The following is a 139,942-nucleotide window of genomic DNA, read 5'->3' as shown; positions in this document are numbered from 1 at the left end:
TTGAGCTCTGAAGAGCCTGCTGTCCTACTCCCAGCCTTACTTGTTCCTCAGAAAAGACTCTCAAGGCAGTGGCAGACGGGAGAGGTACTGCCTCATCACATTAGATCTGGTTCTGTGGAAAGTACATCCTCTGTGGGATACCAGACAACTAAGATGCAGTTCCTGTAGCTCAGGTACCTCAAGCAAAGCCTATCTTGCTGATTGTCCTGGTGCATCTTCATTATAGTTAGGCCCTAACGCCAGCCTAGACTGGAAATCAACGACTGAGAGTGATTTTTTTTCCTAAAAGTGATCTTTTGCATCTTTGTTCTTGGATTTTTACTTATCTCCTACACATAGAGTATAGTGACTAAGAGATTAGAGATGGAGTGTGAAATTGGAGGAAACAGGTATGGTGGGCCATACCTGTAATTCAGCCTGATGCAGGAGGGTCGCCATGAGTTGAGTGCCAGCCTGAACCACACAGGAATTGGATACGGGGGACTGAGCAAGAGCATTTTCCCCAGGCTGTTCGTGTTTTGAAGACAGAGGACTCTTTGGGCAGCTTTCACATTGAATGTTTTCCTCTTTCCAACAGTGAGCTAAAAAGACGCCTGAAAGCTGAGAAGAAGGTGGCAGAGAAGGAGGCCAAGCAGAAAGAGCTCAGTGAGAAGCAGCTAAGCCAAACTGCTGCCGCCACCAACCACACCACTGACAATGGTGTGGGTGCCGAAGAAGAGAGCCTGGACCCAAACGTGAGTTCCCTGGGCCACTTAGTGGCTGGACACGGGAAGGCTGAAGAGGCTGAGGTAGATTTCCTTGGGACCAGTGACTAAGAAGATAAAAGGGACGAGAACTGGGTCCTGGGTCTTGGCCGTGGTGGGTGCTGCCTGTCTAAAGGCACAAGCCCCGAGCTTTTTCTGTTTATCATCTCCCAGTAAGTGATTAGGAGAGTCCAGTACTACCTAATGACTAATTATTCTTCTTTGAAACTAGCTGGGCCTGCAGCAGCCCCTGAAAATGTATCATTCTAGAGTTGAGGATGTAGTTTAGGGGTGGAGTACTTGCTTAGTGTGCCCTGGGTTTGGTCCCCAGCACCCCTAAAAAGGAAGAGAGGGAGGGAGGAGGTCCATCCCTAAAGATGGACTTGGGTTTACATGAGGTTACAGAATACTTGTCATCCATGGGCTAGATCCTCTTTTCCATGCCCCAGTGTCACCCTTCCCTCCTCGTTTTATACATAAAATTGTATTAGAATACAGCCGTGACCATTTATTTGTATAGCTAAGACTACTTTCCCATTACTACAGAAGAAGTTGAAAAAAGATGCATCAGAAAGTTTATTGGCCCATGCAAAAGGACGTTCCATATTTATATTTTCTAGGATTTATCTTGAGGAAAAAAAATCTAATGTGTGGCCAAAGGTAAGAGTAGTTAGAAAATAAGAACTCACCATAGAGGTGTGGTCACAAAGTGGTAACCAAGGCTGCTTGTGCCAACTAAACTATTATTTTACATAGAACCCCATTTTTTCTTTTTATCAAATCTTGCATTTTGAATTTCTGGCCTTCATTTTCAGCGGTGGATCTAGCAACCTTGCATATTTTAAATAACTTACAAATCCATATTTAATCCTTGAAGGGTGTGAAAAGTTTGGTTAAAGAAAAACCTTGATGTACAGTATTGGGACCACTCTGAGACAGGATACAGTACTCCTAATGAATAAGCCACTTATGTGACCTGTTCTCAAGATAGCTCTGTGTGTGTGTAACTGTCTGTGTCTCTCTCATTCTTTGTCACCCTCTATTTGCTTTAACAGCAATACTATAAGATCCGCAGTCAAGCAGTCCACCAGCTAAAGGTCAGTGGAGAGGATCCATACCCACACAAGTTCCACGTAGACATCTCACTCACTCACTTCATCCAAGAATATAGTCACCTGCAGCCCGGGGACCACCTAACTGACATCACCTTAAAGGTGGCAGGTAGGACAATTCCCTGGCCCTACACTCCCACACTGGGTCACTGTGGGCAGGTCTTATCAGTAACATGAAGGAGGGTCTGGGTTGGTGTTGTTCTCAAGTAGGATGCATTTGGAGCTCCTGAATTTGGTGTCCCAGGAAAAAGTAGAGCAGCCCTGAGTATGTATGGGTCACATTCCTGATGAGGGGATGCTACTGGATCTAGCAATCTTGCATATTTTAAGCAACGGAGAAAGTGGCATTTTCTGAGAGGAACTCCTGGCCTACTGGTGCTACTACTTCATAGTCATTGTATTTTATTTTGTATATATTTTTTGAGATAAAAGTTGCTATATAGTTCAGGCTGGCCTCAAACTCTCAGCATTCCTCATGCCTCAGCTTCCCAAGTGCTGAGATTACAAGCATGTGCCACCATGCCAGGCCTTATAGTCCTTATGTAAGAACTTCTTTTTATCCATGGGAACCATGGGGCCAGACTCCTAACAGTATTTAGCCTGAAAATGCATTGCACTGAGATTGTATTTCTAGAACATTGTTATTTTAGAGTTAGATTATCTTGTATGTGAAGTTAAATAACTTAAGGTAAAAAGTTAATCTTCTCTTTTTCTTACTCTCTTTCTCTATGTTGTAAAACAATTAGTTGTAGAAATTTAGGACATTCAAAGAGGCAAGGAGAAAAAAGTTCTACAATCCAAGAATGCCTACCAACACTAAATGCCTCCAAAATTTCTTTAAAGCTGAGTAATTTTACTAAATTATACCTTCTACTTAAGTCATTCTGGCTCAGTATTCTCAGGGACGTACCTTATAGAGATCCTTGCTTGGACCTTGTTTCAGTCAGTTTACAAATATAAAGGAAATTTATATTTGTAATTCCACCAAAAAGTTATTGGAGTTCTAATGAGTTAATTCCACTCTTCCACTTCAGTGCAACCCATAAGAATGAAGACACCAAGGCATATTCATAGTTGTGGGGAGTCATAGGAGTCCTGAGTCTACCTAGGACAACGGTTAACCTAGGAAGACCCAGGAAGACGGTTAACTGGAACAAAGTCCTCAACCCAGGCCCAACCCAAACTTCATACATTTGTGAATAAGGGTGTGGCTGGAGAATGAGTACTATGAGAATAGTAGGAAATCCCTGAGTGCTGTGAGCTGGGCTAGGTAGGGGACCCAGATCACCTCTGCAGTATGCAGAGAGGAGGATATGCAAAAAGTGTAATCTGCCTAACACTGGTGGAGGTAGAATCATATCTAAGGTTTGGGGGCAGTGCTTCAGCTCTGATGTATAATCTTTTATGCTCTGGAAAGTCATAGCCTCTCCTCTCAAGGCTTGGTCCCAGTGGCAGTGTGGAGCAGTGTGTGGCTCACACATGTTTTGGGGAGCTACAGGAGTGGGGTAACACTCTCCTCTGGCCTTGCTTCACAGACTTCACATCAGCACTTCAGCTAAACCAATTTGCTAAAGCCATGAAGGGTACGCATGGATACATGGAAATAGAGCCAAGTGTAGTTAGCCACAATGGGCATAGGTGTTTTTCTTTCAAGGAGAAGTATCCAGGTGGTCCTCCAGCACCTTTAAATCTTGTTTTTTAAAAAACTTTTTTTGTTTAGGAAATGTTTCTTCGTGTGTGTATTAACAGAGATTGAACCCAGGGAAACCTTTATCACTGAGCTATACCTCTAGCCCTTTTTATTTGGAGACAGTCTCACCAAATTGCCCAGGTGGACTTCAAGCTTAGGACCCTCTTGCTTCAGCCTTCCAGGTTGCTGGTATTACAGGAATGCACCAGTGCACCCCGCTAGTTTTTTGTACTATGGTTTTTCCTTACTTTGGATTGTTCATACTTTTATTCATATGTTGGATCAGCTTCAATTCTTTTCATTAATTATCACTTTCTCTTAAAGCCTTATTTTATCTTTTTTTGTACTTTAATTTTTAAATTTTATCTTTTTTACTTTCTATGTCTCTTAAGGTACTAATCACTCATTTCGTCCTAGTTAAGTCTTTGTTTCTGAAGTGATTTTTTCAATGCTTTATTGTGCCTGGAGGACAGTATACTCTATTTTCTGTCCATCTTCCTTCCTCACAAACAGGATCTCAGCCTAGACTGGTTTTCAACCTGCAGTTCACTTGGCTTAGCCTCAAGGGCTGAAATTACAGACATGCACCACCGCACCTGGCTTTCTCACTAATAAGAACTCCAAATGCTTTATATTGCTTAAATTTTATGGAAAATTAGTTTTGTTTTGTTTTTGGTATTTTTTTGAGACGGGGTCTCGCTATGCAGTTCAGGCTGGCCTTCAGCTCACTTTGTAGCCCAGGCTGGTCTCGAACTCTCAACGATCTTCCCACCTCAGTCTCCCAAGTACTGGGATTACAGGCATGAGCCAACACACCTGCCTCTGAAAACTAGTGTTTTGACTGTTAAAAGGGGTCTTGATTTAAGTAATTTTTCAACTTCATTATGCTCCTTCTTTGTTTTCTTTTATTTGTTTTGTGTGTGTGTGTGTGTGTGCGCATGCAGGAGATACTCAGAAATGTAACAGCTGATTTTCTGGCTCTCTCTAGCTCTTTTTTTCCTTGCTTTTATTGGTCTTATGCCACTGAGCTAAATCCCCAGCCCCTGTTTTGGTCTTCTTGCCTTCATTTGTGTGTCTGTGTCCTTGCAGAGAACAAGGTTAAGTTTGTTAAGTTTGGCAGCTAAGTTTAGAGAATTGCTCTTGACTGTACAGGTCCATCCCCTTAAGCTATCGCAGTGCAGCTTTCATGTCTGTGGAAGTAGACACAGCCTCTCTCAGCTTCTGCTGCTCTCCTCTGTATTCTGGAGGGAAATGCACATTTTCTGTTAATATCTTTTTCTGTTTGTAGGTTCTTCAGTTCTCATATGCATCAGATGCCCCATTTCTGCTTACTGTTGTTTTCCCACATGGAGGTCTTATGGATCTTAATGGTTTGCTTATATTTAAAGGGTTTGTTTGTTTGAGACAGGGCCTTGCTATATATCATTCAGGCTGGTCTTGAACTCTCTATTTTAGCCCCAGCTGGCCTTGGACTTTGGATATCCTCCAGCCTTGGCTTCCTGAGTGCTAGAATAGTGATAATCATTGGCATAAAAAAAAAAAAAACAGGAGTTAGACCTCAGGCCACCATCAGATTGTTCTGGTCTGTGATAGAGATAGCTTTTTAGGAACTGATATCACCAAAAGGCTTCTGGTTTTATCAGTCTGTATTTTTCTCTTCTTTTTCTAGGTAGAATCCATGCCAAAAGAGCTTCTGGGGGAAAACTCATCTTCTATGACCTCCGAGGAGAGGGAGTCAAATTACAAGTCATGGCCAATTCCAGGTGGGTAGGAATATCCTGTGATGGGTTTTTTTTTTTTTTTTTTTTAATTTATTTATTTATTTATTTATTTATTTATGTCTTTTTTCATCTTTATCGGTACCAGGGATCGAACTCACGACTGCCTGCTTGCAAGGCAGGCGCTTATGCAGCTGAGCTAAATCCCCAGCCCCTTGTGACGGTTTCTTATCGAGTGACTTAGAGCAGCACAGCCGGGGACAGAGGCTGGTGTAGTCTTAATTTACTATTTTATTTGAACTTAGAGTAGTAAAATGGGGGACATGATTGGGGAAGGCTGAGAAGATGTTCACCTGGAAAAGTAATGACTGCCCTCATACTGTATGCCAGTGAAAATATGAGAATCCTTTTTAACAGCTGTCTCTGGGTCGTAGAATCTCCTTAGCCTCATATTAACTAAACGATAGCTGTTTAAATGAAGGTTCCAGAGTAAACCAGCATTGAATATTATTTTGTATATTATGTACTGAATTACATTTCCTTTCACTCAGGAATTATAAATCCGAGGAAGAATTTATTCGTATTAACAACAAACTGCGCCGGGGAGACATAATCGGAGTTCAGGGGAATCCTGGGAAAACCAAAAAGGGTGAACTGAGCATCATTCCCTTCGAGATCACACTCTTGTCTCCCTGTCTGCATATGTTACCTCATCTGCACTTTGGCCTCAAAGACAAGGTGAGCTCTCATTCTTAGACCTGTGGCACAAAGATCCATTCCTTTTGTTTTATTGTACCCTTGCATCAAACCAGTGGTTTCTAACTGCAGTTGTTGGTTTAGGAGACACGGTACCGACAGAGATACCTGGACCTGATGCTGAACGACTTTGTGAGGCAAAAATTTATCATCCGCTCTAAGATCATCACATACATAAGAAGTTTCTTGGATGAGCTGGGATTCCTAGAGGTGATAGAGGGTGGAGAGTTTCTTACCTGGCATGGTGACCCACCTTGCTGTGCTTGCCTCTTAGTGGCCTTTTCTTTCCCCTTCCCCTTCCAAGGAATCCCTGCATGCCTAGCAAGACCCCTGTATTGCCAGTGTCTGTGTAGTGCCGTCATTGTGTAGGCAGGATGTGACTTATGATGAGCAAGGTGCAGGCCATCCACATGCTGATGTAGTCACTGTATTATCATGTCAGTACTCTCAGCGCATGAGAAAGCCAAGTGCCTGTACTATAAACAGATTCTAATAGCCAAGCATGGTGGCACATGTCTAGTCCCAGCACTCTGGAGTTTGAGGCAAAGAGAGTGTTGTGAGTTGAAGGTCAACCTGAACTACATAGGAGGGTTTTGTGTTCCCCCAAAATTTAAATATTAAATAGAAACAAAACTGAAAGAACCCGTTTGCTTCTTTGAACTCACTTTACACTACAAATTTGAATACTAAGGTATATCCTTCTTACCATTTATTCTCCATAGATAGCCAGAGAAAGAGATGGACCACACCTGTGTAAAGGTTTTTAAGGTTTTTTAAGATTTTGCTTTAAATATAATGAAGTTATGCTGTATTATGGTGGACCTGCCTTTTTTCCCACTTCAGTATTCTGAAACCTTTTGTGCATGCATGTAAACATGCCCATGTTCCTTGTTAGCAGCTGTATAATTTATTTGTTTCCCTTATTGATAGTTTAGATTATTTCTGATTTCTTTCTATAATGTTTCAGTGAACACCTTTGTACACAGTACAGATGTTTCTGCAGGATGAATTCTAAATGTTTCTCCCTGTGTCTTTTAGATTGAAACTCCCATGATGAACATCATCCCAGGGGGAGCTGTGGCCAGGCCATTCATCACGTACCACAATGAGTTAGATATGAACCTGTACATGAGAATCGCTCCAGAACTCTACCATAAGGTAGTAACAAGACACCTGTTTCCTTAGAAAAGCAGAAAGCTGGGAAGTCTTTGATACATAGGTGTAGTCAGAAATGAGAGGAACTTTAAGGACAAAACAGCCAGGAGAGAGTTCTCATTTCTCAGATTTGTCAGTGTAATACTTCTAGAATTTCTCTGTAAGATCAATAGATCTTGCAGAGCAGAGGACAAAGGGAAAAGTGATTATCTTTTCCAGGTGAAAAGATACTCCTAATCTACTTTGGCTCCCCTAAAGTTTTTTTTGTTTTGTTTTTTTATGTATTTTTTTTTTTTCTTTTTCCCTTTTATCGGTACCAGGGATCGAACTCACGACTGCCTGCTTGCAAAGCAGGTGCTTATGCTGCTGAGCTAAATCCCCAGCCCCTCCCCTAAAGTTTTTAAGTTTATAATCTTCCAGAGGTAAAGTCTGATTTTAGTCTCATATAGAAGAGTTTAGTGTGTCTCTGGAAATTGCAAAATAACTTTCTTCAAATCACCAGCTTAAATATCAAAACTTATTATTCAAGATTCTCAGTTTTAGGCAGTAGAACCTATTGTAACTAATTAAAGCAAAAAAAAGATTTATTTAGCTATATAAGAGGGCTCATGATCTCCTGAAAAATCTAAGAGTCATACTTAGCACACAACTAGGAATGTGTTGAGTCATCTCGACTGGTCTCTTGAAGAACAGAGTGTCGTCTTACAAGGCATCCAGTAGGATTTCTGCTATCTCTGAAAGCTGCAAACCTCCGATCCCTTTCACCACAATGCATTCTGTGCAGTACCACATCGTCCTTCAGTAGCTCCCATGTTGACATCTCACCAGTGAGTCTGGTTGGTGGAGCTTGGTCACTCAAATGTGGGCTAACCCTACAAGAGATTTCTTATTTATTTATTTATTTATTTAGTCTTTTTCGTTTTTATTGGTACCAGGGATCGAACTCACGACTGCCTACTTACAAGGCAGGCGCTTATGCCATTGAGCTAAATCCCCAGTCCCAAGAGATTTCTTTCGAGATGCTCAGGCTAACAAGGCAGGTGATGCACAAGAAATAGGAAGTATATTTAGACTATTTGGGGAGCCAAAAAAAGAATAAAAATGGTTACAGTAAGAAATCACTAGTAAAAAAAATAAAAATAAAAATGGTCTGCTTCAGAAGTCTAAAGAAAACAGTAAGAGGCATTTTGAATAGAGAACATACTTGAGCTGTAAAAACCAGTTCATAGGTGGAAAGTTTCTAGAGCTGTTAAGAGAATTAGCTGCCCTGACCCTTGCCCTGCATTGTGTTGTTGTTAGATGCTGGTGGTTGGAGGCATTGACCGGGTGTATGAAATTGGCCGTCAGTTCCGGAATGAAGGAATTGACTTGACTCACAATCCTGAGTTCACCACCTGTGAGTTCTACATGGCCTATGCAGACTATCACGATCTTATGGAAATCACAGAGAAGTTGATTTCAGGTAAGCCCTGCTCTTTTTGTCTCACACATCAGTCTGAGGGGCTGGAGTGCTGCTTTCGGAGGAGTTTCCCAGACTTCATCCTCTTGAAATGACTGGTTTCTCTCCCAGGAATGGTGAAGAGCATTACAGGCAGCTACAAAGTCACCTACCACCCAGATGGTCCAGAGGGCCAAGCCTATGAGATTGACTTCACCCCGCCCTTCCGGAGAATCAGCATGGTGGAAGAGCTGGAGAAAGCCCTAGGGGTGAAGCTGCCTGAAACCAACCTCTTCGAAACAGAAGGTAAAATGATACACTTCTCTGTCAAATGGCCCCTGTCCTGTCAGCTCTGAATTGATGGGGTCAGAGCTAGAATTTCCCACACTAGTCTTTATGTGTCAATGTTAGTTTGCCATGGTGGGAACTGAACCAAGGACTTTCGTGATGAGCTATACCATTAGCTCTTTTGACGTTATAATTTGAAGCAGGGTCTTGCTACAATTGCCCTGGCTGGCCTTCAACTTGGGGACCCTCCTGTCTCTGCCTCTCAGAATGCTGGGATGGCCTCTGTGCCTTCTGCGTCTTGCTTTTTAAATGTCAATATATGTTTTTACTGGGTTAAAAAGATGTCATTGGTCTTGACCTCTTACACATTTGTGTTACAGAAACTTGCAAAATTCTTGATGATATCTGTGTAGCAAAAGCTGTTGAATGCCCTCCACCTCGGACCACAGCCAGGCTCCTTGATAAGGTAAGAGGCCATGTCCTTATCCAGTGCTGATCAGTACCCACTGGCCTTCCAAGAAATGGATCCTGCCTCCGCTTCACTCAAAGAGAAGAAGGAGGGAACTAAGAAATTTTGAGCTGTCATACCAAGCATGTTGCTAAAGAGGTGGTTTGTGTGTATCTGCCCTCTAGCCTTTGGAAAAGGTGTGAGGTAAAGCCAGCTGGGTGGGAAATGAGGTCTCCCCCTAGGCCGAGACTATCAAATACTACTGACAAGTGATGTCTAGTTCTGCTTTACTTTCTCATTAAGCTTGTTGGGGAATTCCTGGAAGTGACATGCATCAATCCTACGTTCATCTGTGATCACCCACAGATCATGAGCCCGTTAGCTAAATGGTAAGATGAAGTGTGGCATTTCAGTTACTGCTGCATGAGCAACCGAAAAGTTGTTGATGTAAAACAATAGTGTGTTTTCACGATGATCTAGATTGATCAGGTGGTCTTTCTGCCCCAAAATGTATTGACTGCAATTACGCAAGTGACTTTTCAACTGGGAATAGTGTCGGCATACTTTGGTCAGTCTCCATGTGGCATCTCTGGCAACATAGCTAGGGATTCATTTCAGCCTAGCAGTTGGATTCCAAAGCATTCTAAAGCACAGGCCCAACATGCAAAGAAGACTCTGTTGCCACCCCACTGACTAGTCCAAGTCCTATAGAGGGAAGAAGGGTATCACAGCCAAGTGTGATAGTGCTCAGTGCATACCTGTAATCCCAGCACTTGGGAGGCTGAGGCAGGAAAAGCCAGCCTGAACTAAGTAGCAAGACCCTGTCTCCAAAAGGGGGGAGGGGGGCAGGCATTGCAATGGTGGGGAATGGTGTGGTGCAGCAGACCTACCATATTGCTTGTTTGGAGGCCAGTCTTAGGAGCAATCTCACCTCATTATTGCTCCAGGTGAGTGGTGCTGAGAATGCACACTGGCTTCAGGTTGCAGTCATTGCTTTGAGTCCACTAGAATTCAGAAACTTGTACAAGTGATAAATTATTAAGGCTTTGTATATTTAGCTTCCTCTCTGCTCTCCTGTCCTCAGGCACCGCTCTAAGGAGGGTCTGACGGAGCGCTTTGAGCTGTTCGTCATGAAGAAGGAGATATGCAATGCTTACACTGAGCTGAATGATCCCATGCGGCAGCGGCAGCTGTTCGAAGAACAGGCCAAGGTAAGAAGAGTGAGCAAAAGCACACAGAGCCCACTCACCAGGAAATACCGGCCTACCCAGGTCTCTAACCCTGTGCGTTCCTGGTAACTTACAGAAATGAAGGCTGAAGCCATAGGCTTGTTGGAGGAAGACACATTTCAAAATAGGACTTTGGTTTTCACTGCACAATATGTGAGGAGTATGGTTAAGATTATTTGTGGGGACCATATCTTAAAAATGATTTGCCCAACAACAATATTATTTTTCTTAAATTTTATATTTGTTGAGATGGCAGGACGATGAGAGGCAGATAAAAATAAAGAGCAGTTCAGCAGGCTGCCTGTATGACCACTGTCACTGATGGTTGGTCTCCAGAAATGGAAAGAGACTCCTGGAATCATCATGCTATCTCTGAGAGTCTCACTTGAGTCCCAGAGCCCAAGTGGCAGAGATGTTTTCAGATAAATCAAAGCGCAATCTGAAGTAGATTTTGTCAGTCTCACCCATAAGTCGTCTGTGGAAGAAACTGCTAAGTTGGTTACCTCAGAGTCACTGCCATCTGAGGTAACCAATTCCCAGGAAGTCCCAGGTTTCAAGGAGCATCTGTGAGATAACAGTAATCCCTTTCAGTGTGTTCGCTTAGACCCTGAAATGTCTTGGAAGAACCATAATCTGTTGGTTCTCTTTAATCTAGGCCAAGGCTGCTGGCGACGACGAGGCCATGTTCATAGATGAAAACTTCTGCACTGCCCTGGAGTATGGGCTGCCTCCCACGGCTGGCTGGGGCATGGGCATTGACCGCGTCACCATGTTCCTCACAGACTCCAATAACATCAAGGTACATGGTACCCCGGCACAGCTCCCATGTTGGAGGTGGATTGTAGAGGGCCTAGAGAATAAAGCAAGGACTTTGAACAAGAGGAGGACCAGGCAGAGGAGCTGATGCTGGACTTGGGACTTCTGACCACACTTGGTTTTTATCTTTCTGAGACAGGAAGAATGCTACTTGCATTTGTTGAGGATTCTGGAACGTGTCAAGCCCTGTGGCTACATTAGTTCTAATTTCAGTCAGCCTGTGAGGTGTAGAAATTGTTGTTACCCTGTTATAGATGAAGATATGTAGTTTAAATAGAGCCCGTGTTTAATCATTCTTTCTGCATGGTGCCACTAGGCAGTGTTGTAACTGGCTCTTTTTTATCCTCCATTACTACAAGAGAGCAAGTTGAAATAAAAGAATATACCTATCCTTTTGTCTGGGGTATACAGACAGATCTCTGGATTGCGGTAGGGACAACAGCAGGCAAAAGGAATAGGTGTATCACTGTAAAAACTGTTCAGAGTGGCTCTTAGCTTCAAAATGCTTTTTTATGTCCTGTAGGAAGTACTTCTGTTTCCTGCCATGAAGCCAGAAGACAAGAAGGAGACTGTAGCAAACACTGACCCAGTGGAAAACACATCGATTGGCACTTCTGTCTAGAAAATAATTCCAATTCATGTAACTCAGGCATCTGCATTTGCGCAAAAAGTTCAAGTCTGTGAAGGAATTCTTGTGTGTAGTCATCCATTTGACCACAATTCGGTTCAACCACCAGAAGGGAAAAGAATTTCTTTTTAACTCCTTGTTAAAAATAAACCATTTGTGTCTTTACCTTCGGGATGTCAGCTTTTTTCCCCAGACTGCTGGCCTAATGAATGTTTAGGATTTTGCCATCTTAATCCTTCGACAAATTGATATTAATGTCTGCTCAGCGCTGGGCATTGTTCTTGGGAGTCAGACACAGCAGTGAACCAAAGCAGAGTCACTGCCTTTATGAAACTTACACTCACTCTCTGGGGTGTGGAGAGAAATAAACAACTAAATACATACTCTTTGTGGCAGTGGTTCACACTATGAAGAAAGGACTGTAAGGACAAAGGAGCTGCTGTAGTGGTGGGTGGGACAGGGCCATTTTAAATACAGCTATTGAGAAGACCTCTGCTATGTGGTGTTTTAGTAGGGATCTGGAGACCACACCAGGGAAGAGGCTATGACTAAAAGACCACGTTTTAGAGGAGCAGCAGAGGGTCTGCTGAAGAGCAGGTGAAGGCCAGTGAGGGCCCAGATCACACGAGCTCTTGGTAGTCACATACAATTTGCTGTATGTCACATGGGAAGCTGTTGGAGAGTTGGAGCAGTGGGGTGCTTTTAAAAGATGATTCTCACCAGTATGTGAGTGTAAGCTTGAGCAGGGGGACAAGAAGGGCTGTTGCAGTGGGCAGGGTGGGAGGTGGTGACTTGAATGTGAGCAGTGGCAGGGGAATTGGTTATGAGTGGTTGTGTTTGCCTAAACTGAGGGCAACAGGATTTGGGGAAGGCATATTTCTGGAAAGAAGTCAAAGATAGAGTTCAAGGATTCCCCCAACTAAAAAAAAGGTACTATTCACTGAGAAGAGGAAAAGAAGGGGTTCGTGCTTGAGTGGAAAAGCTGATTTTGAGTGTATGTACAGTAAGTATTGTCACACCTGTTAGGCATCCAGTAGACACCAGGACATTGAATGTGGGCCTGAAGTTTTCTCATTTTAACTCAATAGGACTGAGAATGGAACAAGAATGGCTGCCAGTCTGTGGTTACAATGGAGCCCCTTTTCCCTGGCTCAGGGAAGCAGCTGAGGAGATAACTGAGTCAACAAAGCACTTTTCATTTGCACTTCAGCAAAACTTCCATGTTCCAATTTGGGAGTTGCTAGTCTACTTTCACAGAGCAGGTTAATGCTTCTTAGCTGGCAAAGTGAGCAAAGGATGCAGGATTACCTAACTGAGGACTACTCTAAGGGGTGTGGAGACCAGTAGATGACCAAGTGATCTTTCAGAAAAAACACTACCAGTATGGCACATCCTCAGCAAAATGGAATTAGCTAAGATGGAGACAGTCCAAGGCAAAGGGTAGCAGTGAAGTCCAGCCAGAAAAGGGACTATAAGCAGGCAGTCGTGAGTTCAATCCCTGGTACCGATTAAAAAAAAAAAAAAAAAAAAAAGGGGGGACTGAACTTCAGACAGCATTGCCAGTGAGAACCACTGGATACAGCTGCAAGGAAGATGACATCCTGAACGACAGAAGAATTTATTAAGTGCAAGGAGGGTAGCAGAAGCCAGCTGCCTGACCTTAAGGAGGCTGGGAAATACCCAGCAGGAGACAATTTGTACTTGTGACTTTTTTTTTTTTTTTTCTTATCTTTTTGAGACAGGGTTTCACTACGCAGTTCAGGCTGGTCTCAAACTCACAATGATCCTCCTACCTACCTCAGCCTCCTGAGTGCTGGGATTACAGGTGTGAGCGATTTGTACATGGGATTTGTAAGGAAAACTGACAGGATAAATAGTAGAAGGGTCATAAAGGCCTTGTCACTTCATGAAATAGTTGAGCTCGGCATGGTGGGCCATGCCTATAATCCCAGCATTCAGGATGCTGAGGCAGGAGAATGGTTGCAAATTCAAGACCAGCCTGAGATATACAAAGAAAATTCAAGGCCTGCCTGAACTGCATAGTGAAACCTTGTCTCAAAACGACAAAAAAAAAAAAAATCAAATCACCAAACTGTTTTGTTTTTTGTTTTTGTTTTTGAGACAGGGTCTTACTGTGTAGGTATGACCGGACTTGTACTCACTATGTAGTTAAGGCTGGCCCTCAAACTCCTAATGATCCTCCTACCTCAGCCTCCTGAGGACTGAGATTACAGGCATGTACCACCACACCGGCCAATCACCAATTTCTGTATTGGGTTGGTCTTCAAGCTTCTAGATAAAGAAAAATAAAGATTTAATAAGTCACCTCCCAAAATTGTGTAAAATACCTCTGGTAAATGCTTTGAAAAGGATTATGGGATATTGAGAAGGTACCTAACAACAGACAAAAGGTACTTAATGACAGACCTAATAAGAGAAGGTTTCCCCGAGGACATTATATCTGTGATGTGAAGAAGGGTTTTTCCATGGCGCTGCAGAGTACAATCGTGGCCCAGTGACAGGAAGGAGCATGGAAGAGCCAATGTACTAGAACCTCTAAGAAGTATGGTATCTGGTAAAGCAGGAAGAGATGTTCATGCAGGGTTGTGAGCCTTACTGTTGTGGTTTTTATTAGGAGTGCTGGGAAATATAAAAGTATTCAGGCTGAGAAAGTGGATGCCATCACATTTGGGGTTTGAAAAGATCAGTCTGGCTTCTCTTGGGGAAATGAATTGGAGTTAGACAAGCAAAAGGGGAAAGTTCCATGGTTAGTGCGTCAAATCCAAAAGGAAGATGTGAGCAGCTTGCACTGGAGTGTGGAAGTAAAGTCACATAGGTTCCAAAGACAGGAAGTGAGATCAACAGGACTCAGTAAAGAATGGTACTGTGTGTGTTAAGGAAAGGTAAATGACAAAGCTGACTGACACTAGCAATCCCTGGTGTCAGGGATATTGCAAGATGATCCTCACCTCATTGCCATGGGTGTTTAATGACTGAAGGGGGAGACAGCTGCTGACTTAAAATGTTGTCGAGAGGAATAAACACCAGCGTCCTCAGCCTTGCAGGCAGTCAGTGGCCCTTTTCCTTTGAACTAGAAAGAAGGGGTCAAACAAGGTGCAATCTGCTCCCTTTTAACTTTTGAGGGGCAACAAAAAAATGAGCTCCCTCACCTTTAGCAACTGAGGTATATAACTGCTGGATGGCAAAGGCTCCTAGATTACCCATATGGCAATATTAGGCATACTAAAGGTTTAAGAACTGCAATGTCCACTATAGCAGCCACTGGCCACACGTGTCTAGCTATTGACAACTGAAATGTGACTAGTCCGACTTGAGATGTAAATGTAAAGTATCCATCAGATTTATTTACACTTTGCATGAAAAACTAATGTGAAATTAAAATTAATTTCACTTATTTCTTTTGACGTTTTATTAAATGTAGCTACTAGAAAAAATTAAATATCAATATATACTTTGAATTATATTTCTACTAGATAGTGCCATTTTAGACAAAAATTCAGACTAGAGTTCCACGATAGACTCAACGTACTTGAAATCGTAGCACATCGGGCATCAGGCTACCAACAGCTGTTTCCTGCGTCCCTAAACACGCCGCCCAATCAGACGCTGGGAACTGTAAACTTTGGCTTTATATCGCTGGTCTGTCCCGCTCCAAGAACGACAAGGACCAGCGTGCACTGCGCAGCAGTGTGTTCGGACCGGAAGAGGACGTCTCCGTGACGTCACGTCCGTCCTGCAGCCGAAGTTGACCTGCGTCTTCTGTGGGCGAGTGGTTTGGAGACGGCGTGGGTGCGTCTTCCAGTTTAGGGTGTGGGTCCTGGGTCGCAGATTTGAGGGGGCCCCAGGAGTCTCGAGTCTGGCTTTAGTGGGCCATTATTTGTGGGAAGAAGTGAGAACTGGCTTATACCAGACACAAGTCACTTGGAAAGTGCGGCTCCTCGCCTGAAGGTGTCAGCCGCGTGAAGAGCTCTTAAGGCGGCGATCGCTGCTTGTGGCCTGTGGCGGTGATGCTGCCTGACCCAGTGAGTCAGCCGCTCACCGAGTCCCGCTCATTCCAGGGTATAAAGAAAAGGCTTCCCCACCTTCGAACGCTCCCAAAGCCTTTCCTCCTTGGCAGCTGTATTTTATTTTTATTTAAAGAAGTGGTTACATACTACGCTGGGGGTGCAGAAATGCCGCTTTGTACCGGGCTTATGGCACAGCGGCACAGCGCCTGCCTGGCAAGCGCCAGGTCCTAGGTTTGATTTTTTGAGGGGGGGAGGGGGTTACCGGAGATCGAACTCTAGACCTCGTGCTTGTCAGGCAGGCGCTAGGGTGCTGAGCTAAATCCCCGGCCCTTAAGTTTGATTCTTGATAGGAAGAATTAAAAAACCTATTCAACTGAGCTGTTTCATATGAAGGAGTTCAGTATTTAGGAAAGGGTGTAGGCTTGGATTATAATAACCCAGAATATTAAAACATCTGTTTCAACAACTGTATGTACTCATTCAGAGTCAACTCCTTGAATGACATGATATGTTTTGGACTGCTTTGTCTTAAAAAATCATTTCTGATAAGTTCAGCCTTCTGCGGCTATTAGTTTGTAATGTAGACCTCCACTTTAATGTCAGGTTGAAGATGGGGTGTCTGCCTTCATAAAATAAACCCCTTTTTGATAGAACTGTGAAGGTAACTAGGACTTTTCCAAAGGAAAATGTTACATGTTACATGTTAACTCTTAGACAAACAAGACTGCTGGTGTTCTGATTTAAAGTTTCTGTCAATTCATGCCAGATTTTTGTCTTAAGTCTCTGTGGTCTAATTAACTATTATCATTTACTACAATAACAAGCCTGTGCATTGTAATCTAAAATGACTGATTGTAGAAATACCTTTCCAAAAAAAAAAAATAGCTTTCAGAAGCTTTATGCATAAGGCCTCATCAAAACCTTGTTTCTGTTTTACAAATGATAGAAAAGTATTTTTTATATGATTGAGTCCAAATGAGGTGAGGATATATCCATAGAGTATTGGTAGAGCCAAAGGTTTCCCACAAGGTGTACCTGGCCTCCTTCAAGTTTGATCTCAGTAATGGGGGGGGGAGGGAGATTTTTTTTTTGAGAGAGAGAGTCTTGCTATGCAGTTCAGCCTGGTTCCGTATTCATGGCTTTGTTTCCATTACAGCCCTTCTTTGTCCCACCATTATCACTGCCAAGTAGCTCAAGACAAATTGGGATAATCATCAATTTTTTTGGTAATACCAATCACATTTGACGTTAATGGCTCAACATTATAGCAGTTACTTGTAGGCCTGGGCTGTGCTTAACCCAGGACTCTTATGCTGAGCTACATCCTCAGCTTTTTGGTTTGGCTTGGTTTGGTTTTGGTTTGTTTGTGACAGGCTGTAAGTTGTCCAGGTTGTCCCTGAACCTTCTGCCTCACAATCTCACAGTGCTATGATTACAGATGTATGCCATCACCAATCTCTAGCAATTTTTATTTTATTTTTTTTACTGGGGATCAAACTCACGACCTTGCTGTTGCCAGACAGGTGCTTACACCACTGAGCTAAATCCCTGGCCCAACTGGCAATTACTTTTATACATACCTGTAACCCAAATAAGGTAGAGTCCATTGTCCCTACTTTGACAAATGAGAACATGAGACACAAAAGTTAGCCTATCCCATATTTTATAGTTTAATTTGTTACAAAGCCAGAATTGGCATTCACAAAGGGCAGCTCCAAAGCTCCATTCCCTTCAGCACAACTGTGAAGATGAAACTTGATTGGTGAGAAATCTCAGCAATTTACTACAGAGAGTTATAGATTAATTACTGTAGAGGAGAGATCCTTAAAAGGATAGAAAAGAACATCTGTCCATAAAGAAATCACATAAGATGATCTGCTGTATGCTTTTGTTGAGTACTAGATTCAGATTCATCAGGTGTGTGTCAGACACCTGATGCTGAAAACAAAAAACAGGACATCCATCAAAAGCAATCTTCGGTGGGATTTGGAACTGGGGTTGGTGGGATTTGGAACTGCTTAATCTTTCACACGTGTGAAAAGGAGAATCAGGTATAGTGGTGCATGCCTATAAGTAATCCCAGCACTCAGAATACTGAGGAAGATTCCAATTCAAGGCCCTGCTGGACCATTTAGTAACTTAGCAAGATCCTGTCTCAAAAAGTTAAAAAAAACGTTGGGGATAAAGGCCCTGGGTTCATTCCTCAACATCACACACACACACAATGAAAAGAGGGAAGGGAGATAGAAAAAAATGAATGAGAGTTCCACATGAAGGGCCCTCAATCTGCACACAGAGTGGGACCAGGTAGAAAGATTGTTGCAGAACTGCTGTTGAGCCTTGTGCTGGTTCTCCCTCCTGTACTTCTGATGGTTGTATCTTTCCATCTGGGCCTCTGTTTCAGCTCTGACCATGTGGACTGCGGATGAGATTGCTCAGCTGTGCTATGAACACTATCGCATCAAGCTGCCCAAGCAGGGGAAACCTGAGCCAAACCGAGAATGGACTTTATTGGCAGCCGTAGTGAAGATCCAGTCATCTGCCCAGGACTGTGACACTTCTGATAAGGCAGTACAAGGTGAGATCTTTTCTCTCAACATCCTAATTACACAGTGCTGTTAAAAATTACACAGAGCTATTAAGGGACAGTCGTGGGCAGGGTACACGCCTACGATGTTAAATGTGTTTTCCATGTCTCCACCAGGTGGCGCAGTACTTCCGGTGGTGGGAGCCCACCCTGCTGGGACTGCGGTCCTGGTTGAGTCAGGCTGTGGGAATCCTGTGGAGAAAACTCCAGACTTAAAAACCTGAGCACTAGGGAACATTTGGCTTCTGAGAGCTCCCTTAATGATTTGTTTTTTCCTCCTAGTGACAAAGGAAGTCGTCTCAATGGGAACAGGAACAAAATGCATAGGCCAGTCGAAAATGCGGAAGAGCGGTAAGCGTGGGCGGGAGTCTAAGCAAAGAGTTGTGTGGGAGCTTTGGGAACCAATGTCCTTGTCAGGGGAGAGGGCCACAAAAGTCGATGTGACTGACTTTTTGTTTCCTACTGACTGTTGCTCCACTTGGAAGCCAGTGCTTGTGCATTTGAAGAATGGAAATCCACCACTGAAGCAAAAGCCACGGGGAATGTGCTAAGTGAACTAAAAGCCAGTTCGTTTTTACGCTTAGACCACGAGTTCTCTGCGTTTAGCTGTTCCTTGTTGTGTCTGAAAGGCTTTAGGTCTTCGGAGAAGGTAGAGGATTCAGAAAGTTATCTTGAACTAAGTAGAGCTTTTGGCACCCACAAATATGTGGAAGCCCTTGACCTTCCTCTTCCAGTGAGCAGTTTCCTCTGAGTTTGCTTCCTGTGTTCTCCTAGTCCTGCCTCTTGTATGGGGTGGACAATTGTATTCCAAGAGCACCAGACTGAATTAGATGGCCGTGTCTCACCATGAACACAATGCCAAGCTACAAAAGGTCTCCAAATAAAGACTTATATAAATCAGTGGTGAGGACATTTGACAGTATGTGGAAATGTTTTTGGTTGTCACATCTAGGGGAAGGGTGCTCCTGACATTTCATAGGTATTGCTAGGAGTGATGCTGAACATCCTGCATTGCACAGCTGGCCCTCTACAACAAAGAATTTTTTGGTGCAAAATGTTTACCGTGCTAGGTTGAGAAACCCTGCTATTAATGCATCGCTATAAATACTTTCGGTATTTTCTGTCAAAGCTCTCCAGTAGCTACATGGCCATCCTGAGTGCTGGGGTACTGCTGTATGCTGTTTCTGAAAATCAGAGCCCCTCCACATTCCATATTTCTTAACTTGGTGTCATTTCTGTGCCACAGGAGATGTCCTCAATGACAGCCATGCTGAAGTCATAGCCAGAAGAAGTTTCCAAAGGTAAAATCACAACTCCAGAATGTCTGATTAAGCAGGTGTGGTATAGAGTTCCAGTGTTTGCATTTGTAATAAGCTCTGAGTAGAGCTTATTATTGTATCCCTGTGCACTACTGGGGTCTAGACTAGTGGTGCTTATTAAAATCTAGATTTCTGGGCCTCCCCCGGAGATTCACAGATCCAGTGGGGAGCCTAAGAAACTGCCTAATTCCCAAGTGGTGCTGATGTTTCACCACACTTTGAGCATCACTGGACCAATTATTCTAATTCCACATCACTACCAGTCTCCTTGATCAACAGTAACTCTCTCAGCAATCACCCGACCAAAGTCTTTCTGTGTACTAGAGACATTGGTTGTTTATTCTAATAATGTCTTACGACTCATAGGTACCTTTGTCATCAGCTCCAATTGGCAGCCACTCTAAAAGAGGATAGTATCTTTGTCCTGGGAACTCAAAAAGGACAGTGGAAACTCAGACCAGGCATCTCTTTTGTGTTTTTCTCCAGCCACACACCCTGTAAGTATATTCAAACCTTTCAGTTAATGTTATTTTGCCTACTTCTTTATGTTTGTTTCATTGGTTGGTTGGTTGGCTTTTTGAGAGAGTGTCTGTGTAGTTTAGATAGCCTTGATCTCACGGTGTAGCCTAATCTGGCCTTGAATTCATAGCAATGCTCTTGCCTCAGCCATCCAAGCGCTGGGATTACAGGTGTGTACCACCATGTCCAGCCTTTATGTTTCTTTTATCCATAGAGAATTTTTTAGAAGTATTTTTGTTGAAGTATAGCTATAGCTGATGACAGTGCCATTTTACATCCCTGATTACCTCTCCACTGTAGGAAGGCAAGGCAGAAGTAGAGGCGAACGGAGCCTCTCATACCGTTAGTTTTCAGAGTCAGATCGGGCTTAAAGATTTAATTCCCACAAAGTATGAAGTCAACAATGGGGTTTAGAAAGTCCAAAGTCCTACTGGAGTCACGTTTCCTAAAACCAATTGATTCATTCATTGAAAAATATTTTCTACTAGTTAGACACAGAATAGCATACTGAAAACATAGCAGTGAATAAGACTTAGCGTATTACTTACCCTAAAAGAGTCTTAGGGAATGTAGAGAAGCGTGGTGAATTAGAGTACATTTTGTTGAGTTATCAGGGGATATTCAAGAGCTGTGGTGCTGTGGTTTCTTTTTGTTTATTTGTTTTTTGTTTTGAGTTTTTTTTTGTTTTTTTTTTTAAGAGCTGTAGTTTTATAAGGTAAGACTAGACCTAACTCAGAGGGAATCATTTGTGTTCTGGGTTTTTTTTGTTTTTTTTTTTCAAAAGCTGAAAGTAATTCCTATTTTTTGTAGGCAACAACTCGGGGATGGTGGTAAAATTTTTTCACTCTAAAAATGTTAACATAAGGATGTGATCATTTTGTGTATGAGGTTCTGCATTTCTACCAACTTCCAGGAAATGCCTGTGGTACTGGTCAGTGGACCTTTCTTTGAGTAGCTAGGGCTTGGGTGATCCCAGAGTCACAGCTTGATATCCTAATCAAGCTACATAAACACATGGCCTCTGGATCTACCAGTCTGTGAGAGTCTACAGGAAAACAAAAATCAAGACTATGTAGTGAGCTTTTCAACCAGTTCTAACAGGAATGATGGCAGGCATCTGTAATCCTAGCACCTGAGAAGTGGAAGCAGGAAGATCCCTGTGAGTCTGAGGCCAGTCTGGGCTACATAGTGATACCCTGTCTCAAAAAAAAAAAAAAAAAAGAAAACACAAAAACAAATTTCTTTCAATTTAAAGATAACAAGAGCTAGCTGAGTGTGGTGATACAAAGTTGTAATTCCAGTACTCTGTAAAGCTGAGGCAGGAGAATCATAAATTCACTCCCAGCCTGAGCAATTTAGGGAAACCCTGTTTTAATATAGTAGCTCAGTATGAAAGCCCTGGATTCAATTCCCAGTACTGAAAACAATAATTACTTCCTTTTGTTTGGGAGGGGGTTGTTATTTTTTTACAGTGGTAGTAATTAGAATTTTTAAAGGTCTTACTTGTTTTGGTTTGGTTTGGTTTGGTTCTGTTTTTGAGACAGGGCAGTGCAGGCTGGCCTTAGACTCATTGTGTGGCCTTGCCTGGCTCACTGGGATTATTGGTGTGCACCACCACACCTGGTTTAAAAATCTCGCTTGATGGGATTAAGAAGTTGGCAGCCCTGTATTGATGTTAAAGCTGGAAATCTTGTTGGTCTGTGAAACAAAAATCCAGAATTACTGATCTAACTTTCTTAAGCTCTTGAGTAATCTTTTAAAATGTGATGTCCCTAATGGTTTCTCTGCAGGAAAAAAGCAAACTATCTGGATGTGAGTTGCAGGCTCTCTTGGCATTTACCTTTTGTTACTAATTAATCATCTGGTGCCTTGTTTAGCTACTCAGACCCTTTCTCTTGAGTTTTATTACATGAGTCAGCCTCCTGAGCTAAGGCAATCTGTCAGGATCAAATCTCCGAGCCTACAGAGTGGGTGGTAGATCCTAGAGAATTCTTCAAAGTCGCTGTCACCTTGTGAGGTCTCTAAAAGCCAGTCAGCCTCCCTGGCAACACTCCCACTCCTACATCTTTAGCCTTTCCCATCCGTAGGTTAGAAAGAGTACGGATGTATTATTTACACACTTTGAAAAAGCAGCACACATTAGGTTATTGTTGTAAAAGTACTCCCTTCTCAGGGAGAGCTGCACTTTTCCTTGACCTCTGGTTTTCTTGGGTTCCCTGTGAACACACAGTAGATAAGAAATCTCTAAACCAGCTTGGGAGACACTGGAAGTTTTGAGAAACTGGTTCGGGCCAGGATGTGCAACTCACTGTAGAATCTTTTTACTGTGGGACTCTGCACCATGAAAATCTCCAGGACGGGACGTTTTGAGCAGGGTGTGCCAAATAGTAGTCCACAAATGTGCTGGGAAAACCTTGTTCTAAGCCACTGGTTTTCAGCTCAGCATAGTTCTGCTCCCCAGGGGGCGTTTAGCAACATCAGGAGACACCTTTAGTTGTCAAGCTTGGGGGGCAGTGGTGTCTAGTGGGCAGCAGCAGTGCTGCTAAGTGTCCTCTAATGTACAAGATGGTCCCACAGCAAAGAACGATGCAGTCTGGAAATATCCTTAGTGTGGAGGTTGACAGTCCCAGAGCTAACCCAGTGTTTCCAAAACGTCCTTGTAATAAAGATTATCTGAGATCTTTGTCTGAATATTGTTTTCTAACCAGTCATAGTGGTGTACTACTGTAATCCTAGCACTCAGGAGACTAAGGGAAGAGGATCGCCATGAATTTAAGACTACTATGGGTTACATAATGAGTTTAAGGCTAACAAGACCCTACCTCAAAAAAACCCAAAAAAGTTTATATATCTATATATAGAGTCTATATGTGTATCTTATATGTATATATGTTTTCATGTCTCCTCCAGAAATTTCAACTCACTAGGTCTAGGAGAATAAGAGCTCCCAGGGATCAGTAATTGATTATTTCTTTCCTTTCTTTTTAAAAAATTTTTTCTTTATTTTGCAGTACTGGGAATTGAGACCAGGGCCTCTCCATGGAGCTGTAGTCTGTCTTTTGCTTTGTTTTGTTTTGTTTTTTGAGACAGGATTTACTATGTAGTTCAGACTTAGCTTGAACTTACTATGTAGCCTAGGCTGGCCTCAAACTCATGGTGACCCTCCCACCTCACCCTGCAAGCGCTAAGATCACAGGCATGTGCCACCATGCCCTGCTTGATTGGTTCGTGTACTTTAGAGGGTCTATTATTTTAAATTCTTTTATTCTGGGCTGGGGATTTAGCTCAGCGGCATAAGCGTCTGCCTTGCAAGCAGGCAGTCATGAGTTCGATCCCTGGTACCGATAAAAAGGAAAAAGACAAAAAAAAAAAAATTAAATTCTTTTATTCTATATATGAGTCCTCTATCTGAGGACTAATTAGCAAAATTCTTCTCCCATTTTGTAGGTTGTTTCTTCACTCTGTTGCTTGTCTACATTGCTGTGCAGAGGCTTTTTAATTTGATATGATCCCACTTTTTGATTGTTGGTATTATTTCTCGTGCCTTGGGGTTCTTGCCTATGCTTGTCTCTTTAAGAGTTTACCTGTCTTCCATCAGATTGTTTCTGTTTTGACATTTAGATCTGTGACCCACATTGACTTTAGTTTAGCACATGATGAGATATATGGGTCTAGAGTCAGTCTTCCCAGCACCTTTTTAAAAGAGGCTGTTTTTCCTACATAAAGGGTGTTTTTGACCCCTTTATCAAAGATCAGAGGGCCAAATGTGCCCATGGTTGCTTCTGCGTCTTCTGTCCCATTGAGCCTCCTATCTTTTCAGTGCCCAGTGCCATGCTGTATTCATCACTGTGGCTTTGTACTGTCACTTCCAGTCTGGCATTGGGATACTTTCTGTATTACTCATTTTGTCCAGGATTGCTTTTTTTTTTTTTTTTTAACTCCGTGATCAGCACTGGCTACTGTAGTGTCTTTTTTTCCCCCCCAGGATTGCTTTTGCTCTACTTTGTCTCTTTTGGTACCATGTGATGGATTGTTTTCTCTAGCTCTGTGAGGAATGTTGTTGGTATTTTGATTGGGATTGAATTAAATCTGTATATCAGTTTTGGAAGTACGGCCCTTTTGACTGTATTGGTTCTAGGACAACGATTCTTTAAACCTGACCTTACCTCAGAATCACCTGGAGAGTTTATCAAAACAAACACCCAAGCCCCACCTCCAGAGTTTGTGATTGAACAGCTCTCCTTCGAGTCCCAATAGTTTGAAGCATTTCTAACAAGTTCCTAGGGATGTTGATGTGGCTGGTCCAGGGGACTCACTCTGAGAACTGCTGGTTCAGGGGCTGCCTTCTCCCATAGGTGGGGATGCCTCCATCATCCCAATGCTGGGGTTTGAAGAGCAGCCTTGCTACCCTATCAGCAGAGACTGGGTCACAAACTCACCTGTAGAAGCCAGTGGTAACCTAAAGACTCCTGAAAAGAAAAAGAATTGTGAAGACCCTGACAGTCCCGTAACCAAAAGGATGAGGCTTGGTACTCCTGCCAGGTTGGTCGCCAACGGAGCTGCTCATCGTGACAAGCAAGGCGGTGACCCAGTCGCACCAGATGTCAGCAGCCCTAACGTCCCTTTAGAGGAACTGGCTTCTGTCTCTGGAGTAGCCCCCTGTAGTATGAAAGTGGTGGACGTTTATAGAACTGGAGCCAAGTGTGTGCCCGGAGACGCTGGAGACCCTAGAAAGCCGGGGGCCGCATATCACCAAGTGGGGCTGCTCCGAGTGAAGCCAGGCCGGGGAGACAGGACTTGCTCCATGTCCTGCAGTGACAAGGTGGCCCGATGGAATGTTCTCGGCTGCCAAGGTGCACTGTTGATGCATTTCCTGGAAGAGCCCATTTACCTGTCTGCTGTGGTCATCGGGAAGTGCCCATACAGTCAGGAAGCCATGCACAGAGCACTGATTGGGAGGTGAGAGGGCAGGGAGGGAGGCATCTGAGTGTGTCACAGAGCCGCAAAGTCTGCAGCCCATGACCCAGCACCTGCACCTCTAGGGATCTTTCTTAAAGAAATAGTTGAGAAAGTAATGGAACACTTAGTTTTGTGTACGGTAGTTTTTTTTTTTTTTTAAAGGAAGCCTGAAATTTTAGAGTGGGGAGTTAAGTGATTTCTTTTATTTAAAATGATGTTGATAAATATTTAATGTGGAAAGATGTTCATAATGTTCAAAGCGCTGTCTAGAGAATAAAGTGGGCTCCATGTTGGTCTTACAGGATCTGTGTACATAGGAAACTGGGAGGATGTACACCAAGGTATTAATAATAATGATCTCTGAGTGTGGTGTCATGGGTAGGTATTTCTTATTATTACTGTACTTCTAATTTTTCTACATATTTCCCTTATGATACTCAGTGATCTTTAATCTACTTTTAATTTTTCAAAAAAGATAAAAGACAAAGGCTGACCACACTTAAAACCACTCAGGTGTGTTCTCCCCAAAGGAGGGAGCCAAACCTGATCAGTGTTGTAGTAGATAAGGAGCGGGGAGCCTGGGCTGCGTCACATGTCCAGACCCTGGAGCCGACTCCGAAAGCAGACCGCATGGATGACTCAGCTGTTCACGCCTCAGTACACACCCAGGAGAAAAGAAAGCAAGCATCCACACAAACCTGTATGCACAAAGGCTAATAGCAGTGAAAGGGGCCACGTATTGTATGATTTCATGTATGTGAATATCCCGAAGAGGCAGAGCTGCACACACGAGTAGATGAGTGGTTACCAGAGGCTGGAGACGGGGGCAGAGGGCGACTGCTATGAGGCGGAAGGCTCTGGGACTTGAAAGCGTGTAGTTTGTTGCCAGCATCACATTGGCATCTAGTTTGTGTAAAAGGCGCAAGAGAAAAAAATGAATTTTTTAAAAATTTTAATGATAGAAAGTAAAAATACCCAAAACTGAAGTTTCTGGAAGAACCACTTGTTCGTGCTTGTCTTGTATCTCTCCTTAAACCTGACCTTCACCTCCTGGCAGGCCTTGCAGTTGACTGGCCTCGAGTTAGTACTAACCCTTGCAGGCCAGGTCTCTGATGGTGTCTTTGTTGATTGCGTTGGTCCAAGGGCATGTTCACAGAGTACTCATGAGCATGAAGTGATTGTAATTATAACACTTTCACAAAGGACTTGATCTTTGACCTCTGGGCGATTTTCTTCTTGCCCGTGGCAGTTATCATTTCCTCGGGATAGTGGTAATTCTAGCCATCGTAGATGTCCTGCACTATGATGGTTTTTGCATCCTAAATAGCAGTCAGTTTCTAGCTGGATATTGTGGTACATGCCTGTAATTTCAGCATTCAGGTTGCTGAAGCAGGAGGATTACAAATTGGAGGCCACCTTTGTACATGGCAAATTCAAGACCAGCCTGGACTACATAGTGAGACCCTGTTTCAGACACACAAACCACAGCCAGGTATGGTGGTGCACCCTTGTACTCCCAGCACTCGGAGGCTGAGGCAGGAGGATCACTATGACTTCCAGGTCAGCCTAGGCTATGTAGTGAATTCAAGGCTAGCCTGGGGTGTATAATGAGAGCCTGTATTTAAAAAGAAAATATGGGGGCAGAAGAATTGAAAATTTGAGCCTACCCTAGGAAATTTAACAACTCATCTCATAAATATTTTTTGTAATATCAGTACTAAGGAGGCTGAGACAAGAGAATAACCCCAAATTCAAGACCAGCCTGGTGCACAGAGTGAGTTCAAAGCCAGTCTGAACTACATAGTGAGACCCTGTCTCAAAAAAAAAAATTGTTTTTTAAGTAAAAAGTGTGAAGACCCTGGATTAAATTCCCAGTACCAAAAAATTTTTTCAAGTTTTTGAAACCCTGTATCAGGAATTTATTTCAGAGGCTGGGAATGTGACTCAGTGGTAACTGATAGCCTTGAGATGCAAGGCCTTGGACTCAGTCCCAGCAGTGCGGAAAAAAAGGGGGAAAAAAAAGGCTGAAGTTCGCTACTGCTGACAACACTAAGCGTTGTCCGTCCCTTCAGAGTGGTGGTAGGGGGAATCTTCCACGGCCAGAGGCTCTTACTATCCAGGTTCTGTTCTGACACTCTGCGATCCCCATCTAACAACCAAACAAGTAGATCCACATACCTCCTAAGGCCTTGCCCTCCATTGTTACAGTGTGGCCCACAATCCTAGATATACCTTTTCTCTACTAAACTGAATGCATTTTCCCTTACACTTAGGTGTCAGAACATCTCCGCTTTACCCAAAGGCTTTGGAGTTCAAGAACTGAAAATACAGCAGTCATCTTTATTGTTCGAACAGAGCTGCTGTGCAGTGCAGGCACAAAGGGCTGATAGTCCCGGTCGACTTGTTCCCTGTGGGGCAGGTAAGAGATCCGGGCTGGACTTGCTCTGGAGAAACTGACTCCCTGACAGAGCAGCCTGCCAGGGTCTGCATCTTCCTTCCAGCCTAGGAAGGGAGCTCCCCACGCCTAAGGTCAGTTGTGCACGACCTTGGGAGACACCTAAACTGGGTCAAGAGTATGCTCTGTGTGACTCTGAGCTGATCACCCTCTCCTGGCCTCATTTCTTTCTCTTCAGATTTGAAAAATGTCATTCATCATGGTTATTGTGAGGCTTGAATGGGAAATTCTGCTTAATGCATTTAATCTGTCTAGCATATAATAAATGTTCAGTGACATTGTAAATAATTGGAGTGATGACAGTGAATCTTGAACCACTTTATACTGTTCTTCCCTGGAGGTCGAGCATCAAAGTGGAGATCTTCTCTAACTGCAGGTCCAGCTCTCATGGGCTTAAGGAAGTTAAGGAAGTGTTTTTATGAATATACTGTGGCATGTGCAGAAAATAGAAGCTTTAACCCCTGAATTTATCTCTTCATAGCCATCAGCTGGAGTGCAGTTCCTGAGCAGCCGCTGGATGTAACTGCCAATGGTTTCCCACAGGGAACGACGAAGAAAAGCATTGGAAGCCTGCAGGCCAGGTACAGGGTTCTGGGGCAGGTGATGGTGGCTGCCAATTTATGCCCTTGTCTAATTCCAGAACATTTTCATTGCCCCCAAAAGAAAGTCATAACCTCCTAGCAGGTACTACCCACTCCTTCCCATAGTACAGGTGACTCCCAGTCACCGTGCAATCTTTCTTAACAGTATTTGTTACCATCTGTTGTATTTCTCCCCTGAGACAGGGTCTCATGATGTACCCCAGGCTGGCCTCCTACTCTCAGTCCTGCCTCAGCCTTCTGATGTCTGGGATTATTGGTGTGCGTCACTACCCTGGCTCTTGTCTGTCTTCATTGTATGGTTCTACTGAGTGAGAAGTGGTATTTCATTGTGGTTTGGATTCGCATTTCTCTAATGACTAATGGCGAGGAGCATCTTTGTATGTACTTATTAGCTATTCATGGGTCTTCCTTAGAGAAACAGCTCTTCTCATTTCTTGCCCATTTTTAATGTTGAGGTGCGTCCTTTACATGCTCTGGAAACTAGTCCTCTATCAGGTATATGACTTCCAAATAGTTTCCTCCACTTCTGTCTTTTGTTTTGTTTTTTCATAATGTTCTTAAAGCACAAAAGTTGTCCGTTTTGGTGATATCCAATTTATGTGCTTTTTTCTTTGGTTGATTATGGTTTTGGTGGTTTTTTTGTTGTTTCATTTTGGGTTTTTTATTTTTGTTTTTGTTTTTTAATTTGCTTATTTATTGGAATTAGAATATTACATTTCAGTGAACTCAACATATCAGTTTGTTTTTTGGTTTTTAAGACAAGGTCTCACTATATAGTTCAGGCTGTCCTTGAACTCGTAGTGATTCTCCTGCTCAGCCTCAAAGGGCTGGGATTACAGGTGTGTACCAGCATGCCCAGCTTTAGTGTTATGTTTTTTTTTATCAGTACATGTTTGCAGTATGTAATGCTTACATTCATCATGGGGAGTTGGTACATGTGCATAACACACCTCAATTCATTTTATGTCCCTTGGTCCCTCTACTGTCCCCCTCCTTGCAGGTTTTGGTATCACATTTAAGAAACTGTTAACTATTCTGGGTCACAAAGATTTGTGTTTTGTTCTATTATTTTTATAGTTTTAGCCCTTATGTTTAGGATTTGAATCCATTTTGAGTTAATTTCCTATATGGTATGAGGTATAGGGTGTAGTATCACTGTTCCATGTGAATATCTATTTGTCCTAGCACAGGTTTTTAGAAATTTTATTGTTTTCCTTGGGAAGTTTCCTTTCTTTTGTTTTGTTTTGTTTCTTAACAAGGTGTTGCTGTGTAGTTCAGGTTGGCCCTGAGTTCACTTTGGCTATATAGCCTGAACTCAGGCTGGCCTCAAACTTACAGCAGCCCTCCTCCCTCAGCCTTTTGGATGTTGGCATTACAGGCATGTGCCACAACACTCAGCATGGAAATATTTTTGAAAGGATACTTTCTTCTGGGTTTTACCACTAGCAGTTCTGGTTTCTGAAATCAGGGTCAGCCAAGCATCAATTATGAAGCTTCATAGTGACTGGACTTTGCAAAAAGTACACTTAGAAATTGAACTTTGCATCTTGGGGTTGGCTTTTGCTGAAGTACTGGGCTTGTGGGATGCTGAACTTGAGCCTCAGATTCCATTCCGTTCCTTATGTGGCCATCTCTTTCATGGACTGTCTGTCTAATGCTTGACCAGTCTCAGTGGTGCTTTTTCCATTTCTTTATTATGTCCTTATAAAAAGCGGTACTTGAAGTTCATAGAAGAATCTTTTGTCTTTTTGACATGCTTATTTGTGTACCTCAAAATAACCAACCATAAAACCCAGCTTACATTCATCTTTTTATACTTAAAACAAAAGATAGTTCTTCAGAGCCCCTGGTACAGCGTTCAAACAGCCTAGACAGCTGCCTCTGCCTGTCTCCTGGAAGCCTGGGCTTTTTGAATTGAGAATTACCAGGGCAGAGGCTTTTGGACCAGTTTTTCCCCAGTAGCCGTCCTGGTTTCCAGCTACCTTTGCATATTTTTGGAGATCAGATCTCCACCTGGAGTGGGATGTGTGCGCAGAGCAGGTCATGCGGGGTAGGACCACAACTTTCTTGCTGAGCTGTGTCTCTGTCATTAGGGGCAGCCTCACAGTCTGTGTCCCGGCCCTGCCTGGCTGACTGCAGCTTCCATTTGCTGCTTTGCTCAGAACAACAGAAAGAAAACCTCTTTGGTGTGATGTGCAGGCCCTTTTACCTTAAAAGCCCAGCTCAGCTATCACTGGCTTCTAGCTAAATGTTATCTGCTCTTCTCCAGTTTGTTCCTGTATGTCCCTGTTACTTAGATATGATTAAGAAAGTCTCATCTGTGTGCCTGTGAGTGTGTGTGTGTGTGTGTATCAGGATGTGTATTGCTGTGTATTGAGCTCGTTATGCCATCCAGGCTGGCCAGGAACACAGACTCCCCCTTCCTCAGCCTCTGAATGCTGGGATTTTGGTACACATGCCACCACACCAGCGAGACTGCCTCATGTTCCGTCACTAGCTCTGTCTCAGTTATCTGGGTGACTGGGAGGAAGTTCAGCGCTATCTGGGCCTCATTGTGTTCATGTCTATACAATGAGGATATTCTGATAGATAAGCTCCATCCAGCAGAAGCTTTGAGAGGATGAGACCAGTGTTTAAAATCCTGGCTCCCTTTCCTCCGCTGTTTGCATGAACTTGAGCAAATTATTCAACTTCTTCTTTCCAGTCTTTCATTCCGTTTCCTTTGATTTCCTTTGCTGCTTTTACTGAGCTGACAAATACAGTATCACAATCATCTGGAAGTAATGATTCTTGCTTTTCTTTTTCTTTTTTTTTTTTTCCTTTTTGATGGTAAGGATCAAACCCAAAAACCTGCGAAGCACACACTCTACCACTTACACCCCAGCCCAGTCACTATTACTGTCTGGCCAGCACCTTCTATATAATGTTAAATAAAAGCAGTGATAGCCAGGTGTGGTGGTTCATGCTTGTAACCCCAGCTGTGGGGGAAGCTGAGAGGAGGATCACAAAAGTTCAAGCCCAGTGTGCAGTGTAGTAAGTTGGCAAGACGCTGTCTTAAAATAAAGAATAAAGAATACCAAGAATATAATTCAGTGCAAAGGTTCTGGGTTCAATCTCTGGTAACAGCACCCCCACACACATACACACAAAATTAATGAATAGTATCTCTGTCTTGGTCCTGATTTTAAAGACATGCTTGGGGCTGGGGGTTTAGCTCAGCGGCATAAGAGCCTGCCTTGTAAGCAGGTAGTCGTGAGTTCAATCTCTGGTACCGATAGAAAGGAAAAAGACAAAAAAAAAAAATTTAAAAAAAATAAAGACATGCTTATGCTGTGGGATTTTAATAAATACTTTTTATAAATTTGAGTAATATCTCTAGTGGGCCTAGTTTACTAAAAAGTTTTGACTCACTGAGCAGATGTTGAATTCAGCAAATGCTCTTTCTGCATAAATGTTCCTCATGTTAGTTTTCTCCTTTAATTCATTAAGGGGCATTCCCTTCATCTTTGTTTTGTGTTCGAGTTGAAGCAGCTTTCTGTCCCTGCCTGCCAGCAGCGCCTCCAGCAGCAGTCTGTGAGAGCCCTCAGTGAGAATGAGAGCTCCGGTTTCCTGTGAGCAGCGATTCCTGAAATTGGCTGCTGCCAGCCAGGAGCTTGAGCAGACTGTCACATACACCAGTCGTGGCCTTTGTGTCCAAGCTGAGGGTGTGATTGGCCAGCTGACGCAGGGCACAGGGTGTAAAGATGAGATCAGATATTGTCAGGACGCACTGCATTGCCGTTTCTACATGCATCTCTTGTGTGTATCTGAGGGGAAGGAAGGCGGCACAGACAGCCCAGGCACGTGTGGCACGGACGGGCAGAAAGCCAGAGGCCCCTTAGGTGTTCAGCTGCTGATGTCCACCCTGAACCACATTGCCTAGGAGCAAAGCTGGGGCCTCTGAAGACCCAGAAAACCTGTAAGGGGAACCTGGAGACCCATTTCAGGTGCATCGTCCAGGTGGACCTTGGAACACAGGAAACAGCTCTGACCAGAGCTTCCCGTTTCTTTTTTTTTTTTTTTTTTTTGTCTTTTTCTTTTTTATCGGTACCAGGGATCGAACTCATGACCGCCTGCTTGCAAGGCAGGTGCTTATGCCACTGAGCTAAATCCCCAGCCCCAAGAGCTTCCCGTTTCTTATAAACCATTCCACCCTCAGGGGCTGGCTCTTGTGAAAGGAGGTAGCTGTTGATCAACATAGTAAGACCCTGTCTCAAAAACAGAAAAAACATTCCCTGTGGGCTGATGATGTCACTCAGTGGTAAAGCCTGTGCTTGGCAAGGCTGAGGCCATGGGTTCAATCCAGAGCACCCCTAATTTAAAAAGTAGCTAGTAGGGAAAAAGGAACCCTTCTTCACTGTTGGTGGGAATGTAGGCTGGTACAACCACTGTGGAAATCAATATAGGGATTCCTCAGAAAACAAACCTAGAGGTTCCATTTGACCCAGCTTTTTTTCCTCTTGATATCTTTACCGAAGAATTAAAAGCATCATACCACAGTGATATATGCACACCTGTGTTTATAGTGGCACAATTTAGAATAGCTTACTCTTGAAAACAGCCCAGATGCCCAACAGTGGATGGATAAATGGATAAAGAAGGTGTGAGATTTTTTTATACAATGGAATAGTACTCTGACATGAAGAAGGATACACCTGAGACATTCCTGAGTAAATGAGTGTACCTCAAGACCATACTCTTTGCATAGTTTTTTTTTTTTTTTTTTTTGTCTTTTTCCTTTTTATCGGTACCGGGGATCCAACTCACAACTGCCTGCTTACAAGGAAGGCGCTTATGCCGCTGAGTTAAATCCCCAAGACCATACTCTTTAAGTGAAATAAATTGGACACACGTGTGTAAGCACCACATGCTTTCTCTGGTGTGAGAAACCAAAAGTATAAATAAGGACCAAAACATATATTAGATATTTTGAAATAGGAAGAACTTATCAAATAGGAAGGGGAATGTGGGAGGGGGAAAGGAAGGAAGGGAAAAGAAAAGAATGGAAACAAAGCTTTTGTAAATAAGGAGGGGAAGAAGTGTTGAAGAGCAGGAAGGGAGATGGGGAAAAATGCATCAAGATATATCATGTGCAGGCACAAATTCCCTATGACAAATGTATCATTATATATATATATATATATATATATATATAGAGAGAGAGAGAGAGAGAGAGAGAGAGAGAGAGAGAGAAAGAGAGAGAGAAGGAGAGAGAGAGAGAGAGAGAGAGAGAGAGGTGTTTTTTGGTACCAGGGATCAAACTCACAATCTTGTGCTTGCCAGGCAGGTGCTCATGCCACTGAGCTAAATCCCCAGCTATCATCATACATATTTAAAATGTACCAATAAACTTAATTTTTTGGAGACAGGATCTCCCTATGTAGAAGCTGGCCTTGAACTCACTATGTAGCTCAGAAGCCTCAAATTCATGGTCATCAATCCTCCTGCCTCAGCCTCTAGAGTAATGGGATTAAGGCATGCATCACCACACCTGGCTCTTAATTTTTAAAAAATAAAAAATTTAAAAGATAGCCAGATGTGTCTTACAGATACCCTGGGGCAGAGTTTAGTAATTACATCTTAGTGTACCCTATTTGAGTCTGTCATTTTAATTATTTTAATGCTAATGACATGTCTTAAGGGTTTTTGTTGTGGGATGGTTGGGAGGGGTGTTTGAGACAGGACCTCACTATGTACTTTGTGCTGGCCTTGAACTCACTGTCACTCAGGCTGGCCTCAGGCTGGCCTCAAATTCCCAGCCTCCTGAGTGCTTGGTTTACTGGTGTATACCAACATGCCTGGCAAGGTCCGTGTTTTTATACCTCATCCTGCTCAGTCATCTCCAAGTCTAGATCTTTTCCTTTGTCAAGTGCAGATGGACTGGGGTTTGGACACATTCAAACACAAAAACACAATGAGAAGCCTGGTACCTCTCTGACAGGGCCTGGTACATGGAAAACACTCAGCCTTTTTTCTCTCCAGGTCCCGAGTCAGCAAAGTGGAGCTCTTCAGATCATTCCAGAAGCTGCTAAGCAGCATTGCAGAGGACATGTGGCCAAACTCCCTCAGGTGACACTGCTGACCTGCATTTTTTCATACAGGAGACTTTGTTTGGATCCTAGTAGGAGTGGCAGGAAGCCTTGGTGGGAGCGATGGTTTTGTGAGCCAGCGGCCCTCGTTACTGAGCTTGCGCTGCCCTGCCCCTTGGTCCTGCTCGCGGACAGTGGTGGTCTTGAGAGTCTGTGTCTTGCCTTGTTCAGGAGAACAGGGACCATGAGACTGGGCCAGTCACAGAGGGAAAGGTGGACCTCCTCAGGCTCAGCTCTGTCGCAGGGTCCCGGGGACGCTGACAGCTAGCAGCAGGGCGTGGGGGCAGTACGGAAGGTGGGAAGGCAGCTGGACTGGCGGGATTCTTGCTGAAGACGGCCAGGGTGATGACATATCAAAGGTAAGGCTGGAGAGCTTGAGCTGGTGTTGAGAATGATTAAATACCAAAGGTAGTTGTTTTTGTTTTTTGTTTTGGTGCTAAACTTAGAATTCTCACTGAAACTAGAATTAGAGGACCAAAAAACCAAAAAACCTAGAAGAGAAAGCCCAACGTCAAGGCCAAGTCAAAAAGAAGACTCATAGGACCTCAGCTCAGTCTTTTACCTGGGTGTATTACAGATTCTCCTCAGCATGTCTGCAGTCCAGGGAATCAGAGATGCTAAGGGTTTGGCAAGGGCGTTGACTGGCAGTGAGAGGAGGGAAACATGACGTGGTAGAGAGATCTTTGTTAGGGCAAATGCAGTGAAAATTTCTAAACCTCTAGATGCTCCAGTGGAAATTATAGACCACTAAAAGACTTTAAGCCAAAAACATAGTTATTCTTGTTTTATGTGATTCTACCAGGACCTTATAAAACTAGCATTCTGTTCATTCTTACCAGTTTAACCCATCCTGTGAATTCGCTGCAAAGGGTCAGGGTTCCTCCAGGAAAGCGTACCAAAATCCTTGAGTTCCTGTTCTAGTTGCTTGCTTGAGTGTCTTCCAGGCCCCCAAAGTGAGCAGTTCAGTGAGAAGTTTGTGTTTTCTTTAGGGTGCAGAAGCTACACACCTACCAGGAATATAAACAAGCTGCCTCTACTTACCAGGAAGCCTGGAGTGCACTCCGGAAGCAGGCATTTGGATCCTGGATCCGAAACCCCTCGGACTATCACCAGTTTGAATGAACAGGAAAGGTTTTTAGAAGGTTTCCTGGTAGACCCAAACCAGATCTTTCATTTTGAACTGCCTTTTCCTTCACACTGGATGAGCCTTAGCTTTTCTAGTGGCTAAATCTGGAAAAAGAAGAAAGAAAAAGGCCTCCCGGGACACATTATCACTTTGGTGTATATAGATGCAATCTGGGACACAGCTCGCTGCTAAAATGGCATCTCACGAAATGGCCTTGGAATCTGACTTAAGTCACGTTTTACTGTTTCTCTAAGATACAAAATCAGAGTTTGGAACATGTTGCTTCAAAAGCACTGTGCACCATCTCTGGTTATGTGTTCCTGTATGGTTCAGCAGACAATCATTGGTCTCCAGAGATCTGGGGATCTGTGCAAACTCTGCAGCGTCACCTGGCATCGTGTGCCTAAACAGTATTTTGTTTCCCCAGCCTGTCTACCTCGGGAGCCATGATAACTGCAATCTTCAGCTGTCGGACTTGCTCACAGCTGCCTTTACTCCCTGGCTCAGGATGCAACTGAGCCAGCCCTGGACGGCCCTGTTCTCAGAACTATCAAGACGTATCTCTCTCAATGGGAGCTCGAAGGCCACACAGTCCTGGAACTGTCAATAGCTAGATTCACCTCCCGCGAAGAGCCAGCTGAGCATAAAGCCAGCAGGAGGAAAGAGCCAGGAAAACCAAAGCCCTGCTGAACTGTTTGGATCCCTAAGCCACAAATTCCTGGTGTTCCAACCTGACTTTACGCTGGGAGTCCTGCCTGAGCGCCTGCACATCCCTGCAGCCAGTCAGCCTCACACCTGGCAACCGGTCCTGCTTAACATCTAAATAGTTGGCTTGTAGCTTCTTCATACCCTAACCCACGGTGAAACTGGGAACTTCCCACGTAGGGCGTTACTTGAGGTCAGCCATTTTCCTAGCTTTAAACAGTTTTTAGTAACAACTTTTTGAGGGGAGGGTGCTGGGGATTGAACCCAGGACTTTTACCCTGAGCTACTAGGCCTCTTCCTTCCTTCCCGTCTCCCGTTTTCTGTTGTGTTCTGTTTGTTCTCTTTCCCTTTCTGTCTCTTTCTGCTTCCTTCTTTCCTTCTCATTCGATAGGGTCTAACTAAATTGTCCAGGCTGAGCTTGAATCTGTGATCCTCCTGCCTCAGCCCCCCAGAGTGCTGGGATTGTAGATGTGCAACACCATGGCCAGCCATAATAGCTTCACTGAGATAAAATTTACCCACTTCAGGTGTACCATTTAGCAGTGATTAGACTATCCACAGACTTATGTAACCATCCATTTCAGAACATTTTCATCATTCCAGAGAAAAACTGGGTACTTAGTTTCCTAGGGCTATCATAACTAAGTACAATAATCTGTTTGGTTTAAAACAACAAATTAAGCTGACCATGATGGTGCAAGTGATGGCCTTTAATCCCAGCACTTGGGCAGCTGAGGCAGGAAAATTGCTGTGAGTTCAAGCCAGCCTGAGTTACATATTAAGGCCTTATCTAAAAAAAAGAAAAAAATTAGCCAGGCATTGTGGTACAGGCCTGTAATCCCAGCATTCAGGAGGCTGAGGCAGGAGGATTGCCTACAAGCTCAGGGCCAGTCTGAACTACACAGCAAGACCCTGCCTCAAAAAAAAAAAAAAAAAAAAAAAAAAAAAAAAAAAAAAATTACTTTTTTTCAATTCTGGAAGCTGGAAATTCAAAACCAAGACTCACGTGCCCTCCAGACACTGGACGTGAGTTCTTCCTTGCCCCGCTCTTAGTGTGTGTGGCTCCTCCTCGTTCTCCCTTTCACCTGCCTTCTTCCCTGAGTGCTCACTTCACTCAGCCTTCTTCTGTCCTAACCCATCCCCCTGCTTCCAACAAGGTCACCTTTGCAGTTCCAGAGGACGTGGAAGGGAGGGGGACATTGTGCAACACTGTTTGCCACCCATCAGCTCCTCGATTCTCCACAGCCCCCGGTCCTGCAGTAGCCAGGCTGTTTTCAGTCTCTATGGGTTTACCTGTTCTGAACGTGAAAATGGGGTAACACAGTAAGTGGTCTTCATGTTCTTAATTTGTTTAATTATAGGAGTAATACATGTTTGACATAACTTATCCTTAATATTTCTTAAAATAAATAATTTTAGATAGCAGGCAAGAGAGGCAAAGACACTTCTGCCCACACCCCAAGCTTTCTAATATTCTGCTTTTTAATGTGAGTTTCTTTTCCCTGAACACAAATCCCACATTACAACAATAAGGATGCTCAAGCAGACAGGAGGCTTTATGTATTTCTTTTTGTGAGATTTTTAAAAGATAAAGATCTAGCTGGGTAGGGGCTGGGGGTTTAGCTCAGCGGCATAAGTACCTGCCTTGCAAGCAGGCAGTTGTGAGTTCAATCCCTGGTACCAATAAAAATGAAAAAAAGACCAAAAAAAATTAAAAAAAAAAAAAAAAAGATCTCGCTGGGTGTAGTGGTGTAACCCTGGAATCCTAGCACTCGGGAGGCAGAGGCAGGAGGACTGCGGGCCAGCCTGAAATTCTGTCTCTAAGATACAGGCAAACAAAAGTTAAAGATCTGGATGAGACTATCAGAGAGTAGTATCTTTTTGTTCCTAAATTTTGTTTGTCAAATTTACACCAAAAAAGCAAGGGAGGAAAGGAAGGGGGAGGGGAAAAAGAATGAGACAGCAAGCAAACAGTCCCCCCACTGGCCCAGCTTGCTGTGCATCGGAGGCTGGGCTGGAGTGGAAGGTGGAGGCTTTGTACAGCGCCTGTCCACAGCAAGAGCAGTCTGATTGCACTGACTCCGTGTGCAGCTCTGCCCGACCCCTCTCTGCCTGCTGACCACCTGTCAAGAACAGTGTCAAGAACAATGCGTCCTGCTACCTATATCTGCAATGGGACAAAACACCACCGATAACAGGACTCAGAGCGGGTGGAGCTGGAGGGCCTGCAGGACAGACACGGGACACCCACCTCGCAGGAGCCCGTGGATTTATTTTCCTCAAGTGCTGTGACGTGTCACACATTGGTGAAAGGGCCCAGCAGGGTGATGTCGGTATATGCTTGTTAAACACTTTGTTCTCCACCCCGCCCCTCCTGGCCAGGTCCGCACCCTGGAGACCAACAGCACCCTTGACCTGGGGTCCTGCCACTGTCAGGTAGCAGGGGAGGGGCCAGGTAGGGCCAGTCAGAAGGCCACGTGTGTCCCTACAGCTGAGGCCCATGCTTGGCCCTTCAGACTTGTAATGGTTTTATCATGGGTCCATGCATGTTCCAGGTCCACCCCAATAAAAAAATCTTTCTGACTCAAAACTAACAAAACCCCTACATGACAGAAGTTTGAAAAAAACAGACTTCAGAATGTGGACCAGAAACCCCTGGAGGCCAGACACTACAGCAGATCCACTTCAACCTCTGCCTGTTTTCTCAAGAGCTAGAGGTGATGTTTAAACACCTATGTCCTATTTTATACTTTTAAAGTCCAACTTCACGCATACCTACAATCCCACTGCTCAAGCAGAAAGAATTTTTTAAAATGTAGACATATTTCTGTGCGTCAAGGTCATATCTCTGCAGTGTGGCCAGGTTCTCTAATTTCATACATTTAACTAGCTCATACGCTTTACCTGTGTGTGTGCAGCACTGACTTCGAACCCAGGGCCTCGCACATGGTAGGCAAGCACTGTAACACTGAGCTGTGTCCCAGAGCTTTTTATTCAGGGTCTCCACCTAAATTAAATTTTGGCTCCTTCAAAAGAGGGAACCTGAGCCTTCCTGGGAGCCAGCCGGTGTGTGAGGTAGGAGACAAGACCCCTTCCCCCAGCAACCAGCTGTTTCAAATGATAGCACTGAAGTAAAAAAACTAAATGCTTGTATCATTTGATGGACTTTGCAGGTCTAAAGCTGGTAGTCTGAGCATCTATTGGGAGGGTAACAGTATGCAGTACAGCAAGTATGAGGCATTTCCTTCTGTCTTGCTTTTGAAATCCAATATTGTTCTCAGTGTTTTGTTTTGTTTTATTCTCTTTAAAATAAATTTTTAAAAAATAAGAAGGAGGGGACTCTGTCACCTGAGCCATTTTGCGCTGAGCCGTGCACGTGGCACTACTTCAGCCGGCTCACAAGAAGGTGTCGCACTGGGTTTTTCTTGGTTCTGGTTGGTTGGTTTTTGAGGTGGCCTCACTGTGAAGTCCAGGCTGGCTCCAGGGCTGAGCCGAGCGGGCCGAGCGGTGTGCTGTGTGCAGGAGGCCATCCTGACACCCTCGGTCGCAGGTGTTCGCCCTGGGGGCCTTAGCCGGTCACTGAGCTCTGACTCACACGGCCTCTGCGTGCTCACTGTGTTCAGTAAACATCTTTCAGGAGAGACACTTTGCGTTCTCATTAGTTCCACACTGATGCACCAAGGAAGCTACTGTTTGGTCAGTTAAAAAACTCAGCCAGTCCAAAGCCAGCACGTAGCCAAATACTAACCACATATTCGCTTGTCCTTTACCCCGAGGAAACAGGTAAGCTGTGGAGCTGTTTATCAAATAAATAGAATAAAGGTCAAAGTAAATATAATCCTGAGTAACTTGTCAAATACACAGGGCGAATGTCCCGCCTACGTGTGTGTGTGTGTGTGTGTGTGTGTGTGTGTGTGTGTGAGAGACAGATCAAACCTAGGGTGGCCAGGGCATGTGCACATTAACTGTGCTCTGCCACCCTTCAGGTAATAACTGGTCACTTTGGTTTGGTTTTTTGAGACAGGCTTCTCCCACCAGGCTGGTCTTGAGCTCACTATGTAGTCCAGGCAGACCTCAAACTCACAGTGATCCTCCTGCCTTGGCCTCCAGAGTACAGGGATTGCAGGCATGTGCCGTCATGCTGGCAGGTTTTTGCTTTTTTGTTTTGTTTTGTTTTCTTCTGTGACTTACGCTGTAGGAATACCAGAAACCCCTTAGGAGTAATGTTGCATAGGAAAGTGGGAATCAACATTCTTTAAGCATTTCTGCTCATAATTCCATGGAAATCCCTCTTTACTGATAAAATGTCTTCTGGGATTTGGCTTCTTCAGGGAATATCACTGTCAGCACGTCTGCTGCTGTTTGGGGCTCTAGTGTGGTCTCATGTTATGACTGTATAATTTTTTCCTATCAGATTTTTTCAAACTTGACTTGATTTAAAGAATTTTGGGACCAGGTGTAGTGGTGCACACCTGTAATCCCAGCACTCCGGAGGCTAAGGCAGGAGGATTGTCATGAGTTCGAGACCAACCTGAACTACATAGGCAAACCCTGTCTCAAAAAAAGAAAAAAAAAATTTGTGCATATATATTTTTGAACTAATTTCTGCCTCAAATCATGAAGTTTAGTGGCTCATTTTATGGCACTCATGAGTGCCAGGCATGAGCTCACCGTCTGGGAAAACGAAGCCGCTGTGGGGAAGTGGCCCACCCTGGCTGCCAGGGCCCCTGTCAGAAGAAACACAGACCCTGTCTGATGTCATCTTGTCTGTGGCTGCTGAGAAGCAGCCTCCACCTGGGCCTTGACAGCATTTTGGCTTCAAGACAATGTTCCAAACAAGCCTTAGCCAAAGTCAACCTTCTGAAGCCCAGTTCCGCTTCCCGGTAGGCAGCTCAAACAGCTTAGGTCAGTGTTGCCTTTTGGGATGCTGCTGTCCTGTGACAGTGAGAGAGCCAGAGCAGTCAGGCTGAGGCCACTGCAGACAGAGGTCACTGAACTAGGAAGCAGCGTCCAAACATAATGCAAATGTGTGTGCTGTTCCCTTTCAGGGGCTCTGGCTGCACTTTCTGTGGACCCTAAGCATTTATGCTGGGGATGGGTGGGTGTGCAAAAAGCCAAGGTGTCTTGGAGAAAGCATTGTTAATTTTCCAGAAAATTGAGTTCTTTTTTATATCTCATACACGTGAAACTCTTTAAACCTAAATGTGTCTATCAGGCTATGACTGACTTCCTATAAGACTGTCCAGATAGATCCAAAGTCAATCTTAACCCAGGTGTGGTGGTGCATGCCTGCAATCCCAACCTGGAGAGGCTGAGGCAGGAGGATCTCTGCAAGGCCATTCTGGAATGCAAAGTGAGTTCAAGGCCAGTCTGAACTACATAGTGGTTCTCTGTCTCACACACACAAAAAAACACCAAAGTGATTTAAGTACATAGTACCTGTGGTCCAAAGTGAGAGGGAAATTCTACAAGGAGATATTTCAGGGTGCAGGCAGTCACTTGAACTCAACTTTTACTTTTTAAAACTGGGGTCCCAGAGACTGGAGGTATAGCTTACAGGTAGAGCACTTGCCTAGTTCAGTCTCAGCACTAGTTCACTCTCAGAAAAAGAAACTGGGACCCCCCACCACCACCACCCCACCCCCGCAACAAGTGAAACAGAAATCTGAGGCGTGGTTGTGGCCCTGCGTCAGGAGGGAGGAGCAGAATGTTGAGTAGACAGAGGTACCACAGAACTCTCGGTGATGGGAATACTCCATTTTGATTGCAGGGTTGACCACATGGAAGTCTTTTTCAGGTCTACACTTAAGATCTAGGCTCTTTTTTAGTATGTAATTATACCTCAATTTAAAATGTATTTGGCACAGTGGAATAAACCGGAGTCAACAGTAAGGACTGCAAATGAAAAAAATTTTTTGAGACAGGGTCTCACTGTATAGTTTAGGTTGGCCTCAAACTTGCAGCAACCCTCCTGCCTCTGCCTCCCCGAGCACTGGGATTACAGGCATGTACCACCAGATCTGGTTGGAAATCCTTCATTGGGTTACCAGTGTGGAAAGAAATTGCCAGCAAACTGCCCATGGATGCTTTGCCATACATGTGGCTTCCACCACCCAGAGGACAGGGAAAGGCTGGGAAGAACTTTGGCCTTAATCTAGTAACTTGGCCTCTGGGTTCAGTTCTGGACATTTGGCCTGTTGCTGAGATAAACTGGCAGCGGCAGCTCTCAGGGGTTAGAACCAAGCCTGTCCAGCCGCTGCTTTCCAGTGAGAGAAAATCACACAAGCAGGAACCCGGGTTCCGCCAAGTGTGAGTCCAAGCCCCCCCCCCCCCCGAACTTGGGCACCATTCCCACAGGGGAAAAGCTCCCAGTGGCAACCGTGATGGCCATTTGCCAAGAGAACAAAGGGCGAATTGAAACCCAGAGAGTGTCTCCACGAAGGGGGCCACTGTAGGGGCGACACCCGCCTGACAACGCAGTGGGCCCCAGAGCTGCCCCCAGCATCTGTCTTCAGCTCAGCAGCCTTTTCTGCGGCCTTGGGAATCTCTGATAGACAACACCCGGGCAACCCACGCTTCCTCCACAGTGGATGCGCCCTCCGCCTACTGCACGGCCTTTGCTTTGCCTTAGAGTTTGGTGATTGACAGAATTGAGTTTCGGTCCCTGTCCTCTCCAAACATGTTTGCATCTGTCCCTTCTACTTTTTTTTTTAAATCGGTACCAGGGATCGAACTCACGACCGCCTGTGTGCAAGGCAGGTGCTTATGCCGCTGAGCTAAATCCCCAGCCCCTATCCCTTCTACTTTTTAAAAAAAAATTTTTTTTTGAGACAGAGTCTCTCTATATAGTTCAGGCTGTCCTTAAACTCCCTGTGTAGCCCAGGCTGACCTTCAACTTACCACAATCCTCCTGCCTCAGCCTCTCAAGTGCTGGAATTACATGCATTGCCATTGCACCTGACACCTTTATAAATTTTTGCCTTTTGTGGACTATCTTCACTTGCACTGACTGCTTTTTCAGCTAGCCTTTTCTTTTCCTCTCTATCTCTCTCTCTTTTCTTTCTGTCTGAGCCCGGGTCTAACTATGAGATCAGGCTGGCTTCAAACTTGCGGTGGTCCTCCTGCCTCAGCCTGTGCCACCCTGCCCGGCTGGTATTTTTATGGCATACTTCTGTTCCTCAGCTTGTCTGGTACCACTGTGAGTGTCCTGCCCTAGCATGCAGTCACTGCAAGGTGGAGAAGCCAGCTGGCAGAGGGCAGGGTGAGGTGGCACGTGCCCCGGCTCCCGCAGTGCAGACTCACACGTGTGAGCAGCAGGGCGTGCGGCCGGGCTCACCTGCACATGTGGAGAAAGACAGGAGTTGCCGTGACCTGAGTGTCAGCACCCCTCACCCTCATGTGGAAACCCCAGCGCCCCATGTGGTCGTGCCAGCAGGGGATCAGTGCCCTTGGGAGAGACAGGGGGAAAGACAGCCATCTGTGCACCGCTAAGCTTTGGACACTTTGGGTGTGGCTTTCCGGCCTCCAGAACTGAGAAGAGAAATTTGTTCTTTATAAGCTGCCCAGTATATGATACTTTGCTACAATAGCCCTAAAAAAAAAAAAAAAAGACTAAGATAAGGGCCAATGTTAGTTTTTTGTTTGCATGTACTTTGGGGGAATTCTGTTCTAAAATCAATGATTTGATGCAGAGATCCCAGACCCACACATTTTCAGGAGTAGAAAATTTGAAGAAAACTAGCAAATTGGTAAGCATGTTCTTTGTTCCGAGACAGACCTTTAAAAACAGTTTGATGTTTCTGTCCATTGCTGTGGATTACATACAAACACAGGTTTTTTTCTTGTCTGTTTTTTATTTTTATTTATTTTTTGAGAAAGAGAAGGTCTCACCATGTAGTGCAGGCTGCCCTGGAACTCACCTACTTAGGTGCTCCTTCTGCCTCATTCTCCTGAGCGCTGGGATTATAGGTGTGCTCCAGTATGCCCAGACAAATGCAGGGCTTTAATTCCTGGCATGCAACCTAGCAGATTTTGGTAGATGATTTGATTGTGGCTGCAGTAGGCACTGGTTTTCAGGGTCCTCGTCTTTGAGATGAGGTGGTGGCTTGGGATGAAATGAGACCACGAGCAGGGTAGGTGGGAGGTGGGTTGTTCCCACAGGGGCAGAGATCCCAGCATCCAGCTGGGCCGCCCCTGTGGCTTGGAATGACGACCCAACCTGATTCCGTGCTGAGCTCCAGAGCTTTTTACTGTGCAGTAAGAGGCCATCCTCAGAGGAAGCCTGACTCACGACGGTGGGGAGCATGCATCGCTCGGTACCACACGTGGAAGCCACGACCACCTGTCTTCAGGAGGGAGCTGCTATTTACAGACCCTCCTACCTCTATCTCCCGCTTTGCCTCCCTAGCATCAGCCCTCAGGGTTGGTTTCTTTTCCCCAAGAAATAAAGATGGGGAGAGGAATCCGCTGCACTTTTGAAAGCTTTACGCTTTGTAAAGCTTTGAGTGTAGTGATGTCTCTGGAGAGTACAAATATTTCGGTTGCCCCCTTCCAGATTCTTCCCAGAGACCCACAGGCCACCTTCAGGACTGGCAAACCCGCTTGCACCCAGCCGCCAGGTGCTCCCCATGGACACAATGTTTCAGGCGCTGCTGCAAAACCAAAATTGCTGGTGGGTGCCAAGCAGACTCGGTTCCAGCAGGGTCCCTACTGTCTGGGCTGAGCTCCACACGTGCCAGCATCGTGGTAAGGGATGTCCTTGTGCTGCTCCATCTTGGTAGGGAAGGTGACAGTGGCTTCATGGTGGAGCAGCACATGGGATGATGGTGACAGAGATGGACACCCAATGTGCGAGGAGGGCACAGGTGCTCAGGAGCAGAGCAGTAGGGGGAGGGTTGGGAGTTGGCAAGTTTAAACAGCAGCGCACATGCGGACAGTTTTTCCAGGAAGGGTGTTTGACACAGAAGGTCACAGGCAAAGGCTAAAGGTGAGAGCGGGGCACAGCAAGCTGCCAAGCCTGGGGCACCGGAGAACCAGGCTGACACACACTGGGGGTCCCAGGAGAGAGGACTTCACCCTGATGATTTGAAGAAAGAGTCTGGGTTGGAGGCTGGGTCTGGACACACGCTCTCCCCTGGAGCAGAGGGCAGGAATGGGGCAAAGAAGGTGGGGGGTTTCTGAAGAGAAAGGAAGCCTGGCCAACAGCAGTCTGAGAAGTCCAGAGGAGGGGACTGAGGAGAAGCTGGCAGAGGCTGTGAGTTACTGCATGGGTAACAGCAAAAATAGGTCAGTGGAGCTGGATAGCAGTGGGGCAGGAGATGCAGGCGAGGGTGAGCTCACCTTCAGAGTCTGACACTTCGGTGATACTGCAGAAGGGGGCCTGGTTTGGTGCTGGGAGGGGTCTTGACATCCTCTATTTCTAGGAGGTCACAAAGACACGGGTGAGGATAGAATTATCTGGGGAGAATGCGTGGAGTCAGAGAAGCCCCTGCTCTTGAGGATGGAGCCCTAGGGAAATGGAGGGTTCAAGAGCAGGTCAGATAACATGGGAACAAGTACGACCAAGAAAGAGGAAAATCAGGAGAAGGCCAATTAGAAAGCTGAGCATGCTGGCACATCCTTTTAGTTCCAGCTGCTCATGAGGCTGAGGCAGGAGGATCACCTGCGTTTCTGAATTCAACAACAGGCTGGGTCACACAGTGGAGACTCATGTTACAGAAACAGCACAAAAAAGTCAATTAGGAGATTAAAGGAGGCATCTTCTAAAGTGTAGAATATATTAAAACAGAGGCAAAGAAGGTAAGATCTTTAAAAATATGTCCATTAGGTAAAAAGCAGTTTTGGTATCCCAGCAAACACAGGCAGCCTTTCTGTGCCAAGGAGGGAAAGGAGGAGAGAAGTGGAGGCAGCTCGTGGCTCTCCTCGTGAAATAGGAAGAAAATGTTCAAATGCGGAGGGGAAAAGGAGAGGGGCGAAGGAAGTAAGGGAAAAGAAATAAGTGACAAAAGGAAAACCAGAAACAGAGCTTTTGTAAATATGGAAGGGATGAAGGGTTGAAGGAAGGCCTGGATAATGGGGGAAGAAAGAAGTCATATTAGTACAGGCACAAACTCCCTAGGATGAACATGATCATTCTGTGCAAATCAAATGTACCAATAAAGAAAACAGAAGAGCCTGCTCGCTAGTCTCGCTGATGTAGTGGGCACACCTGCAGTCTCAGCTCTTGGGAGGCTGAGGCAGCATCCCCGTGAGTTCAAGCCAGCCTGGGCTCCACACAGCAAGACCCTGTCTCAAACAGACAAGCACAAATATTTCAAATACAAAAGTAAACATAATAAACATCCACCACCCAATTCACAATAAGCGGTCTACCCTGTTTGCTTCAGGTTTTTGCTGTTTGGGGAAGTAAACCATGACTTGTACTTGAAGCCACACATCTAGCCTTCGTGAATCCCATCCCCTCCTGCATTAACCACCACCCTGAGTCTGCGGTGCTTCACTCCCTGGTGGAGCGTAGAGTTTTAGCTGGGCATGGTGGTGCACACCTGTCATCCCAGCATTTGAGAGGCCGAAGTAGGGAAACGGCTGTAAGTTCGAGGCCACCCTAGACTACACAGTGAGTTTAAAGCCAGCCAAAACTATGCAGCAAGAGCCTGTCTCAGAACTACATATTGAAACCCTATTTTGGAAAAAAAAAAAAAATTCCTTACATAGTTTGATAGAATTCATCTGTAAAACCTTACTAGTCTATTTAAATGAGAATTCAATTCCCAGTACCAAAAAAAATTTTTTTAAATACATACATTTTCCTATTTAAATGGGAATGAAAACTTCATTTTATTTTTGTTTAAAAAAATCCTTATTGACGTGAGTTTGATCCCCAGTACCGATAAAAAAAGGAAAAAGACAAAAAAAAAAATCCTTATCAATCTGGTGCTTGTAAGCACTAGGATTATAAGAATTTTTCTTTTTTAACTTTTAAAATCTTCACATTTTTTTAGATAAGGAAAAATACTCACCTAATTTCTATTACTAACACCCATAACTCTCTCCTATACTATTTTCTATGTATAACCAGGATCATACTGTCATAAGCAGAGTATGCTTTCGGGATCCAGACCTGGGTCACAAAGAGTAGCCCCTGTAACAAGTCAGTGCCCAAAAGCAAAAGAGATTGGAGAACAGTTTTGGCCAGAAAGGGTTCAAAAGGCTTGGGCAGTGGGCACATGGAAGAACACACACACAGAGTTTTTTGTTTTTTTTTTTTTAACACAGGTCCCATTCTATTACAGACTGACCTTAAATTCACTATGCAGCCCAGCCTGGCCTTGAACTTGCAGCAGTCCTCCTGCCTCAACCTCCCAAGTGCTGGGATTACAGACATGTGTCACCATGCCTGGCTTAGACACTATATATCTTGAAGACAAAATCATTTCAAACAGAGCTGTTTTTATTCAATGGTTTGTTTTGCTGCTCGTACCTACTTACTTCGTTTCTGTGCTTTCTACTGCTGTGCTCTGAAATCACTGGGTTTTTTGTGAGCTCCCAATGCAGTGCATACACCTGCAGTGTGAGTCATGCTTTATTTAAACTTGGGCCCATCTGTGTTCGTGCACACAGCTAAGGACAGGTTCCCCAGTCCTGCCTCCATCTCCAACGATCTTTGTTGGTGGCATTAAAGAAGATAATGAAGAACACTTACAAGATTATTTTGACCAGTAGGGAAAAACTGAAGTGACTGAAATCATGACTGATCGAGGCACTGGAAACAGGAGGGGCTTTGCTTTTCTAACCTTTGGTGCCCCTGGTTGTATGGATAAGCCTACCATTCAAACACCATACTGTGAACACAACTGTGATGGGAGGACAGCACCATGGCAGCAGATGATTCTCTGAGCTGAAGAGGTCGAAGTGGTTCTGAAGACAATGACAATTTTGGTCATGGAGATAACATCAGTGGTCAAGGTGGCCCTGGTGGCTGCTAGACATGATGGCTGTTGGAATGGCTACGATGGATAGGTAATGATGGAGGCCGTTTTGGAGGTGGTGGAAGCTACAGTAATTCTCCCAAGTTACGACAACCAATCTTCAGATCTGAGACCCATGCAGGGAGGAACCTTTGGAGGGAGAAGATTCACGCCCTATGGTGGTGGAGGCCAATACTTTTGCCAAAGCACAAAATCAAGGTGGCTGTGGCGGTACCAGCAGCAGCAGTAGTGATGGCAGTCGCAGAAGGTTTTAATACTGCCAGGAGACAAATCTTGGCAGGAGAGGAGAGCCACAGAAGTGACAGGGAAGCTACAGTGTACAACAGATTTGTGAACTGAGCCAAGCACAGTGGTGGCGTGGCCTCACTGCTATACAGACACATTTTAAACAACTCATGTGGATGGGCAAAAATCTCAAGGACTATATTTGTGACTGTAACCGTTATTTTAGTTTCTGTTCTGTGGAAAGTGTAAAGCATTCCAACAAAGGGTTTTAACATATGCTTTTCTTTTTTTGCACCAATGCTGTTGATTGCTAAATGTAATAATCTGATATGATGCTCAATAAATGTGTCTTTAAGAAAAAAATATGTATCAGTTTTTATTTTTTCATCGGTACCAGGGATTGAACTCAGGACCATGTGCTTTTGTAAGGCAGGCGCTTATGCTGCTGAGCTAAATCCCCAGCCCCTATGTATCAGTTTGATGTAGAAAGATCAATACGCTGTGAAACATTAAATGAATATATATTTTCTTTGTGGAAGAAAAAGAAGAAAAGAAGTATTTATATTCATATTGAACTGTACATCTAAAAAATACTGAAAAGAAACAAGAAGCTGGTTTCCCATAAGGGACAGATCAGAAAACAACAGTGTGAGGAAGACTTGGCCGTGAATACCTTTTTTTTCCTTCACTTTTTTCTTCTTTTTTATCAGTACTGGGGATCGAACTTATGACCGCCTGCTTGCAAGGCAGGTGCTTATACCGCTGAGCCAAATCCCCAACCCCCATGAATACCTTTTTATGTAGTCTTGATACCTGGACCATGTGAATAAATTTAAAACACATACATTATAAATATAATTTGTATTATAAATATATATTTATTTATATAATGGTTAATAACCATTCAGAAAGCCCTGTCCTCCCCTATCGAGTTTTTGGGTTGTTTTGTTTGGTTTTTGAGACAGGGCCTAGTGATGCAGTTCAGGCTGGTGCTAAACTCACCACTGAATCCAGGGTGGCCTCACACTCACAGCAACCTCTTGTCTCAGCCTCTCAAGTACTTAGATTACTGATATGCACCACCCTCCCAGAGAAAATGCCACTGTTTTCCATCCCTGGTTGAGTTGCCATGGCCCCTACAAGTCCTTCTTGTGCTATGACAAATGTAGAAGCCATTTCTCTGATCCATCCAAAGGTGAATAAAGGACATGGCCATGCTGCAATGCCTTTATAGAGGAAATTTTATTGTTAATTATTTACCTTTACAATTTCAGAAAGAGGAACAGATTAGCTCAGTCCAACATGATTGGCAGTTGGCAAAATCTAGTGAAGCAAGTGTCCTGATTGCTAAGGATTTAATTTGGATGCTTTTAATACTTAGCCATCCAACACTTCAAACATAATCCAGAATAAATGTATTATCTCCTTCCTTTTCCCTTTAACACTGCACTTGTCTCACGTCATTATGGAAACACCTTCATTAAATGATTCCCAGAGAAAACTACATCACTTGTTCCCAGAGGTACAAGATCTCTGGAGAATACAGCCATGAGGACAGTGCACAAAAGAAAAAATCAAAATAAAACTCTGTATGATAATTTACTAGTCTAAGGAAACAAAACCTTCCAATATATTAAGAAATAAATCCAGTTACAAATGCACTAATAGGTCTATGTGGAGAGGTTGGTGGAACAACTGAAAACGGCTGGCTATTTACAAGATACACAAGCAGAACAGTGCACTTAGCCGAGCGCTGGCCCTCAGAAGCCGAATGTGTTCTCACCGCTGTAGGCCACATATAAGAATCCGTCTTCATCCTTTTCCTTCTCGTAAAGCTGTCCCATAGTTAGGCTTGAAAGAGAAAAAAAAAAAAAAATCACTGAAAACTGAGTCTGGCTGACAGGAGGAAAAAGCTGGCCTGAGGATGAGGAGTTTGGGTCTTGCTGGCAGGCAATAAAAATTACTCAGGTATCAGTGTCTGCTGCAATCTGTGTTAGGAAAGGAAATGGAGTCAAGAAAAGATTAGGAGTCAGTAGATACAACTACACATAAGGGTGGGCGTGGTGACACACACCTGCCATCTCAGCCTTGGGAGCCTGAGGCAGGATGACCACTTTGATTCAAGGCTGGTCTGAACTAATGACTGTTTCACACTCCCCCACCGAAAACAAAACAAAACAACACTCAAAAATCTAGAAGCAGTCTTTATTCTCTATCCTGGAAGCAGGCCCACTTGTCTCACCCTTACAAGTAAATCCACTGAAAAGGAAAAAAGCCAGCTCCTTGACCCGGCTCTGGATGGTTAGCCCTGAAGCTCTTTTGGACAGGACAAAGAAAATCTAAGCAAAGTGAAGAGCCCATGTGGGATGAAGGACCCTGGTAACAACAGCACATCAGATGGGTTTATTTGAAGATTTGTAATTGGACTTAACATGACAGGCACAAATGGGTCATTCTTGTGTAATAAGACTGTGTCCCCCAGATCTGTATCAGCACCATCACAGAGAAGTTATTTCCCTTAAACATAGTGTGTAAAAGCTCCCATTGAATCTGGGATCCAAACAGTCCTCCAGAAATAGAGGCTTCTTAAACTAAATGAGTGGGTGGGAAGCTGGCTTCCTGAAGCCATACAACAGATTGCAGTGGAAACTGAATCTAGCGCTGCCATGAAACAGTTGTCCTGGCTCCAGAGTGCGTCTAGTAACACCTGCAACCCCATGCCAGCCTTGGTCATGTGACTGTACTATCTGAGATGAGCAGGACATGCAAACATATGCTGAACAGTCCTGTGACACAAGTGGTAGGGTAAGATGCTGATTCAAGGTCACCAGCCCAGACAGCTCAGAAATACACTTAGATTAGCCAGGCACGGTGGCACATGCCTATCATGCAGCCCTGGGGAAAATTGTGGCAGAAGAATCACCATGAGTTCAGGGCCAGCCTAAACTACAGCAAGGCCCTGTCTCAAAAAAAAAAAAAAAAAAAAAAAAAAAAAAAAAAAAAAAAAGCTTTCAATTATAGGATACAATGAACCATGGGTCATTGGGGAAGATAAAGAGGAACCAGGCCTCCACTCAATGAAGCAATAATTTCCCTGCTGCTTTGAAGGTGGTACACTGACTGGGACTTACTGTGTAAATGGGACAGAGGCCATATTCATAAAGGTGTTTTTTTCCTTTCCTGTTCTTTCTGTCCCATTTGTAAGCTGAGCTTGGGTGGATATGTGGGTAAATTCAAGGGTAATTCAAGCGTAGATGAGTATGAATGTATGATGTGTCATCAGCATCTTATACAATAAAAACAGTGCTGTTGGGGGTGGTAGTGCATGCCAGTGATCTCAGCACTTAAGAGGCTGAGCCAGGAGGACTGCAGTGAGTTCAAGTAGGCCTGGACTACATAGTGAGCTCAGGGCCAACCTATACTACAAAGTGAGACCCTGTCTCAAAAAACAAACAAATAGAAAAGCAATACAGGCAGTGCTACCTCTGAGGATCTCTTAATCTGGAATTTATAAAATAAGAACTGCCTAGAACAGCATTTAATAAAACAGCATTTAATAAAAATTCCTGCTGTGAGGGGCTGGGGATTTAGCTCAGCGGCATAAACACCTGCTCTCCAAGCAGGTGGTCGTGAGTTTGACCCCCGGTACCTATGATTAAAAAAAAAAAAATTCCTGCTGTGATGGAAAGGTCCAATATCACTGCTGTCCAGTACAGTAGCCACAGCTACATTTGGCAAATGAAATGTAACTCATCTAATTGGGATGTAAGTGTAAAACATAAGATTTCAAAGGCAGTGTCAAGTAAAATACCTGTTTTTATTACACATTGAATCAACATTTTTGATACACTGTGTTAAGTAGTTAAAATTAGTTTCACATCTTTTTTTTTTTTTTTTTTTTCGTTTTCGTTTTTATCGGTACCAGGGATCTAACTCACGACTGCCTGCTTGCAAGGCAGGTGCTTATGCCGCTGAGCTAAATCCCTAGCCCCTAGTTTCACATCTTTTTAATTCTTTAATGTGGCTACTAGAAAACTTTAAAATCATGTATGAAATTCCCATGTTATTTTAATGAACAGCAGCACCCCACAATACAGGACTTGCCAAGGCAGTGGGAGGGAGAGGAAACCAGCTCACTACAGTGCAGTTCCTGCTTTGTGGCAAGTGGGAATCACTGGGGAACTTGAACCATGTCAAGCCCCACCCTAGGCCAATTACATTAGAATGTGTGGAGGTGGACCTGACACCAGTATTTCTGTAAATACCTGAGATGATTCTAGGGACAGCATGCTTGAAAAGAAAGATGGCTGTCCTTTTGGGGATGGGAGGGAGAGGGCATGTGACTACAAAGCAGACTGACAAATCAGGAAGTGAGCGAGCGGCCAGCAATTAGTAGAAGTGCTTAATCATGTACTGCATCCCCAAATTCTTTGAAGCATCCCCAAATTCTTTGCCGGCTGGCTGGGACCACTCAGAGAGAAACCACACTTTTCTATGAGATGCCTCACACTAAGGCCAGTGGGAAACCCCTACAGCTAACGTCACACATATCTCTTTTTTTTTTTTTTTGGCTTTTTTTCATTTTACCAGGGATCAAACTCACGACTGCCTGCTTTCAAGGCAGGTGCTTATGCCGCTGAGCTAAATCCCCAGCCCCACACATATCTCTTTTCACTCAATGAGGTGTCCAGGGTGCCCTTGCACCTGCTGTTATACCTCTCCACTGCCACTAACCAAATACAGTAGCAGACACTGTTCAACTCAAAGACAGCTCCTCCCTAGTGCTTATGGCAAGTTTGGTTTTACCTGAAAGATGAAATTCTGTTCTTTCCCTAGAAGGTAAGAAGCCTACTGCAATGCCCTTAAATCCCACTGCTAAATGAAAACCACTTGAGGGCCAGGGACTTAGCTCAGTGGCATAAATGCCTGGCAAGCGCGAGGTCATGAGTTTGATCCCCGATACCACCAAAAAAAACCAAAAAAACAAAAAAAAAAAACCTACTTGAGAAGCTCCATATATGCCAGTGGCCTATCCCTGAATCTCCACACTGCTCACAAAGAACAAAGATCCCTGGGACACTACTATCTAACGCAGGTTGAGACTCAGCCTTCAGTTTGGGGAGAACAAAAAGCCCATAATTTTGCGGCTTTTGTCCCTTTCTACCTTTAGAATCCACTGCCTTTTATGTAACACTTGGATTTATCAATTTGTTTAAGTAGTGCTCATGCAACTATAGAAGCTAATAATTCTAACTATAATAGCAACACATGTGCCAACTACTGTTCTAAGTAAGTTACATGTATCAACTCTGCCCTCATTCCTAATGAATGGTTTTATGAAGTAGGTACTTTCCTGATCCACAGTGCAAAGAAAACTCAAGTACTTTACCACAGATCACAAAACTAGAACATATTACCACTGACTTGTGGTAACGAATGACTGCAGCTAGATCTGTTCTAAGGACTTAATGGTCTGTGCACCTTCCCCAGAGATCATCCTCAGAACAGCACTTCTTAAGACACATAAACGTTTGTACCAATCCTCTGGACATCAAGCTCTCAGGAGGCCACTGTTGTTGGCCTCTGCACCACACAACAAGCAGTGGGTCTTGGATCTTTCCCCTTTGAATCCTTTAATATGATAACTAATGGTTGTACCTAATGACTTCAAGAGTCCAACACTTCTGTCTTTTTTTCTCTACCACGCAGAATCCTGGGGAAGATTTACTGAGCTGGCAGTACAACTTATCCTTATAGTTGAGATCAGAAACTTGACAACTGACAATGCTCAATGCTCAACAGCTGCCTGATTTTCAGATGACATTGGTATGATAAAACTGGGCTGGCACAGCTGCACAGTGGAATGATTTGAAATAGCACTGAGGGGACTGGACCACACAGTGTCAGGGTAACTTGGCCTGGAGACAAAAAAAGAATTGGGCCCCAAACAGAATTAAGCAAAACCAAAACCTTGTTGTAAGTCCAACTGAGTCCATATTCAAACTGGGTGCAGTAGCCTACTCCTGTGATCTCAGCTACCATGGAGGGTGAGGCAGGAGAATGCCAAGTTCGAAGCCGGCCTGGGATACATAGCAAGACCTATGTCAAAAAAAAAAAAAAAAACGAAACCAAAAAACAACAAACCCAAAGTGCTGATGATGTAGCCCAGTGGTAGACTGATTAGTATGCCTGAGGCCCTATGTTCAATTCCCAGTATGGAACAAAAAAAAAAAAAAAAAAAAACCAGACAGTGGTACTTCCAGGTACCAAAAGCTAATGAGTAACAAATTGTTCAGGCTGGAAAGGGTCATGAGATACAAGGTAACAGACACTGACAAATTCTAGCTTACTTATTCAGTGCCAAACAAAAATGAGTAGCAGAGCTGGGCATGGTGGTGTATGCCTGTAATCCCAGCCCTTGGGAGGCTGAGGTAGGAGGATCTCTCTGACTTTAAGGCAGCCTGGGCTACAAGGTGAGTTCAAAATCTGCTTGGACTGCATAGTGAAATCCTGTCTCTCAAAAAAAAAAAAAAAAAAAAAAAAAGAGTACCAGAACAAGGTTTTCAGGTCAAGATGCATTGACTACCAAGTTCAATATGTTTCAAAGCTGCTGAATAGGGGCTGGGGATTTAGCTCAGTGGCTCAAGCATTTGCCTGGTAAGCACGAGGTTTTGAGTTTGATCTCCAGTACCAATAAAACAAAGCAGCTGAGTACCAAAGTATGGCTGTATGTTCAAGCGGAAGTGCAAGGAGACAAAATCCCAACCAGTGGGCAGGCAACAGAGCAGGAGGCTGGCCTGCCAGTTTAGCAGACACTCCACAAGCCTCTGAGAGCATGATCTTTTCTCTCAGAACTCAGAGACCCAAGTCACACAGCACTAAGTAGCTCATAGGGACCCAAACACAAGAGGCAGTGCTGCCACGTCTATCCAGCTGTGCTGCCCAGACTACTGGCCGGCCGGGTGACTTGCAAGCAGCGCTGCAACTCCAAGGCTTCCTCCCTTCCAGGGAGGTGGCTGTGGAAGACCCCCAAAGATAGCCTCTAGTCTGTGATATTAATGCACACCCAACGCTGTGGCATCAAGTATTACACGCACTCATCCCAGGAGGATGCAGTGCTGGAGAGAAGGAGCAACACCATATTCCAAACTCGAAGTCTGATGGGGAATGAAATGGGAAAAGACAATGGCTGATGCAAGCCACAAAACTGATCTAAGGCGAGGTAGGATCCTGAAGCCTTCCTCATTCCTCCACCCAGGCAAATGCACTTCTTCAGTGGAGGAATTAACCAGTAATGAAGGTGACTTCTGGTAGGGTCTGTACCTGGAATGGCATGCCACTGAGGGGAAACTCAGTATGCTATGCTGACTTAGAACTTCATGGATGTCCAATCCTCAAGGAATCTGCCCTCTGTACCAAGGTCAGGTCATGGAGCTGGGAGACCCAGTGTGACTCATGAAGCATCTAGGCAGATGCACACACCTGGCCAGCCATCTGCTATGGCCACTGTGTGCTTCTACCAGCTCTAGACTCCTCTCTCCTCCACGGGCAGGATGGGTGCTGTGCTGTGAGAGGACACTCGGACTGGGAAGGTACAGGCTGCAAAGTGAAAGTAACATAGCCTTAAAGGCATCCATAGGTTTGAAAATCTAAAGGTGAACAACCTCATGTTCTTCTTTGTCACATTTCCCTCTGATACTGTTTCTCTGTGGAAATAAACCATTTTTGAAGAGGTATTTACCTCCCAAAACTCAAAAGTACTAACTTAGCATATTTCTAAATAAAGAATGAACAGACTGTAAGACTTCACAACATCAAGACTTTTTGTTTTGTTTTTTTGAGGCAGGTCACCAAGTGGTTCAGGCTGGCCTTGAGCTACTTGGTGATTCTTTTGCCCCAACCTCCTGAGTGCTGGAATTATAGATGTGTGCCACCATGCCAAAGAAACAAAAAGACCTGAGGGCTTCAGAAGCAACTTATCACTATCATCTTAAATGGCACTGGTATCCCTACCCAGAATTGTTACATCATACAGATATTTTAAGCCTTAGCCCCCCAATGTTGGGATTACAGGAGTGTGCCACCACACCCCAATTCCTTGTTTCTATTTTAAACAGGGCATAAACAAGATTTTTAGGGCCAGGGACATAGCTCAGCAGCATAAGCACCTGCCTGGCACTTTGTATGAAGTTCTGAGTTCAGTTCCCAGTGCAAAAAAAAAAAAAAAACAAAAACAAAAAAGAAGAAGAAAGATGATTTCTTGCTAGTGCTCTAAAAATGGCTATAGGTCATTGCTAGATCTGGATTTCCCACTAAAGCCACACCTGGGAAACCTGACTTAAAGGCCATTGTTCTCTCTCAGTTCTGCCTGCATCAAGGCACAGTTCCCCTTCTGGGTTGGGCCTGATTCCTGCTGCTGTTAACTAGGTAGAGTACAGAACTTTCCAATGCTAAATGGAAAAAGCAGTTGAAATCCCACCACTTTATTTTTTTGTTTGTCTTTTCGAGACAAACCAAATGTAGTTCAAGCTGGCCTAAAACTCCTTCCTGCTTCAGCCTCCTAAATGCGAGAATTACAAGCACGTACCACTACGCCCAGCTGAGATTCCTCCCCCCTTTTTTTCATTTTCCCCTTTTCTAAAGAAACAAAACTTAAAAGAATTCAGGAAGAATTCTTAAGGACTTGCCACTGTTTCTAGAACTAGTAATCAATACTAACTTAAACAACAATCATGACTCTCTCCACAGTTATCACCCACGTCCAGCTATAAGGCAGAAATAAATGAAGTTACTCCCATGATCCTTGTGTGTAGATGTGTCAGTTACAGGAGAACAAGGGCTTCTGCATGCATGGATCCATTCTTTCTCTACTTTGATTTCTCCAGTCACGGGCTGCAAACACTAAGTGAAGGTTACAGGAGGCTGGAAAGAGCTGAAGAAGGGGCTAAACTCCACTGGGGAGGAGATACTAAAGTTGAATCACACATCAGCTTTAGGAAGGCAACCCTACAGCACTTTCTTTGTGCGGCTATAGGTGATTATATTTGCATAAAGCCTAATAATGTCACATGCACCATTAGTTTATATATAAACTTTTTTTCAAGAATAAAATCCCAAAATGAACAAAGTATTGGTGGCACACGACTAGAATCCCAGAAGCTAGTGGGCTATATAGGTAAGATCAAAGTTAGCCTGGACTACATAATAAAATCCTATCTCAAGGAATGAGCAAGGCAATCATCAGGGTTCAAAAGTGCTGAAGACCTGGAAAAAGGGGCCCTGGCTGATACTGCTGCATCTTAGTCAGAAGTTGAATTCCTGGTCACCTTGTAAAATCCTGACTTAGTCATATGTAATCAGCTTTAGGATGAATTCTCCCCAGAGAAAAAGGCAAATGGAATTTGAAGAAATGGCCTTGAAGTAGCCTCAGCTGTCCTGAGAAACACTTTTCACTTCCAATCCTACTTATTTCTTCAATCTTATTTATACCTCAAAGATAAAGGGTAGAGGGCAGCTGGTAAGACCTATACCCATTTTAATTTTGAGATTACGATGGAGTCATCAAAGAAATTTTAAGGTCTCCAGGGCCTGCTTCATTTCCTTCAAATACCAAAGGATAGAAATGAGGAAAATAAACAATGCCACAAGTCCTAGTCACCTGCTTCCTCCCTCTAAGCTACCCTCTAGGAAGGAAGAAACAAAGGTCGCTAAGGCTCTCTATAAGTTCCAGGTGGTATGAAAGAAAAGTGACCTCCCCACCACTGTAAGGGAGCTGAAGAGACCATGGTTGCCTCAAGTTTCCTCCCCTGATACAGGATGCACCTAGCAACACACTCCTGAGCCTGTGAAGCCAGGCCAGACAATCCCAAAGGTGACAGGTTTAGCCCCCAGAACACCATAGCTTCCAGAATAGACCAACAGAACTCACTGGGTAGGCCATGGCCTCTGCTCTCTGTCTAGACATTGGTCTTAGGAGAGAAGGTTCCGTTTTTTTTTTCTGTGCTACCTTCCTGCCAAAAATCAGGAAGTGAAGGTAGAGGAGATTGGGAAAGAAGAAACTAGACTAAAAAGTAGACAGATCTTTCCACCTTTAGTAGATGTAGGTACAGAATTTGTCTTAGATGTTTTTTGAAATTTTCAAGGATTTTCAACAGGTATATATTCTTATAAACTGAACTAGCTCCCCAGGTTTTTGAAAGCCTTTGCTTTTAGAAGTATTACTTTGGAGGGTAACATGAAACCTAGTTTGGTTCACTAGGATAACATGTGGCCAAGAATTTACGTAGACAGGAGAGGCAGGCTCCAGAATCTGGCTTGCTGTCCAATCTGAACTGTGAAAAGCCTGACCAAGGCTGTAGACAGCTAGTCAGTCCATTTTCTTTTTTTCACAGGAGACTAAAAGCTGGGCTGTCAACTACACTGAAAATGGAATTGTAATGCCTCTACCTAGATATAAGCCCCAATTTATAATTAAAGATTGCTTCTAAGCAGCATAACAATCAAAACAAAGTGACAGTCAAAGCAGGATGTGCCAGAGGTTTAAATTTATATATATATTTATATATATATAGTTATATAAAGTTTTTTTCTGTGTGTGTGTGTGTATATATAATTTTTTTTGTACTGTGACTTGAACTCAGTGCCTCATGCTTGCCAGGCAAGTGCCGTACCACCAAGCTACATTCACAGCCCTTAAATTTATAAAAGACTTCCACTTTTATTGACTGAAGAATCAGGCAGATATCAACACTCAAAACAGTACATAGAGAGCAAACAGGCTGGGGATTAATTAAAACTGAGCTCTTGGTGGAGAGCAATAGAGCTCACTTCATGGGTCATTAGGAAAAAACTCATTTTGGGCCTCAGTTTTCCCTATGGCTTAAGCCTAAAAAAGTCATCATTTACTTGACTTGCAATATTGCTGAGGCTGTGCTACTTTTCTTCTGTTTTTTTTTTTTTTTTTTTGAGACGGGGTCTCGCTATGCAGTTCAGGCTGGCCTTGAGCTCACTTTGTAGCCCAGGCTGGTCTCCAATTCACGACGATCCTCCTGCCTCACCCTCTTGAGTGCTGGGATTACAGGCATGAGCTACCACACCCGGCTTTTTCTTCTAAGTTTGAAGCCATGTTCTATTTTCCAAATCCAAAGTGTACAAGCATGTATTGCTGCCATTAATTATTTCCTGGACCTACTGATATCAGAGAACATAAAATCCAGATTTGTAGTCTTAAGAGTTTCAGACTTCTAAAGTTTTCATTTCTTTTTTTTTTTTTTTTTTTTTTTGTCTTTTTCCTTTTTATCGGTACCAGGAATCGAACTCACGACTGCCTGCTTGCAAGGCAGGCGTTTATGCCGCTGAGCTAAATCCCCAGCCCCTAAAGTTTTGATTTCTATAAGCAGGCAAGCAAATGTTCCAACACCCAAAAGCATATCTACTAAAGACATCTCACCTTGACTGTGGGACTGTCTTATCCACAAACAGGAAGATTGCCTTTTCAGAAGGAAGCTGGATCCTTTTCCTGATAATCCACATAAACTGAGCCACAGTGATGTCAGATGGAACCAAGTACTTCCGTTTGTCAATGTCAACAATCTGAGAGCCTGAGACTTTTTCCACAATCACCTGGGAAAGTAAACATAAATCAGGCCTGGATTTTCTAAAGTGAGAGGTTCTGGCTTCACACAGACAGGAAACTGATGGACAAAGTGTAGACAAGTACATGGGACACTGCATAGCATGAGAAAATTTGTCCATGGCTAAATAAACCACACATTCTGAAGATTAAAAATTAATGTAAGTATGTTACCCAGAAACCATAAATGCTTTTCTGTGGTCAATTATATCTCTCATCCATGACTACAGCACTTGCTGGTGGGCGTGGCAGGGCACACACACAGGAAGATCACCTCAAGTTGGGGGCCAGCCTCGGCTACATAGTGAGTTCAAGGCCGGCCTGAACTACAGAGTAAGACCCTGTCTAAAAATGGAAAAAAAAAATCATTTTCCCTGGACAGACACAAGAATATATGTGAGTTTCATATGCAACCTGTTATTGCAGGATCCCCGAACGGACCCACACTACTACAGAGATTATGATCCCAAGAAACAAAAAAAAAAAAAAAAAAAAAAAAAGAATGAATGGACTAAAAGTAAAGTCTGGTAATCCCAGCTAGTCAAAAACCAAATCCTTCATTTGGCCCGTTGCATTTTGTTTTGTTTTGTCTGAGACAGGGTCTTGTTATGCGGTGCAGTTGAGGCTGACCTCAAACTCAGAGATCTACCTCAGGCTTGGCCTGTTGCTTGTCTCTAAACAGAGTTTGAATTTCTCCCCTTTCCTCCCAAAAGAAATTGTTTACAAGCAAAGAGCTACAGTAACATGTTTTGGTATCCTTTAAAGATCAAAAAGAATAACAAAGACTTATCTCCCCAACAAAAAGGAACATAAAATCAGATTTACTGATTAAAGGCAAAAGTGGTTTTCAGTGGCTTTTCAGATCTTTGAAAAGAAACCCAGAAATTAAAATATTCACAGTTTAAGAGGAATGTTCTAAGCCGGGAATGGTGGCTCAAGCCTGTAATCCCAGAGCTCAAGAGGGTGAGGCAGGAGGATCTTTGTTAAAATATTCAGTTAAAAAAGGAATGTTCTAAGCCGGGCATGGTGGCTCATGCCTGTAATCCCAGCACTCGAGAGGGTGAGGCAGGAGGATCGTCGTAAGTTGGAGACCAGCCTGGGCTACAAAGTGAGCTCAAGGCCAGCCTGAACTGCATAGTGAGACCCTGTCTCAAAAAGACAAAAAAAAGAGGGACGTTCTAAGTCTAAGGTACCACTCACAAGACATGAGTCTCCCTCCACCACCGTTGCCAAAAGTGGCAGTGAACTGTTGCCCTGTCCTAGAACATTGTTCCTTACATAATTGGTGAGGGAGCCCACAAGGCAGCAGGCGGCTCGCTGGCCTACATCGGGAGATTCAGCACTGGGGCATCGGAACAGCACCAGCCCCAACCCATCACGCCCGGGTCGACCCGACCCCTAGACAAACCCGCCTGTCTGCTGGTGTAACTGGGACTGGAACCTCAAAGTCAACTGTTGAATGACACAGGGCTCTACCGCCGCTCCTAGACTACAGGGGTGACAGCGGGGTGAGGGGGCGGGGAGTCCAAACACTCACCGGAACTCGATCAGGATATTTCGCTCGGATCTTCGCGGATTCTACGCATCTGTGTTCTGTAAGAGAAACACATCGGGCTGACTGTCGCACTTGCCAGCAGGCTGGTTCTTCGTTGCCGGGCCCCCAACCCTCCTCCCCGCCGCGACCTGCGCACGCAGCGAGCCCCCGTTCAAGCGTCCTCTCAGCCGCCGTCTCGCGTCCCCTTGCTCCCGAAAATCCCGTGAAAGGTGGCAACAAGTCAGCGGACGTCCACCCGGGATAGCAGGACCTCGGCAACCGAAGCCCAGAGCGCGGCATCCGCCCCGACCGATCTGGCCCAGAGCGGCCCGAGTGGGGGAGGGGCCCACCCGCCGCTCCAGCCCCCGCATCCCGCCGGCAGTCTAGCACATACCCAGTGAATGGTCCTCTTTGAACATCCACTTCATGGCGGCGGAGGGGAGTGGACCCAGCCGGCTCTCTGAGCCGTGAAGTTCAGCGAACCGACCACAACAACAACAGCGGCGACGGCAGAGTCTGAGGAGACTACACGACAGGCGGGACTTCCGGCTGCCCAAGCCTAGCAACTGGCTGGGGGCGTGGCTTCCGGCGCAGCTCGCCCGGGCGTCCTGCCAAGGGGTGGGGCTGCACGTTAAGCGGGGGGAGCTTCCGGCGCTGCTCGCCGCACGTTTCGTCAAGGGGTGGAGCCACACGTGAAGCGGCGGCGGAGGGTTGCCACGCTAGGAGCCACGCGGTCGGGAGTGAGGACGGTGAAGGTGGCCAAAGGTGCGTCTTTGAGCGATATTGGTGACTTGGGGAAGGGGTATTCGAGAAGCTGGTGATGAAATGGGTTTTTAGGGCTGTAGAAATTATAGGGATATATTTCGCGGGGTGGGGGGAGTTCGCGGTGTTAGTGACAGGGTATTTGGGTATGAGTGACCGAACAGGGGTTTTGTAGCGGTTAGCTTTGGTAGGTGGATGGTTTAGGACGTTGAGAATTCGGGGAGTATTGTTGGGTGTGAGGTGGCCAGCTGCAGGCTCGATATTGAGGTTGACTAATTGGCGCGCCTTGTGGGGGGAGGGGTACTGGTAACAACCCGGAAGTCTGGCTTTGGAGGCCGCCATGATGGGCGATCCTTTGAAGGAATCCCGATCCATTTATTCGTGAATAAATCTTTTTTGAGGCAATGTGTTTGATTTTAGATTTTTACTACTGTTGCATTCATCGTGGCGAGCCAATGTACGTTCAAAATTCTAAGTTCTTTATATACTCTCTCTGAATAAATATTTAAAAGATCTAAGATGAAATCACAGATGTATTTGAGGCGTGGCCACAGAAACTGCTTGCTCTTAATTCAAAGGCAGAAAATTGTGGTTATTAGGTCCAGAGAATTCCCCTGAGAATTGGTCATGAGAGAGAGAATCTTTGTCTGGCAGTGGGAATGGTACAGCCATCACATCCTGGTTCCTGTGTATTTGTCACCTGCCTGGATCTATACCTTAAGGTTCTGCAATCGGTGATGTAATTTTTTTTCTTGCAAGCAGAATCATCAGTCTGGTCTGGGTTACCATCTGTTTATGAGCTGGTGAACATGTAACAGGAATATTCACTTAATTAGGCACGTGACTCTGCCATGTGTGTATGATTCTGCTAATCTATCAGGCCTGTATGCTTGAACACTGTCATACATTCATTTCTGACAGTTGAAATTCTTCACGAATGCTTTGGAACCTATTTTCATTCTGAAAATATTTTAGTAAGATTGTATGTCAGGGCTGGAAATGTGGTTCTGTGATAGATCACTTGCGTAGCACGCAGGAGAATGTGGGTTTTCCCCAGCACTCCTCCCACCCTACTAAACATGCAAGTGTTCACTTTTGAAGACTACTCGGAAAAATGAAATTCGTTGAACAAATGACTGAGGTTATGTGTCTGAGCAATCAGTATAGATTTTTGTCTTTGATGAAGTGAAAAAAAATTTTTAATTTTATACTTAGAAATTGGTGTTATTGCAGACAAGAACGGTGCTTCAGGTACTAGTGATAAACATGAGCAAAATAGACAATCTTCCTATAATAGAGTTTGCATTCTAGTAGCAAACCAAAAATAAATACGTCAGGCAATGATAGGTGCTATTCAGAAAAGTAAAGAGGGAAAGTGAAGGAAGTGCTATATAGTGGAGGTGGGATGGAGTGCTAATTATATAAAAGTAGGTGACATGCACTAAGAATATAAAAATGAACTAGGGACTGGATAAGTGGAGGAGTATTATTAGGAGACAAAATCAAAAGGAACTCAGGATGAAACTGAAGCTTTGAATTCTATGTAAAGAACATTGTATTTTTATTAGGATGTGAGAAGTGGAGGTGTTTTATTGTTGTATGGCACCTCTTTATTTTTTCCTGTTTGAGACTGAGACGGGTTTCACTCTTAATTCAGGTTGGGCTTAAACTTATTATCCTAGGCTCTCTTGAATCGAGGCAATCCTTAGTCTTCCCAGTGCTGGGCTTACAAGCTTACACTTTCCCCCTCCAGCTAGCAAGTAGCAGTTTTTAAGCAGAAATACTAAGACATTTTGACTTTTAAATGATCAGTCTAAGCTAGAAGTGTAGATCAGTGGTAAACATGTGCTTAGGATGTACAGGCTCTGTGTTTAATGAAGAAGCCACTATGATAATCCAGGTCGAAAGATAATATTGACTTAGATTCAGATAGTATAAGAGACGATAAGGGAAAAAATAACTACTCTGAATATAGTTTGAAGATAGAGCTGACAAAATTTGCTGATTTGATGTGAGATGTGAAGGGAAAAAGTAAGGGTTTTTGGAAGGATGGAAGTGCCTCCCAGTGAAATAGAATGGAGCCAGTTAATGGATGAGAATCAAGTTTGGTATTAGATACATTAAGTGTAAGATGTCCAGGACATACATCGGAGGTATACAGAAAGATGACTGGCTCTCTAAGTCTTAATTCAAGAGAGAACCATGTAACATTATTAAACTGGGTGAGATTTAGCTAGACAGTGAGAAAAATGAAAATATCCATTCAGAATCAGTGGAGAATTGAAAAATTGGGCTCGAAACTGAGGGTGGAGCTCATTTGGTAGTGCTGTCCTAACATACATAGGGTCCTAGTTCAGTCCTCAAATAGGGCATGGGGGAAGGAAGAAAGAAAAAGAAATTGGACTCAAGATTTCTCCTTCCCAACCTGGGAGTGGTTGCACACATCTGTAATCCCAACACTCAGGAGGCAGAAGGTTACTTCGAGTTTGAGGCCAACTTGAACTGCATAGTAAACCCTGTCTCAAAACAACCCCCCACCACCACCACCAAAAAAAAAACCCACAAAGGCTTCGATAGGACAAGGGAACTAAAAAGTAGATAAATACTGAGGTAAAGGAAGCCTTGAAAAACCTTGAAGTATGCATGAGTCCTAAATTTACTTGAGAATTCTTACATTCCTGATTATTAAATGGTTTTTAGGAGAATGACTTTCTTGCGCTTTTTGTTACAGCTCAGCCATGGCTCGAGGTCCCAAGAAGCATCTGAAGCGAGTGGCAGCTCCAAAGCATTGGATGCTGGATAAATTGACCGGTGTGTTTGCTCCTCGACCATCCACCGGTCCCCATAAGCTGAGAGAATGTCTGCCTCTCATCATCTTCCTAAGGAACAGACTCAAGTATGCCCTGACAGGGGATGAAGTAAAGAAGATTTGCATGCAGCGCTTCATTAAGATCGATGGCAAAGTCCGAACTGATATAACCTACCCTGCTGGCTTTATGGATGTCATCAGCATTGACAAGACAGGAGAGCATTTTCGTCTGATCTATGACACCAAGGGTCGCTTTGCTGTTCATCGTATTACACCTGAGGAAGCCAAGTACAAGTTGTGCAAAGTGAGGAAGATCTTTGTGGGCACCAAAGGAATCCCTCATCTGGTGACCCACGATGCTCGTACCATTCGCTACCCTGACCCCCTCATCAAGGTGAATGATACCATCCAGATTGATTTGGCATCTGGCAAGATCACTGATTTCATCAAGTTCGACACTGGTAACCTGTGTATGGTGACCGGAGGTGCTAACTTGGGAAGAATTGGTGTGATCACCAACAGAGAGAAGCATCCTGGCTCTTTTGATGTGGTTCACGTGAAAGATGCCAACGGCAACAGCTTTGCCACCAGGCTTTCCAACATTTTCGTCATCGGCAAAGGCAACAAGCCGTGGATTTCTCTTCCACGAGGAAAAGGAATCCGCCTCACCATTGCTGAAGAGAGAGATAAGAGGCTGGCGGCCAAACAGAGCAGTGGGTGAAATGGTTTCTAGATGATATGTTGGTGAGGTCTCTGCTTAATTAAAGATAATAGAGCATGATTTTAAAAAGAGTGAATGTCCTTTTCTTTTAAGTAATTGAAAGAAAAATCACAAAGGTTAGCTTCCTTACATCACAACTGCAATATTTCATGCACTTGAATTCCTGGCATTCACTTCACTTTGTTTTAGCAGTCACTTAGCTGCAGTATGTGGTTCCTTCTGTTGAAGTAACCACCTTAAGGACTCTACAGTAGATCCACCTATTCCAGAAAACTCTTATTTTAGCAGTCAAAGAAATAAAAGTTTATGTTTAACACAAGGTATAAACCTGGCATAGGGTTGTGTGCCTTTAATCTCAACACTAAAGGCCTGGGCTACATTTAGTGAAACCCTGTCTCAATAAACCAATAAATAAGAAGTGCCGCCTGGGGATTTAGCTCAGTGGCATAAGCGCCTGCCTTGCAAGCAGGCAGTAGTGAGTTCGATCCCTGGTACCGATAAAAAGGAAAAAGACAAAAAAAAAAGACACAATGGAACCTTCCCACAGCGGAAATTCAAAAACTGTATGCTGAATATACATGTTTCAGAGACTATCTCTGGGATGAACAAAAATAATGTTTGGGGCTGGGGATTTAGCTCAGCGGCATAAGTGCCTGCCGTGCAAGCAGGTGGTCGTGAGTTCGATCCCTGGTACCGATTAAAAAAAAAAAAAAGGAAAAAGACAAAGAAGTGCCTCAGACTGGAGACATAATTCATCATCGAGACATATATACATATATATGAGTAACAGACATAAACCTAACAGTTTTTTATATTTTAAGAGTCAAGGGGTGTTCTAAATACGCATGTTTAAAAGACTACAGTGAAAGACAAACTGCCATTCATCCCCCCTCAAAAATCTTCCCCAGATTCCTTCATACTGATTCCATCATGCCTGCCACTTTCTGAAGCAGTATTGGAAGTTCTGTTAATATTTTTACAGTGTGGTTAAAAAAAAAAAAAAATGCTGTTGCCAAACACCATCTAATGAAAAGCTAGGGTTGTGAAAAGTAGTGTGACCTCACACTACCAGATCTGGTATGAGATTTTGGGGGTCAAAAGTTGTATTTTGGCTTTTTTGAGATAGGATCATAGTATGAATTGAATTCATTATCCTATATTTTTCGGTCACACCTTGTATGTTGCCACTCCATGAAAGCTTTCAAGTGAGAATGAGTAGTACTGGACCAGAGGGTTGGTAAAAAGCATTTTCGGGCAGAGAGTGCTGCCCTTAGATTGTGGTAAGGACCCTGGAATAGTTTTTTTCAGATGAGCAGACCTCAGTGTAAATTGATAGCATCTCAGTTCTCTTCCTCTAAAAGCCATTTGTAGGATTACCTTCAAAAGCACAAACCAGTTTCCTTACTGATATTAGGGCTTTTTCATGTACGAGTATGAATCGGGTTTTTAAAAAAATGTTAGAGATAGAGTTAAAGGTAAGGGGTAACATTAGATTAGTGTTAAGCAGAACCATAGTTTTCTCGGAAAACAGCCAAATAACTTGACAAGGAAATGTGGCAAATACCCTATGTTCCTCCCAGCACCAGGAGTTGCGACCTGCTTCCCTGGCTACCCCGCTGTGGAACATCCGGAAACAATCGGGAGGCAAAGCTCCCTGGCCTTTTGTCTCAGCCCTGGTTAATGTGAACAGCTAGACTTCAGTATAAACCGTACTTGAAGTTAAGATGACCATTAAGATTCATAATTCAGGTCAACTTTTAATGAACATTTTACACGAGTGTAACACCTTAGCGACTCGCAAAGTGCTGCTTCTCTGTCTCAGAAGCACGCACCACGTAAACCTCCGCCTCCGTTTGTCCCACCCCTGCTAGGGCCCTGAGTCTTTCCTATTGGTTCCTCTCCGGCAGTCGGTTGCCGTGGAGACCACGGCGATGGCAACCAGGAGAAGCCAAACTTGGTCATTCCTTTGGAAACGCGGCTAGCCGGCCGACAGTGCGCAGTGTTCATGGCGCTCTACGAGCTTTTCTCTCACCCGGCCGAGCGCGGTTACCGCGCCGGGCTTTGCTCCAAGGCCGCGCTTTTCCTGCTGCTGGCCGCCGTGCTCACCTACATCCCGCCGCTGCTGGTGGCCTACCGGAGCCACGGTGAGCCTGCCCCGGCCGGCGCGCGGCACTGCTCCCCGCGGCCCGCTGCCCCGGCCGGGCCTCCTGACCTCTTCTCGCCGCCCTTTCTAACTCAGGGTTTTGGCTGAAGCGCAGCAGCTACGAGGAGCAGCCGACTGTGCGCTTCCTGCACCAGGTGCTGCTCGTGGCCCTACTGCAACCCGAGCAGGGCGGCTTCCTCGCCTGGAGCACGTTCCCCGCCTTCAACCGGCTGCAGGGGGATCGGCTGCGCGTCCCGCTCGTCTCGGTGCGTGCTTCCCGCCCGGCGGGCCAGGGTGGAGACAGGCGCGGCCCGGGGGACACCGCTTGGACCCTAGACGCTCGCGGGCCCGCGGCGCTTGGAGCGCGGGCTGTATGACTTGCGTGGGTTTATTTTCCTAACGAGTACATCAACTGTGTGGTGCACTGTCCCTCACGCGTCCGCGAACCGACTCCAGAGCCTTGGGACAGCGGCTCTCTAGACCTAGGCATTTCCGTAGGCGTGGGCTGATGAAAGGGTGCGTGTGATGCGGCTCGAAAAGCCGAGCTCTGTTAGGCTAAACCCAACCCCTTGTAGGGACCGAAGGGCGGGAGTTTTTAAGCAGACAGGACCCGTGGAGGCCAAAGAGTTGATTGGTTAAGCGACCTCTATCCAGCTTGTGCTCTGGGCTAGCTGCGCCTGCCTGCACGTGTCTCTTTGTCTCTTTTTATCTGCTGCTCAATCCTGCAGCTGTCCGGGACCGAAATTAAAGCATTTTACTGTCTGTGGTTTAGTATTTGGTGTGGCATAAGCGAATGCTTCTTTTACAATCACTCTCTCTCTTTTTTTTTTATTATCGGTACCAGGGATCGAACACACGACTGCCTGCTTGCAAGGCAGGCGCTTATGCCGCTGAGCTACATCCCCAGCCCTGTCACTCTCTTTTCACTCATTTTTGAAAAATTTTTCCTTTAGGTGTATTATGAGACGTCTGGTTTTCCTTCCTCCAAATTTGAATCACTTTAGGTTCTCTTTTAACATTACTGGCAAATTTATGTGACTAAGGAAAAAGAATTCAGATTTTTTTTTTCCCCAGCAACTAAGAAAGATAAACCATTTTAAAATATGGTTGGTAATGTGAATAACTATAAACAAAATATGATTCAGATTACTCTACTTATGTTCTTTGATTACAAAAGTGTATACTCATTGTCAAATATTAAAGAAATACAGGTGCCAGGCATGGTGACTCATGCTTATAATCCTAGTGCTTGGGAGGCTGAGGCAGGTGGATCGCTGAGCTTGAAGCCATCCTGCATTATACAGGAGATCCTGCCTCAAAAACAAACAAAAAAGAGTTACAGGTATCCATAATGTTAGTGATAAAAGGCTCAGTTTAGTTCAGGCATCAATGGTTGCTAATCAATTTTTCAGATATGGGAATATTGTCATATATTTAACCAGTTCCTTGGTAGATCATGAGTTTCTTCAAGTATTCACTATTAGGGATAATACAGTAAGATTTTGACTAAATATTATACCATATTTTTTTTCTATTGGCCAATTGAATGAATGAATGACCGATGAGGCTATGGGGACTCTTTAAGTGTCACTGTGTTGCTAGGCTGGTCTCTAACTCTTGAGTTCAGGGGATCCTCCTGTTGCAATTTCCAAAATAGCTGGCAGTACCCGGGCATCACCATGCCCAGTTTAAATATTGCACTCTTAAGTGTCAAATCATGAAGAATTGGAATAGAAACTGTTGAAATTGTATAAGTACTAGGAAACCAGCAAATAAAACAATCATTATCTACAGAGAAACAAAAAAAGTAAGACGTGAACAAGGAAAAATCAGAGCTATGAATAGAAATGACATAAGCTTAGTAATGTGAATGCTGAATATTCACTGGCCAATACTTGAGTTTAACTTTCTTGGGGGATGAGAAGGGTGTGCTTGTAGTGGGGACACTGATGAAGGGAGGGGAGCTGGGACCCTGAGAAGCCTAAGTTGAAACTGTAGGGAAGACAAATGTGAACATTTAAAGACCTAAAAGGGTAGCGTTAAATTCAGGAAGCAGGGAAACAAGATAAATGCTGTGGAAGCCATGTGCTTTCTGTAGTATTATGGAATTCTTCAAGCAATCAGGTCTTTCAAAACTATTGTTAAATAGCAGGAGAAGGCTAGGAGTGTAGCTCACTGTCCAGCAGATGTATCCCTGAGGCCCTGGGTTCAGTCCCCAGCAATGGTGATGAGAAACAAAACAAAACAAAACAAAACAAAAAAAATGGAGCCAGATATACATTTCTTTCTCTTTTCTTTCCTTCTTTCTTTTCCTTGAGATAGGATCTTATGATATAGTTCAGCCTGCCCTTGAATTCACTGTGTAGCCCAACTTTGACTCAAATCCACAGGGATCCTCCTGCGTCAGCCTCTCTCTCTCTCTCTCTCTCTCTCTCTCTCTCTCTCTCTCGGTATTATAGGTATGCTCTATTGTGTCCAGCAGACATACAATAATTCTTTAAGTAGTTCTCAGTGATCAGTGCTCCTTTTTATTCTTACCTGAGATTCTAATGCCCCATGGCACAGTGACTGCATGAGAGCTAGTACCGGATAGCTTAGGGCTTCCTTTTAGGTCTGCTTTTGTTTGTTTGTTTGGCAGTACTGGGGATTGAGCCCAGGGCCTTGTACATGCTAAACAAGTATTCTACACTGAGCTATATCCCCAGCCCCAGGTAGACTCACTTTTTACCATGTATTCACTATACTTCTTGTGTTCCACTTTTCGTATGTTTCCTTTCCAGAAGCAATGTGTGGTGGGATGTGGGAGTGTTGCTCCGTGGAAGAGTGTCTGCCTAGGACACATAAAGCCTTGTGTTCATCTAAACATTGAAAAAACTTGCTTGTTTTACATTAAAATAGCATTTTGTTCCAGGCATGGTGGTACACTGGTGTAATCCCAGCACTCAGGAGGCTGAGGCGGGAGAATCACTATGAGTTTGAGGCCAGCCTGGGCTCCAGAGACCCTGTCTCAAAAAAGGACGGTAGCATTTTGTGTCTTGAACTTTGGTAGTATTGTTTGCTTGCTTTTTTTTTTTTTTCCCTTTTACATTTGTATATTCCTTTCTGTCCTCATACACTTCTGGTTTTTTGAGTCTAGGAAACAGTCGTGAAAATTTGCAATAATCATGAAAATAAAGGTAAGTTGTGTCTCATTCCTTCTTTCATTTTCACTTGTGCAAGTTGACTGCTTATCACTGTAAACAGAAGCGCTCCTGGGAGAGCCCCGCCCAGGTCTCTCTCTGCTTCTTTGCACAGGTTCCAATTTTAAATCTAAGGAGCCAAAGCAGCCTCTTACTTTTGTGGCACCTCGATCATTCCCTTTACTATCTTTGTTGTTGTCTTCAGTGTCGTCTTCTTGTCATTGTGTTCATGCTCAGGACCTTGCACATGTTACTTTGAGCCATATCCCCAGACAGGATGATTTTACACTGTTAGTAAAATATAAGACACAAACTCCTTTTAAAACTTCCTTCACTCTAGGTGAATGTCTCTCTGTAATTTATGACCCCATTTGTGACAGATTTTCTCAGTGAAGGATTTGTTTTCTTGGCTAAGCTTTTTTTTTTTTTTTTTTTTTTTTTTTTTGTCTTTTTCTTTTTTTTATCGGTACCGGGGATCGAACTCGCGACTGCCTGCTTGCAAGGCAGGCGCTTATGCCGCTGAGCTAAATCCCCAGCCCCCTTGGCTAAGCTCTTGACTTAGGAATTATGTGAAAGCATCCAATAGCAAAAAGGTGAATTAGAGATACCCTGGGAAAAAAGACCTCAACAGCAACCCAAAGAAAGTTGGGGCCCTATTAATTGAAATTAAGCACCTGCTTATACTTCTAGTAAGATTTTTGTACATAAGTGAAATGAATATGTAAAAAACCATTGCTCATTGTAAACAAACCTACAAATCAATAGGAGACTCCAAAAAATTTCACACCTACCCAATGGAATGTGAAGCAGGGATTTGTTTGTTGGTACTGAGGACTGAACATAGGGCTTTCCAAAGTGAGCTCCACCCACAAAGCCACTGTTTGTTTTTAATGTGGCGGATCTATACACAGTGAGTAGAATCCTCTCAAAGAGAAATTGACACATAAAAAACAAGAAAGTCTAGTGTGCTTCTACTTCTATAAAAATAATAGAAAAAACTAAGAAAAAGAAGAAAGAGTACAGCGGGGAAGGGTGTCTCAGGACCTGACACTACCTCTCGAAGCTTTGGCTAGCTCTAGGAGGAAACAGAATCCTAGCAATAAACAGAATATTGATTGCTCCCAGGAAAGGACCTAGACTGCTGGTAAACGAAAAGCTTTTTTCCTCTTTTGTACCTCTTTAATTTTGTACCATAGGAATGTAATACATATGTAGGTTTTTATTTAATTAATGTAATGTATTTATCCTTGCATTGCTAGGGGTTTAACCCAGGACATTACACATGCAAGCCTGACCTGCACTGCAAGACCCTGTCTCAAAAAAAAAAAAAAAAAAAAAAACAAAAAACCCAAAAACCAAAAATGTTAGAGTTATCCTATGACTCAGCATTTCTTCTCCTATTTATACACCCAAGAGAACTGAGGGAAGCAACCAGGCAGAGGAGTGGAGAAACAAAGCACGCCAATGCACATACTGATTCTGTGTCTTAGGCATACAGATAAACATTTTGTCTTAGGTAATATACTTAAAGTCCCTTGCACAGTACTTGAACTGCAACAATTAGTGTTAGCTATCAATTTTTAAAAAACATATTATCTTTTAATCTTCACAGTAACCCCAGAGTGGGAGGTCATACCCCATTTTGCTGATGAAGAACAGAGAAATTATGTAATTCACTGTGGGTGTCCAGTGAAGAGAGTCTGGTTGGGAATGTAATATCTCTTGTTTATATCTTATATTCCTTGTGCTCGCCAGGCAGGCACTGTGCTGCTAAGTTATATCCCTAGCCCAATATTCCTAGACTTACTGCAACGAATTTCTCTCTTTTTGTTTTTAGAGACAAGGTCTCACCATGTAGTGCAGGCTGGTCTTGAACTCACTTGTGTAGCCCAGGCTACCTTCAAATTTGAGGGGATCCTCTTACTTCAGCATCCCAAGTGCTCGGATTACAGGTGTGTGCTACCACACCTGGGTGTTTTTTTTAAATATTAATGTTTTCCATAGTTAAATATTTCCTTCTATAATTCTTACTCATTACATTTAAAAAATTTTAGAGTGAAATTTATATGACATAAGATTAGACATTTTTTGTAATTGGTATTGTAAAACAGAGAGGAAAAGAAAGTGCTCTAAAGGATATAACTGCAGGTATGTTTAAGTATGTAGGATTGGGGGCTGGGGATTTAGCTCAGCGGCTTAAGCACCTGCCTTGCAAGCAGGCAGTCCTGAGTTCGATCCCCGGTACCGATAAAAAGGAAAAAGACAAAAAAAAAAAAGTATGTAGGATTGATAACCATACTACTAAGTTTTTGTTGGATCGTTGAACAGAACTGTTTGCAGTCTCGCTGTTTGAATGTCTACTTTGTATGCTTTAATTTTGTAACTTAAACAACTATTTCTAAGAGAACAAGATGTAATTTATCAACTAGTGATTTCTTACTGTTTATTTTTTTTTGAAATTATGTATTTCTACCCTTTTTCTGTTTTGCTTTTTTTCTCCTTAAATAAAATTTTAAAAAGTAGAAAAAAAAAGATTAGACATTTTGATTTTTGTTTTGTTGAGGCAGAATCTCATTTTGTAGCCCAGGCTGGCCTTGAACTCACAGAGATCCTCCTGACTCAGCCTCCCCAGTGCTGGGATTATAGGCATTCTCCACCACACGTGGATAATTAAGCATTTTAAAATGAACAATTCAGTAGCCTTTAGTACATTCACGATATTGTGCAATCATCACCTTCATCTAATTCCAAAATATCATTACTCGGAAAGAAAACCCATTCAGCAGCCACGTTACATTCAGTGTTTCCTCCAGCCCTTGACAACTACCAGTCCACTCTCTTTGGCTTTACCTGTCCTGGATATTTCACCTAATTGGAATAATATACTATATGATTTTTGAGTTTGTTATCCATTCCTCACCTGGTGGGCATTTTGTTTGTTGCCACTGTTGTGAATAGCGTTGCCGTGAATATGCATGAATAAATATTTGCATATCTGTTTCAACCCTTTGAGAGATACACCGAGGAGTGGAATTGCTATGTCCATTCTATATTTAACCTTCTGAGGAACTGCCAAACCATTTTCCATTGTAGGAAAATTTTTAATTTTCTAACTCTGAACATAAAGCCAGACTGGCTCCAGCCTGTATAGCAAACTGCTGCCAGGGCAGTGGTTTTTAGATCAAAGTTTGACCAAATATTGAGAGGCGGCTTTGTGGTTGCTCATTTGGAAAAATGCTTGCGAAGTCGCTGCCTGGCTTCTGCTTTAGTGGCTGTCCTCACACCGCTTCTCTGAAGTCCCTGTTTTCAATGCCTTCGAAGTCCAGTTGTTGGTAACTAGAGAAGAAAACAGCTGAGCGACCATTTCCCCAAAGAGGATGACGCGGCTCTTTAAGGCCTTGGTGGCAGCAGAGGCTGGGTCGAGGCTGGGCAGGGCACTGCACAGCACCCCACGTTCCCTCCTGTACCCTGACATCTGACTGTGCCTTCCTCCTTAGCGGGAGCAGCCGCGTAGCTCTCACTACTTGCCCCATGCAAACATCAGAAGTGCTACTGGGGTCAAACCTTGCCAAAGAGGCATCAGGGCTGCAGTAAAACCCTGTGCCAGCCCAACGCTGTGGCGCTCACCTGTAATCTCAGCACTCTGGGAAGCTGAGGCAGGAAGATAGCAGGTTTGAGCCCAGCCCAGGTAAATTAGCTGCTCAGTGAGACCCTGTCCAAAAATAAAAGTGGAAAAAAGAGTTGTGCATATAGGTTCATGTGGAGGCCGGGGCTCAGTCTTTAGTACCACCACAACAAAACGAAACAAAGCCCCACATCTGTCCCCAAGAACCGACTGAAGAGCGTGTAAGGCGGGGTTCAAGAGGCATTTAAAAATAAACCAGAGGATGAATGGGGTTTCTTTTATGAATATTTTTTATTTGTTTTAATTTATTAATTTTTATTTTGGGTTCGTTTTTCTTTTCTTTTTGAGACAGGCTCTCACTATGTAGTTCAAACTGACCCTAAGCTCACTGTGTACTCCAGACTGGCCTCGAACTCCTGATGATCCTCTTGCCTCAGCCTCCTGATGGCTCACATTATAGGTGTTCACCACCATGCCCAGCTATGAATTATTTTTTAAAACTCTGATGTCATCAACATGTTTGATGGTACAAAGACAGATTTACATGGAAAAGTATCAACTGAATTCACGTGTGGGGGCTGGGGATTTAGCTCAGCGGCATAAGTACCTGCCTTGCAAGCAGGCGGTCGTAAGTTCGATCCCCGGTACTGATAAAAAGGAAAAAGACCAAAAAAAAAAAAAAAAAAAAACATTCACATGTGATTCAGACAAATTGGGATGTTTAAGTTTTCAAAATTTTTGGATCAATTTATTTTGCTTATATTTACATGTGAGTAGACATCTGATACAAATGTGCCAAATCTAAACACCCTTTCAATAAATAAAAACTTAAGTACTCTAAGTGCTTAGAAACATTCGTTTCATACTGGTATGTAACATTTAGTAAGATGTATTTTATGATCATTGACATTTTAGATTCACTGAAATACTGTTGGCCATGATTTGATGGATCTAGGAACCATGAAGTAGCAATTTCTACTTTGCTAGAGACCCAAAGTCTGGTGCCAATGTGTATTTTGAACAAAGGGAAAGAAATGAGCACCCAAGAGGCTGAGGCAGGAAGAACAGAGATGTAGTTCAGTATAAAGGCAATGGTTCAATCTCTAGTCCCATCAAAACAAAAGAACTGGGAGAAAAGAAAAACTGGAGAACCCACTGAGGACAAGTATATGAAATGCGCGCTGGTCTAAATTAGGAAATTAGGCAGGGATGTGGCTTTGTGGTAGTGTTCTTGCCTTGCATGCACAAGGCCCGGGGTTTGATCCTTTAGTACCAAAAAGTGAACTACAAAATTCACATTTATTAAAGAGTATGGCGGGCTTGGGATTTAGCTCAGTGGCACAAGTGCCTGCCTGGCAAGCCTGAGGTCATGAGTTCATCCCCAGTACCCCCCCCCAAATAAAGAATTGCCCAGAAGAATGATCCAAACAATTCCAGCAAGTCATCAGATCCTGTGGAATCTCTGCTGGGAGAAACAGTGGCAGGTCAGGACCCTCGGAAGGACGGCACTGCTCACAGCCGTGGGCTTGCAGTTTGGGGGCTCAAAGAAGATTCTTGTCCTAGAGGTGGGGACAGCTGGGGTGTCCAAACAATGAGTAGAATGGGGCCCCCATGCGCAGACACTGTGGGTCCTCCTGAGCTCTGGAGCCCACCCCGCTGATGCAAGTCCCGATCCTCAGGCCCTTCCACGGAGCCTCTGCTTCCTACAGCCCGCTCTTCCTAGCTCCAGCTGCCCCAGCCGCTCCCTGTAGCAGTTACCACATTCCCCTCCCACTTTCATTCTCTAATACTTAGCTTACTATTTCCTAGAATCAATTCCCTATTAAAATCCAGGAGCTGAGTTCTTTTACTAATTAGATTCTTATGCATACCAATAGGCTGATTTGCATTTTCTAATAATTAGCATTTCCTCTGTACCCCCCAACACACACAGCCCCCAACCTAGGAATTAAACCAGGGCCTTCACACTGAGCCATGTCCCTAGCCTTTTTTTTAAAATCTTGAGTCAGGGTCTCACTGAGTCACCAAATTGTCCCAGCTGGGTGTGAGTTTGCAATCCTTCTGCCTCAGTTGCTGGGGTTACAGGTATATACCACCCCAGACTGTTTCAATTTCCCCTGTATCTTCCATCAGGAGTCTCTGAAATTAGGGTTCATCTGAGCGGTTAGAGACAGAACATTGAATCAGCAGTCAGCAAACCTAGGTCTTAGTCCAGTGAGAACTGGTGGAGTTCTGTACCGTCTCTCAGCCTCAACTTAACCTATCTGTAAAGCAGGACGCTTCCTCTTTCCTTCTCCGGATGGGTGAAGGGGTCAGGTGAGACAGACAGCAGGCATAAACACAGTTCCCAGTCACATGTATTTATCTTGTGAAAATCAGCTGGTACGATTTATGAAATTTTTTCACAGGGCCAGTATTTGCTCTGCTTAGTAGACTTGTTTTTTATTTTGTTTTGTTTTTCGAGACAAGGCGTCACTGTGTAGTCCAGAATGGCCTCGAATGTACTATGTAGCCCCAACTGGCCTGGAGCTCAGCAGTCCTCCTGCCTCAGCCTTCTGAGTGCTGGGATTACAGGCGTGTGTTGCTACCACTGATTGTTGTAACTGCCTGCCCGTTGTTTATGATCTGTGATTTACCTTTCGCCCTATTTTTATCGGTTTTCTTCACTTTTATATCCATATTTATAAAATATGTGTGGTTCTGATGCCTTGCTGGTTTTGCTGAGCTTCCTTTCTTGTTTTATTGATTGCTATTAAAAGGGCATACGTGATAAGAGAGATGGTCCTACATCAAGAACCCAAAGCAAGCTGTGGGCTAAGCATGTATAAATAGAGCTCGGTGATTTGCCATTGCATTTATTTGAGAAATGTATTATGATTAGATTAGGGTTTTGTTTTGTTCTTGTTTTCCTATTTTTAAAAAGCTCGTTTGGGGTAGGAGTCTAGCCTCGTGGTAGAACAAATGCCGGGAACACTTGAGGCCCAGGGTTAGCACCAACAAGGAAAAACCTCACTTGTAGAGAAGCAGCAGACAATTCTGATGTACTATTTCAATTTTCTTTGTTTTCTTTGGAGGGGGGTGTGATGAGACAAAGTCTTGTTATGTAGGGTAGGCTGACCTTAAACTCACTTAGATAGCCCAGGCTGGCCTCAAACTTGAGGCAATCCTCCTGCCTCAGCCTCCCAAGTGCTGGGGTTATTTTATATACCAGACCCTATTTCAATTTTCTATGCAATAAATGCAGGTACATTTATTTAAAAAAAAAGAAAAGAAAACACCCATAACAAAATGAGACAGATACTGATTGATGATATTGCCACGTCAAGTTCCCGTCCTGTTCGCCTGTGCCAGCCCTGAGTAAGAATGGAGGGACGATGCGTGCTGTGTGTCTTTCCCAGTACTGACCCAGCCACACCTTTCTATGCCAGGACAGTGGGTCGCTGGGTACGTGCAGCAGCAATGTGGACTCTTCCCAGACTTCTTAAAGACCAGGCCACTGGCTCTTTTTGGGTTTCCTAGACTCGAGAAGAAGACAGGAACCAGGATGGGAAGGCAGACGTGCTGCATTTTAACCTGGAGCTTCCCCTGCAGTCTACAGAACACGTACTCGGCGTGCAGCTGCTCCTGACCTTCACATACCAACTGCACGTGAGTCGGTCCTGAGGGAGGCCCCTCCCTATTGCCTTCTGCTTTCTAGGAAGTCCCATGTGTCCAGGGCTGGCCCTGGGAATTTAATCTGGGCAAGTGGGGTGTTCTTGATTGGAGTCCTGATAATTTACATGAATGAGAACTAGCTCAGAGGGTCTGGGCGGAGTGCTTCCTGCAGAACTGAACCAGGTATGTGAAGACACACCTGCAGCCACAGACAGATGACTCTTGAACCCAGAGCCCTTCGGATCTGACAACAGTTGGCATCGTCTCCTCCTGATTTCAGAGGATGTCAACATTTGTGATGCAGAGCATGGCCTTTGTCCAGTCCTCTTGTGCGGTTCCGGGGTCCCAGCTGTACGTGAACGGAGACCTGAGGCTGCAGCAGAGGCAGCCGCTAAGATACAGTGGCCTGGACGTCAGATACAATGTAAGGGTGCTGAGCGTCCAGCGCTGCAGCCTGTCTGCTTAGCGCCTGCTTTGAAGAGGGAGAAATGAAAGTTGGAAATGGGCATCTCCTGTGGGTAACACAGATAAAAATTCTTGCCATGAATTCTTTCAAAATATGGAGAAGGTCCACCTGTATTTACACCTATGCAGAGGCAGAAAAACATCTTTATTGATGAGCTAAATTGCTTTCCAAATGATCATGTAGAACATTTTAAAAATAATACTGGCCACCACTTATAGAATGTGCTATATGCCAGCCCTGAATTAAGAAGTTTACTGTTTAGTGCAGTGGGGTACACCCTGGCCCCAGCCCTCAGGAGGCTGAAGCAGGAGGACTTGAGACCAGCCTGGGCAGCATAGCAAGGCCTCAGTCATGAGCGGGGAAGGAAAGGCTTTCACACATCGTATTTGACCATTCCAGCAGTCTCCCTAGGTTGCTGGAATTGTCATTTCTCAGTTCTCGGCTGTCTGTCCGGCACTACCCTCTTCCTGGGTCCCAGCTCCTCTGGTCTCTTTGTTCTTTGATTCCACAAACAGCGCCTGCCTGGGGGCCATTCCCTTTGCCAGGTATCTGTAACTTACCAGGCCACTCATTCCGGTCCCTGAGCGAGGTCCTTCCCTGATCCTCTTCTCAGACAGGCTTCACTGCGTCTTCCAGCACTCCTCACGCAGATTTACCTCTCCTGCCAGCCCACACCTTAAAGAAAATTCGAAGGTGCGTTAGGTTTCCGTCTCAGTGATGAAAGTGCAGCTGTGCTGTGTGCTGTCAGCTCCGGCCAAGAGGTGCAGGAGGGGCCCCGGTCTCCAGTGCTCACCCCCGACCTCCTGCTGCTGTATCCCAGGTGTCTGTGATCAACGGGACCAGCCCCTTCGCCCAGGACTTCGACCTCACCCGCATTATGGCCGCCTACCAGGAAAGGAACGGTGAGGGGTGCCGAGGGCCCGTTTCTCTGCTGCTGACACGCTTGCTGGGTTTTGGTGGCAGTAGAAGCAGAGAACCCTTGTCATCATGTACATCTCAAAACCAGTGACATCTCAGCATTAGGATGGAGACAGGCTTCCCGGGAATTGTCCTTTTTGCTGTGTCTTGCTGCCCACCCCTGGCCTCCCGCTGACTCCAGTGGCCCAGCAGCTTCCTAGTCTCTTCCCTGCAGCCACCATTGGCCCTGATGGGCTTTTTTTGTTTTTTTCTTTTAACATCCACAAAAGACTAATTGATTTGTTCTCCTGCCATAGCAGCAACAGAAGTGAAAGCCTTTTCACTAGAAACAGAGGCTGCGAGGCCCCTAGAGAACAAAAGCACCCACGGTTCTGGCTGTAGGTGCAGGTCAGTGCTTGTAGTGCCAGGGCACAAGCCAGCCTTATGCTTGGCCCTGTGCTGGGCTGGGCTGGCCTGTTCAGTGGCCTGAAGCCTAGGTTTTCTCTGAAGGCATAGGGCATCGCACCTACATACCAAACTGAACATGCCCCATGTGACTGAAAGATACCAAAAGGGTTACTTGGCCACCAGACATATACACACGACACACAGACATCTCACAGGTAATAAGGCCTGCAATTGCTGTATTTCTTCTTTGTTTTTTTTTTGCTTTGTTTTGAGACCAGGCCTCATTATATAGTTCAGGTTGGTCTTGAACTCACTGTGGAGCTCCAGATGGCCTCAAACTCACAGTGGTGATTCTCCTGTCTCAGCCTCCCAAGGGGACAAGCTGTGTCCCCACACCCAGCTTCTTCCTAATTTTGTACAAAACACAGCAGCATTATTCCAATAATAGGACTTTTAAAGCAAAACAAAAAATCATTGGCCTACATATCACCTTTCCCTCCTCTGTTTCATTCACTCTTTCTCTGTATGAAGATTTTTTTTCATATAATAGTATAAGAACAGCTTGGGAGTTAACGTATTCATATTTATCTAATTATGTAACATGAAGAGTTCCCCCACACTACTATCAGAAAAGTTCTGATAGTATGTTTACTGGTACTACAGTACTTTAGTTATTCAGCAATTGTAGAACAGTTAGACTGTGTCCAAGTTTTTGGCAAATGTTTTAAAAAATAATGTCGGCAACAGTTTCTTACCCTTTTATTTCTTTGAACTCTAAAGTGTGGGAGGCCCCCAGACCCCCCAAAATCAAAGAACACCTATAGCCTAGTGCTCAGAGTGTCTCTGCCAGAGGGCCACCTGGATTAATGATTAATGCTTCTGTTGCAGTCACCACCATCCTGAGTGACCCCAACCCCATCTGGCTGGTGGGCAGGGCGGCAGAAGCTCCATTCGTGATTAATGCTGTCATCCGATACCCTGTGGAAGTCATCTCATATCCTTTGTGATAAAGAGCCAGCGCTGGCTCAGTTTCCACAAAGAAGAGAAGGGCTCTTCAGAGGTCCGCAGGAGGATCAGATGTGGCCAGCCTTAAGCTGGAAATTGTCCCCACACAAATGACCCTGTCTGCTGTTCATTATAGGAAAACAATTCATTTCCTGTTCCCATTTCCTCCTGTGCGGTTCTTCTATCCAGGTCAGGGTCATCCATATTTATGCCTGAATAATCTTGGTTATCCCTTTTATCTCCGGGTATTTGAGACATTCTTGCCATTTCCTGTCCAGGGTGACTCCTCTCCTTAACTGTCCTCACTTACCAGCCGGGATTCTGGGAGATGATCAAGTTTGCCTGGGTCCAGTACGTCAGCATCCTGCTCATATTCCTCTGGGTGTTCGGAAGAATCAAAATCTTCGTGTTTCAGAACCAAGTGGTGACCACTATCCCAGTGCCAGCCATGTCTCAGGGAGACTTGCACAAGGAGCACTTATCCTGAGAAGACCATTTCCGAGGGCTCAGCGGGCCGGCTTCCTCAGTGCTGTCTCCTGAAGGGCAGTGCACGCCTGCAGCCTTGTGTGGTTTTCCCCTTGGAAGCGCAGCTCTTCCCACTTTTGCTCTCCGTCCATGCCAACAAGAATCACTGGGCACTGGTCTGTGGGACTGTCAGAGGCCTCGGGAGGCTATAATTTGCTGTTTTTGTGTGTTTGCTGGCCTTGCCCTTGAATTTCAACAGAACCTTCCAGTCAGTTCAGGCATCTTGGAAAGAGTCCCATTTCTGGTCAAGCAGAGACGGTCGCTCTTTTGAACCAGAAGCACTGGGCATCTCTTCTCCCTATTGTAACCCACTTTGACTCTTTTCAGGCCTCTATTGATGAATATGCAAATCCCCAGCAATTTCTACTCCAGGGGATCTAGGGTTCCCATTCAGAGCTTTGATTTCCAGAATGAGGCTTTTAGCCAGCACCCAAGAGCAAGCCCTGCAAACCCATGGGGTGGGCAGGGGGCAACACCAGGACCGTCCACCTGCCCTCAGCCTGACAGACGCGGTCTGTCGCCAGCCCAGCTGAACAGCCCTCTGTGCCTGCCCCGCGGAGGCTGGCTCCTTGCCCTGCCTCTGGCCCTGGGTCTGCGCCCCTGGATCGGCAGCCTGAGTCAGACGCTCTGTTTCACTTGGTCCCTCAGCAGCGGTGGGTGGCGCAAGGGTTGTAACAACAGGTTCTTTCTCTCTGGCCCTCACCCAAAAGCTTGGACAGTCGCCACCCCCCACTTCGCAGCCCACCCCCTTCCTGAGAGGACGTGGGTGACAGAGGAGGCTTTGTTGGTGTTGGCTCCCCTGCCGGACAGCCACAGCATCCATTTGGAGGGCTCGGGAGAAGCCCAGATACTTGCGCTTCCCCTGAGTAAGAACAGGTTGCCCAACACAGGGGCAGCTTGGGGAGTGTCACGAGGAGCAGGCTGGACTGAAGAGGCTGCTGGGCTGGGCATTCAATCCAGCAGCCTGACGATCCTCTTGGCTGAGCTGGTGTCTGCAGGGTGGAGGTGGCTAGAAAGGGTCTTTGTTGGTGGAAGACATTGGTTATTGGTCAGAAATGCTTTTTTTTTTGGGGGGGGGGTACCAGGGATCAAACTCAGGACCTTGTGCTTGCCAGGCAGGCACTTAAGCCACTAAGCTAAATCCCCGGCAAGACATTGGTTATTAAATCCATTCCCCCCCTGGGCAAATGTGCAGCCTCCTGAGAGGCCAGATGGGTCTGCTGTATGGGTCCCAGCATGTCAACACACTGGAGAGACACACCCTTCTGAGACCCAGGCTTCCTGATCACTTACACTCTTTATGTGTGCCTCAGTTTACCTTCAGGATTCAGTTATTTCCAAAGTACCTTTTCTTTCATGAGGACTGAAATAAGAGTTTTTGTTTTGTTTTGAGACACGGTGTTGCTACATAATTCAAACTGGCCTCAAGCTCAGTATGTAGCCCAGGCTGATGGTGAACTCAAGGGGATCCTCCTGCCTCAGCCTCCCAGGTGCTGGGATTGCAAGCCTGCACCACCATGCCTGTCACCAAAATGAGTTTTAAAAATAATACCTTGAAATAAGCAGAAAAATTCCCTTCCACAGATTCCTCTGACTTCTTTTACTATTTAAGGATGTTTAGATACCTACTTTTTTTCCTTGAGATTTAAATGAAAACTTTTTGGGTTTAAATGTCTAGAAGATGAGATACAGAAAGATGGCTAAAGATTAACATTTGTTTTATATTTTTTCTTCTAATGCAAATTTGGTATAGAGAACCCATAATGTTTTATAACTTTCTAATTAAAATGCTCAAAATAGAAGGTTGTCTGTGTTTTCTGTTGCAGAGGAAAAGGCCTTGGCTCAAAGGGGGCAGGACGGGGCGGGCAGGGGTTGCACACTCTTCTCCGAGTTACTCACCGGCAGCTTGGCCCTGCCAGGGCTCTGCCAAGGACCTTGGAGCTTTTGTCAGCTCCCTGGCAGGGATCCCCTGGTCCAGCCCCAAGTAAATGTGAGTTTTCAGCAGAGCCCACAAAGCATGTGGGAGCCGCAGCCTGGAAAGTTACAGCTGTGTCTGGTGAACGTCAAATTATTTCCAGATCGGAGTTCGGTAGCTTCTGAACCTAAACCGCACGTCGGAGTTGTGAAAGGAAAAAAGGTAAGAAAAACACAGGACTGCATCCCCTGAATGGTAAGCCAGGCCTAAGTCAGGGTTTCAGGTAAGCATTCCGTGTTGCGGGTGTGCACAAAATTACCTAATTCTGTCAAATGATTCATCGAGTTTCTGGTTTGAATCAGGTGAGGCTGCTCATGCCCCCGTTTAGGTTCTATCAAGCAAGGCTATGAAAGCTCTTCCTTTTCCTTTTTTCCCCCTCTCATTTTCCCCCTCCCCTCTTCTCTTTCCTCTTCATGTTCCTGTGTATCCTTTTTTTTAAAAAGCGATATAAACTTAAAATCTTCACGCTGAGCTACATCCCCAACTCTTTTAAATTTGTTTTTGTTTTGAGATAACAGCATGCTAAGTGGCTAAACTGGCCCAGGCTAGTCATCAATTTAGAATCCTCCTGCCTCGGCCTCCCAGAGTGCTGGGGTGACAAGTCCGCACCAGCACGCCCCACCATATGGTTAAGGATCACAATCCACCCCGCCAAACCAGCCAGGAAAAACTGAACTGATTTTCACTGCCGGCAGTAGGGAGTTTCAGATCCAACCCCGATTACAAACCCCATCCTTCTCCGAACGCCTGCCTTCTGCCCTGTTGTTTGTAAGGGGGGGAAGTTTTCTGTTTTCTTTCTTGAATCTTAACCTGTAGCTACCGGAGCTGACCTCCAGCCTACCCTTCTGGGTGGATGCCAGCGCCGGGAGGCCCGGGAAGAGGGGCTGCGTGCACCTGGCCTCCCGGCCGCTCCCCCTCAGCTGCTGCGCCCCGAGGCGGCGCGGGTCCCCCGCATCCAGGTGCCCGGTCGAGGCCGAGGACCTGGGACGCGGTCAGGAGCCCAGAAGCCGCGCGGCGAGGATGCCGCCACCAGCGAGGAGGGGCAAGGCGAAGCCTCAGCTGCCCGCACAAGGGTCTTTTGTCCTCCCAGGAGCGCGCGCCCACTGCGGAGCGAAGGCGGGGACAGCTCGGGGTGGGCCCGCGGGGAGAAGCCCGGGCCGCAGCCCTGCGCCCACCTGCGCGCCTGCGAGGGGACCCCGAGGCCCGGGCCGCCCCGCCCTCCCCCGAGGCGTGGCCCCACCGAGGGCCCGGCAGCCCCTTCCTTCCTGCGCGGGCTCCCGCGGCCGGCGGGCACCGCAGCCACGTCGGGAGGGCCGCGCCTGTGCGCCCGGAGCGGACCGCGCAGGTAGACGGGGCGCGGCGCGGCGTGCGGGGGTCGGGGCCACCTCGGGAAGAAGCCCGGGCGCCGCCCCCCGAGGGCGCCTCTCTCTCCCGGGGGTTCCCTCAGCCTGGGGCGGCCGGGCGCCTCCAACGTCTTGGTATTTACGCCCGGCCACTTAGGGTCACTCCGTTGTCGCCGCTGCCCTTGATGAGCCACAGGACCAAACCGGGCCGTGAGGGTCTCCAGGGAAGAGACGCAGCTGGTCGCGGGGAGCCGGACCGTGCAGGGCTGCTCCCGCGCCAAGTCCCGGGACACCACGCAGGAGGTCCCGCCCGGGCGCAAGGGGAGGCTCGCGCATCCTGCAGTCGGCGTGGGGTCAGTGGGGAGCAGCGAGTGTGACCCGTCCGTGCGCGACGTGGGGGACGCGTCTCCGCGGTCGCGGGATGCTTTATGGCTAGAAACTTCACTTTTCCAAAGGCGTGGCTTTCAAAAGCTCCCGATGAAGCCCACAGGACTTTGGACGAGAGGGAGTTTGATGAGTGAATCTGAGAACCAGTCCCAAACGAATATCGAGTCCGGGCAGCCACGCTTCAGGCTGCGTGACCTTGAGCAACTGGTTGCGCCTCTCTGGGCCGCAGTGTGTGTTTACTCTCCTGTCTCTGCCCTCTTAAATCAGACACAAGAAAATCGAGAGTCCAGTTTAATCCCATGTTTACGAATGGGAAGGGAGGGTTGGGGGATTTCGGGCAGCAGTACAGTGCTTTGCCTAACCTATGCAAGGCCCTGGGTTCAAAGAAAAGAACAGAGGAGCAGGAAGGGCTTGGGGGACCTAAAGCCAGGAAATGAGAGTGTCACCTGCCAGGACTACTGGGAAGAGTACACTTGCAGCCCTGGCTTTGGGCCTCCCCAGCCTGGTGCGGGTGGTTACAGCCTCATTTTACTCAGAAGGTAAAAATGAGGCCCATGGAGGTTGAGTGACACTCAACTGACACTCAACTCCAAATTACAGAGCACACACTAGTTAGGGAGACAGGATTTGAACCCCGTCCACCATTTCCCATTGTCTTCTGCTTGTGTGTGCCTGGTTTCTTCTGCCGCTAGGATAGTGGGTCCTGCAGAATCTGGTGGGCCGGTGACTTTGGGTTTTCTTAATGCCCAGGCTTGCCTGTAGATTCATACAGTGTGAACTGGAAGATTCCTAGACCAGTACAAGTACACCAGTATGGGTCAGGATTTGTTCTAAGTGATTTACTGCAAATATTAAAATTTTCCATCTTCAGATCAAGCCCATAAGTTGGGTTGTATTTCCTCATATAGGTTAATTAAGCAACTTGCCTAAGATCACACAAAAAGATCAAATGGTTTACGCCAGCAACCACTTCGCTATACCCATTCCCCCTAACAAGAAGGACAGGTCCTGCTTTTAGTCCCTCAGATGGACATAGTTAACAAAAATCATGGACAGTTATCATAGCAGCATTCAGTGCCACCTAATGCTGAGTCCAACCTGAGATTTCTCTGATTATCTCTGCGATATCTCCATGCAGTTGGTTTGGTCAAGTCGGATTCAGACAACGGCTATGTGTAGCACTTCACAGGTCCATGTTTTGAATTGTTCTAAAATGATCTCTTCCTTTTTCTATGTAATTGACTTGTACGAATGATTTACTTTTAAAATATAATTAAAAGTAAGAGGTTAGCAAGATAAAGCAGAGAACATCCTAGATTATCTCTGTAGTACGAGAGTTTCATCAGTACCTAGGGCAACTCAGGAATGTCCTACACACACAATCCCTACCCTTTATCCTGTGCGTGCTGCTACCGAGAAGCAAGAACCTTTTGAGTTTCCTGCCTCCCCACTGTAGGAGTCTGTAGCTTACACCACATTCAGCACAGTGGAAAGTGCACTTTGAAAATCCCTGCGATATTAAGATAGATATTTTTTGGTTTTCATCTTTTGTTCCTGGTTTATAATTCCTTCTCACAGCACATCATAGAAGCTGGAATTTCTCTTCCCAAGACAGGTAATGGAAACGTTAATTTTCTGTGTCTCTTGGATCCACTGGCTGTAATGAAATTGATTGACCTACCTTATCTGATAGAGTATAACACCCCTGTTCCAGAAGGGGTCCTGCCCTGTACCCTCGGGGAAGGAATGCTGCACAGAGTGGCCCAAAAGAATCTAAACAGACAGGCCTTGCTGGGTTTCTCCACCCGGTCTGTTAGCACAGACCTGGCGGTGCTGAGAGGCGGCACCCCCAGAGAGGTCATGGAAGCCCATTACCCCTTCCCTCGTCCCCCTCATCCTTATCTGCACCCTTTGTAATAAACCAGCAAATGTGTTCCAAGATAGCTGCATGCTGTTCAGGCAAATTAGTTGAACAAGATGATTGTGGAAACCTCAATTTATAGGTGGTTGGCCACTAAAACAATTTGGGGCAAGTAAGTGGCACGGGGACGTCTTTGGGGACTGACTGAGTACTCAGCCTATGGGACATAGTGCTATCTCCAGGGAGGAGGCAGCAGAACTGAACTGAACTGGCGGCACTCCATTGGTGCAGAACTGAACGATTCCCTGCTAGTGGGGAGAAGTCTCTGTAGTTTTTGAGCTTACTAAAGCCTGTTGCAGTGACAGTGGTTCAAGAGTAGAGGAGAAAATTGAACAGAATCCCCAAAGCCTCGAGCAGGGAAAGGGGTTTGCGTATTGGTGCCTGCTCCCGGATGCCCTGGGGTGGCTTCAAGTCAGGGAGTCTCGAGTGCCCTTGCCAGGCTGATTTGAATCCATTGCCCAATAGACCTCAAGGCAGGGCTGCTTCCTCCAAGGCCACGTCATCAGGACTCGCAGAGACCACAGGTGACTCCTGCCACAGCCTGGCCCAGCCACAGTCCTGAGCCTGAGGGTGGGTTTGGGGACTTTGACTTCTTGCTTTGCAAAGGAGATAATTGTTGGTCCTGAACCCCTGGTCTTAATCTACCAACTGGGTTCTAGGGTCAGCTGGAAGATGGATTTTGGGGTACCTCTCCCTACAATGAAAGCTGGGGAGCCCCCTTTATTTTTAGGGCTAGAGTTGGAGCCCAAGGCCTACTTCATGGTAGATCAGTGTTCTATCATTGAGCTACATCCCCAGCCTTTTTTTATATTTGGAGACAAGGTCTCAGTAAGTTATCCAGGCTGGGCTGACCCTCCAATCCTCCTGCCTCAGCCTCTCAGAGTGTTGGGATTATTGATGCGTGCCACCACACCTGGCTCCTGGCCCTTTTTATTTTATCTGGAGATGGGGTTTTGCTGAGTTGTCCAGGATGGCCTCAAACTTGCCATCCTCCTGCCTCAGCCTCCTGCGTAGTTGAGATTATAGGCTTGCACTACCACACCTAAGTCTATGGTTACTAAGTAATAAAAGCCTGCTCTAGACTATCAGAAAGATGGAGCGATGTATTCACGAGAGTAGGAGACACCAGCAACCTGGCTGTGAAGACATAAACACTAATTAATGTTCAGGGTGTATCCTTCCACATTCTTTCTCCAGGTACTTGTGTATTTTTTAAAAACAGCTTTATTTGTTTTTTGTTTTTGAGACAGGGTTTCTCTATGTTGTAACCCAGGCTGGCCTTGAATTCATTATGTAGCCCAGGCTACAACTTCTGGCAAACCTCAAACTTCTGGCAGTCTTTATGCCTCGGCCTCCCATATATTGGGGTTACAGGCATGTGCTAACATGGCCCCCAAAATAGCTTTATTAAGGTAGAATTCTTGTCCCTTGAAGTTCATTCTTTTGAGGTATACAGCTCCTTGGTTTATAACATATCCTATACCACACACCAATCACCACAAGCTTCGTCTGTATTGAGCCTTTTTTTTTTTTTTTTTTTTTGGCTTTTCGAGACAGATCTCACTATGCATTTCTGACTGGCTTTGAACTCACTTTGTAGTCAGGCTGGTCTCAACTCTTGGCAACCCTCCTGCCTCAGCCTGCTGAGTGCTGGGATTACAGGTGTGCGCCACCAGGCCCAGTTATATTGAGCTTTATCTGCATCAGTCCTTTGCTCTTTTATATCACTGGGGAGCATCCTACTGTGTAGCAGTTGGTGCCACATTTTGTTGACCCCTTTGTTAACTGGCAGGCACTGGGATGTTTCCGCTTTGATGCTGTTATAAATAATGCTGCTATGAAAAGCCATGGACAAGCTTCGTTTTCTTGGGTGTACAGCTAGGACCTGAATGGCTGCACCCTCTCGTGGCTCTGTGTTTAGTCTTTTAGGGAATCTCCGGGCTGGTTCTCACAGCAGCTGCCCCACCTTACATCCCCACTCACGGTGTGTGAGGGCGCCAGTTTCTCTTTTCACTAACACTTGTCATTCTCCAAATTTCCCTTTTCTTCTTCCTCTCTTTTTCCTCCTCCCCCTCTCCTTTTCTTCTCTTTCCCTTTCCCTCCTCCTCCTCCTCAGCCTTAATCCTTCCCTCCTCTCCTTCTTCCTCCCCCCCTTCTCTCCAGCTGGCGGCTGTCCCTGGAGTCCTGGGATGTCATTATAATTTTTTTTCTTTTGGTTTTTGGTTTTTTGAGCAGAGTCTCACTGTGCAGTTCAGGCTGGTCTCAAACTCTCAGCCATCTTCCTGCCTCAGCCTCCCGAAGCACTGAGAGTACAGGTGTGCGCTACCATGTGCAGTTGTACCTTCTTGCTCTGTCATAAACACTCGTCTTCCTCCTTGCTTCCCGCCCTGGTTTCTTCTCTCCGTTCTCTTTTCTCCTCCCCTCCTCTTTTTTTCCCTCCTTTTCATCCTCCTGAACAAAGGTACCAAGCCCCAGTGGAGCCATTTTCTCCTCTGAGTCTCTTCTGGAGTTTGCTCATTCTTCATGCATACGCTGTGTCCAGCCTTCGGGGTTCCAGAATGGGATGGCCTCCAGCTGACACCAGACTGAGAGGAATCCGAGCCTGGGATTTGTAGCTCAGGTCACATTTCACTCTCTTGGATTCCATGCCAGGCCCGGGACAGGCTGGCGACAGGCGCTGCAGAGCAGAAGGCAGACAGAGCGGTGGACGGAGCTGGCTGGAAGGAAGTGGATGCTGTCCAGCGGGTCAGGGCTCGGGGCTGCAGCCAGGCACCTCCGTCCCATGCCCTGGACCTCAGGACTGACCAGCCAGGCAGAGCAGTCACTCCTTTTTACAGCTCTCAGGCCAACAATGAGAAGGGATGTTTGGAAAATTGTTCAACACATTCACGATGGAGCTGTGATTCCCGTCTCACTGCAGAGCAGCTTGAACCACTGTGGTACATGCATGACTGTCTCGTCGGATGTCCTTTTAATCAAAAAGTGTTGAGATCCATTTGTACCACCGTGATCCAAGCCACCTGATGGGACCGTCATGCAGGTACCGCCGTGGTTCAAGCCAGCAGGAAGTGAAGGTCCTCAGTAGAAAGAAAGGTAGAAAAAGTGGGAAGTTAGTTACTCCTTCTGGGTTTGGTCATGCGGTACGAACCTAATTTCCAAATTTTTGTTTGCCAAATATTTGTTTGTCTGTGCACTACAGATTGAACCTAAGGCCTTTTTTTCTTGTTTTGTTTTATTTTTGAGATAGTATCTCCCTAAGTTGCCCAAGCTGGATGCCACCATGACCAGCTTAGCAAATATTTTTTAATGTCATCTACTCGTTCAGTCTTTAGGATATTTCCAGACATGATACTGTACTATTCAAGTTTCCTAAATGTTTACTGAAGTATAACATGTATTAGAAAAAAAGGCACAGATTGCTGGACATGATAGCACACACCTGCAATCCCAACTACCAAGCAGGCTGAGGCAGAAGGCTTGTGATTAATTTATGAGACCCTATCTCAAAGTTACATCTTGAGGCTGACAATGTACAATGTATCATTGTTACCCCCTGATTGACATGTTTTGAAATTTTGTTTTAGTTTTTTCTTCTTTTTTTTTCTTTGAAATAAAATGGATTTGAAAAAAAGAAAAAAACTTTAAAAATCTTATTGTGGTTTCTGAGACAGGGTCTTGCTATGCATGCAGTTCAGGCTGGCCTTGAGTTCACTTTGGAGCTCAGGTTGGTCTCAAACTTGCAACGATCCTCCTGCCTCAGCCTCCTAAGTGCTGGGATTACAGAAGTGAGCCACCAGCCCACCAAAAAAATTAAATTTGAAAGGGCTAGGATGTAGCTGAGTAGTCCCTGAATTCAACCACAATACCACACAAAAAAAGAAAAGAGTACAGTCTGATAAATGTTCACAGACTGGACCTACCCGTATGATTACCTGAGAAACATCCTCACCCATGCTAAGAGTTCTGCCCTCGTTCCCTCCAGCTCTGCTCCTCTTCACCAACCAAGAGTGTCCATCATCTGATGAGAGCTCCTGATTATGACTCATTCTGGCTTAAGCAAAAAGAGTATTTTTCCCCAGTGTGAGAAGTCCAGTGTGAATTTTGGACAGCTGGATCCAGATGCTTAGAAAATGCTGTCACTTGCTTGTGTTCTCTGTCTGTCTTTCTGTGTGTCTCTAGGTTTTCTTGAGACAGGCTCTTGCTCTAATTCAGGTTGGCTTTGTATTCACTATGTAGCCCATGCTGGTCTCAAACTTGCAGCAGTCCTCCTGCCTCAGCCTCACTGCTGGGACTACAGGCATGCACTGCGGCACCAGGCTCTCTGATTCTCCTGTGTGGGGTTTATACTCACGTAGTTTCCTCCTTCCCTTCAGACCTATGAAATTTCTCCAACTGGAGTTTGGCAGGTGTCCCATTCCCGAGCCAGTGGTGGCACAGAGAGTTACAGGAGCAGAGTGTGCAGATGCGGTAGATGAGTCTTGGGACCTTAGTAACCTTCCACACCATAGGCACTTTGGGTATGAGGTGCTTCCCCAGGGGGAAATCTTGAGCTGTTTTGGAAGGGGAGACAGTTGAGTAGATACAGTCATGTGTAGTGTACCTGTGCAGGCCCGGCCCCACCAGGTTGCCTAAGACCACACCCTCACATCATGCATGGACAGGAGGAAGGGGATGCAAAGTGTAACACAGGCCAGGGTGGTCCGTGTCCTGATCCTCAGGCTCCAAGGCTGCTGGCGGGAACCATGGGAAGTGAGGAGAAAAGCGAGCAGAGTGGCATGATGGGATGTGTGGCATGGGAAGCGCTGGATGTGCTGTGCAGGGTGTGTAGCCAGCCAGGGTGGGGGCCTGCTGGACTCCAGGAATGAGGTCCGAATATGGGCCCTGCCAGGACCCTCCCTTGGCTGGATGTGTGCGCCATGCATTGGGACCATCACCAGGTCCTCTAACCATCATGTCCCCAACTAGATTGTCTGCTTGGCCAGGATACAGACGCCCCTGCATTAAACCTCCTGAACTGAACTTTCTTTTCCATCTTTTGTCCATCATTTATCTTTTTTTGTTCTTTTGGGGTTTTTTTCCTCCTTATATGAGGGCCAAAGGGAGCACTGAATTCAGTGCTACCCACAGGTATTCTCTCCCTCTCTGTCTATCTCTGTCTGTGTGTCTGTCTGTCTGTCTGTCTCTCTCTTTCTGTATCCCAGGCTGACCTCAAACTTACAGCAGTCCTCCTGCCTCAGCTTTCAGAGTTCTGGGATTACAGACATGCACCACACATGGCCTCCCCACAGATTCTTTAGCACTGAGCTACACTCTCAGCCCTTTTATATTTTTTTGAGTCACAGTCTCATGAAATTGCTCTTGGTGACCTTCAGTTTGCAATCCTGCTGACTCAGCCTCCCAAGGAGCTGGGAATACAGGTGCGCACCACCGTGCCCAGTGTTTGTGGTACTTTCTCTATTTCCTCAGTTTTATCCTTCATAGTGCATCCTACAGTTTTACTATCTTGGGCAATTTCACTCCAAGGAAATCAAAGACTTTTTTTCTAAGCAAGGAAATGCACTTAGAAGTACATTATGTACTTCGTCTGTGAACTGTTTTATACAATCATAAACTGTGAATTCTGAATATTGATTTAACCAAAAATTATATAAGGCTTTTGAGAGGAGAAATCATGAGTCATTTTTTAAAATGCCATAAATTGTAACAGTAACCATTTAAGCATTTTTTTTGGTCTTTTTTTAGAAATAGGAAAGTTATGGCAACCCATTTAGGAATCCTCCTATCTCTCAGGAGCTACTTCTATACCCCATTTCTAGTCTCTATTTCTTTTCTCCAATAAAGTTTTCTCCTTAAAAAAAATGGAAAAATTAGCAAAGAAATAACTAACAAATTTAACACCACTTGTCTCTTGAGATGTAGAATTCCAGAGCAAGAAAATCACTTATAGCCAGGTGGCTCATACCTGTAATTCTAGCACTGTGAGGCAGGAGGATCACAAATTCCAGCCCATTTTGTGCAATTTAACTGAAACTCTGCCTCAAAACAAAACAAAACAAAAGCACACACCCCACACCCCACCCCCACCCCCCCACCCCCGCCCCAAGAAGTAAAAGGTAGGATGTGGCTGAATGGAAATACCTGGAGATCCAATTTCAGCACTGAAGAAGGAATGCCTCTCACGTCACAGGAGATTTATGACCATCATTTCACTTTTTAAACGAGGCACACTTAAGCTGGGTTTGAGGCTACACACCTGTAGTCCCAGTGGTGTGGAAAGCTGTGGCAGGAGGAGTGCAAATCTGAGCCCAGCCTGAGCAATTTAGCAAAGACTCTGCCTCAAAATTAAAAATAAAGGGGGCTGGGAATTTAGCTCAGCGGCATAAGCACCTGCCTTACAAGCAAGGTGGTCGTGAGTTCGATCCCTGGTACCAATAAAAATGAAACAGACCAAAAAAAAAATAAATAAATAAAAATAAAACAGGGCTGGAGATGTAGCTCACTGGGGAGGTCCTCGGTTAAATTCCCAGTACTAAATAAACAAAGATACATTTTAAAATGTTTAGTTGTTTTTAAATAAGTTTAAATTTATGTGAGTCAAAATTCAAAATATGGTGGCACAGTTTTGAAATCCTAGCACTTAGGCAAGGCATTGTAGGCACGCCTATAATCCCAGAATTTGGAAGGCTGAGGCAGGAGGATTGCCACCATTTGAGGCCAGCCTGGGCCACATAGTGAGTTCAAAACCAACCTGAACTACATAGACGCTATCTCAAAAAAAAAAAAAAAAAAAAAAAAGAAAAGCATTTATAGAGAAAGGAGCTAGAATTTTTAGGATGGAAGATTTCACCTTACAAAGATGGCAGAGAGCCCAGAGAGGGGGCAAAACTCTGGCTCTCGGTTTGTTCATTTGTTTTGTAGAATTGGGGCTCATCGAGCACAGGGCCTCACATATCCTATGTAAGTGCCTGACCACAGAGCTACATTCCCAGCCCCAGCCCTATACTCAGCCCTCACCCTTGCTGACTGTGTATTGGTGTCTCGGAGCTCCTTCACTTCAATGAAGACAGAGACAATAAACCTAAGAGCACTGGGAAGATAAAGTCCCCCGGAAAGGTAGACATCATGACCACAGTGGCCCCCAGCCCAGTCTTCCTAGCCTTGGACTCCCAGGCAGTCGGCCTGCAGGCAGCATGCAGGGTTCCTTCTTGGAAATCACCCAGTGAGGACGTGGCCTTCCTAGACAGCCCATGTGACATGTGACATGTCAATCTCCTTCCTAGTTCTTGAGTTTCAGCATAGGATCAGATAGCAGCTCTTGCAGTGCAGGAGTCACTTTAGACCTCTGCTTTCCTGGAACACAGGTCGTAAACACTCTCCACGCCTTGAGTCCTTCAGCTGAAATGTGGAGATCACAGCATGCACCTCATGCTGCTGAGCTTGAGTCACAGAGTGGACATTAAGTTACAGAGCACCTGCTGGCAACTGAGCCACCCCTTTCCTGGAGCCTCCTTCTTAGGGGAGCCCCCAGCCAGCAGCCCAAGAGTGTTGGCATTGCACGGAGGGATAGGTGCCGCTCTCTGTGTCTTTGGGTTTTCCAAGATTTTGAGTGGGATCCAGGAAGCAGCTCGATAGCCAGCAGGTGACAGCTGTTGGGCGTCCTCTGCCAGCTCCTGTGGCCTCCTGATGAAGGGAAGGAGCAGAGATGGGGTCTGAGAATCATTGCAACTGCAGCTTCTCTAAGTGGTGGTGTGGAGAGGGCAGCAGGCCGGAAGGGAAGGAAAAGCAAGGGTCAAATGTCCAGGCACCTCCCTTCCAAAGTCACCCAGCCCAGGGATAAGGGCAAGAGCGACAGGCGCATAGAGGGAAAAAATCTGGGACCTTGAGGTGCTCCTTCCAGCTATGGGACAAGTGGGATGGCTTAACGATCCACCAAAGGACACTGGGATGGCCGTGCTCTAGAGGTGGCTATGGGGTGTCTCATCTAGGCAGGGCCCTCCATGACAAGGGGCTTCCTCCCCTCCAGACGAAGCTGGAGACTGGAACAGTAAAGCACTGCAGGACTGGGCCATGCAAGCCACTTTACCCAGCCCTCTCCTCACCAGGGTCTGCAGCATTGTCCCCCAGGAGGGCACAATGCTACCTACCATCCTTGCTTTACAAAGGAAGACACTGGGCGTGGGTGTCTGTAATTCCAGCACTCAAAGGCTGAGACTGGAGTACTGCCCTGAGTTTATAGCCAGCCTTGGCCTTACCAAGACCTTATGTCAACAAAAAAAAAACAAATGAACCCTTGGAAAAGTCTAGTCACCCACATCTCATAGCTCCTAAGTAACAGCGCTGGAGCTTAATACCAGCGCTGTCTCCTCCAACCCTCAGGAGAGGCTGTCAGTTCACACCCATTCAGAAAATACTCAGTTCCCTTCCCAGCCTGGGAGTTCCCTTCCTGTGTGCAGGGCCACCTCCCCCAGAGGCTCTGAGCCAGCCTCCCTCCTGTTCTGTCAGCCGAGGTGGCTCTAGGCATCTCTATGGCCTTGTGGTCAGCAGCCTGGATGGTAGTGAGTACCTGCAGCAGGGGAAGGGAGCGGCCCACGGAGGAGCCCTGCTCTGCTGCCCCTCCTAACTGGTCACTCCCGGAGCACACCCCTCTGGCGCTCAGGTTGTCTTCAGCAATTCACTGCTTACAGTGATAGCAACTGTTTGTGGTCTCTGTTTCATTTATTTTTACCTTTTTCTCTAGTGCTAGAAATTGATAGTAGGGCGTCCGCCCAAATGTCCATCAACTGAGGAATGCATTTTTAAAAATGTGGTATTTTTATACAATGGAGTACTAAGCTATGAAGAAGAGTAACCTAGAGACTTTTATAGGTAAATGGATGCAAATAGAAACCATACTCATATAAGTGAAATAAATTGGACTTGCATATATAAACACCATATTTCTCACTAGTGTAAGAAACAAAGAATAAATGAGATCCAAAAGTTACAATAGATATAGTGAAAGGGAAAGAAACTGCTTAAAGGGAAATTATATTGTTTGATCAATTTTGCATGCCTGTATCTGGTAACCTGAGCAACTATTTTGAAGATAACGATATGTACTGTAACAACTGTTAAATTCCTATCATCTTGGTTTCAAATCTTATATTGCTATTATGTTGTTATCATTTTGCTTTTGTTGTTTTTTGTTTGTTTGCTTTTTGATTTTTCTTTTTTCTCTTGGAAAAAAACAGTTATAGAGGTTACTACATGCTTCCTTTTTCCATGCTTCTGCCAGGCTTTCCCTAAATCCTATGATCCAGGTCCTAGTTTTAATCAGCTTTTTCAGATGAGTAAACTGATCACAGATTGTTTCATGCAAGATCACAGGACAGGAAGTGGAAGAGGCCAGATTCAATCTGAAGGAGGCTGGTCATACTCTGGCACAGTCAGATGTCACATTGTGACATGCTCTTAATGGCTTAGCAAAAAGTGTCTCCCTAAGTCAGGCGTGGTGGTGTACCCCTGTAATCCCAACACTCAGGGGGCTGAGGCAGAAGGATCCTTGTGAGTTTGAGACCAGCTTGGGTTACAAAGTGAGCTCAAGGCCAGCCTGAACTGTATAGTGAGACCCTGTCTCAAAAAGACACATACATGGGCTGGGGATTTAGCTCAGCAGCATAAGCGCCTGCCTTGCAAGTGTATGTTCGTGAGTTCAATCCCCGGTACCGATAAAAAAAAAAAAAAAAAAAGACAAAAAAAAATTAAAACACACACACACACACACACACACAAAATATCTCCCTAAAGTGAATTCTTAAGCAAAAAGTAGGAATTCTGTTTAAAAAAAAAAACAAAACATTTCCTACTCCCAACCAGATGTGGTGGTACACACCTGTAACCTCAGCACCTAAAAGGCTGAAGCAGGAAAATCACCAGGAGTTTGAGACCAGCCTGGGCTACATAGTGAACTCAAGGCCAGCCTGAACTTCATAGGGGACCCTGTCTCTGGGGTGAAAAAACAACCCTTCAAAATGAACTAGACACACAAGTTTAAATATGGCATGTTTTCTCTTAGTTGAGAATCCCACAGTGTAAATAAGAACAAAGTAAGATAGGTAATAGGAAACAGGAATATAGATCTTTTGTAAATGTCACGGGGCCAAGAGATAGGAGGAGGAGAAAAGGTGGAAAGAGGCCACAAAATGAATATGTGTTTTGTACATATATGAATTTCCATGATGAATGTAATCATTATGTACTGCAGACATGGAATAATAAAAATAAAAACTGTTTTCCTCCCCATTCAGATAGGTAGATGGGTAGGTGGATGGATAAACAGATTGATTGCCTACAGTACCCTTGATGTGTGCTATCAGCATATGGTACCATCTGTCTCAAGTCTGAGCTTCACATTCCTGGAGTGTGCCTGGCTTAGGCCTTGACACCTGGTTAGGTTGCATGGTCAGGCCTGGGCAGTAGCCATCCAGACATGAGACCCTGTTAAGGTTTGAGTCTGGGTGTCCCCCCAAAGCCTCATGCAGGTTGCGCTTCTAGAGTTTGTGACTGACTCATGATCCAGTGCTGGGATCATGGGTGAAAGTGCTACATCCCAGTAGGTGTGACCTACATACAATATAAGGAACAGAAGTCTTTTCTCCTCTCTCCCCCACTTTTGCTCTTGTTGCTTGTGCTCTTTTCTGCTGCCATGAACTGGTGCCCTCTGCCATGTGCCTTGGAGCCAGCTGATTATGGACTGGAACCTCCACAAACTGTGAGCTAAATAAATCCTTCCTTAGCTTTGGGGGTTGGGTAATTTGTCTCAGCAACATGAGAAAATTAACCAACACAGACCCCTAACCTTGGTGCTGTCCCCTGGCAGGCCCTGGTCAGAGGCGGCATGCGGCTTCCACGTGTCTCCAGCTCTGCAGTGACCGTGCTCCTGCTGGCCCAAACCTGCCTGCTGCTCTTCCTGTACTCGCGGCCAGGACCCTCGTCCCCAGCCAGCAGCGAGGAGCGTGTGCACGTGTTGGTGCTGTCCTCGTGGCGCTCGGGCTCATCATTCCTGGGCCAGCTCTTCAGCCAGCACCCGAACGTCTTCTACCTGATGGAGCCCGCGTGGCACGTGTGGACTGCCCTGTCGCGGGGCAGTGCGCCTGCACTGCACATGGCCGTGCGCGACCTGGTGCGCTCTGTGTTTCTGTGTGACATGGACGTGTTCGATGCCTACCTGCCGTGGCGCCGCAACCTGTCCGACCTCTTCCAGTGGGCGGTGAGCCGGGCGCTGTGTTCTCCGCCCGCCTGCAGCGCTTTCAGCCGCGATGCCATCAGCAACGAGGCGGTGTGCGAGCCGCTGTGCGCGCGGCGGCCCTTCAGCCTGGTGCAGGAGGCCTGCCGCTCCTACAGCCACGTGGTGCTCAAGGAGGTGCGCTTCTTCAACCTGCAGGTGCTCTACCCGCTGCTCACAGACCCTCTGCTCAACCTGCGCATCGTGCACCTGGTGCGTGACCCGCGCGCTGTGCTGCGCTCCCGGGAGCTGACGGCCAAGGCGCTGGCACGTGACAACGGCATCGTGCTGGGCACCAACGGCACGTGGGTGGAGGCCGACCCCCGCCTGCGCGTGGTGAGCGAGGTGTGCCGCAGCCACGTCCGCATCGCGGAGGCCGCGCTGAGCAAGCCGCCGCCCTTCCTCCGGGGCCGCTACCTCCTGGTGCGCTTCGAGGACCTGGCTCAGAACCCACTGCCCGAGATCCGAGCGCTCTACGCCTTCGCCGGCCTCAACCTCACACCGCAGCTTGAGGCTTGGATCCTCAACATCACGCACGGGGTGGGAACCGGGGCACCCCGCGAGGCCTTCAAAACCACCTCCAGGGATGCGTTAAACGTGTCCCAGGCCTGGCGTCATGCGTTGCCCTTCTCCAAGATTCGCCGCGTACAGAAGCTGTGCGCTGGTGCCCTGCGGCTGCTGCGTTACAGGCCAGTGTTCTCCTTAGACGAGCAGCGGGACCTCAGCCTGGACTTGGTGCTGCCCCGAAGCCCAGGCAGCTTCCAGTGGACATCGTCCACCAAGGCACAGCCCAGGCCTTAGCAAGGGCCCCAATGGTGGCTCATGAGGAGAGTGTGATGGGGGTCGGGGGCAGGGCACATGAGGAAGCCAACCAGCCAGCAGGGGACCAGAGTGTAAAGATTCTCTTGTGCCAAGAAAGGGCTGAGCCCCCAGATTCCACATTTCTTTCCCTCCGGAGCCTTGGCTCTCTTTTGCACCCTGTTTGGGAGCTGGCTCAGCATCGAGTACGTTCTTCACAGAAAGCCAAACCCTTGCCCCATTTCCTCTGGGCACAGAGGTCCTCAGTTCCTCAAGCATTTCTTTCCCCTTAACTCTGGCCTCCCTTGGGATGCACCATGCAGGGACTGAGAAGGTGTTCTAGCCACGGCTACGGGCAGAGGGCTCCTGCACTTCTGCGGTGAACTGGCCTCTGAAGTTGTCCTGTCTCCTTCTCCTTTGGAATCCTGGATTTGGTTCCACCCATGCGCCATTGATGCGGTGTTTGGTTAGACTCACCTGCAGCTTCAGTGAGAAATCCCAAGAGATGCCCCTGTCTTTGGTCACCCATTAGCCTCTGCCCCACCTCTCAGCAGCCCTCACGTCCCCATCACTCTACCCAGCTATGAGGAACCTAGCCTCGAACCTCACCAATCTTCCATTTGTCTTGACGGGGAAAATCCTACTTAGGGAAATAAACAATAATTGATCCATGTGATAAAGATTAGTTTCCAGCCTGTAAAATTTACCAAGCAAAGCTCCAAAGAGCAGGGACTTATGCATCACCCATGAAAAGGGTGATGAAGGAAGAAAAAATTTTTGTCCTGGGTGTGTGTGTATGAGGGGGAAGGATGACTCAGCAGAGACCTGTCTCTAGTAGAAGGGTGGACTTGTCCCATTTGGGTTGCCTTAGGGAAGAGCAGGTGGCTTCACAGCTGGGGGGTACAGCTGTCTGGGTCCAGAGCAGGCTGGATACCCCTGGGAGGAGGAAGGGAGGGCCAGGCTGGGCTGCAAGCCAGACTTGAGGGGAGCAGAGTGCAAGGTTGGTTGGCAGCAGGAGTGGTGCCCAGAGGGCAGGCTGGGCCCATCACAGGGTGGATGAAACCGATCAGCCTGGTAAGGAGGTTGAAGACAAAAGGCTTTGGAAGAGAAAGGAGTAAAATACCTGCTGCAAGCCACAGCACCCTGCCAAAGGCCTACTAAGGGATTCTAGGCATACAGAGGGCTTAGCCCTGAGCTCAGGAGATTAGGAGCCACAGCAGATGCTCAGTAAAAATACTGACAGAATGCCACATGTGGTGGTGCATGCCTGTAAACCCAGCACTTGGGAGACTGAGGCAAGATTGTCGTAAGTTTGAGGCTTGTCTGGGCTACATAGTATGATCTTATCTCAAAAAAAATGTTTGCAGAACCTCTGGGAAAGACGAGGAAGCAGATATGAGTCCATACAAGAGCACCCCAAATCACACTGGACTGCACAGCTGTCTGGGGGCTATTAAAAGTTGCTAGCATATGTGAGCATGGTGGCTCCACCTGTAATCCCAGCACTCAGGAGGCTGAGGCAGGAGGATCATTTCGAGTTCAAGATCAGTCTGGGCTACCAAGTGAGCTCAGGTCCAGCCTGAACTGCATAGTGAGACCCTGTCTCAAAAAGAAAAAAAAAAAAAAATTGCTACCAGTCATTGTTGCCATCGGTTGCCAGGAGGGATTCTGGTGATCACTGACTTCTGATTGTCAGCCCTGGTGTGACTTTGGATGGGTGAGGCAGTGGCCAATCTGGCATTTTCTGCTTCTTTCCTTGGAGGGAGCAGAGATCTATTGACATTGAAGACAATGCCTCAGGATGACTCATTTGGGGATTCTCCAAGCTCTAGAAGCATCAGGTTACATAAAACCTGAATCTGAACCAGGTCTGGTAGTGCACCCCTGTAATCCCAGCAATCAGAAAACTGATTGCTGCAAGTTTGAGGCCAGTCAGGGCTACAAAGCTCAAGGCCAGCCTGAACTGCATAGTGAGATCCTGTCTCATAAAGACAACAACAACAACAACAAAAGCCTGATACTGTCCCTGCTGACAATAAATACGGGGAAGGGATATAAAGCCCTGAGTTTATTAATGGGATTCTGCAGCTTGGAAAGCGACCTGATCCATTTGGGCTGCTATGATGAAATGCCTTAGACTGGGCAACTTAGAAACACCAGAAACTGATTGCTCATAGTTCCAGGAGTTCAAGGTGCTGCAGAGTGTGGTAAGGCCCCTTCCTCGGACTGTGCCTTCTAGCTCTGTCCCAACCAAGTGAAAAGAGCAGGGCAGCTTTCTAGGTCTCTTGTAAGGGTACGGACTCCATTTATGAGTCCCCACTGTTTTTTCCTCTTTGTTCTGAGATGTTTTTATTTTGAGACATGGTCACAGGTGCTAAATTTTCCAGGCTGGATTGAATTTGTGACCTCCTACCTCAGCCTCCCAGAGAGCTGAGGTTATAGGGACGCACCACTATGTTCAGCTCAGGGTTCCATCTTCTCGATCTACCTAATTATCTCCCAAAGGCTCTGCCACCTAATACCATACCTTAGGAGGTTAGGATTTTAACATATGGCCTGGGGGGAGATACATTCAGCCCAAACCAGAAAGAATTGGGTCACATCACTGACTTCAGTGTTAAAGGTCGTAACAAGTGCTATCCCACAGTAGGGATAAAAATGGACCATAGCAAAGGGCTGGGAGGTCTAGTTCATTTGCCCTTGACAATGACATGGGTCATTGGAAGCCAGGGAGCCATTTGACTGCAAACATCTCAAGTTCCAGAATTTTCCTGTTTGTGTTTTGAGACAGGGTCTCACTGTGTATTCTGAGCCAGCCTTAAACTCATTATAGCCCAAGCTAGCCTCAAACACATGGCAATCCTTCTGCCTCAGCCTCCCGAGTGCTGGGATCACAGGCCTGCACCATACTCGACTCAGGTATCAGAATGTCAAAGGAAGTGGTGGTCAGTTGGCTGGGGCATGGGTACCTCATGCTGTCCCTTTCCTGCCTCTCTCTCTGTGCTGGGAGTTCACTGTTGAGGGCAGAGATCAGTCTAGGAACAACAGTGCTGAGCTGAGTTACTGTGGAGTGTTCAGGAGAAGAAGGATGAGCAAGGCCCGGCACTCTGGGAGGCTGAGGCAGGAGGATCCTAAATTCAAGCCCAGCCTGAGCAATTTAACAACTTTGTGAGGCCCTTTGTTAAAATTTAAAAACAATTTTAAAGGCTGAGGATGTGTGAAGGCCCTGGGTTCAGCCCCTAGTACCACACCCTCCCCCTAAAAAAGGTTGAGCAGGAGCTCTATGATGCCAGAGGCTAAAAACCAGATATGGCAGCAACAGACACTGGTTTCATTTGTTCCTGCCCGGTTCAGGCTCTGCTGATGGCCACAGAATGCCCCTGGATTCCTGTGCTTTGCTACATGACTCACCCGCCCTGTTTGGACTCCCAGGGCACCAGAAAAGGGATGGGCGCCCTGACTTGCTCCCTGTACCTGCAGCTCTCCCGGCAAGCCTTGTGGTGAGCCTGGGGTCCCTGCACACTGGCCACTGAGTGCGAGCCTCAGGCTGAGGCTCCTGGCTCAGTGGGCTCCAGGAAAACCTGGGGGAGAAGCTCTGAATGTGGCTAGGACAAGGGCAGAGGGTGGCCTGGTTGGCTGGGGACAGTAAAGCCAAAGCTGGGACCCAGGGGAGACGGATGCAAGGAAGCAGTCACCACTGGAAAGCCCATCACTGAGGACTGTCTATCCCCGCCATGCTGGGCACAGCTCTTGACTAACTTCGGGTGGTTGCATTGATGTCTAAATCAGTGGCTATCTCTGTCACCTTTTATTTGTGGCTGGTTGGTTTCGTTGAGAAAAGGCCTCCTTAGGTAATTCAGGTCAGCTTTGAATATACTGTGTAGCCCAGGCCAGCACGGAACCTATAATCTTCCTGCCTCAGCCTCCAAGTGTTGGATTCATAGGTGTGCATCACCACACCAAGTAGTACCATGCTCTTTACTATAGTCCCTGACTTCTGCCGTTCAGGGGAGGAGTCTGTGGCTCTACCTCTCCGTCTATATAAGGAACCGGAACTGGCTTCCATTAACAGAGCTCCGTCGTGCTCTGTGAGAAGCCTGGTCCGGGAGCAGAGGCGCAACTGTGCCTGTACCTTCATGGTTTGCAGCAGGAGCTCTTTGACAAAGACCGGTTAGAGAGGCAGAAACAGCTTGTTAGTGCAGCAGCAAAAACTCACCCAGGAGAAAGGAAAGTAACACAAAGAAGTGGCCTAGAAGTCCGACTCATTTGGCATTTTCAAAAACAACAACAAATTTGCAGAGAGATGACCGACCCAGAAAGACAGCATCAGGCATCCATGCGGGGGGGGGGGGGTATGAAAAGAGGTGAATGGGATAAGCTTGGTCTGAGGATTCCCTGGGTGCCATTTCTGGGTTGATAAGGGGTTAGCGTTATCTCCAGTAAAGAATTTATATCCTTTAGAATTTAGCCCCATGAGATGACCCACCGCTGTAATCCTAGCACTCTGAGAGGCTGAGGCAGGAGGATTACAAGTTGGACCCCAGCTTGGTCAGCTCAGTGACTTACCAAAACCGGCCTCAAAATAAAACATAAAGAAAAAGAAAAGCTCTGGGGATGCAGCTCAGTGTGAGGTCCTTGAGTTCAGGCCTCAGTCACACACACTATTTCCTGCTACAGAGAGAAAGTGAGAAAAGGTAAAGAAAACTTTTTTCTGACATTTGCTACTTTCTTAATTACTTTCCACTCAAAATTAATTTTTATGTCAAAGAGGCATATTTTGGGATGACATCTCCTGGGTTCCTTCAACCTCAAGAGAGCTTGCATGCTTGCCACTTCCTTGGGAACTCAGCCTCCACGGTGGAAACCAGCTTACGATGGGGCAGTGGACCAGACCCCAGGGGAGGAGAGTCCGGCCCTCCCATCTGGCCCAGCCGAGGCCAGCACAGCTCCCCCTGCTGCATCCTAATGGCCCGATCAAGTCAAAGGCAGAGCCTGGGACGCAGGCCCGTGATAAGAGGAGCTTGTTTTGAGGGTGTGTGAGTGTGCGTGTTTTAAAGAATCAACTCTGCTTCATGTTTTATTTTTGTACATCTTTTAGGACCAGTTTCATTTTCCAGTTTTTCAGGTGTTCCAGCTGCCATTCACTTAACTTTCTAATCTACAATCAATCAGTATGAAAAATGAACAAGTCCCATGAGTAATTCATGGAGAACACATAATTATGGCCCCAAAAGACAATAAAGAATTCGCAACAAAACTAGGTTATATGTGGGAAGTGTATTAATCACACTCTGAATACAGCCGATCAAACAACAGAATGACATATTTTAAAAAAAAACATGCAATGTATCACAAAGAAGCTATGTAATAACCTTTTATTATCAGCCATATCAATTGTTTGTTTGTTTGTACCGGGAATTAAACTGGGGACCTTGTATTTGCTAGGCAGGTGCTTGTGCCACTGAGCTATGTACACACCCCCAGCAGCTGTATTAATAGTTTAATGGTTAGAATTAAGATGTGATTTAAGCATTTAGATCTTCGCATAGTTAACATATACACATCTGACTGTCTCAGGTGTTTTAGTAATCTGGACAGAGTTGTTGGTTGAGGTATTAAACATTAAGGTCTTGTTTAAAGTATTAATTTTAGAAAATTCACTCTCACTTAAGGTTTTTTGTTTGTTTTTGGAGACAAGGTTTCACTTTGTAGTTCAGTTTGTAATTCAGGGCAATCTTGAACTCACAGCAGTCCTCCTGCCTCTGTCTCCCAAGTGCTAGGATTACAGGTGTGTGCCACCCACTCACCTCACTTAAGGTTTTCATACCAATCCGTAACTTTATTAGGGAAATACCTGGATGCATATGTATTTTATTTGAATGCTCATTTCCTACTTCTTATCAAGCATCCAGTTTCTTCTTGGCCCTTCCCCTTCCTGACAATGCTGCTAAGACCTGAGTGTCACCGAATGATTAGTGCCTGCAACATGTGTGGCCCGGGAGGAAGCCAGCCAGATCCACCGAAGCAGCCACAGTCGGCGGGAGCAGAAAGCTTTTTTCCCAGAAAGCAATGTGCGCAGCAGTCTACAGCAGTCATTCATGATTTGACAGTAAGTTATTGGGATGCAAGCTGGGGTCAGAAAGGAGAAACTATTCCCTGGAAATAAACCTGTTTATACAATCTCCGTTCTGATTCTTTAAGGTTTAGTGAAGAAAAAATTGTTGTTGCTATAGGACACAAGAGAGCATACTTCAAGGATGGTAAGATCTGGTTCTATGCCCATGCAGCTGTTAATTATCCTTGCTCCTTCTTCTGTTAGAAACTTAATCATCTTTTTTTTTTTTTTTTTTGTCTTTTTCTTTTTTATTGGTACCGGGGATCGAACTCATGACTGCCTGCTTGCAAGGCAGGCGCTTATGTCGCTGAGCTAAACCTCCAGCCCCAAAAACTTAATCATCTTAAGAAAGTAAAAAATTTTATTTGTAAGGTGCAGTTCAGTGATGTCACAATCCTTTTTTTTTTTTTTTTTTTTTTTTTGTCTTTTCTGGTACCAGGGATCGAACTCACAACTGCCTGCTTGCAAGGCAGGCGCTTATGCCACTGAGCTAAATCCCCAGCCCCGATGTCACAATCCTTTATGAAAAATATCGCTCATTCTCTAAAGAACAAACAAAATTGAGTTTAACTATGTTTTGCTTAGTCATAAAATACTTCATTTCATAGTAGAAAAAGTAATTTTGACCCAAGGAGTTAAGAGACCTGTTATCATAGTTCAACCCCAATGCATCACATTAGGAGCACAGTCTTTGTGAGGGTTGAGAGAGAACAGCGGCTTGGTTTTCCTTAGTAAATTATTGAGGTAGACTTTTTATTTACTTATTTTTGCCTTTTTCCTTTTTATCGGTACCAGGGATCGGACTCAGGACGGCCTGCTTGCAAGGCAGGCGTTTATGCCGCTGAGCTAAATCTCCAGCCCCTAGAGGTACACTTTTTAATGTACAGTTCCTGTTGGCATCTAGGATGCACAATTTTTTGTTTTTTGATACTGGGGATCGAACTCACAACCTCGTGCTTGCCAGTTAGGCACTATCACCGCTGAGCTAAATTCCCAGATACACACAGTTTTAATGCAGGGACTCAGGTATATGGCCTTGCCATTCAGAGAGCTGGCCTCTCTGACAGTTAATGGCAATGCCCCTATTTTAACACATTGTATATTAAAACGAAAAAGCAAAAGCATAAATGTTACATGAAATGCACGTTCCTAGTGATAAAAATCTAAAAAGTCTATCCATCCTGTAAAATTACCTCCTACATTTTTCTCATGATTTGTTTGTTTGTTTTTTGAGACTGGGTGTTGTTATGTGGTTCAGTTCAAAGCTCACTGTGTGGCCCTGGATGGTCTTGAATTCCCAATGATCCTCCTGCCTTGGCCTCCTTGCTGGGTTTACAGGTATGTGCCACCATGACCAGCCGTATTTTTATGTTTTAAAATATAATACCTATGGGCTGGGGACTTAGCTCAGTGACATAAGCACCTGCCTTGCAAAGCAGGTGGTTGTGAGTTTGATCCCTGGTATCGATTAAAAAAAAAAAGAAAGAAAGAAAAGAATATAATACCTACATGTTTCTCTTTCTTACATTCATACTTACCTCGGCAATTTCACATCTGTACTAATCTTATAACTATTTAATATATATATAAGTTATATATATAATTTATATATATATAAAACTACATAATATATATATAAATACCTATGAAATCTAGATATATTACACTCACTATAACCCACCCAGACTTTTAGTTTAACTTAATTATCACACAGAACTTTATAGAGATGAACCCATTTTGTACAATAGCCCTTGATGTTACCCACTAATACATAATTTTAAATTCAGCCAAGAAAACCTTTAGTATATTGTAAAACATAATATGCTAATTTTATAAGGTATAAAAATAAACAATTATGAGAAATTCAATATTTACTTACAAATATCCATTACCTAGTATGTTAGAAAAATTTACTGTTCCTTCAGATAAGCCCTTGAAATTAATTTTTAAGATTTTCCCTGATGATCAGTTTAAAGGCCATAGAGTCTTTAAATGTAAGCAAAAGTCTTCATATACAGTGAAAAAAAGTCAAACGCAAGGCTAAGTAGCATATTAAAAATAGCTAAAGTATTTTTAATTTTTTGAGGGGGTATTGGGAAATCAAACTTATGACTTCACACGTGCCAGGTAAGCACTGTGACACTGAGCTATATCCTCAGCGCCAGCTAAAAAATTTTTTTTACTTTTTGTCTTTTTGAGACAGGGTCTTGCTATGCAGTTCAGGCTGGACTTGAGCTCGCTTTGTAGCCCAGGCTGGTCTGGAACTCACAACGATCCTCCTGCCTCAGCCTCCTGAGTGCTGGGATCACAGGCATGCACTACTACCCTGGGCTCAACTAAAATATTTTAAAGAAGGGAAACATACAGACTGGGGATTTAGCTCAGCAGCATAAGCGCCTGCCTTGCAAGCAGGCAGTGGTGAGTTCAATCCCCAATACCTATAAAAAAAGAAAAAGACAAAAAAAAAAAAAAAAAAAAAAAAGGGAAACATAATTGCAATTTTAGTATTAGAAATGAATGTAGGCTTTTTGCATGCCATCTGTGTATGCAGTTTAGTTACATGTTTTAACTATGAAAAAACAGCAAATCACTTGCTTCCTGCAGACAAGTAAGTGCAGGAGCATAAGGATTTAATGAACAGCCTGGCCATTTCTAAGTCTGAAAGCAGATTTCTCCCCTCAAATGTTCAATAAAGATTTAGCACTGCAATTAAGGGCGCTAATATTACAACAGTTGGCTCCCCGTACTCAAGGAGAAGGCTGAAACGGAAGTCTACTGGTCACAGATGCTGGACAGGCACCAGCAGTGGGCGCCTCCGCTCCCATTAGGCTTTATGAATCTGTCCATCGGAGTCCACCTGCTGGCGCAGGTCCAGACATAGCAATTGGTTTTTCTATTTTTTTTTTTTTCCTTTTTCTTTCTCCTTTCTCCCACACATGGAACCTCTAAACCCTCCCGAAACGCAGCTTCCTCCTGTCTTCTCTCTGCAGACTCGGCACGGTTTGCTGTTTCCTGTTACTGGCAGCAAAGGTGCAGCTACCTGAGCACAGCTCCATCAGCTCGGGTGGTGGAGGCCACCCACATCGCAAGGCCCGTGTCCAGAAACTCATTTAAAAAAAAAGAAAGAAAGAAAGAAAGAAATGGCTTTGCTTTTAAACCCCCAAAGCACATTATTTCAACAGCAGCAGCCAATATGGGGTTTAGCAGCTTAGTTTTACCCCATAAATGAAGCTTTGTATTAACTTCTCCCCAGGAGTGAGACCAGCTCAGACGGGAACAACTGCCCACGCCTGTAAATCCAGCACTTGGGAGCCGGAGGCAGGAGGATACTGAATTTGAAGCCAACCTAGGCTACACAAGACCCTGCTTCAAAAAAGAACAAAAGAGAAAAGAAAGGGAGGTCTCAGGGTGAGCAGTTTATAAAAATATAACAAGAAGAATCAGCCCTGCCCTGTCCAAGATAATAGCCACTGGGCACTCGGAGCCACTTACTGTGTTCAGGCCAAGACAGGGTCTTACTAGGTAGTTGAGGCTGGCCTTGAACTCACTGTGTAGCCCACGCAGGCCTCAGACTCACAGCAATCCTCCTGCCTCAGTTTCCTGAGTGAGATCTTCCAGGCAAAATTAATTTTAACTACATTATTCCACTTAACCTAGTGTATCAGTTTAGCCTCTAATCAATATAAAGTATTATTACTGATACATTTTATCTTTTAAAATTTTTTTTCAGTCACCAATACCTCATTTCAATTGGGACCAGTACATTTCTGGTGCTCAGTGGCACACACCACCACCCCAGCTCCTGGAATGTTTTTGTAACCAAATCTCAGCAAGATTCATGCTGAGGAGAGTCTGGACTCCGTATCTGTGGTAGCACAAGGGGAACACAATCCATTAATAAACATAAAAAGATGCAAAAAATGAAAACAACAAAAAATAACATTTCACCCATCAAGTCAGCCAGAACAAAATCGATTTCACCCACACAGGTGACAAGGGAAAGTGTAGGATAGGTGGCATAGGTGTTCCAGAGAGTATATAAATCAGTCCACTTATGTTTTAGGTAATTCAGTAATTTCATATTTTAAGCATGAAAAGTCTTGGTGTAGTTCGGTGGTCCTGAACTCATGACATAGCCCAGCTTGGTCATTTACTCATGTTTCTATGGAATCACTTCTCTTGATTATGCTTTATTATTTTTGTGGAAAATAGTTTCTTCTAATAACTTATTTTTAACCTACTATATGGTGCTTTGCTTACATAGCTTTATTTTGTTTATTTTTTGTTTTGTTTTGAGACAGGATCTTGTAATGTAGTCCAGGCCTTGTAATGGAGTTCCTTCTGCCTCAGCCTCCCAATTGCTGTGATTACAGACATGCATCAACACACTTGACCCTCCAAACCATCTTTAAAAACAAACAGAAATTAGTGTTATTGAGAAGATTGACAGTGTTTACACATTCTTAAAGTATAAAGTTTGATAAATCTGGACATATGTATAAAATCAAATCACCACATCATTACCATCAAAGTCCAATAACTTTCACCCTATTTATTATACTGTTAAATGTGAATTCTTAGCAGGAGGTGATGGTTATCCCAGCAGTGCAGGAGCCTGAGGCAGAAGGATCCCAAGCTCAGATTCAGCCTGGGCAACTTATCGATTTAGTGAGAGCCTGCCTTAAAATAAAAAAATAAAAAAAGCTGGGTCTGTAGCTCAGTGAAAAGGCCCTGGGCTCATCCCCAATACTAAAAGAAAAAAAATGGTTAATTCTTTCCTTATGGTTTTGTATTCTGTTCTGAAGACTTTGTCCAGCTCAAGGTTGTAAAAATAGGCTCGATGTTTGCTTCCAATGGTGTTTTTTTTTTTAACTTTAAAGAGAAAAAAAGGCACAGAAAAAATTAGAAAGCAATCAAGAAAGCTAACAGAAAAAAACCTCAACAACAAAAACCAAACGATGCCAATCTTATTTTAACTTGCATGTTTGGTTAGGGGAATTCATGGTCCTGACCAGGACCATGCAAGACCAGGGCTGGGAGGTGGGTGTTCTCATTTGTTCCCACGCCCTCTACCGACAGAGCTTGGGCATTACACCCATTTTGGGCGGAGTCTGCAGCAGGCCCACCGCTGATCCCCAGCAGAGCAGCTCCGACTTCAGTCCGTGACTCTATTCTCATCACGTTCCTTCCCGCAGCCTCCGGAGCGCTGCTGAAATTGGCGGGGTTGGTCGCCTGCTCACTTCCCCGCGGTGGCAGGTTCTGCCGTGAGTGGACTAGCCTGGGGCAAAACTGGAACCTAGGCCTGGCCTGCGGGTTTGTGTTACTCAATCCCAGTCTTCAAGAGCCCCGCGCATGGGGTGCAGGTAGCTGTGCTAGAGTGCTTGCCCCGCTTGCATGAGGACCTGTATTTAACCTCCGGTACTTGTTCCATCAACACACATTATTAATTGCAGGCACCAGGCCACTACAGGGCTGGGAAGAAAGAAAAAAAAAAAAACAATCACAAAAGACCAGGTGTGGTAGTGCACACCTGTGATTTCAGCATTCTGGGAGGCTGAGGCAGGAGGAGCCGACTCAAACTCATCCAGGGCAATTGAGTGGTTTAGAAAGACCCTGTTTCTGCCAGGCATGGTGGTGCAGGAGGATGACCACAATTTGGAGGCCAGCCAGGGCTACACAGGGAGCTCAAGCCCGAACTACATAACAAGAGTCCCTGCCTCAAACAACAACCAAGTGAGGTGGGGGGGGACACTCTGCCTCAAAACAAAAACAAGCAAAGATGTGGCTCAGGGAAAGACCCTGGGTTTCATCCCCGGTACCACAAGAAAGAGAAAAACAAAGCAAGAGCACTGCCATTCTGCTGGTAGGGAGAGACCGATCGGTAACAGATTTAATAGACAGTTATGTGGAGACTGTTGGTGCTCACCCTGGGGACTGTGAACATCGCTGTGTACAGGCAGAAGCTACGTTTTCAGTGGGCTGATCAGGGTAGGTTTCACTGAGAGTAAGAGTAACTCTGGACAGCGTGGCCGGAGCTGTAAGATGAGCTGGAAGGATGGGTGGGGTCTCCTGTGACGGGAAAGAGCCGGGAGCCTGCAAGTCCCCCAGGCCCGGCCCAGGGCAAAGCACTTGGGGTGAGGTCACTACGCCAGGAGGAGGCCATCAGGTCATCGGGCCGGGCGGCTTTGCTGAGGTCCCTGGTTTTTACCTGGAGCCCACTGCAGGGTGTCTAACGTTCTCTCGCCTCCCTCCATTGAATAAAGAAATATGGATCTAGTGTATCGTCCTACACATATGCAATGTGTCAGGAGTCAAAAATAAATAAAACATGTGCCCACTGAATAAATATCTCGTTAAAATTTTTACTATGTGTTAACCCCTTAATTAGCATATTGGCGGTTCTGCAAAGTTCTGGGCTTGGTCTAAGTGGAATCACTCTGTGATCTCCTGTGACCCGGATTGCCCCCTCCACGCAATCTTCTGGTGCCGTCCAGCTCCAGGTCTTTTTTTTTTTTTTTTTTTTTTCTGGGGATCAAACTCACGACCGCCTGCTTACAAGGCAGGCGCTTATGCTGCTAAGCTAAATCCCCAGCCCCAAGGTCCAGGTCTTTCATCTCCACTGTTTTATAGCACTTCGTTGAAAATCACACCTCAGCTGTGTCTCCCCCATTCTTCCCTAGAAGGAAGTGAGCTCATTTTCAGTGACTGCCCAGGACCGTCTTGTTCCCCGCGCTTTGTAACCTCACTAGTAATTGGTGTTATCAGACTTTAAAATGCTTGGCTAAGCCAGATGTGGTGGCACAAACCTGTGATCCCAGCACTCAGGAGGCTGAGGCAGGAGGATGGAAAGTTAGAGCCAGTCTGAACTATATAGTGAGTTCTTGTCTCAAAAAACACAAATATTCTATCAACTAGTGATTTCTTACTATTTCTTTTTGAAATTCTGTATTACTTCTACCCTTTTTTCTGTTTTGTTTTTTTTTCTCTTTAAATAAAATCCTTTTATTAAAAAACACAAATAATTTTTGGCTAGTTGGTGGTTGAAAGATGATGTCCTATTGTGCTTTCATTTTTGTGGCATCTTTTCTGATTTTTGTAGGCTGTTTGTATTTCCTCTCTCTCTTTTTTTTTTTTTTTTGGTCTTTTTCATTTTTATCAGTACCGGGGATCGAACTCACGACTGCCTGCTTGCAAGGCAGGTGCTTATGCTGCTGAGCTAAACCCCCAGCCCCCTGTATTTTCTCTTTGATTAAGTACCTATGCAATACTTTTGTCTTTCTATAATTGTCCTATTAATTTTTAGGAGTGATATATATATATATATTTTTTTTCAGTGTGGAGGATTGAATCCAGTGCCTCCCATATGCCAAGCAAGAGCACTACCACTAAACCACATTCCCCAGATCTCTTAAAACTTTTATTGAGTCTGGACCTCATTAAATTGCTGAGGCTGGTCTTCAATTTGTGATCCTCCTGTCTCAATCTCTCAAGTAGCTGGGATTACAAGCATGTGCCACCAAACCCAGCTCTGGTGACTCTGAACACAAATTCTTAATTTAAGAATGTTAAATTTAGCCGGGCGTGGTGGCTCATGCCTGTAATCCCAGCACTCGGGAGGCTGAAGCACGAGGATTGTTGCGAGTTCAAGACCAGTCTGGGCTACAAAGTGAGCTCAAGGCCAGCCTGAACTGCTGCATAGCAAGACCCTGTCTCAAAAAGAAAAAAAAAAAAAAAAGAATATTAAATCTAGCAAGTTTAACTAGGCATGGTGGCTCACGCCTGTAATCCAGCATTCAGGAGGCTCAGGCAGGAGGATCATTTTGAGTTCGAAACCAGCCTGGGCTACAAAGTGAGCTGAAGACCAGCCTAAACTGCATAATGAGAATCTGTCTCAAAAAGACAAAAAAAAAAAAAAAAAAAAAAAAGCAATCTTTTATTTCATGCTGTGTTTGTATCTAATTAAAGAACTCTTTCACTATCCTGATAATATATCCTACAATACTTTCTAAAAATTTTATAGTTCTGCATCTTATTATATAAATCAAATAAATGAGATGGAAGTTAAGTTTTTAATAAACCTAAACCTAGTTTTTGTTTGCTTTATACTTGTGTAATTTTCTTACGGCTTTGTGGTTTGCTTTGGTGGTGTTTTGTTGTTATTTTTGTTCTGTTTTTGGTGTTTTTGAACAGATTCTCATTCAGTAGTTCCTTGAATTTATTATGCTGCCCACACGGGCCTTGAACTTGCAGCAGTCCTCCTGCCTCAGCATCCCAAGTATTGAGATTACAGGCAGGCACCATCATGAAGGCAGCTTTGTGTTTTCCTAGGAGTTTGTGTGGCCTTTCATTTTTTCCCACTTACAGAAACTGACATCTTCTTCACCCTGTCATTAAAGCTTCAAACTTTGGGGCTGGGGGTTTAGCTCAGCGGCATAAGCACCTGCCTTGCAAGCAGGCGGTCGTGAGTTCGATCCCCGGTACCGATAAAAATGAAAAAGACAAAAAAAAAAAAAAAAAAAAAAAAAGCTTCGAACTTTGTAACCATATCATGGGTAGCTTGGAAGCAGTTTTTCTTGTTCTGAAGACACTCTGTTTATCTGGACAGGTAGCTATTAGGGCGACAGCACGGAAGCCAGGGTGACAGGCCTGACCAAGCCCCCATTCCTTGTTCACACATTCTTCTCTTCTCACTGTTCCTTACTTTTGCTGCAGTACAGCCCAAGCCTCTCTAGGAAGTGCACATAAATACAGCTCTTTCTTTCTTTCTTTCTTTTTGTTACAACTCTTTCTTTCAACCTCTCAGTTCATAGTTTGGCTGGAGATTGAATTCTAAATTCAAAACAATGAATCCTAATCTGATGTACACTTACTTGTAGTTTCGGATGATTTTGTTTCCTTTTTAGACACAGGTTTTCCCTAAATTTCCCACCCTGACCTTGAACTCACAATCCTCCTGCCTCGGCCTCCCTCATGCTGGGATTACAGGCATGAACCATCATGCCTGACTCACAACTTATTGTTAAAACCCCAAAACAATGAGATTCTTCCACTTCTAATGGACTCTGCTAATCTGGATGATGTCTGAAAAGTCAGACTTGGTAAATATATCATGACTTTTGTTTATACTTTTTTATGGTAGGTAAGTTTCTTGCTTGATGTAAAATGTGAGTTGTGCTGTTGGGGAACTGGCATTAGAAATATTCTAGGGCAGCTAGGCATGGTGGTGCATGCCTGTAATACCAGCACTCAGGAGGCTGAGGCAAGAGGATTGCCATGAGTTCAAGAACAGCCTGAACAATTTAGTGAGACCCTGCTCCAAAAAAACCAAGCATCGTGCATGTACAATACTTTCATTTTAATTCAAGAACATTAGCAAGATTCTCATTAGAGTTTCTTCCTAGAGCCTGCTTTTAAGAATCTATTATGGGTTGGGGATGCAGCTCAGTGATAGAGCACTTGCCCAGCATGTGTGAGGCTCTGGGTTCAATCTCCACTACTGAAAAAAGTTAGTTGAGGATAATGGTGCATATTTGTAATCCTACCTCTTAGTAGGCTGACGCAGGAAGATCATGAGGGCTACATAGTGAGACCCTGTTTCAAAAAACAAAGTAAAAATAAACCCTAGAATCTTTCTTTGTTGTTTTGAGACAGGATCTCAATTCAATTAAAAATAAATTAGGCTTTCAAAAAAAATTATCTTTTCAAGTGAGAAAGTATTTGGTACTGTTATAGTCAGGGATCATAAGGGAAACAATTTCATATAGGACACACACTTTATAAGATTAGTTTATAGTACTCACCCAGAGTCAAAAACAAAAGAGTGCAAAGGATCTATCCACACCCTCGAAACACAAAGAATCCAGCTGAGGGCCTGGATCCCACGGCGATGTCCTGCACAAGTCCAGCTGAAGACCCAGAGCCCATGGCAATGTCTTCCATGAGTCCGGCTGGAAATCTAGAGCCCAGCACAATGACTCATGCAAGTCTATTTCAGGGATCTGCACTGGGACAGTCCCAGGTCAGTGACGGAAGCTAGAAAGTCTGCGCCAGCGGGATGAAGGATCTGTGCCAGCAGGCTGAGGGATCTGCACTGGAGCCAGGAAGTGATGCTCAAGGTAAGGACCAGAGCTTCCCTGAAAAGAAATATAGCCATCCTCAGTGACAGCAAGGACACGAGCTCCTCTGGTGATAACAGCTGAGTTCATATCAGAAGAGCCAGCATGACAAGCTTCTCCAGGAGAACCAACAGCTCACCATCGTCCTCTCCCTATGGCCGTTGGCAGCAACCTTCAGGTGGGTCCTCCACACCCAGCACCATGCTGATTCAAGTTACCCACCAGGTGTCAGTCCCCCGCAGGTGCATTGTCTCTCAGCCTCCTTCACTTACTAGAAAAACATCTGATTTTCATTTCTTTGTGGATGGTCAATATGTTCTCCCTGTTTTTAATTTTTTGTGGCACTGATGATTGACCCCATGGCCTTGGGCATACTAGGCAAATGCTCTACCCCTGAGTCCAGAGCCTTTTCTTTGCTCTTTCTCTCCTTTTCTTGAGGAGGAGAGGAAGTGAGCAACACAATTATTACCAGTGCATTTCTGGGATATAGAATAATTATGGATAAAGGTAATTGGCACCCACCACTCCATGACATGCCTCAAAAAGTCCTACAGAATCTGAAATGCTGACCAGAAGCCTGACCGGATCCACTGGAAAATATCTGCAAATCTCAAAAGATCTCTGCTATTTCAGCTAGCATGATGAAAAGACCGTTAAAGTCTTTCTTCCTCTCCTACTCTGGACTAAGAATGAAAGTTAGGGGTAGAGAGCGAGGAGGACTGTTACTGTTAATATTTAAAATAACATCAACTAAACTTAACAGAAATTTTAGTAGGCTAATGGTTATTGTATTCTTTGTTTTTTGCTTTTTAAATTTTTTTTCATAGTACTGGAATCTGAATCCAGGGTCTTTTTTTATTTTTTATTTTCATTTTTTTTGTGGTACTAGAGATCAGACTTGCAACCTTGTGCTTGCCAGGCAGGCGCTTATGCCACTGAGCTAAAGCCCCAGCCCTGAATGCAGGGTCTTCATACTGAGGTACAAGGAAATTTTTTTATTCTTTATTTTGAAACAAGGTCTCACTAAATAAGTTGTCCAGGATGGCCTTGAATTTGTGATCCTCCTGCCTCAGCCTCCTACATGCTGGCATTACAGGTATGGACCACCACACTGCACTCAATATCTAATTGAGAAAAAAAGGCTATTTGGGTCACACCTGGGGACTTGCAGTCAGCAGTGGACACGAGAGGCAGGACCACTGCTGCACCTTTGTCCAGGGTCTTGCTGGCTGCAAGGACACAAGGGTGGGCCCAGGCATGTCTCTTCCCACCCAGCCCACATCTGTCTTCCCTGCCCAAGCTGGGGAGATGTGTCTCCTGGAGACACCACTTGGGCAGCTCACAAGGCCCCCCAGCTCCTGTCTTCAGCTCTCCTCAGGAGCTGTCTGTCTCTCTTAGACTTGGGTTTATGTCAGTAGTCAATTTTTAAATTTTTCCTTGTTCTTAATTGGCGCACAATAATTGTACGTTTTATAGATTTTTAATTGTTTTAAAAAGTGATTTGGGTCACACCTGGGGATTCCTGCTTCCCAGGTAGGCCTCAGCCCAGGGACAGCTCCCACTGTGGAAAGGCCATGTCACACTCACCAGTGTACTTGGTTTTGCCTCAGCCAATGGTGACACACAGGACCCAGCAGAGAAGTTGTTACTGGCACTGGGAAAGCACGAGGCAGACACGGTCTTGGAGAGCTGGGCAGGCGCGGCCAACTTCAGCAGGGTGATGTCCTTGCAGACTGAACTTGGGGTTCTTGAAAAACTCAGGGTGACAACCACAACCCTGATGAGGACTCAGGAGTAGCCCATCCCCATATCTATCTACAGGGGCCAAGTTTCTGTCCTCAAGCTCCTGTCCTCAAGCCTGGTACCTCTGTGATCCTCAGGACTTAGATGCTTTCCTCATCAGATCGCTGGTCAAACATCCCACCCACCACCATGTCTGTTTTTTTAGGAACAGAGATGGGAGAGGCTGGGGACAGATGAGCTCACCCTCTCCAACCCTCACCCCTACCCTGAAGCTTGGAGCACAGCCCAACCTTGCTCACCTGACCTCACAGTGGGGGGTGGTGACCACCCAGCACTCCCAGATGAGGGAGCCCCTGCAGAAGTGGAAGCCGGTTTCCTCCTGGGAAGGAAGGAGGGGGAGGTCCCAGCTGCTGCCTAGACAACACTCCAGCCTGCCCAACAGCCTGGATTCCCCCACCCCAGAAGCCTATCTCACCTGCAGGGACACCTGCCAGGCCAGGAACCATGAACAGTACCCTTGCCACCAATGACCCTGGCCAGGTCACTCAGCACAGGCTGGATGGCAGGGACCCTGAAGCCTGAGAGCAGGGTGAGGGAGGGCTGTGGCCTCAAGCCAGTCTGGGCCTGACCCCCAGCATTGCAGAGCTACTGGTTCCCACCTCAGCCCACACAGCCTGGCTCAGGATCCCCACTCCACAGCCAACTCCGCCTCTGCAAGGTCCCCTAGCTTCTTTGAAACTCTGAGCTCAAGGCTCCCTCACCTGCAGCCTGCTGACCCCAGTCCTTTTCCACAGGTGCAGAGGGACATGGCTGTCCCCACCCGGGCTGTCCTGCCTTAGAGGAAAACAGCTGGGCTTTCAGACGACATGGGCTCGACCTCTCAGTGCCCCTCCTGGCTGTTTGGCCTTGGACCAGGGACTCCACAGTGTCCTCAGCTGCTCAGTGGGAGCAGAACAATGCTGAGTAAGCAGATCAGTGTACATCTATTAGACAGGTGGGAGTGGCTTGTGGAATTCACACCCGTGACTCCCATCCTGTGTCCTCCATCCTGGACACTAGGCTGATGAAGTGTGGCATGGCACCAACTCACAGCACAAGGCCTGCGCAGAATTCACCATTTCTGCAGCACCTCAGCATTTCAGCATCTACTGATCACGTAAAGGTTGGGTTTCTTAATTATTAGTAAAACAGGACTTTGAATAACACCATAAAAGCCAGTATCAGGGAAGCAATGGACAAATAAGAAGTACAGGTGTATCACATGTGTCTGTGGCACTCGGGCTGGATCACCAAGTGGATTCTCAGTCCTAGTTGCATGCTTGGTCTTTATACTGATGCATGGAGCCCCAGTCACTAACTGCACCTCCAGGTCCTCACCTGCTATAGGTCCAGCACCTACTTTCCTTGCCCACAAAAGAAAGGACTTGGACAAGGTCCATCTAGGAGAAAATACTACTGCTACTCCTGCTACTGCTACTACTACTAATCTATTTGTTATAACAGCCAAAAGAGAGAGAAATAAGTACTGGTTTATTCCCACAAAAGAGAGGACATGCCAGTGATTCAAGTGAAGAGCTGGATCCCATAGCAACATGGATAAATCTACCACCTTATGAGTATAAAAATGCACATTGTAAAACTGATGAATAGTATGCAAATTTTAAAAATCTTTATGAATATATATATATATATACACATGCATGTGCGTAACACATTTGTATAAGTTGTCATAAAAATGACACGCAGATCTGAGAACAGGAACAGGAAGGAAGAGGGAGCAAAGGGAAGCTGTAGCTGAATCTCCTTTATATTTTATAAAGGCATATCTAAGCTGGGCACAATGTTGCACCTGTAGTCTCCGTTACTGGGGAGCTGAAGGGACAGGTGCAGAGGGACACTGCAAGAGGAGAAGCAGGAGGATCACTTGAGCCCAGCATTTCTCAGCTAGCTTGGGTAAGACAGTTTTTGTGAGATCCCATCTCAGAAAACAAAACCACACCTAGTTTAAAAAGATGTCATTTAGGTATCAAGAAATTCTTTGTTTTGGCTGGTAGAGTGGTGCAAACCTGCAATCCCAGCATTCTGGAAGGCTGTCACAGAACTCAAGTGCCTATAATTTACTGAAACCTTGACTCAAAATACGAAATAAAAAATAGCTGAGGATGAAGCTCAGACAGAAGCCCTGGGTCCCCAGTACGACACACCATCTTGAAATTTTACAAGGATGTGTTAATTATTGTTTTCCCCTTCACTGATTCTCTTAGAGACACTTGAGGAGTGCTTTTGTTTCTGTTCAGCTCTGTGTCACTTATATTTTTAGAAAAAAAATTTCCTGGTAGTGGGGATTGAACCCAGAGTTTTCATACCCGGCCCCACTTAAAAAAAAAAAAATCTGGGACTAGGTCATGCTAAGCCTGTAAACTGCTAGGTTTAGCCTGACTTTGTGACCCTCCTGCCCCAGCTGCCCAGCATGTTGGGAACACAGGCATGTGCCAGCATGACCAGTCAGTTTAGAAATTTCTGCCTAATGCTTTTTTCTGAAATGCCCATTAATTAGTTTGATCATCCCCATTTGTTATCTTTGATTTCTTTTTAAAAAATATCAATATTGAGGATCGAACTGAGTATGTAACTTCCACTAGGTATGAGTTTTACAACTCTGTCATATATCCAGTGTTCTCATTTTGGGGGGGGGGCAAGATCTTGCTAAGTATCCTCGAACTTGTAATTCTCCTCCCTCAGCCTCCCAAGCAGCTAGGGTTACAGGCATGTATCATCATGCCTGGTATAGCTTCTCTTATATTAATATCAGTTTTACCCATAAAATAAACCTATAAATAACTGTATTGAATTGTTTGGGTTAATTAGATAATATATAGCTACACTTTCTCTTGGTAACACATAAAGTAACCAGTAAGATTTATTATTATCCACCATCAGACACTTTATCTCCTGGACTTTGTTGAAAGCTATTATCCTTGGTAACTTCTCTTTAGAGAACTTGCCTATTATTCGCTTATTCTTTGTCTCTATGCCTTTCATACTAACAGCATCTCTGAACGAAGAAGATATAAAAATACATGATCGGGGCTGGGAATTTAGCTCAGCGGCATAAGCGCCTGCCTTGCAAGTGTGCAGTCCTGAGTTCTATCCCTGGTACCGATAAAAAAGAAAAAGACAAAAAACAAACAAACAAATATGATCCAGTTTTTCAGTATTGAACTGAAACCTCTTGAATTTTCATTTTCTTTATAGTGAAGTAGCCCCAGAGATGATGAATGAGCACTCTCTTGGCCCCGGCCCAAGTGAAAATAAATAAAAGAATAATAGTCATTAATAAATAAAATAAATAAATAAGACGAAGTAGGCCCAAGGACAGCATAAATGCACACAGCCTCATTTCTGCATCCCACACTGGACACTGGAGTCTTTCCACCATGGTCAGCTTTAAACACAGAACTTTCCTGTTTCCTTTATCAGCATTGGGCTCCAATCCTAGGCGAAACAACGCCACAAACTTGTCCCATCGGTGCTTCTCCACATTCATTTTAAATCTGTATCTGGGCTCATATGCGGCCCACGCAATTGCCCTACTTTCTTATGCGAGGGGTTAATGAGAAAAAGCTGAGCACGCCCAAAGCCGCAGTACACTCTCCTCCAGTAGGGGGCGTAGCCAGTAGGGAGGCGGGGCCTGGGCCTTTACGAGTCGTACGCAACGTCAGAGGCGGGAATAACTCTATCCCCGCCCCATGCGTGTACGGCGCCCTGTGATTGGAAGATGAGACTATCCGTTGGCAGCTCCGTTGGGGTAGGAGGAAGAAGGGCCCCGGACGAACGTGACGCTGAGGCGGCGTAGGTGTGGGGAGCAGGTTGTGTAGCACTTCGGGCGCGCTCGCTTCATCTTTCTGTGGTGAATGGCGACGGAATGGAGCGCGAGGGGAGCGGAGGCAGCGAGGGGTCGGCCGGACTCCTGCAGCAGATCCTCAGCCTGAAGCTTGTGCCACGAGTGGGCAACGGGACCCTGTGCCCCAACTCTACTTCTCTCTGCTCCTTCCCAGGTACCGGCCCTGTCCCGCCCCGCGCCTGCGCACTGAGCGTTTTGCCCCTTGCTGGCGGTTTGGGAAACCGCGCCCCTCTTGCTGGTCAGTTCCGGCTTCTTGGCCAGAACGCCTTTTCTGGTCATTTCTTTGCAGAACCCCGGGAGCTGGCCGGCTCGATCCTGCTGTGGTGGGGGAGGGCTGTGATCGGAGAGAGCAGCCACGGTTGGACTGGGTAGCTAAAGGGGCTGGTGTCGCCCTTTGGAATTGCCCAACCGGTCGGGTTCAGAGTACTATTAGGTTTGTTTGGGGCGCAGGACGGTGCCTGTCCTCGGCTGGGGTCATCCCTACCTGGCCGAACAGCGATGAAAATTGACATCTCCTTTGTTTCTAGTTTGTGTCCCGACCCTCCATGCTGGTAACCCAGTCTGCTTATCGCCGGTACCCCAGCCAGACCCGCCCCCTGCCGCTCGTCTTTCTAGCAGTTGCTCTCTGAGACCTGTTGTGGGATCACCCACCACAGGACCTTGGACACAGCTTCTCCTTAGTTCCCGTTTCCCCCACTTCCAACTGCTGATGGGCCCGGTAGACTGGTTTTTCAAAGCAACAAAGTAAAACTATCCATACTTAAAACGTTGGGGAGAGATCAACTCTTGTGGGAAGATTAATAAAGGCTTTGAAGGGAGGGCACAGGTATTTGTGTGAGACCTTTACAGACCAAAATATGGACTAATGGCGATTGAAGGGGGAGGTTAGGGCCCTGATACCTTGATTTAGTGAGAGAAGTGGGCCTTGAGAGAATGCCTAGAGAAGGCAAATGGGGTTGCTGACTGCAATCTTTGCTACGTGATTTTCTATCCACTGGGTAGTGACTGCCAGGCGCCTTTCAGTAGACACTTGGGACTTGCTGTGCATCACCTGCCTAGGAATCTTCTAGCACAAGTTTATCAGGTAGCTGATCAGGCAATAACTGTGTTAGGGCAAATGAAATATTAGCTTGTAATCATGTCTGAAATGGCAACCTGGCAGCTCAAGTTTCAAAAAGTATTAGGATCACAATGACAATGATAAAAGTTCAGTATTCAGCTTTCTGGTGACCATGACTGAAAAGTGAAACATTCTCTGTATTTTTTCCACTAACTCTTTTTTTTTTTTTTTTTTTTTTGTCTTTTTCGTTTTTTTTTTATTGGTACCAGGCATCGAACTCACGACTGCCTGCTTCCAAGGCAGGGGCTTATGCCGCTGAGCTAAATCCCCAGCCCCTCCACTAATTCTTTATTTGGAAAATTTTCAAACTTTGCAAAAAAAAAAAAAAGAAAAGAACTACAGTAAATATCCAGATGCTTTGTTTAGGCAATCATTGCTTAACAACCTGGACTCATTAGGTGGTTTCCTTGGGGGAACATTATAATGTACTTAACACAAATGCTGTGGCCTATCACACACCTAGGGTATTTTATCTTATGGGCTCATCATCATATATTTGGTCTGCCATTGACCTTAACGTATTTTTTTCTGTCCACACACACACACACACACACACACCCGTGCATGCATGGCAATGCATTTACGTTACATTTTAACTTTCTGCAAAGAACTTTCAGAGGAAGTTGCAGAAGTCAGGGCAGTTCATTCCTACTACTTGAGCATATGTCTTCAAAAACAGCTGTTTTCTATTATACTCACAAAATCATAATCCTAATATATTTTACATTGATAGAGTAATTTTTCTAACATACAGATCTTTCTCCCAATTGGCCATGTAGTGTCCTCCCCCCACTTTTTTTTTTTTTTTTTAATTCAAGGATCTAACTAGGTTGCAGTGGTCATGCCTGCAATACCAGCACTCTGGTAAGGGAGGAGGATCCCCAGCCTGGCCAATGTGGAGAGACCCTGGTCCAAAGGATAAAAAAAGCTGGGAGGTATGGCTCAGTGTAGAGGGCCTGAGCTCAGTCTCCAATACCACTACCTACGTAAATGCATGCACGTTTATTTCAGGATCTAATCAGGGATCACTGACCATGAGCTGGGCATGACGGTACACACCAGTGCTCCCAGCACTCAAGGCTGAGACAGGAGGACAACTGAGTTTGAGGCCAGCCTGGGCTACATGACAAGACCCTGTCTAAAAAACAAAAAGGATCATACATGGCATTTAGTTATGTCTCTTTAGTCTCATTTAATGTAGAACAGATTTCAATTTTTGTTTCAATTTATTGAGATTGAGATTTTTTTTTTTAAGAATGTAAGCCAATTGAATTGTAAACTGTTCTACCTAGATTTATCAACTTCTCCATGATTTGATGAATTAAACATTTTTGGTGAGAATGTGCCCTAGGTAGTTGATATTTTCCACTTGACTGTGAATCACATCAGTAGATAGTTAATGTCAGTCTGAACCTTTCTTGATAATATTAGCTGTGGTCCTGTGATGAAGATAGTATCTGTCAGATCTGTCCATTGAAGGATACCGTCATCCCTTCGTAATTAAAAGTCATGTGAGGTGATACTTTAGAATTGAATATTCTTTTTAACCTAATCGTTAGCTCCTTTTAAAGAAAAGATTAAGATAAGTGGGTCTGGGCTGATAGTTTTAATAAGTCACAATAAAGAAGCTCTTCCTGTGGGAATTACTTTGCTTTTAGAAATTCTAAAAATATTAAACTACAAGGTGTACTTGAGCTTGCCGTTACTTCTGTGGATGTATAATTTAAGGTTAACAGGGGTCACTATTCAGCAAGTATGCATTTGACGAAGCCTGACCTTTACCCTCAGTCAGTTGGGATGTGGTGGTGAACACATACCCTCCCATCTTTAGCTGGAATGCTGGATACAATAGGTGGCTGAAGTTTGACCTGGTTTGAGCCACCAAGCCTGCTAATAAAAAGAGTTTCATTCAGTGTCCTGAATCTGGCATTGTTTCTATTTTGGACCAACAGGAAAAAGGTTACTGGCAGTTTATGCCAACTCATTATCACAAAATCATTGCTCTGAAACATTCTGTGGTTTATCTGCCAGGAAGCTTTGGATTGATTTTTTTTTTTTAAACCCTGCATTTAGGGCTGGGGATTTAGCTCAGTGGCATAGATGCCTGCCTGGCAAGTGCAAGGTCATGAGTTCAATCACCAGTACTGGAAAAAATAAAAAATAAAGCCCTGCATCTGCAACTTAGAAATCTAGATTTTTGTTTAACCCTCTTTATTCCAAATTGTTTGTATTTCTTTGTCATTTTTAGCAAATCTCAACACCAGGAAAGAAGATCTTGGAATTAGGAATAACATTCATTTCTGAAGATACAAATTTTACTAAGCATTGTCAAGTGTATTTTGTGACAAATCAAACAAAGCCCAGTAATGTCCTGGTTGTGCTGTTACTAGAATCAAAAATAGATCAGCCAAAAAAGAAAGATCAGCTGGGTGTGGTAGCATGCAACAGTAATCCTAGCCGTTGGGGAAGTTGAGGCAGGAGGATCGCAAATTCAAGACCAGCCCGAATAATTTAGTGAGACTGTCTCAAAGTTCAGAGGCTCTGAAAGAGGAGTTTGTTTGAAGAAACATCTGATGTGCCAGGTGTAGTGGCACATATGTATAATCCCAGCACTCAGGAGGCTGGGGCAGGAGGATCACCACAAATTCAAAACCAGCCTGGGCTACATAGTTCAAGAGCAGCCTGAACTACACAGTGAGACCTTAACTCAAAACTGAGAAAAGAGAAATATCCACCGTGCTTGGTGGATATGTGGGCAAGGGAGAAAGGAAGAGGTGAGGTCAGAGCCTAGCGGGGCAGTTTTGATTAGTTTTAACAAAGGATGATCCGACTTAACTTTGTAGCTTACAACCCAGGGGTTGTGAGTATATTTCAGAGTTGTACAGGTATCACCAGAGTCAATTTGATAATATTTTCATCACCCCAACAAGAAACTCTATACCCAGTAGCACTGACTGCCTGCCTGACTGTGTAGAGAGTAGATGGAGGCCAGATCACACCGACAGGATGTGTCAAAGCTCGGACCAAGAGACTTATGAGGGGAGGCAGGCCACCTGTGGCATCAAGAGAGGCACCAACAGGTTAGTAATCCTGAGACCAAGTCCTGGGACTGTCCTCCTGCCTCAGCCTCCTGAGTAGTTGGGATTATAGGCATTTGACATCACACCCTGCTCTGAAAACAGTTTGAAAGACTAAGATGCTAACTCTTAGAGGTTTTGGGTCTTTCTGTTTCGTTTTGTTTTCACTGATGTGCCTGGCATGTAGAATGTGCTCAGTAAATGTTTGACTAATGAATGAATAAATTCTCAGTGTTTGCATTAGTTTGCTATTTTTCCTGTATTACCACTAATTAGCAAGGCATGAGGGTGTACACTTGTATTCCCAGCACTGTGGGAGGATAAGGCAGGAGGATCTCAAGTTCACATCAGCTGGGCAATTTAATGACTTAGTGAAGCCTCATCTCAAAAATAAAATTACAAAAAAGATGGACTGGGGATGTAGCTCAATGTGAAAACCAGGTTTGATCCCCGGTTCCCAAGGGAAGATGGTAAAAAAGGCTACAAATTTAACAGTTTAAAATAACACAGCTTTTGTTACTTTACAGTTTAGGAGGTCACAATTGTAAATGGTCTCTCTGAGCTAAAACCAAGGTGTCAAGGATTGAGTTCCTTCTGGAATCGCTAGGAAGAGGCAGTGTGCTTGCCTATCCTGCTTCCAGAGGCTGCCTGCATTCCGTGGCTTGTGGCTCTTCCTCTGTTTCAAAGCCAGCAGCTTAGTGTCCTCGTGTCTGACCCTGACTTCTGCCTCTCTACACAGGGGACCTTGGCATTACATTAAGTCCAGCCGGAAAACCTGGGATCACTCCTTAATATACTCACATCTGCAAGGTCCCTTTTGCCATGCGCAGCAGCAGTTCACAGGTGGGGATAGCTTTGGGCGCCCCTTGTACCATGATGTTCACTCTCATTTCTCATTATAATCCTATTACTGATCAGTTGTGTGATGTACATTTGGTCACAGGGACATGATGTGCCTTTCACCTTCAAGGCATGATCAGGTCACGTGGGCTGAGTCCTCATGAATGTATCAGTACCTTTGTTGTTTCTGTGCGAGTGGGTTTTTTGAAACAAGTGCTTGGGTCCCTCAGTACCTCTTATCACCCTCCCTCACTAGAGGTGGCCTCAATACGAACGTTCTACCTCCAGGACTGTGGGCCAAAAACTTCCTGCCAGAGCAGCAAAATGGACCGATGTAGCTGCCAAGGTGAACAAAGCTAAAGATAATGCACTTGATTTGAAAGCAGTAGAACAAAGAAGTGCTGTCAGCTATTCGGACAAATAGTTTGGGCTCTGTGTTGAGCCGGGGAAATGAAAAGCACTATGTGACGATCGATAAATAGCCATTAAATAGATGGCAGGTTAACGTGCAGTAGATTAAAGGAAAATCACTTAGTTTCTAAAAAAGCATTTATACATCTGAGTTTGTCTTTGCTATTAGTATCCTGTAATAATCTTAACTGTGTGAGAAGTGTTTTTATAAACTGCACAGCTCATCTAATGTAATAAAGCCTTGCTGTCCTACTTGAAGCAGCTTAAGTAGTGCTATATAAACTACAGAGGCACAGCAGTAGCTAATGGATGTGGCTCAGGGTCATAGGGGGCAACAACAGTGTGCTTCTCTTCTCTGAAACTCTCAGTGCCAACCTGCTGCGGCAGATCCTGTTTATAAACTGGCTTTTAAGCGTTTAGGCAGGTTAAGATGTGGGTTAGTAACCTTCCTGGTCGATACTATGTTTCCAGGGAAGGGGGAGCTGGTGAGCGCTGTCACCTTAGTTCAGTTGGCTATAACAAAAAGTACCACAAAGTAGACCTTTATTTTCTCAGATCTGGAGGCTGAGCGCTGTCACCTTAGTTCAGTTGGCTATAACAAAGTACCACAAAGTAGACCTTTATTTTCTCAGATCTGGAGGCTGGAAATCCGAGATCTGGGAACCAGCCTGCCCTGCTTCTGGTGAGGGCTCCTTACTTTGCTTTCCAATGGCTGCCTGCGTGCTGTGTTTTCACAGGGTGGAGAAAGGTATCAAGAGGTTCAGATCTCTTGCTCTTACAAGGCTGCAGGCTGTCGGATTTAGCATGAATTTTGAACCATACACGTCACCCACAGCAGTTGGGTGGCTCACGTGTCCTGCCCTGCTTTTCTGGAAGTTACCAGCCCATTAATGAAGCCTCGCTATCTGGGGCAGCCAAAAGGAAAGCATTCTCCAGTGGTGCTCTGAGTTCCTGCACAAAGCCCTGTCCCAGGGCCCCAGGCTCAGTTTTGTAGCTCATCTCCGTGGCCTTGTCATGGGGCAGAGTCCTAGGGGTTTCCCAAAGCTGAGACAAGCTAACCCACCCTAACTGTAGCATGTTTGCATGGAAAAACAATTTTCAGGATTAGTCAGTAAGAAGCACAGGTATGGTTTTTATAGGCAGAAATTAAAAAGTACACAAAGAAACAAAGGACAGGCCCTCAAGGACAGGCACAGTATTTCCTGGAACAGGGAACATTTATGCTTCTCTTGAGGCAGTGGAAACACCCCAGAAATGTAGTAGCATATTATAGGTATGAGTTCAGTTTTTTTCTCTCTTCAGATAAATAATTTGAATTGTTTCAACCTGTTTCTCAGTTAAGGTTCCTGCTCTTTACTTTCTCAAGCCAATCTGTGGCCTTTGAGTATCCCTGAGGAATTCTGAGTGTGATGGGTCTGGATAGAAAAGAGGTTGACTTCAACCAAGGGAATGCTGGTACCAGTCACTTCCGGTGACTTTGGCTGGGTCATAGAAACTGCAGTGTTTTAAATGTACAGTGTTTTTTGTTACGTTTTCTTTGTTTCTCTTTTTTTTTGGTCCTGCCTTAGTGTCGGACAGCAGCTAGGTGGTGATTGTCCTTAATTCTTGGAGACAGGTTCACACCATCCTGCTGGGCAGGTGTGTTTCTGGTGCTTCGCAGAACTGTTTTACAGAGCAGGTGTTAGGGTTGTTAGGGTGGTCAGGGTCTCAGTGATCTGGGGAATGGCTGGCAAGAATTACAGGAAGGAGATGATGTTTCTGCCTTGGAAGGGAATTGCATGATGCCTACTGAGGTTTGGGGGCGAGCTGGCTGTGGGTGATACAGGGGTCCTTAGCCAGAGATGCCAGGCTGCCTGGGTGGGAGGGATTCCTGGGCGTCAGCACTGTAACAGGTGCACTTTTACTAGGGAGCAGCAGTACCTACTGACTGGAAAGGTGCTTTTATTCTTTGGTGGAGGAGAAACAGTAGTATATGTATGTATTAGTTTTATATCTACAGTATGCCAGGTTGTATTTCCATATAAATAGTATGTTTAATTTTTAAGCCTGGGATATGAATATATTTAATCACTTTATATTCCATATTGCATGACTTCAGGCTGCCCTCAAACTCAGAGCAGTTCTTTCTCAGTCTCCCGGGTGCTAAAATTTCAAGTATGTGCCACCACATCCGGCTTTAAATGTGTTTTTAGACAGAATTTTCCAAACACTATCAAAATAGCTCAGCAGTATTATAACTGATGCTATAAAGCCGGGCATGGTAGCACACTCTTGTAATCCTAGCACTCAGGAGGCAGAGGCAGAAGGATAGCTGTAAGTTCGAGACCAGCCTGGGACACACACATTTGACTTCCAAATTACCCTCTAGAAAGGTGGCTTCCTCCAGTAGTTTGTGTTCTGACTGGGAGTACGGGGTGGGGCCTTTGAAATGATGTCCTCATAACCCCACACTGCTCAGGAGCTTGGAAGGTATGTCTGGGGCTTTCATATCCAAGTCCTTGGTGTGGGCAAAGCCCCCTTAATGTGACCCCACATAGCTGTAACTGCCATTGTGCTTATAACCTTTCTGCTTCAGTAAAGCCCATGGGTTTTAATCAGGGCAATTTCATCTCCTGGGGGACATTGGGCAAAATATAGAGATATTTTCAGAGTCACACTGGGAAGAAAGGTGTTGCCAGGTGGGGCAGCCCTCCCCACAAAATGTCCCCTGCTGGAAATGGCAGCAGTGCATGTAGAGAAGTCTGCTGGGTTAAGCTGGGTGCTGATCTGTAAGATTGCCTGCTCCTTCCCTCCCCACCCCTTGCCCAGGGTGACAGGGCTTAATCTGATCTGTCCCCTTCATTCTTTCATGTGAATAGCTGAGGAGCTGTCTTAGGATCCTGCACGCTTGCGTAGGCTCACTGGAGAAAAATGCCATGTTGGCCAGGGATTTAGCTCAGTGGCATAAGCGCCTGCCTTGCAAGCATGCAGTCATGAGTTCGATCCTCAATACCAAAAAAAAGAAAGAAGGAAAGAAAAGAAAAATGCCATGTCTCCCACTTGGCAGATGTAAAGTCCCATGCAGGCGGGGTGGTATTGTTTTAATGGGTGGCTCGTGCATAGCTTTGTATACGCAGTTGGTGATCAAATACTTTAACACTGGCTGGGAGTGTGGCTCTGAGCTTAGTAGTAGAGCGTGTTCTTAATATGCTTGCATGAGGCCCACAATTTAATCCTCAACATCAAAAAGCAAAAGCAAAATTAACGCCTGAATTTCAGCCGTTTTAATGAGTAGAGCTGAGTTTGGTGGTGCATACCTGTAATCCTAGCATTCTGAGATAGAGGCAGGATTGAGGATTCAAGGCTGGCCTGGCTTATAAAGCAAGACTGTCTCAAAAAACAAACAAAAAAAGTGAATAGATATTCTTTATAGGACTCAGCTCTTCTAAGTTGCCTTTAAGCCAAACATTTCTAGTTTCTGGTGTTTATTTCCTATCTTAAGGAGCTTTGATATCCTAACAGGAGGTGATGGTTTGATGTTTACTGGATCATTAAAATGATTGTAGAAAGAACTGTACAGGTTTTCCAATTTAAAGACTGAATAATCAAAAAGGCAAGAAAATAGTTATCAGTTGCATAGTACCTTGTCAATCAGCAAATTATTTATGTCTTTTTTTTGTGGGGCTGGGGATTGAGCCCAGGGGTCTTGGGGTGCTAAGTTTGTGATCTACCACTGAGCTGCACCCCCAGCCCCCTACTGCTTTTTAAGACTTGCTATATAGTCGAGGCTGGCTGTGAACTCAATAGCCATCCTCCTGCCTCAGCCTCTCAATCTGGAATTACAGGTGTTCGTCACTGTGCCTGGCTGTTTGTTTGTTTGTTTGTTTTATAGATCTTGGCAAACCTTCCTTTCATTTGGAAAGTAAAGGTAGATAATCAGTGCTTGGTCAGCTTTTTCTGTAACTAGGCCAGAAAGCCAGTATTTTAGGGCTTGTGGGCCATGTAGTCTTTGTCCTTGTTAACCAGCTCTGCTCTTATAGTTGGGAAGCTGACAGGTGGTAACCTCAGTAAACAAGGATGGGTTCAAAGAAGTTTTTGTATATATGGGTCTTAATCCACAGCCACAACATTTTATATATAAAACAGGCAGTGAAGCTGGGCATGGTAGCATGAAGGATCACTGTGAGTTCGAGGCCAGTGTGGGCTACATAGCAAAACCTTGTCTCAAAAAACCCAAACAAGGCCAAAACAAAAAAATAGGCAGTGCTTGTGCATAGTTTGCTGGCCACTCTAAACCTGGCAGTGTTTGCACACTTGACTGTTGAACCCATCTGTGTAACTGAAACAGTCTGAAAATGAACCAAATGGGCTTGAAGGCCACTTTTCGAGGATTGCACTGTGTTAAAGAATAACCACAGCCTGTCCTTCTGTCCCCCCACAGAGATGTGGTATGGCGTGTTCCTGTGGGCACTGGTGTCCTCTCTGTTCTTTCACGTCCCTGCTGGATTACTGGCCCTCTTCACCCTCAGACATCACAAATATGGTAGGTTCATGTCTGTAAGCATCCTGTTGATGGGCATCGTGGGACCAATTACTGCTGGAATCTTGACAAGTATGTTAGACATTAAATACCAGTCAAAAACATTGATGTGACTACTCAGTTCATTTCAGGACTCGTTTTAGAAATACATCAGAGGGATTAATAAAAGCCACAGGTCCTATTTTTAAATGTATTAGTCTTTTTCTCACACCTAAGCCCCTTTTATTTGGCCAATCTCTTTGGCTTCCTGAGCCAGGTTTTAGTCTATATTAAGCTTTGTGAGACAGGCCACTGGGAAAGAAAAGTCTCTGTCTTCTTTGAAAGCAGTGCTCCTTTCTAATTTGGCCAAGACTTAACTGTGGCATTGCAAAATAGTTGATTAATTATTTCTATCATTGAGGTGTAGTTACTTTAAGGATGAAAGAATAATTCTAATAATAAGGATTCTTAGCCAGGCACATGCTTCTATTCCCAGTACTGTGAGAGGCTGAGGCAGAAGGATCACAAGTTTGAGCCCTGCCCAGGCAATTAAGCAATTTATCAAGACCTGGTCTCAAAATAAAAAAAAGAGCCTGAGGATGCACCTCAGTGCAAAGGCTCTGCATGCAAGCCCTAGCAATGCCCCCTGAAATAAAATACATGTTTAGAAAAGCATCTGATTTGAGGGCTCAGGAGATGCCTGCTTACTCAGTGGTAGTTGCCTAGCGTGTGCAAGGCCTTGGTTTCAAGTCCTAAGGAGAAAAAAGAGAAAAAATACCTGATTGTGTTCAGGGAATTGCCGTCTGCCCCCACCCCAGGGCCTCAGAACTTTCGTATTTTGAGATAGGATCTCACTATGTAGTCCAGGCTGGCATTGAACTTGAGTTTGTAGTCCTCCTGTCTCAGCCTCCTTAGTGGCCACCACACCGGCTGCCTGAGGACTTTCTGATTAAGAAAAAAATTAATGTAGAACTGGAATAATATAGATATTAGTATTTCCTTAGCTTTTTAAAAATCAGTGTATGTTTGTGATAAATAGTAGTTAACATTTGTTTTGGGGAAGTGGTACATATATAAATCGTATCTTGATCATTTAAATTTTTTTTTTCTTTTTTGGTACCAGGGATCGAACTTAATAAGCTCATGCTTGCCAGGCAGGCACTGTGCCGCTGAACTGTATCTCTGGTCTCTTAAATTATTTTTAACGTTTTCTGTTTTTGTATTTTGGCTTTTGGTTTATGTCACAGGACATAATTACAGGGACAATAACAAGTTTAAGTTATATTTAAGACATACTTACATGTAAGTGAGTATACTTTATATGTAGAAAAATTATAAGCAAGCAAAAATTTTATATATATTAAAAATCACAATTTGCTTTTTGGTGTGTATACTAGGTATATATTTAAACATAATTAAATTCATAAAACATAGAAATGTAATATGCATACTAATGTGGGGGTTTTTTTTATTGTGAGTTTAAACTTTGAGCTTCAAGCAGAAATCTCCATTGCTCAAACTCCATTTGAGTTGTTTCTGAGACATGTCTGACTTTCTCTGTGTTCTCCTTTCATTGATTTGTTTTTTTCAGTGTTTTGTGTTTGTTTGTTTTGACAGGGTCTTACTATGTAATTCAGGCCGGCCTTGAACTCACTTGTAACATAGTCCAGGCTGGGTTCAAACTCACAGCAGTCGGTGCTCCTGCCTCAGCCTCCCAAGTGCTGGGACTGCAGCCATGCACTGTGGTGCCCATTTTTCTCTCTGTTCTACCTGTGTCACCTGCTGTTGTTTTAGACACCTCTGCTTCAGTGTCCACACTGAATTACGGGGCCTAGGACCTGCCTCAGTTTTCCCCGCCATAATACAAGGATGGCGCTGCCACTGCCCACCACTGAGCAACGACCGAGTGAGCGTGCACCTATGAAGTACTCACACCTGACGCATGGGACTGATGCACGAATCTCCATTTGTTTCTGTCTTTAAGGCTCTAGAATTGAGCTTGTTGCTTTGCCATTTGCTGTCTTCTGCTGGGCTGTTTCCTTCTTTCCATCATCCAGATCCCACTTTAGGGTGTAGTTCAGATTCCTTAAACTTCTTTCTACCCAACCCACTCTTTTACGGGGGCTAAATTATAGATAGGCCCAAAGAAACATGTGTTTTCAGATGTTAGAAACATCAGAAGCCACTGTGAGTAGGAGCCAGCCGAGGGTTGTTCATTGTTTCTTCATTTCCCTTCCTTTCTCTTCTTTTCCCCTCCCTTTCCTTTTTTCCTCTTCCCTTTCTAAGTTAATAGAGCAGGGCTGAAGCTTGCAGTCCTCCTGCCTTAGCCTTGCAGAAAGCTAGGAGTACGCCATGCCCAGCTGTTCTTCCTTACTGTTAAAGTGTGTTAATGTACTCATATCACTTTATAAAATGCATAGGCATTATTTACGATCTGTGGGATCAGACCCACGGCCTCGAATGTGCTAAGCACGTGCTTCACTGCTGTGCTGCATGCCATGTGGACATTCGATTGAAGCACCATGTATTACCTTGCATTACTAAAATCCGTTTCTATCTTGTGTCCCCAGCTAGATTCCGAATACCTTTAGAATAGGGCCACACCTTATAAAACATGGAAGTGAGCCAGGCATGGTGGCACAGTCCTGTAATCCCAGCATTCGGGAGGCTGAGCAAGAATTGCCAAGGGGTTTCAGGTCAGTCTGAACTACAACGCAAGACCTTGTTTCTTTTTTTTTTTTTTTTTTTTTGGTCTTTCTCGTTTTTATTGGTACCAGGGATCAAACTCACGACTGCCTGCTTGGCAAGGCAGGCGCTTATGCTGCTGAGCTAAATCCCCAGCCCCTTTTTTTAAAATTTTTTTTTTCATTTTTTTTTTAAGACCTTGTTTCAAAAAAAAAAAAAAGCAACATAGAAGCGCTCTAAAAGTAAATACCTGAATGAATGAGCAGTGACTAAGGAGATTTTTGTTTAGAGCATTGTGAGGTGGGAATGGTCATCTGGAAATGTGAATCTTTTTCAAAGTAGTGATGTGTGAACTGTCTTGGTTTGGTGCTGAATACTTACAGCAATGCAGGTGGATTTTTGGATAGATACAAACCTTGATTTCCAGGAAGTTACAGTGACTAGTGCAGTTAATGACAGAAAACAGAAAAGGCACCTTGGGTCCTTTGAATGAACAGCTTTAATGCAGTTCAGGCTGGCCTAGAGTTCACTGTGTAACACAGCCCAGGCTGGGCTTGAACTCACAGCAATCCTCTTGCCTCAGCCTCCCAGGTACTGGGATTATAGGAGTGCCTACCACACTGGCTACTCTTTCCTTTTCTTGAAAGGAACCCTGATACACTAGAAGGTGAAGCAAGAATTCCCTTTGGCATGGAACATTTTTTACTCAGACTCAGAAAATCGACTTTTTTTTTTTTTACTAAGAATGTATTAGGCACCTCTCAGATGCCAGACATGGAGCTAACTGGCGCGGGAATAAAGAGATGTTTTTGAGTTCGTGGGCAGGCTATGTACGAATTATCTTTGTCATCTATATTATTACCTCTAGATTATTTTACTCAGTAAATTAGGAGACTCAATTTCAGGGAATCAAATCAGAAAAGCTCATTTCAGTTATCTGCAAAGCATACAAAGAATACTTTAAAACTACTCAGCAGAAAGAATAGGGGAACAAAACATTTCTGTAACATTTCACTTGTAAAGGGAAAAAGCTTGAATGTTCTCCATGTAGTAGAATTTTAAGGGTGTTGTGTTCATGATTTTGTTAACCTTGACTTTTTCCGTCCTAACACCCTTGAATCTGGAACCAGGTGCTGCAATTGCCGGAGTTTACCGAGCGGCGGGGAAGCAGATGATACCCTTCGAAGCCCTCACTCTGGGCACGGGACAGACCTTCTGTGTAGTATTGGTCTCCTTCTTGCGGATTTTAGCAACTTTGTAGCATACACTGCTATGCTGTGAAATGGAACCTAAGTTTTATAGAATCCTCAGAAAGAAGATGTTACAGAATGTAGTGTTTTCTTAGCTCTCCGAGGGAAGCTGCTGGATGAAGAATATGACAGTCAGCCCCTTCTGCAGTTTGAAGCTGCAGTTGTCGAAGAGCTTGCAGACTCCTGTCATTCTCAAACCAAAACAAGTTTCTGTGGCTTTCTTTTCTGCAGAGCTTCCATTTCAGAAGTTTCCTGTACCCTTAACCACGCCAAGCCAGTGCCTCTGCTGGCCCCGTTGCACTGGGATTTGCCATATTTTGTGAGAAAATGTAATATCTCATATTTCAGAAACTATAGAAAATATTGGTTTATTTCACGTGAGCAAAGTATACTGTACTAAAACTTTAGTTAATCTCATCTTGATTAAAATTTGGCAAACTCTTCTTTTGCTACATTGAAGTACAACAAGTAGGAAAAATAGGTAGGTATTGGTTGAGTGTAGCTTTGAGAACAGATTTGGTGAAATAGAGCAGGAGAAGGAAGTGAAATATAATTAGGCCACTGTTAAAAAGCAGGTAACTACTGAGAACAGGACATTTTACAGAAAACTGTCTTTACCTCTGATTATTCAACAGATTTTAAGATACATGAATTTATTGTTGTGTACGTTTGATCGAAATAAGCTAGCTGAGTTGGTTTTTTCCCCCTTTTTTTCTTTTTAAGGGACAGGGTCTTATGTTGCAAGTGTGGTCCCAATTCTGGCTCAAGTGATCCTTCTGCCTCAGTCTCTTAAGTAGCACACACCATCACACATGGTTAAATTTTAAGATTTATTTATAAAGAATATCCATGCCAGGTTGGGGATGTAGCTCAGTGGTAAACACTTGCTTGGCATGCTTGAGGCCCTCGGCTGGCTCAATCCCCAGCACCACAAAAATAAAAGAATTCCCATGCCACCTTTTACTGTATTTTTAATTCTATTTATTTAGGGTTAGAAACATACATACCATCATTCAGGAGTTTGATGTGGAATTTTTAAGCTATATTGCTTAGGATACTCCCTGAATATTGAGCACAGATAAGACACTTCAAACATTCTGTTAATAGTTTTTCTTAGTAACTGTTTTTTAGGTAGCGCCTGAGAAGTTGCCGAGGTGCGGCTGAGTGGGAGGACCGACTGCCGCCTTGGGAGCGCGCTTGCTGGGGGCAGCTCTTCAGCTCCTGCAGGACTTCAGGCTCAGCCACAGAAAGTGCCTGACACTTCATGTTCAGCCATAGCCCCACGCTGCCCTTTACATTTTTATTCAAGAGAATTTATATCATTAAAGGGAGTTAAATGCCAGTGGCTTTTTAAAAACTCACTTCCTATCTATTTTACTTTTTATCCTACTGCCTAACTTTCTTATGTGTTGGAAGGCCTGAAAACTGTGACCTTCAAAGCAGAAAGGATTGGAAAAATGAAGGAATTTGATCTTTGCCACCTAAGCTTTTTCATGTAGACTACAATCAATGTTGTTGTTGCTATCTGTTAATTAACTCTAGTAATTAGCTTCTGGTGATTAATATTTTTAAAGACAAGTTTTTTTTTATGAGATTAAGGTTAACCTTTAAGGTTACATGGAGATGAATTATTCCATTTGTACAATATACACTCTGGCTTCTGATTAAAAGTAGCCAGAACCAATTTGCCAGAGAAGGTTACAAAGAAAATTGTGGAGAAATAAATTATAGAGAAAAATTACAAAGAGATCAGCAAAATTAATTGGACATTTCCTCCTGATAGCTCCCCACTCAGCATAATGACACTGACATTAGACCTGGTAGAAAGTTAAGGTGCAGCCCAGTGTCCTTTATTTAAGAAATGTAGTATTATAGCCTTTATTATGGGAATGATTTTGATCATCTCTTTATTAGCATTCTCCTCACCTAAAACATTATTTTAGATATAATCTCACAATTCAAACATGGTGCCTGTAGTTGGTGGGCCCCTCTCCCACTGAAATTTTTTGACTATATTGATCCATGATGCAAATGTAAGGTTATTTTTATTTTGAGTCCAGAGACAGAAATTTATGAATTTTGGAAGGTAAGAAAAAGCCGGCTGTGGTGGTGCACACCTGTAATCCCAGTACTGGTGAGGCTGAGGCAGGAGGATCATTGTGAGACCAGCCTGGGCTACAAAGCAAGTTCAAGGCCAGCCCAAACTGCATAGCAAGATCCTGCCTCAAAAAAATAAAACAAAAAACAAAGAGGGTAAGAAATCGTATGCATTTTGTTTGCATCTGTTTGATGTTTGATATGTTTTATTAACTCTTTAAAATGTACCGTGGAGTTACTGAACTGAGTGTTTCATCCATCCCACTCTGTGAAGCGTTCTTGTGTGAATAAATGTGCATAGACTCTGCGCTGAGCTGTGTAGCTTGAAATGTTTTCAAGGAGAAAGTGGCAGTGATGACTGGAGGATGTGTCCCGCTTTGCTTTTCTCTCTTCTGCACACCCCCCCCCCTTGTTTCTTTCTTGTCTCAGATGCCGGTTGGTCAGATGGGAGAATAATGGCGTTTGTGTTTAGTATTTTATCTTACATGGTTTTTTTTGAGATTTTTGCCAGCTTTTTTAAGAGAGGCAGCGCCCACTCCTGCCTCTGCTTCCACTGGCCCTTGTTCCTTTCACTTTCACTTTCTCTCCCTGCCTCTCTTCCTTCTAGGAGAGAGGGGAGGCAGCCTTCAACCATAAAAGCCGATTTCTTGCTTCTCTGGTAGGATTTGGGAGTAAAAGCATTTTGTGAAAAGCTTTATTTCTCATACAAAAGCACAGTGAATAGCACATGAGAAAGATGTCTCTCTGTGCTGTTGTTTTTTTGCAGCAAAAAACACGAACTGTTTAAAGCAGTGAGGAAATAGTTCGTGCAAATCCTCCTTACGTCTGTTCAGTTTTAAAATTTCCTCCGTGGCCGCCTTGACTACCCTCCTTCGAGTTACATTCCGGGTCCCTGGAGCCGCCTCCGGAGTGTGAAGCCCTGGTGCGCTCAGCCGTCCACACGCAGAAAGTCCTGCCAGGAACTTGCATTTCTTTTTTGTGCACTTTGTAAGGCTGGTGGTGACCAAAATCAGCTTTTTTGTGTTAGGTTATTTCACTAACTGCTACAGTCAAAATGATCAAATCTTTGTACAATAGAAAAGTATTTAAATTTTATTTTTCTACTGACATTTCTAATTCTAGTGTAAATGTTTAACAATAAAGAATTACTTTAAACTCTGTGAGTTGGAACTACATTTCTTTGTCAGTGGCCAGCAAGATTTAATCTTTTGTAATAAAGCCTTTTTAGTAACTGTTCAATTTGTTGTTTTTTGTTTTTTTTTTGTTTGAGACAGGCTCTTGCTGTTCAGGCCTGCTTTGGACTCACTGTGTAGCCCACACTGGCCTTGAATTTGCAGTGATCTTCCTGTCTTAGTCTCTTACAGTGCTGAGATTACAGTGGCACTATGCCCAACTTCCAAAGAGAAGGGTTCATACGATTCTACACTATGATGGCTAAATACTGGTAATGGTGTGTAAAAATTTGATCTCAGTAGTAAGTCCATCTGTTTAGCTAATTTAATGCCCTCAATGACATAATTTCTTTCTGGTTTGCCATCTCAGCAAAGCAGATTGTTTAATTTGTGTCCTTCACCTCATGATCATAAAATGGCTGCCACCGTTCCTGACACTGCAGAGAACAGCAGCCCATTCATTCTTTTTTTTAAAATTGAGTACAGTGCACTTACAGCTTCATAATTTTACACAGATATGTACATTTAGACAGTATCAATCATGTCAAGAGGTTTCTAGCATCCCCAGTAGGAAGAACAACAGGATACATACAGAGTTCAGCCAGGAACCCCTATGACACAACATGGTAGAAACTTTCAGTTTCTAAGGAAAACCAAAGATCAGAAGTGGAAAGCAGATGAAGGCCAGGGAAACCCCCTAAATAATGGTCAAGGTGGAAGTGATAACAAACTAGGGATGTCACAGGGAGGGGTTAGGAGTATCAGCCTCAGGGGCCCTGAACAAAGGAGCCAGTCATTGCTTGGTTTCAGCCTCTTTCTGTTTTGTGGAATTATGAGCCCAATATTGCCAGACTTTCCTGTTTTTTCAAGAGAAGCTAGAAATCTTATCTTGAGCCGCTCACTATCATTGATTGATTTAGGTGCTTGGGATTGACCACTGGACCTCTCAAATGCCAAGCACCGCGCCACCCAGCGTGTAACTAGTTTAGATTATATATATATATATATATATATATATATATATATATATATATATAAAACCCTTCATGGCAAACAGGACGTGTTTTTAAAATTGGATTTGGCCTGCTGGCCGTTTTTGTTTTTGTTTTTTTTTTTTTTTCTTAATCTCTTATCTGACACAACACAAAGCTGGTCCTATCCTGGTGACCTGTGCTTGAGCTGCACCCAGGGCCAGGAGAAGGGTTTC

General features: G+C 44.8%; 7 protein-coding genes and 1 long non-coding RNA gene across 14 annotated transcripts in view; 6 read left to right on the top strand and 2 right to left on the bottom strand.

Annotated features, from left to right (window-relative positions):
• Positions 1 to 12,186, top strand: part of Kars1 (lysyl-tRNA synthetase 1) — a 17,192-nt gene extending 5,006 nt beyond the window's left edge. For both annotated transcript variants that reach the window (XM_005004598.4, XM_003471982.4), the window contains 13 exons: positions 578 to 734; positions 1,799 to 1,964; positions 5,215 to 5,308; positions 5,815 to 6,001; positions 6,104 to 6,229; positions 7,058 to 7,177; positions 8,474 to 8,636; positions 8,745 to 8,918; positions 9,281 to 9,366; positions 9,652 to 9,737; positions 10,433 to 10,559; positions 11,233 to 11,376; positions 11,917 to 12,186. In XM_005004598.4, coding sequence (XP_005004655.2) covers positions 578 to 734; positions 1,799 to 1,964; positions 5,215 to 5,308; positions 5,815 to 6,001; positions 6,104 to 6,229; positions 7,058 to 7,177; positions 8,474 to 8,636; positions 8,745 to 8,918; positions 9,281 to 9,366; positions 9,652 to 9,737; positions 10,433 to 10,559; positions 11,233 to 11,376; positions 11,917 to 12,015 — 1,729 coding nt within the window. In that variant the 3' untranslated portion in view covers positions 12,016 to 12,186. The remainder of the gene's footprint in view (positions 1 to 577; positions 735 to 1,798; positions 1,965 to 5,214; positions 5,309 to 5,814; positions 6,002 to 6,103; positions 6,230 to 7,057; positions 7,178 to 8,473; positions 8,637 to 8,744; positions 8,919 to 9,280; positions 9,367 to 9,651; positions 9,738 to 10,432; positions 10,560 to 11,232; positions 11,377 to 11,916) is intronic.
• Positions 12,187 to 15,719: 3,533 nt separating this feature from the next.
• Adat1 (adenosine deaminase tRNA specific 1) lies at positions 15,720 to 40,287 on the top strand. 2 transcript variants are annotated; one of them, XM_003471990.5, is made up of 10 exons: positions 15,720 to 15,831; positions 18,454 to 18,627; positions 18,919 to 18,987; positions 19,883 to 19,937; positions 20,322 to 20,452; positions 24,830 to 25,433; positions 27,707 to 27,852; positions 28,370 to 28,469; positions 34,512 to 34,598; positions 35,608 to 40,287. In XM_003471990.5, the coding sequence occupies exons 2-10, from the start codon at positions 18,462 to 18,464 to the stop codon at positions 35,738 to 35,740; spliced, it is 1,491 nt and encodes a 496-aa protein (XP_003472038.1). In that variant the 5' UTR covers positions 15,720 to 15,831; positions 18,454 to 18,461; the 3' UTR covers positions 35,741 to 40,287. The 2 variants fall into 2 exon arrangements, with proteins under 2 accessions (XP_003472038.1, XP_063103759.1); XM_063247689.1 differs by lacking the exon at positions 15,720 to 15,831 and adding an exon at positions 15,840 to 16,064.
• Positions 40,288 to 49,884: 9,597 nt separating this feature from the next.
• On the bottom strand, positions 49,885 to 62,400 carry Gabarapl2 (GABA type A receptor associated protein like 2). Of its 2 annotated transcripts, none has more exons than XM_003471995.5 (4): positions 62,222 to 62,400; positions 61,831 to 61,886; positions 60,111 to 60,283; positions 49,885 to 50,512 (listed from the first exon to the last, which is right to left on the bottom strand). In XM_003471995.5, the coding sequence occupies exons 1-4, from the start codon at positions 62,253 to 62,255 to the stop codon at positions 50,422 to 50,424; spliced, it is 354 nt and encodes a 117-aa protein (XP_003472043.1). In that variant the 5' UTR covers positions 62,256 to 62,400; the 3' UTR covers positions 49,885 to 50,421. The 2 variants fall into 2 exon arrangements, with proteins under 2 accessions (XP_003472043.1, XP_023421727.1); XM_023565959.2 differs by having other exon boundaries at positions 50,480 to 50,649; positions 62,222 to 62,388.
• A 14-nt stretch (positions 62,401 to 62,414) lies between these two features.
• LOC100729272 (small ribosomal subunit protein eS4, X isoform-like) lies at positions 62,415 to 66,188 on the top strand. The gene is made up of 2 exons (XM_003472004.5): positions 62,415 to 62,592; positions 65,321 to 66,188. Exon 2 carries the CDS (start codon positions 65,328 to 65,330, stop codon positions 66,117 to 66,119), a length of 792 nt encoding a protein of 263 aa, XP_003472052.1. The 5' UTR covers positions 62,415 to 62,592; positions 65,321 to 65,327; the 3' UTR covers positions 66,120 to 66,188.
• Positions 66,189 to 67,860: 1,672 nt separating this feature from the next.
• Tmem231 (transmembrane protein 231) lies at positions 67,861 to 83,823 on the top strand. 2 transcript variants are annotated; one of them, XM_003472011.5, is made up of 7 exons: positions 67,864 to 68,263; positions 68,359 to 68,528; positions 78,586 to 78,714; positions 79,001 to 79,144; positions 80,007 to 80,088; positions 81,380 to 81,485; positions 81,803 to 83,823. In XM_003472011.5, the coding sequence occupies exons 1-7, from the start codon at positions 68,125 to 68,127 to the stop codon at positions 81,981 to 81,983; spliced, it is 951 nt and encodes a 316-aa protein (XP_003472059.1). In that variant the 5' UTR covers positions 67,864 to 68,124; the 3' UTR covers positions 81,984 to 83,823. The 2 variants fall into 2 exon arrangements, with proteins under 2 accessions (XP_013010411.1, XP_003472059.1); XM_013154957.3 differs by lacking the exon at positions 79,001 to 79,144 and having other exon boundaries at positions 67,861 to 68,263.
• A 55-nt stretch (positions 83,824 to 83,878) lies between these two features.
• On the top strand, positions 83,879 to 105,888 carry Chst6 (carbohydrate sulfotransferase 6). 2 transcript variants are annotated; one of them, XM_003472108.5, is made up of 2 exons: positions 83,879 to 84,158; positions 98,506 to 105,888. In XM_003472108.5, the coding sequence occupies exons 1-2, from the start codon at positions 84,039 to 84,041 to the stop codon at positions 99,709 to 99,711; spliced, it is 1,326 nt and encodes a 441-aa protein (XP_003472156.3). In that variant the 5' UTR covers positions 83,879 to 84,038; the 3' UTR covers positions 99,712 to 105,888. The 2 variants fall into 2 exon arrangements, with proteins under 2 accessions (XP_003472156.3, XP_063103758.1); XM_063247688.1 differs by lacking the exon at positions 83,879 to 84,158 and adding an exon at positions 84,774 to 85,341.
• LOC111757419 (uncharacterized) lies at positions 94,451 to 118,148 on the bottom strand. Its single transcript, XR_010047044.1, has 3 exons — positions 117,526 to 118,148; positions 115,624 to 115,956; positions 94,451 to 95,327 (listed from the first exon to the last, which is right to left on the bottom strand). It is a non-coding gene; the product is annotated as an uncharacterized LOC111757419 (long non-coding RNA).
• Positions 118,149 to 121,451: 3,303 nt separating this feature from the next.
• On the top strand, positions 121,452 to 138,723 carry Tmem170a (transmembrane protein 170A). Of its 2 annotated transcripts, none has more exons than XM_003472022.5 (3): positions 121,452 to 121,739; positions 131,454 to 131,624; positions 135,347 to 138,723. In XM_003472022.5, exons 1-3 carry the CDS (start codon positions 121,607 to 121,609, stop codon positions 135,475 to 135,477), a joined length of 435 nt encoding a protein of 144 aa, XP_003472070.1. In that variant the 5' UTR covers positions 121,452 to 121,606; the 3' UTR covers positions 135,478 to 138,723. The 2 variants fall into 2 exon arrangements, with proteins under 2 accessions (XP_003472070.1, XP_005004656.1); XM_005004599.4 differs by having other exon boundaries at positions 121,455 to 121,739; positions 131,454 to 131,555.
• Positions 138,724 to 139,942: the final 1,219 nt, after the last annotated feature.

The sequence above is a fragment of the Cavia porcellus genome, unplaced genomic scaffold (genome assembly GCF_034190915.1).
Source record: "Cavia porcellus strain 051 isolate PalLab524CR breed Dunkin Hartley unplaced genomic scaffold, mCavPor4.1 scaffold_4, whole genome shotgun sequence".
NCBI classification, from domain to species: Eukaryota; Metazoa; Chordata; class Mammalia; order Rodentia; family Caviidae; genus Cavia; species Cavia porcellus.
Note: the sequence above shows the minus strand (reverse complement) of the source record. Positions and strands in the feature narration are given on the sequence as shown.

Excerpts from the sequence above, each read along its gene's own strand:
- Tmem231 (XM_003472011.5), top strand. The coding sequence starts at position 68,125 with ATGGCGCTCTACGAGCTTTTCTCTCACCCGGCCGAGCGCGGTTACCGC. Across the intron at positions 68,529-78,585 it reads TGCGCGTCCCGCTCGTCTCG|ACTCGAGAAGAAGACAGGAA; the intron begins GTGCGTGCTTCC and ends TGGGTTTCCTAG. Across the intron at positions 81,486-81,802 it reads TACCCTGTGGAAGTCATCTC|TTACCAGCCGGGATTCTGGG; the intron begins ATATCCTTTGTG and ends AACTGTCCTCAC.
- Gabarapl2 (XM_003471995.5), bottom strand. The coding sequence starts at position 62,255 with ATGAAGTGGATGTTCAAAGAGGACCATTCACTGG. Across the intron at positions 61,887-62,221 it reads CAAAGAGGACCATTCACTGG|AACACAGATGCGTAGAATCC; the intron begins GTATGTGCTAGA and ends TTTCTCTTACAG. Across the intron at positions 60,284-61,830 it reads AATATCCTGATCGAGTTCCG|GTGATTGTGGAAAAAGTCTC; the intron begins GTGAGTGTTTGG and ends TTACTTTCCCAG.
- Adat1 (XM_003471990.5), top strand. The coding sequence starts at position 18,462 with ATGTGGACTGCGGATGAGATTGCTCAGCTGTGCTATGAACACTATCGC. Across the intron at positions 27,853-28,369 it reads ACTTGTTCCCTGTGGGGCAG|CCATCAGCTGGAGTGCAGTT; the intron begins GTAAGAGATCCG and ends ATCTCTTCATAG. Across the intron at positions 34,599-35,607 it reads ATGTGGCCAAACTCCCTCAG|GGTGCAGAAGCTACACACCT; the intron begins GTGACACTGCTG and ends TGTTTTCTTTAG.
- Tmem170a (XM_003472022.5), top strand. The coding sequence starts at position 121,607 with ATGGAGCGCGAGGGGAGCGGAGGCAGCGAGGGGTCGGCCGGACTCCTG. Across the intron at positions 121,740-131,453 it reads TTCTCTCTGCTCCTTCCCAG|AGATGTGGTATGGCGTGTTC; the intron begins GTACCGGCCCTG and ends GTCCCCCCACAG. Across the intron at positions 131,625-135,346 it reads TACTGCTGGAATCTTGACAA|GTGCTGCAATTGCCGGAGTT; the intron begins GTATGTTAGACA and ends ATCTGGAACCAG.
- Chst6 (XM_063247688.1), top strand. The coding sequence starts at position 84,850 with ATGCCAGCGCCGGGAGGCCCGGGAAGAGGGGCTGCGTGCACCTGGCCT. Across the intron at positions 85,342-98,505 it reads GCCCGGAGCGGACCGCGCAG|GCCCTGGTCAGAGGCGGCAT; the intron begins GTAGACGGGGCG and ends GTCCCCTGGCAG.
- LOC100729272 (XM_003472004.5), top strand. The coding sequence starts at position 65,328 with ATGGCTCGAGGTCCCAAGAAGCATCTGAAGCGAGTGGCAGCTCCAAAG.